Raw genomic sequence first — 144,179 nt, 5'->3', positions numbered from 1 at the left:
CTTATTTTTCTGAAGTTAGTGAAGCTTAAACTGCATAAAGACTTTTAGCACATGCCACACACACACACACACACACACGCACCCTTTGACAAACCAATCTGGTATTTTCAAATCTAAGAATAAAGTGTTTTCTCATTTTATTCCAATCTTCCATCTTTTGTTTTGACCCTACTTCTTCCTACTCTACCTAAAATACAGACAGTCCCTGACTAGGGGACATCAATTTTCTAACATGTGCACAAATCCCTGTCCTAGTCAGTTTGGGCTGCCATAACAAAACACCATAGACTGGGTGCTTAAACAACAAACACGTATTTCTCATAGTCCTGGAGGCTGGGAAGTCCGAAATGAAGGCAACAGCAGATTCTGTGTCTTGTGAGACCTACTTCCTGGTTCGTCAACAGCTGTCTTCTCCCAGCAACCCTGCAGAAAAAGTGGGTGAGAGAGCTCTGTGAGGTCTCTTCTATAAGAGCATTAATTCCATTCATGAAGGCTCCACTGTTGTGACCTAATCACCTCCCAAAGGCCCCATCTCCTAATACTATGATATCATATTGTCCTTAGGGTTTCAACATATGAGTTTGGTAGGACACAAATATTCTGTCCATAACACTACCCAAAGGCTGTGCTAAGTCCTCTGGTGGCACGGTGGGACCCAGGAATGTCAAAGCCTTAGAGAAGAATCGAGTCTTGAGCAGCCTTACCTGATTATCCTTGTGGGCCCTGTAAATATCATCTTTTCTTAAGTGTGCCTTGCCACAAAGGTTGAGAAGCTCTGCTCTATATAATCATCCCCATAAATGTTTGAAACTCAACTACCTGCCATGCTTTTTTTCAGGCTCCTCTTGTCAGGTTTAAATAATCCCAGTATTTCCCTCCCCTCTTCCTACATCTTCCTTTCTAAACTCTTTATCTTCATGATAGCTGTTCTCTGAACTGTCTCCTAATTTCTCATGTCTTTCTTAAACTGTGATGCCCTTTATTTGACACCCATGGCCTAGCACAGTTACTTGATCTCCTGTGAAAGGGTTAGACAGCCTTCAAACCCACAGAGTCTTCTTTCAATTATGCAGGAACAGGTAACCTACCCTGAGGATAAAATCTGCCAAGAGGCACCACTTCCTCCTGACCTTGATATGCAGCCTCAGCCAAGTTTTCATTTAATAAATATTTCCTGCTGGAAACTAGGAGACACAAGTACCTGTAAGTCGCAGGCTCTGTCCTTAAGGACCTCATGGTGCAGTTTTAGGGGCAAGCCCTACACAGGTCAAGAGTTACATAACCGCACAGGAGAGGTCCCCCATGGCATTTGTGAATTGGCAAGTGATCTCTGGAATAGATCAGAGAAGAGACAGATGCTATGGGTGATAACTGCTCAGACATTTTATGCTCCTTAGGAAGGTATCCCTGCATGCCTCTCCAATTTTCTGATACAAATTAACGATCCTTGGAGAAGATGGTTATAGAAGAGCTTTTCTCTTTTAAAAGGGCACATGTTGGCTAGATATCCTTACATACATGTGTGTGCCTTGCGTGTAAAACTTACAAGAAGTTTCAATAAAAAGGCTTTTCCCAAAATGTTAATAAGATTCCTTTTCAGAACCTGGTAGAGCTCCTTCAAAATTGAAAGAAACAAAGGACTAAATGTACAGCACTTTTCTTTGCTTTTGTTTTTCTTTTTGTACCAACCACAAATAAACTCCATTGGTATTTAGTAGCAGAAGTTCACAGCACTTATCCTTCCTAGACTAACATCAATGATAAATTATAAATTTATTTGTCTAATTTATAAAACATTTTGCTTTCAGCGATCTCAGTGCATTTTCACAAACATCCTGTGATGTAAACAGTACAGGTATTATTGTGCCCATTTTATCAGTAAATAAAACTGAAGTTCAGAGACGGGAAGAAACTTCCTTAGATTTGGTTCAGCAAGTAAGTGGTAGAGCCCTACCTACTAAATTCCCCACATTCTCAATGCTACTATTTTAAACAATATAAATAAGTGACTTCTTAAAAAGTATGCCCTGGTACTAAAATTAAAGTGGTTATGTGATTGAGAATATTCACTTTATCCATTAAGTGAGGCCAAATTTGGGAAGTAAAGAAAAGCTATTTTTGGCATCCTATCACCTCTTAGGTACCTTTTCCTTTTCATTCTTAGCACCAGTGTCTTGGTAAGTTTTCTCTATTGCCCTCTTAAAACCTACTTTCAAGAACTCTATTACATATGATTCTCAGTAAGGTATAAATGAATAATAAAAGCTTAAAATGTCATCCCTCCCAGGAACACATGTCACACATTTTACATATATCTAACCCCAAAGCCTTGTAATAAAGCTCTCACCAGAGCATTTCAGGCAGCCATCCTGAGGTGGCAGTGGTGGCTTTCAGTAGAGTGAGAGCTTCTCCTCTCCGCCCAATGACATCTTCCCAGTTGACCTTCATCACTACACAGAAGTCTGGTTCCAGATTTCAGGCTGCACATGGTTAGATTATCCCCAAGAAAGAGTATTTTCCAAAAGCTCTACTAGAATAGTACGCTGCCTATTGGAGGAGACTCAGTAGGGATAAGTCGTTCGTCTAGGATTGTCACATGTCCTCAGTGCTCTCGCTCACATCCTGGCCACGGTCCCAGGGATGAGCCACGTAGAGGGAGCTTTTTTCAGGTTACCAAAGAGCCTGAAGAACAACAGATTCTAGAGTAGAATCCTTTAAAGCTGAACTGAACACTGCCGCTTTAAGATGTTCTTCGTTCATACACACACCACACTTTCATTGAACTCTACCATGTAGTATTTCTAGTAGAAATATCAAGAAAATAAGGCATTGCCTCTGCCCTCAGGCAGGTCATAGTTCAGTAAGTAAGGCCTGCAAACAAGTATAATAAAGTGATATGAACTATAAAAGAAGTAGGAATAAGAACACAATGAAAATACAGATGAAAGAGCAATTAATTCTTCCGCCAGGAGGGAGATGAGAGAGAGGCAGGGAAAATTTCAGACGTGGTGCCAACTGAGATGGGCCTTGTGAGGTCACCTCCTCCTCCTCTCCGTCCTTGCCCTGGCCCTCTTCCTGTTCCTCACCCCCTTCCTCCTCACCCTCCTTTGCTTCTTTCTTTAGACTTTAATTTTTAGAGCAGTTTAAGGTTCACAACAAAACTGAGCAGAAAACACAGAGCTTCCATATGCCATCTGACCCCCCCCAACACCCCTCCACACACACACACACAACCTCTCCCACTATCAACATCCAGCACCAGGACTTCCCTGGTGGTGCAGTGGTTACGCCTGCCAATGCAGGGGACATGGGTTCGATCCCTGGACCAAGAAGACCCTACATGCCACGGAGCAGCTAAGCCTGTGCACCACAACTACTGAGGCAGTGCTCTAGAGCCTGTGAGCCACAACTACTGAGCCCGCAAGCCATAACTACTGGAGCCCACACACCTAGAGCCCGTGCTCTGCAACAAGAGAAGCCACTGCAATGAGAAGCCCATGCACCGCAACGAAGGGTAGCCCCCGCTCACTGCAACTAGAGAAAGCCTGCGCGCAGCAAAGAAGACCCAACACAGCAGAAAGGAAGGAAAGGAAAGGAAAGGAAAGGAAAGAAGGGAGGGAGGGAGGGAAGGAGGGAGGGAGGGAGGAAGGAAATTTAAAAAAAAATGCAGCACCAGAGTGGGACATTTGTTACAATCATACCTACATGGACACATCATTATCACCCAGAGCCCATAGTTTACGTGAGTTAGACAAGTGTATAGTGACATGTCTCCACCATTGTAGTATCACGCAGAGTAGTTTCGCTGCCCTGGAAATCCTCTGTGCTCTGCCTCTTCACTGCATCCTCCACCCTAACCCCTGGCAACCACCAATCTTTTTACTGTCTCCAGTGTTTTGCCTTTTCCAGAATGTCATATAGTTGAAATGATACAGTGTGTAGGTAGCCTTTTCAGATTGGCTTCTTTCACTTAGTGATATGCATTTAAGGTTCCTGCATGTATTTTCATGGCTTAATAGCTCATTTTTTCAGTGCTGAATAAATACTATTCAGTTGTCTGGATGTACCACAGTTGATTTATCCATTCACCTTAGACATCTTCTTGCTTCCCAGTTTTGGCACCTATGAATAAAGCTCCTATAAACTCTTTTTCTTAAAAAAACACGTTGTTGAGGCATAATTCACATACCATATAATTCACCCATTAAAAGTGTACAGTTCAATGACTTTTAGTATATTCACAATGTTGTGCATCCATCACTACAATCAATTTGGGAACATTTTCATCACTCTAGAAAAGCAACTCTGTTCCCCCTAGCCTTCACCCTTCAATCTCATCACTCTCCCCAGCCCTAGCTTACCACAAATCGACTTTCTCTATAGATTTGTCAATTCCAGACATTCATATAAATGGAATTATACAATATGTGGCCTTTTATATCTGGCTTCTTTCACTTAGCATAATGTTTTCAAGATTAGTCCATGTTGTTCCATGTATCAGCACTTCACTTCTTTGCATGGCAAGTAATATTTCATTTTATGGATATACCACATTTTGTTTATACACTGATCAGCTGATGAACATTTGGTTTGTTTCCACTTTCAGCTATTTTGAATAAAGCTGCTAGGAACATCTGTGTACACATTTTGCTGCAGACATATGTTTTCATTTCTTGCTTATTCATTTTTGCAATAACTTAAAGTCACACTTTGTCTAAGTTTGTTGTTTTCTGAGATTTTGGTAATATAACCATATCAGACTCCCTGTGAAATGAAAGCTTTGGAGTCTAAATGCAGTTTTTGTCAAATGTCTGGGTGCATCAATTTGCCCTCCTGCCAACACTCTCAAAATTAGCCCTTGAGTCAGCAGGAATGATGGTGATGCATAATGCTTAACATTTAAAAGTAATGAACACCTTATGTTCTCAAGTTCCTATTCTTAGAAAATCAGAGGAGGGTGTGGGAAGAGAAAGTGCAATCCAGCCAAAGTGAACATGAGCAAACCTATTACATATATAAAAGTGCATGTGTGGTCACACTAAAGCATTGGGCATGTGTCTGAGGATGAGAGTAGCCAAAAAAATGAGGCTGAGAAAGAAGGGGACTCAACTGTGAATGACTTTGAATGACAGTTTAAGAAGCCTGAACTCTGGACCAAGGGAGTGGGAAGCTAAGGTTTTCATAACCAGAAGAATGGCATTCCCAGAGCTCTGTTTTGGAAAGATGACTGGCAAGGTGACTGAGAGTTAGGGGGAAACATGCAAATTATATCACATAGGACTCTTTCTCTTGCAGATGATAGAAAACCTAATGAATTCTAGCTTGAGCAAAATTTTTAATTTATTGGCTTCTATTTCTCTATAACACAGGAGCAGATTCAGTTTCTGACTTGCTACCTCTTGGTTCTGCTTTCTTGGTGTTGACTCATTCTCAAGCCACTTCTCTTATAGTCCCAAGGTGGCATCCAGCCAGGAAAAACAGAATTGTTGTCCCAGTTTCTCAACCAAAGTCCCAACATTCAAGTGACTGGGACCAGCTCAGGTCATAAGAACACCCATGAAATAATTACTGGGAACCAGAGAATACTACTGGCCTAGTCTAGGTCAGTGCTACTCAAAGTGTGGTCCGTGGACCAATGCCTGTTTCCACATGTTTGTTACCATCTACAACAAGATAAGTTTAGACAATCAGCCATAAAAATAAACGAAACTGAGTTCTTTGTAGTGAGGTGGGTGGACCTAGAGTCTGTCATACGGAGTGAAGTAAGTCAGAAAAACAAATACCATATGCTAACACATAGATATGGAATCTAAACAAACAAAAATGGTTCTGAAGAACCTAGGGGCAGGACAGGAATAAAGACACAGAGAATGGACTTGAGGACACGGGGAGGGGGAAGGGTAAGCTGGAATGAAGTGAGAGAGTGGCATGGACATATATACACCACCAAATGTAAAACAGATAGCTAGTGGGAAACAGCCACATAGCACAGGGAGATCGGCTCGGTGCTTTGCGGCCACCTAGAGGGTTGGGATAGGGAGGGTGGGAGGGAGATGCCAGAGGCAGGAGATATGGGGATATATGTATATGTATAGCTGATTCACTTTGTTATACAGCAGAAACTAACACGCCATTGTAAAGCAATTATACTCCAATAAAGATGTTAAAAAAAATGGTAAGTATAGAAACTGAGGATGGTTAGAAACTTGTACTGCAATTTGAGAGAGTCATTAAATTTAATAATAAAAACTGAGGCTTATATTTTGTATGTCATAGTTCGTGTGTCATTTTTCCAGTGATTCATTTTTACTATATTTTATACAAGTACCAGTCCACAGTGGATGGGGGTGTGGGAGATGAAGCAAACTGGTCCTTCACCACAGATAGTCTGAGAAACCGTGGTCTCATATACATGGTCCACTGTGAAGCCTGCGGGTGAATCAACATTCTGGAAGCACACAGGGAGACTTTGGGGAGCTCTTCTCCCCTCGCCATGAAAGAAGGCAAAAATAAATGTCCACTATAATCGGGATCTTAGTTGGAGAGAGGAAGGACATTCGCAGACTTACTTTAGCTCTCTTATTTTCTCAAGCTTTTGTCCACGTTGATCTGTCCTTATTCAGAGTCCCTAGTAAGAATTTACTCTGCATAAGCTTTGGATATGGCCAGTTTAATAGGCTAAACATTACATGGGCATTCACCTGCCTTGCCCATTAAAACTTGTATTACTAGAATCAAAGCATTTGAATGGCTCTCTTAAGCCATTAAGAGAAAAACAACTTTGAGCTAGACTAACACAAGGTAATTACTAAGCTGAGCGAAATTCCTCTGCCATGCTCTTGGCACTGAGGTATGGAAACTCTACAGCCCTATAAGAAGTCTGAAGGAAAAAAATGTTTTATACAAATTTCAGGGGTCTAAGTTTCTCATTAAAAGTACATTTTAGAAAGTTGTTTTAAGTTAACTTGCTAGGGCAGTTGTACGGCAAGCAGACGGATGTAGCAATTTGTCAAACTGCAGCTTTCATCTCTCTTTTAAAATAATATGGAAACAATAAAAACACAATTAAAACTAAAATTAAAAAAGCATAATCTGAAAGAGTATTTTGATTTTTTTCTAATTAAAGCTCTGCAATTAAAGTTTTGCTGGAGAACAACCTGTGTGTTTCATCTCACAAAGGGCTAATAAATGCACAGAATTTGAGATGTCTGCTAAAACTCAGAGCTGGAAGTGACCTTGGAGAACCTTCTAGTCTGGCTTTCTCATTTTACAAATTGGAAACTGAGGCCAGAGCAGGTTTATTTCTTTTTTCCTTAATCCTTTCTTTCATGTGTGTGCATGTGTGTGTTTTCTCTTGGTGTCTGCACCTAATTTAGTCACTCAATATAGGACTTGCTTCTTTCCAGTATGAAGACAAGGACTCAACAAACACCAAAGTTTATGCAGTACTACCTCGAAATCTGCAATTTTTGCCTAAGTGAACTTCACAAACCATTGAGATAGTAATGCATTTTTGTGAAAACCAAATGGAAATACAGCATGTGCCTTCATGCCCTCTGCAATAAAATAAGCTGAATGTAACTTCAATATTCTTTGGTGACCCCAGCTTAGTCTAATAAACAGCTGTGATACTGCAGAGGAGCAGGTGTAGGCGGTCTGGGACATGGACACAAATGTGCATTGTCTCCAGCAGTGCCCCACAAACCTGCTATCATTTAAAAAATCCATCACCTGTATTTTAGGAGTTTACCTCTTTTTCATAAAAACACAAGAATTGTTTGCCAAATGTACATATGCAGTGCAAAACTGACCTATGACAGAACTGCCTTTAGCAGGTCACGGGGCTACCCTAAAGAGTTAATGTAGTTTGGATCACTTTTATCCCCTCAGGGGGTGAGGGAACGACAGGAAGGAAATGGAATATAACAAATAATATAAGATTTGGTGGGTACTTAATTTGTGCCCCAAACTTTCACTCATTTCATTTCTTAACTATCTTGTGAGAGAAGAAATAGTTCTCTCACTCACAGATAACAAGACTGAGCCCCAGAAAAATTAAATAACTTGCCCAAGGCCATAAGCGCTAAAAAGTGAAAAAGTAAGGATTTGAACCAAGCTTGCTTTGGTCCCAGACGTGCATCTTCAGTCCACACAATACTGTCTCAGAGAGTAGAGTCACTGCGTCTTGATCACTGACTTCATTTTAACATGCCAGGAGCTATATTTTGCTGTATAACAAACCACCCCAAAAATCAGTGGCTTAAAACAATGAACATTTTATTTGCTCATAATTCTGCAATCTGGGTTGGGCTTGGCTGGGTGACCCTTCTGTTGATCTTACTGATGGCTACTCACGTGGACTCATCCAGCTGGCAGGTCAGCAGGGGCCTGGGCTTGACTGAGACACTGGGATGGCCAGGCTTGTCTCTCAGGGCCTCTCCCTCTTATGTGGCTTTTCTGACAGCCTCTCCACATAGCTGTAGCAGGCTAACAGCATTCTTATAAAGCAGATCATGGCTCTGAAGAGAACAAAAGCAGAACTTCTTAAGGCTTGGAACAAGAACTGATAGAGCATGACTCTGCCACTTCCAGTTAATTAAAATAAGTCATACTCCCAACTCAGGTTCTAAGAAAGAGGACTACACAGAGGCAAATACTGGGAGATCACGGGGGGCCAACAATGTAACAGTGGTCGCTATACTCTTCTTGAACTGTGGCACAATCAACTGTAAAAGTTGCTGTTTCTTCTATACCTTCCATTTTTCTTATGTGCAGTTTTTCACTCTTTTCCTGTTTGTTTCTCCACTTTCTCCTACCATTTCTTAGCTTTTCTGCGTTGTAACTGGCCTTCCCTAGGCAGCCACAAATAAAGGATGCCTCTCCTTCAGAGCAGTGAACTGACCAATCGCATCTTGTCAACCCTTTTCTTCAGGTCATCAGTCTTTGTTAAAGTGTTCTACTGACAGAGGTTGCTTTGTCTAGGTTTTTGTTTCATCTTGTTTTGCTTTATAAACTGCGTTCAAAGCTGGAAGTCTAATGTAAAGGAAATAGGACATTACTGCCTCAAGAAGCAACTTAAGTGAGTACATTTAAAAGCTTCACCCTTATAAATAAAATTTAGAATCTATCACACTCCTCTTCAGTTTTACCTGCAAGAAGGCAAGATGTCCAGTTCAATGGCCAAGGCAAGAAATCAATGTTTATCATGTTTTACATGCTTTAACTTCCTTTAGCAGTCATTGACCAGGGCAGAGAAGGAAGAGAGGCCTGTAGGAATCAGATAACTTCCAGCATTACAATTCTAGTTCACAGCAGGTTGCTTCTTACACGTAGCTAAAATGAGATCCGATTAAATTTCCATTGAATCATTCAACCTGTCTGATCACTGCTTTCTGCTGTCAGGAGAGTTTCAAGAGTACTAAGAATTAGGGCCAGGAGGACTTGCTGTACAGATACCACAAGCATGAAGAGGGCAAAGGAAATAAGAGAAAAGAATTGTAAACACCCAAGGTGAAAATTCTTGCAGAAGGGGATCATGGGTTTCCATTTGAAATACTGACGAATTAAAATGAAAGATAAAAGTTGAAACGTGAACTACCCTTCAAGTGTTTCCAAATCCATTCACTGACAATGTTTATCATTGTGTCTTTTTTTTTTTTTTTTTTTTTTTTTTTTTTTTTTTTGCGTTACATGGGCCTCTCACCGTTGCGGCCTCTCCCGCCGCGGAGCACAGGCTCCGGACGCACAGGCCCAACAGCCATGGCCCACGGGCCCAGCCGCTCCGCGGCACGCGGGATCCTCCCAGACCGGGGCACGAACCCGCGCCCCCCGCATCGGCAGGCGGACCCCCAACCACTGCGCCACCAGGGAAGCCCCATTGTGTCTTTTATTCTGCACCCTGAGGCCAGTCACTGGATCCTTGATTGTTGCATTACATCTCCACCAGACATTTAGGTGCAAAAATGAGAGGGGATTAAATTTAATTTGGCTATGAATTGCTCAAGTGAAGGAGGCAACTGAGATAAAATGTCTTTGTTACTATTTTAGACTAATTCATTGACTCTAATCTGTGTTCTGTCGTCACAAACATCAAAAGTTGGTTGAAAATGGGTGTAAATTCATACATAAATAATACACAAACTCATGACAACCCTCATAATGATTTACAAAGTCCAATAAATATTCTAAGAAAAGTTGGAGAATCTGACTAGATTCTGATGTTCTCAGGAAGAAAAAATTGATAAGTTTATCAAAGAAATTTTTGAATGAAGAATATGAACGGCAGCCACACTAGATATTTAAGTACAGCATAAAGCTGAGCTGGAGGGAGTGGTGCCCACCAGCACCAGTGTCCACATGGTGGGGAGAGCGCCAACGGTGGCTGCCGCCAGTTGACTCTGTCCCCAGGGTGAACAGCAGTCGTCACCATCCCTCACCCCATGCCTCTCTGGGAAACTCTCCAAGACCAGTAAGCATTTTTTGTGAGAAGTCTCTTTTAAAACTGCTTTTGCTATATCCCATAAATTTTGGCATCAACATGTCTCATGGTCTGCCTGAAGGACAGGGCCTGGATCTGACCCCATCTCTTCATCCCAACCTCCAATTCTCCCCCTGGACCAGCCTTCACCACCCTCAGCCTCAAGTCACCTGTCATGGTCTCCCACACGAGCTCCACGCTTTTTACCCTTTTGCTCACATGTTAGCTTCTGCCCTTTTATATGGAAAATAAACACTCTATGGTGAAAAAAAATAAGGCTATGATAATTAAAATAAGACACTACAGAAAGAAGGAAAAATATAAAGATATAGAACACACACTAGACAGTCCAGAATTGATTTTTTTCCATACAAGAATTGGCTAGGAAACAAAAGTGACATCACCAGAAAGGAAGAACTATTCATTAACTTGTGCAGGAATAACTGGGTAGGAATTTAAGGGAAATAAAATTAATTTAGACCCATCTTTCATAGTGTATAACAAAATAAATCCCAGATATATTAAAAAGTTAAATATTTTTAAAACATCTTTTCCAAATGCCTGCTCCAACAAGGTATTAGATCTGTGAATTTAAAACCAAGGATGACTTCCTAAGCTTAAAATCCTTTTAAGAAATCATAAAACAAAAGGCCAACTGTTCAGACTACATAAAATTTGAAACTTCTATTTGTAAAAAAAAAAAAAAAAAAAGAGTAGCAAAACCAACTTTTTAAAAAGAACAACAGCAGATTGAGAAAATGCATTATTTTACTATTATAGCAAAAGAAAACATTTTCGCATTTATTTTTGATTTTTAAAAAAATGTTCGTTTATCTTTGGCTGCTTTGGGTCTCCATTGCTGAGTGCGGGCTTTTCTTTAGTTGCGGCGAGTGGGGGCTACTCTTCATTGTGGTACACGGCCTTCTCATTGTGGTGGCTTCTCTTGTTGCAGAGCACAGGCTCTAGGCGTGCGGGCTTCATTAGTTGCAGCACGCAGGCTCAGTAGTTGTGGCTCGCGGGCTCTAGAGTACAAGCTCAGCAGTTATGACACACGGGCTTAGTTGCTCCGTGGCATGTGGGATCTTCCCGGACCAGGGCTCGAGCCCATGTACCCTGCATTGGCAGGTGGATTCTTAAACACTGTGCCACCAGGGAAGTCCCAGAAGTTCATCTTCTTTAGCAATTTATTTTCATATATGGAAAGGAAAAGAAAAATGGTTAAAAAAACCTCTAGGTCCTTACTGCATAGTTAATTCATGAAACCCTGCTGCGCCTTACTGTACTCCTTGCTCCACAGTATTCCAGTCATTTTATTTTCACATTGTCTGAAGACAAGTGTATTTATGGAGCAGACTACTTGAAATAGGAACGGTCCACTAAACCTTGAAAACGTAGTCGCTGCGTCTATAGCTGACTTACCATTCTGGTGCTCTCTCTCAACCCTGAAGCTCTTAGAAGAGACCTTTTATCCACTTTATAAGTATCAGGCCCAACATGACATATAAGCATTTCACAAAATAGTTTGAATTTTGGAATAATTTTGATTCAAATACTTGGATGCAGAGATGGAGAAATGAAGGAGGCAAGAAGGTATTATTCCTCTGTTCAGCCCCTTGCACTAGGTTTGTGTCCCAAGGAAAGAGGAGCATCTCTGTGTTTCTACATGGAGCACGGCCCTAAGGAGAGTGAAAGGCGCACAGGGCTGCCCTGCCATCTTCAGGGCGTGAACCACTCTTCCAGGTTTCCTGGCAGACTAGAAAATATGGCTCTTTCATGGAGGGCACACAGCAGTGTCAGTGTGACAGAGCCATCCTCGGATACCTTAGCTGACACCTGACATTCCAGTGGCTGCCAAAGTGGAAGAACAAATGGAACATGTTTTTGAAACCCATGCAAACACCTCTGAGGATGCTCAGTGTGTGTGTACTTAGGGACCAAAATGCTACAACAAGACAGAACTATAAACCAGGAAATTTTTGCTTGATACCATTTCTCGAACTCTATTTACGCCCACAAATAGGTGAAACCCAAGGCAATTCAGGTCACACTGACAGATGCATTTGGCCAAGTTGGTACGTTGAATACCAACTGTTGAGTTTCTTGACCTCATCTGAACAGTTCTCTGATGTGTGTGGTCAAAGGAAGGTCACGGATCTCAGGAAAGCATCTCCCTACCACACCTGCTCTGTCTCTGTGTTCTTTGTTCCTCTAAGTCCCCAGTTTACTGCCATCTCCTGCCCCCGCTCTCCTTGCTGGCACAGGTTTTTTTGAATATGATGTGTCTCTTTCCTGGCTCATTCTTTGGCATTTCACTGAAACACCTGTTATCAGACCTCAGGAATAGGGAGAGTTATTTTTTGCCTGGTCAGGAATGAGCATTTGGTGGGAGTCATTTCTTTAGTGTGCAGTGCTCTGAACCCAGTGCTTTGGGTGTGGAGGTCCAAGGCATTTCCTTGGGGAATCTGGTCAGCTTCCTGGTATAGAAGACTTAAGTTAGCCACAATCCTTAAAGCAGTCCTATGAGAACATATAAAATACACTTCTATGTTAGAAATGTCCTAGCATTTTTGGAATTAGGTACTTTTGAGTGTTTTTATTCCATAGACATCACGGATGCCATATCTCAATTGCATTTCAATTACTGACTTATACTTCCGCAGTATAAACTTTGTTAACTTCTTGACCACGAACTAGGCTGAGCACTGAGCTTGCTTCCTTTCTTTCCCTCCCTCCCTCCCCCTTTCCCCTTCCTTCTTCACTCCCTCCCTCCTCTCCTTCCTCCTTCCTTCCTTCCTCCCTCCCTCCATCTCCCTCCTTCTCCTTCCTTCTCTCTCTCTCTCTCTCTCTCTCTTTCCCTCTCTGGCTTGGGTGATTGTTGATGCCATTCAGAAACAGAGAAGATGATCTATTCAGTTTCTAATATGTCAAATTTGAATTACCTAAACAGGTGGAAGTATCCTCTACCCAGTTATGTCATACATAGTAGAAACTTTATAAACACCTGTGATTAAATATATTTGGGGTCCAGTTCTGGAGCTCAGCAGAGAGGGCAGCCTGAAGATGTAAGTAGGGGTCTTCAACATACAGGGTGGACGACATGGGCGTCTTGGGTTTAGAAGATGTCCCTTGGGGAATCTGCACAATGGGAGAGTGAAGGACAAAGCTCTGGGGAAACAGACCAGGGGCCGGCAGAGGACCTGAGAAAGAGCAGTTAGAGAAAAGTGAAGATAACCAGGAAAGAGAGAGGTAATGGAAACTGAGGGAAGAGAAGATGCAAGAGAGGCTGTGTGACAAAGAAGAAAAGGCCTGCAGTGCCCTGAATCCTGCAGCCCCCAACCCTGGCACCTGGGGGCAGGGAGCAATCACTATATAGTCACAAAGTTTGTGGCTTTTTATAGAGAGGAAGGACTCATTCAGAACCAGAATGAGCAACATTGCCCCCTTTAAACATTGTTTTTCATTAATAAACCTCCACAGAATTAACAGTATTTTATTTTTTAAAAATTTGTCTCTTCTTTTTTTTTTTAACCATTATTCATCATCTCTTTGATTACTTGCTCAAACCCAGTACACGTGTATAGGGGTATCAGAATTGAGAAGTGAGGGAAACCACTTTATTAACAAGAGAAGAGTGCTTATTCATATAGTTCCTTTAGTCCTCAGTCTTATAATGTCTACTCATTTTCAGATAAATTTCCCCCCTTTCCTTTAATGAAGTTATGTCATAGACCTGTAACACAGATTCTTTGCTTAAATGTAAAAACATTTAAAAATAAATGTGTACTCCCTTCACTCATTTCTCCTACCACCCCACCCCCTGCCTCTGGCAATCACTAATCTGTTTCCTGTATCTGAGCTTGTTTTGTGTTTTGTTTGTTTGTTTTAGGGTCCACATATAAGAGAGGTCAAATGGTATTTGTCATTCTCTTTCTGACTTATTTCACTTAGCATCATGCTGCCCACCCACGTTGTTGCAAATGGCAAGATTTTTTTTTTTTTTTTTTGTGGTACGGGGGCCTCTCACCGTTGTGGCCTCTCCCGTTGCAGACCACAGGCTCCGGATGCACAGGCCCAGCAGCCGTGGCCCACGGGCCCAGCCGCTCTGCGGCATGTGGGATCTTCCCGGACCGGGGCACGAACCCATGTCCCCTGCATCGGCAGGCAGACTCTCAACCACTTCACCACCAGGGAAGCCCAAGATTTCATTCTTTTTATGGCTGAGTAATATTCCATCGTGTGTGTATGTATGTGTGTGTGTATATATAATGTATATAAAATTCTTCATTCATTCATCCATTGATAGACACTTCTGTTGTTTCCATATCTTGGCTATTGTAAAATAATGCTGTAGTGAATATGGGGGTGCATATGTATTTTTGAGTTAGTGTTTTTGTTTTCTTTGGATAAATACCCAGAAGTAGAATTACTGGGTCATATGGTAGTTATAGTTTTCATTTTTTGCAGAACCTCCATAATGTTTTCCACAGTGGCTGCACCAGTCTATATTCTTACCAACAGTGCACAAGGGTTCCCTTTTCTCCACATCCTCACCAATACTTGTTATTTCTTGGCTTGTTGATAATAGCCATCCTAACAGGTGTGAAGTGATATCACATTGTGGTTTTGATTTGCGTTTCCCTGATGACTCATGATGTTGACCTCCTTTTAGATTACTGATTCAGTCTTCTTACTAGTAATTGGTCTGTTCCTATTTTCTACTTAATCATGATTCTCTCTTCATAGTTGTATATTTCTGGGAATTTTTATTTCTTCTAGGTTGTCCAATTTCTTGGTGTATAATTTTTCATAGTAGTCTCTTATGATCCTTTGTATTTATGTTGTACCATTTGTGATATTTCCTCTTCTACTTCTGTTTTATTTATTTGAGTCCTCCCTTTTTTTCTTGGTAACTCTAGCTAAAGACTTGTCAATTTTGTTTATCGTTTCAAAGAACCAGCTCTACGTTTCACTGAACTTCTGTATTGTCTTTTTGGTCTCTGTTTCTGCTGTAATCTTTGTGATTTCCTTACTTCTACTAACTTTGAGCTTCATTTGTTCTTCTTTTTCTACTTCCTTGAAGTGTAAAGTTTCTTGAGGTAGGTATTTATTGTTATGAACTTCTCTCTTACAACTGCTTTTACTGCATCCCCCAAATTTCGGCATATTCCCATTTTTGTTTGTCTCAAGGTATTTTTAAATTTCTCTCTTGATTTCTTCTTTGACCCATTGGTTGTTTTGTTCTTTTTTTCCCATGTTCACTCTTGTTTTAATTATATACAGCAGAGACCCTGACATTCAGAGTACCAAAAAAAATCCCGTAACTACTGTTCCTACCCGATAGATATTTAACATATGATGCTTATTGAGAACCTACTGTGTACATGGGGCTCTGCTAAGTACGGGAGGGGGTGGTTACAAAGAAGTATAAGGCTTGCTCTCTGCCCTCAAAGAACTTCCAACAAAAGGCTGATGAACTGAGGGACACGTGGGCAGGCAATATACAAGGTGTGATACATGTACAGGAAGGTGAGGCCGCTGTGATGTGATGGAGTTTGAAATCCAGACTTTGCTGCTTATTAGCTGTGTCAGCTTGAAAAGTTACTGAACCCCTCTGAGCTTCACTTTCCTCATTTGTAAAACGGACTACGAAGCCTACCTCGAAAGCTTATCATGATGTAAGGAGCTAAGTCACATGGAAATCTTAAGGTGTCGTTATTATGGTTTCTCTGTGCTAGATACTCAAGAACGGCTCCTGGATCTGTGGGATTTGGGTTTGGCTTTGAGGAATGGATAGGACTGAGAAAGCAGAGAGTTAGGGAAGGAAGCCATTCACCCAGAGCTCTCCGTAGGCAACAGCGTGACCTAAGTCGTGTTTGTCTTCCTGCTCTAGTATTTCATTACCACATCCTTACCCGAAAACCCCCTTTTCAGGATCCTGTTTTGCAGAGACACGTTGCTGCCACGACCTGAACCTTTCCTATGCGCCCCCCTCAGAGTCAGTCCCTCTGTGCCTTCCAAGGAAGCTGCTGTCTCGTCCAATAAGCCAGACAAAGTGGCAGTAGGTCTCAATTTACTGATCTGTAAAGTGGGGGTAACATTACCTCCCTTCCCTTCCTTAAGGTTTACTGTGAGAAGCAAACGATATCACTGATGTGGAAGCACTTTGTAATTGTGAGCTTCTAACTCCACAGGATGTTGTTAGGATGACAAACTCAGCTGCTGATTGAATCCAATTCGACGCTACGTGGAAAGATAGGCCTGACACAATATCTGGTCTGTAGGCTCTTTCTTGAGAAATGTCAAAAGGTATATATGATTAAATCAAAAGAGTGAAAAGAGATCATCTTTAAGGTCTGTTGTTCTCTCTTAGGGGAAAGTTTTTAACGTTTAAAAATCTAGAATCCATGACGTGTGCTTTGTAATCAACCCCCCAAAATGACCGTTGAGAGAAACGGGGTTCAGTCAGGCCAAGCAGGAGGGAGGAGAAGCACCTTGCCTGCTGCGGGTGTTGGGGGAGAGACCTGTGGACTGATGGAGTCTGGTAGCACTTGCCCGACATCTCAGCTGGTGGCCTCCTCTCTCACTAGCACTAGGCTAGTTTTCGCAACTCTAAAAAGAGCCGATTTTTACAAGCGTTTCCCAGTAGGTGGATTTTTTAGTTGTCCTTCTCTTTTCTGTCTGTAATGCTGTCTCCTTTGGGCAGTTTCCCCAGCACCTCCACTGGGTTTTATGACTGGATGGACATTGAGACTTTTATTCCTCTGGGTGTTGGGTTTCATTTTTATTCCTAAACCTTTATGGTCTTCTGGTCCCTTGCAGGCTGAAGCATAAGGAGGGGCTGATTTTCCTAAAGCAGAGGCCGGTGGAGGCTCTTTGGGCTGAGCAGGAGCTGGAGCTGAAGCGGGAGGCGGAGCCGGAGCCCCGACCCATTGGTGTTTTAGTAGCATGTTGTTTAATCGCCACATAGTTTTGAATTTTCCAGCTTCCTTCATGTAATTAATTTTGGTTTCATACCATTGTACCTGGAAAAAAGGTACTTGATATGATTCCAGTCCTCTTAAATTTATTAAGACTTGTTTTTGGGGGACTTCCCTGGTGGCACAGTGGTTGAGAATCTGCCTGCCAATGCAGGGGACACGGGTTCGAGCCCTGCTCTGGGAAGATCCCACATGCCGCGGAGCAACTAGGCCCGTGAGCCACAACTACTGAGCCTGCGTGTCTGGAGCCTGTGCTCCGCAACAAAAAGGGCCGCGACAGTGAGAGGCCTGTGCACCGCGATGAAGAGTGGGCCCTGCTCGCCGCAACTAGAGAAAGCCCTCGCACAGAAACGAAGACCCAACACAGCCCAAAATAAATAAATAAATAAATAAAATATAATAAATAAATTAAAAAAGACTTGTTTTTTGGCCTAACATATTCTCTATCCTGGAAAATGTTTCATGTGTACTTGAGAAGAGTGTGTATTTGTGTTGCTTTTGTATGGAATTTTCTATATATACCTGTTAAGTTCATTTGGTCTAATGTGTCATTTAAGGCTGATGTTCCCTTATCGATTTTCTGTGTGAATGATCTATCCATTGATGTAAGTGGGGTTTTAAAATTCCCTACTATGGTATTGCTGTCTGTTTCTCTCTTTAGGTCTGTTAATGTTTGCTTTATATATTTAAGTGCTTCTGTGTTGGGTGCATATATATTTACATATGTTATATCCTCTTGTTGGAGTGACTCCTTTATCGTTATAAAACTCCCCTCCACTCCGCCTTATGACACACCTGGCTCTCCTTTGTGGAAGCCAGAGAGCCCCCAGGAAAGCAGACCAGATGATACCTCAAGCTGGTCTCAAAGAAGTAGAAGTTTGATCGGGGTTTTTCATTGTCCCAGGATCCTCCCTTATAATCCTGTCCCAGGTCCAGTTCTCTCCCAGGACATTGACTACCCACATTCCAGATGGGGATAAAGAGGAAATTGTCAGGAAGGATGGTTCTTATCAGCTGGCCACTGTCACTTTCACCCCTTATTTGGAGATGCTTATCCTGTTGTTCTTCTCCTATTACCTCCATTTCATTAAGGCTTTTTTTTTTTTCCTGAGGTTTTATCTTGTTCTTTCATTTGGAACATACGCCTCTGTTTCTTCATTTTCTTGACCCTCTGTTTTGGTTTCTGTACAGTACATGAAACAATCGCCTCTCTCAGCCTTGAAGGAGTGGCCTTGTGTAGGAGATGAAGCTTGTTGTTCAACCCTGCCCCAATGCTTTTTTGTCTCTCAAACCTTTGTGCTTATGCAAGCAGCCCATTACATTTTTAATAACTCCCAGTAATTGAGAATGTGCCAAGACCTGTCAGCATCCCTAATGGGAGGATCTCAGCCCCTAGATTCAGGCTGTTTAGAAGCCAGACCCTCAGGCAGTGGCTTTTTAAAGTATGAAAACGTACACAGATACATGTTTTGTAGGACCATAAGTGTAAGCTCTGCTGGCCAGGTGACCTGGCAGTCACAAAAATCAGGGCTCCAAACAAGTATATAAGCTCTTTCTGGGAGATACTGGTGAACTGGAACGAGGCAGAGGGAGAGTGCCAAGATGGCATCCACAGCCTGCATTCCTCATTCCGTAATTACGGAGAGCAGCTCCGTAATCCACTACATGTGTGCTGAACCTGAAGCCTGCCCCTCAGGCTGGAGTTCCAGGATAAGCCAAGCAGCCTCCTTCACAGATGACTGGGGTATGTGCATCAGTCTGCCTCCGGCTCAGTCCCTGGGCTGGCAGCCTGCCAAGAACCATCTCTCTGATTTGCTACAGTCCCGTAGGATCCACAAATGCAAGTCCCCCTGTCCACCAGAGCCAGGCAATCAAGGGGCATCCCCTAGGCAGCAACTGCAAAAACTGGGGCGCCAGATACAAAAACCAAGGCAGTAGCCAAGTGTAAAGCTTCCTTCCAGGAGACACCGGCTCTCTGGAGGGCAGCAGAGGGAGAGAGCATGAAGACAGTGCCTGCCCTCCAAGGCCTCTGAAAAGGATTACAGTCAACCCCTAGATGTGTGTTTAATTAGAAGCTTGCCCCTCAGACCACAGCCATGATGATAAGCTAATAGGTCTTCTTCACAGAAAGATAGGCTTCTGGGTCTGTTGCCTCTTGCTGTGCCCCGGGGGTGGTAGCTGCTGAAGAATTCTTTCTCCTTTGGTTGTGTGAGACCCACAAGTGTAAGCGCCACTGCCTGCCAGAGCCAGGTGATGGAGATGTGTACTCTGGCATCAGCTGCAAAAATTGGGGTATGAGCTCCTTTCTGGGTGACACTGATTTTTACAGTCCCAGGGGACCAGGAATGCAAGCTCCACTTGCCTCCAGAGCCAGGTGGTCAAGAGGTATCCCCCGCCCCAGGTGGCAGCCACAGAGATCTGGGCACCAGGCACATGGAAAGAGCTCCTTCTGGGAGAAGATACTGGTGCTCTGGAGCACAGCAAAGGGAGAGTGCGAAGATGGCCCCACCAGTCTCCATCCCTGGAGACTGTTCCAGCAGGCTTCTAGAGGTGTGTGTTAAATTAGATGCCTGCCCCTCAGGTCAACACTAATATAAGCAGGTGAGCCTCCTTCACGTTAAATCAGGGCTTGATTGGCTGCCTCTGAGCTGGGCCCGGGGGCGGGTACATCTGAGCACAGGGCCGCTTTAAGAGCTGGCTCTCAGATAGCTACAGCTCTGCGTCTGAAGATGTGAGCCCTGTTGGTTTTCCAAGTTAGGGCTTTTGGGGGCTCGTGTCTCAGGTGCAGGTCCTAAAAGGTGAGGTGTCCAATGTGGGGTTCAAACTCTTTCCTTCTTGGGGAGAAGCTCCGGGTTTTGAGTTTTCTCCTGGTTGTGGCTCACTGGGGTGAGCTGGGGGTGGCGTTTATATCGAGATTGTATGCCCGTTTCCATGTGGTTTCCTTCTTGTTTGCCAGATGTGTAGTGGTCATTCAGCCGGACTTGGACTTTAGGTTTTCTTTCTTTTTTTTTTTTTTTTGCGGTACACGGGCCTCTCACTGTTGTGGCCTCTCCCGTTGCGGAGCACAGGCTCCGGACGCGCAGGCTCAGCGGCCATGGCTCACGGGCCCAGCCGCTCCGCGGCATGTGGGATCCTCCCTTGCCGGGGCACCAATCCGCGTCCCCCGCATCGGCACGCGGACTCTCAACTGTGCCACCAGGGAAGCCCTAGGTTTTCTTAAGAGAAAAATTTTCCGTATGTAGCTGTGGACCCAGTGTGTCTGTGGGAGTAGGTGAGTTCAGGATTTTCTTATGTTGCCATCTTGAACCGGAACTTTTCTAGACTGAATTTTAAACACTCTTCAAATCATGCGACAGCTTGCTGCCTACAGGTTTTTAGAGAAAGTCATAGGAAACAAACTTTTTTTTTTTTTTTTTTTTTTTGCGGTACACGGGCCTCTCACTGTTGTGGCCTCTCCCGTTGCGGAGCACAGGCTCCGGACGCGCAGGCTCAGCGGCCATGGCTCATGGGCCCAGCCGCTCCGCGGCATGTGGGATCCTCCCGGACCGGGGCACAAACCCACGTCCTCTGCATCGGCAGGCGAACTCCCAACCACTGCGCCACCAGGGAAGCCCATGAAAGGAACTTTTTAAGTAGTATCAATGCTAAAAGAATTATCCTGGCGGCGTAAAACATTGTGAAGGTTTTCCAAAGTGCTCCTTGACACAGTAGGGCCTCCATGATTGAGATTTGAACTCCTGTGATCTGCTTAATACTGACAAGGTTATTCTAAGGGCTTTGTGCTCTCAAACATGAGCAGCATGTTATTACCCTAGATTTCAACGGAACTTCTGAAATGCCAAGAGTTTGCCTGCTGTTCCTAAGCTCGGAGAAATATAATCTGGTCCAGCAGGTCGGAGGACCTTACGTTTGGATGTGGCCCACCGTGAATGTGAAATGCTAAGTCTTCATAGCCAGATCATTTGAAATGGCCTTTCAGTTCTTAATTAGTAGATGCTTTCTCTACCACTGACTACCTGGGAGTGACGTGAAGGAGAATTTGCCTAGTTTGCACGGGGGCGCCTGGGAGAGCCATTATCACTCACAATGTGTTAGAAATGAAAGATTGAAGAAAAGCTGATTAAAGCCCCAGCAGCTGCCTTCACAAATGAACTTCAGGAGAAAAAGCAGTTTAGTGTAAACGTGGCAAGTCTTCATATTGGAGCTTGATGAAATTAAAGGCAATGCCAGGTAATATAAACCACTGTTGAATCTTTCTTTTATTAAAACTGGGTTAAAACAAGGAGTAGAAATTTGTCAGGTGCAGTAATTACTTTGGTACTTTACTGATGAAAGCTCTCTTGGGCAAAGCCCTCCTCATCTCTTTTCCATTTCCTCCTAAGTTAGACTTTCAGCTGCTAGAAGAGAATAAATATGAGCTAAGAAGAGGGTAACTTCAAAGCCTATCCATTTATGCATTAAACATTTCTAAGGGTAATACTGGTGATGTTTTCCCTCACTCTTTCAGTTGCCCTGAATTACTACCTTGAGAAAATTTCTAGATTATTTGGTCAATTATATTCTTAGGGGAACAGAGAAACATACATGTTGGTGACCATAGAAACAGGAAAAAAAAACTCTGATGAGACAACATCTGTTGCATGTGAAAATACTATAACCCAGCTGTTGCGGCTAAAGCAGGAGATGGAAGAAGGATACTGGGGCAGCAATAGTGGGATAAAAGAAACTGATAAAGAAGAGAAAAGTCTGTGAGGTCCTTGCTTGTAGTGTGGTCTTTGAAGCAGCATAAACGTCACCTGGAAGAAATCACCTGTTAGAAATGCAGAATCTCAGGCCTTACCCCAGAATACTGAGTCAGAGTCTGCCTTTTAACGTGATCTGCAGGTGATTCATATGAACATTCCAGTTTAAAAATCTCTTGATCTATGGGCAGCCCTATAGATGCCCATCTAAGTGCTATCAAAGCCAGGGAGACCTATACAATTCAGAGGATATCCACAGCTTCTCAGAAGGCATTTGCAGAGGGCATGCCAGTGGAAGGAATTACACATTCAGTGCTGGTGAAGATAGCAACAAATAGCTAGAGAAATAGAAATTCACAGGAAATCTTTAATTTTTAAAATTTTATTTAAGTGTAGTTGACTTACAATGTTGTGTTAATTTCTGCTGTACAGCAGTGACTCAGTTATACATATATCTATTCTTTTCCATTATGGTTTATCACAGGATTTTTTAAAATAAATTTTATTTTATTTAGTTTTTTTTAAATTTTTGGCTGCATTGAGTCTTTGTTGCTGTGTGCGGGCTTTCTCTAGTTGTGGTGAGCAGGGGCTACTCTTTGTTGCGGTGCATGGGCTTCTCATTGTGGTGGCTTGTTGCGGAGCACAGGCTCTAGGCACACAGGCTCAGTAGTTCTGGCTCGCGGGCTCTAGAGCACAGGCTCAGAAGTTGTGGTGCACGGGCTTAGTTGCCCCGCGGCATGTGGGATCTTCCTGGACCAGGGCTCGAACCCATGTCCCCTGCATTGAATCCCCCAGGCGGATTCTTAACCACTGTGCCACCGGGGAAGTCCCTATCACAGGATATAGAATATAGTTCCCTGTGCTATACAGTAGGACCTTGTTGTTTATCCATTCTGTATATACTAGTTTGTACCTGCTAATCCTAAACTCTCAATACTTCCCTCCCCTACCTCCACTCCCCTTTGGCAACCACAAGTCTGTTCTCTGTCTGTGAGTCTCTGTTTCGTAGATATGTTCATTTGTGTCATGGACAAGAAATTTTTAGAGTTAAGGCAAGAAAGCTCTCTGATTTAAGGACTGAAATGGTGCAGTAGTAGAAAGGAGTTAAAACTCTTTGCAGTATATTTACTTGCTATGAAAAAAGGCACCGAATGATCCAAACAAGGGCAGCATGGCTGAGTGTGAGACGTGGAGCTACTGGAAGCAGAAGGGACACTCAGCACCAGGCAGCAAGACAAGGGTGTGGTCCAGGATAAAGATCTGCTTCTAATCAATTTTTGCTCATAGCTTTTGTAGTGAGGTGGAGTTAACAATAAACCCAGACCATGGTCATCCACGTTAATTCTTAGTAATTTACTGCATATCCTTATCTATTCCCATGTGCACTTAAATTAACTCTTGAATAAACTCTACATAATTTGTTCGTAAATAGGTTTTGTTTCTTCACAAGCGTGGGTTCATTTCCCAGCTTTTATCTGCCGTGTGACTTTGACCACCTGTATCTTAGCCTCACTTGCCTGTTTCTTCAGCTTTAAAATGGGGATAACAGTAGTACTCACCTCAGAGGTTTGTTTGAGAATTAAATGAATTAGTACATGTTATTTGCTTAAAAGAGCACCTGACATCTAGTTAGGGCTTAATAATTATTAGTTGTGATTATTATAAAGTCTTGAAATAAAAGTATCCATTCAGATACTTAAGGAGAGGCAGCTGAACCAGGAGGATTTAACCAGCACTGGCAATCACTCTGCTAGGACAGGTCACCTCAGTTAGACATACTATTTTTAGATGCTCCAGACCTTAAATATGGATAATAACACAAAAATCAGATAGGATTTTGAGCAGTCATAACTTAAATGTATTCTTATATACCTAAGGAATGAACTCCCTGGAAATGGAAAATCCATTACTTACCTTTGCTTCCAGAAATCTCTTTCATTTTCTTGGGTCCTTTCTATCCTTACTCATAGAAAGTACATGGAAGGCCAAGTCCATACCAGTAGTTCTTGGATAAATAGTGATAGCTGAAGTATTGTGGCTGAATTTCACTCCTTTAAAAATTGACTGAGGAATTGAACTTAATTTGTAGCTGTATTATGCATCTTGATCCATGTGACAGGAATGCTAGAAAATGATGTAGTGAAATTGTAAAATGTTTAGGATCAGCTGGATCTCATTAAGAATGAGCTATTTGTGCTTAAAACCTACTTGAGTGAAAAAATGTTTTTCTCAACTACTTTGCAGTAGTTTTTCACGTGCATTTGGAAGATTTTCCTCTTCCTGCTCCTTCTGCTTTCTTGAGGGGCATTTCTGCAAGGAAATGTCATTATAAACACCATTTGTCATAGGTGATGGCAAGAATCTCCAAAAGCAATGCATGTGAATAGCTCTCCTTGAAGAGGCAGGACAGTGATGGAAAGTAAATAAGTTTGACCCATGTTATAGACCGGATATCTGACAACTTTTCCTTCTGGTCGTGGTTCTGCTCTGACGTTGCTGTCAGCCCCCTTCTCGAAGCCTCTGTGTCCCATCTATGAAATCTGAACTAAAATATAAAATCACATATTCAACCAACTTACAATTCTAGGCCTCTGTGATTAGGACCCTACACAAAGGAATTATGAAAAGCATTTCTAACCGATTAGTTAAATTTCCCCTGGTTTAGGAGAATTGGGGTCAGGGACCAACACGAGACTACCCTGGGGAGACATGCAGGTCTTTTCCTGAATATACTTTACTTGGGTAAATGTAATTTCTGAGAATAATTTCTTTTCTTGATTTTTTTCCTTCGGTCTGGGGCCATGTTGGTCAGCCTTTTTTTTTTTTTTTTTTTTTTTTTTTTTGCGGTACGCGGGCCTCTCACTCTTGTGGCCTCTCCCGTTGCAGAGCACAGGCTCCGGATGCACAGGCTCAGCGACCATGGCTCACGGGCCTAGCTGCTCCGCGGCATGTGGGATCTTCCCGGACCGGGGCACGAACCAGTGTCCCCTGCATCGGCAGGCAGACTGTGCCACTAGGGAAGCCCGGTCAGCCTTTTCGTAATATGAATTTTTATTTTCAAAATGGACTTTCTCACATCTCTCTCTGTACTTCTGAAGATGTTGACAATCTATACAAAACCAGGAGAAAGAGGTCTTTGGGACGCTAATGCATTACACTCAGTCTCTTGGCCCAGGTGGCCCAGGTTTGGTGAGGAGGACATGGCAAAGATGCAAGGAAGTCCTGAGCCAGCAGGGATTACTGTAATTCAATTCCTGGGCAGCCCCTTGCTGCCTTCCAGCCCAGGCACACATCTTTGCCTTTTTTCTATCTTCTGGCTTCCATAAATAATCCGCAAAGTGGACAGTTGGCGGCCAGAAAATCAATTGGCCCTTCTATCTTCTCTAATTAATTTCTCATTGCCAAGCATTCGCAAGGCATTTGTAGGGAATAAACTAACTCTTCTACCTGTTACGGTGCTTTTGATAGATGACAAGACATAGATAGATTCAGGGTGGAACAAACAGGTAAAGTTCTATAGCTGAGTACACTCTATCTGGACTTCCTTTTATCTTATGTAACTGTAGAGGACGATGTTTTCCCAAATACCATATTATTAATATAAATAATAATTAATTTAAATATGTTATCTTTTTTAACTCTACTTTTTTAAAACTACATTTGTGTTGTGTGACAGAAACTGTGGGTATTATAAGTAAATAGAAAATAGGGATGACAAAATGAAAAGTAAACTCATAAAGTACATGAACATTCCTAAGGCTTTGAAACATGCCTGTGAGGAGACCAGCAGACACATATATTGGGTGCTCAAGAAATATTTAATGGATGAATGGAATTTTCCAAAACAGTTATTTGTATTTCTTCCCACCATCAGCTTAGGAGATAACCTATTTGTTTTATACTTGCCAATGTTGTTCAATTCTTTTCCTTTTTTTAACAATTTAAGTGATATATTCTTACTACACACCTATGAGAATGGCTAAAATTAAAATATTAAAAATACCAAATGCTGGTGAGAATGTAGAGCAACAGGAACTGTCATCCATTGCTGGTGAGAATGCAAAATTGTACAGCAACACTAGAAAACGGCTTGACAGTTTCATATAAAGGTAAACAGATACTTATCATAAGACTCTGCAAGCACACTCCTAGGTATTTGCCCAAGAGGGATGAAGATTCGTGTTGATATAAAAACTCTACACAAATGCTTAGAGTAGCTCTATTCATAGTCACCCTAAACTAGAAACAGCCTAAATGTGGGCTTCAGTGGGCAAGTGAATAAACAGACTGCTGCATTCATGTGATGGAATTCTACTCAGCAGTATAAAGAACAAATTTTTGATGCACATAACAACTTGGATAATCTCAAAGGCACTATGCTGAGTGAAAGAAGCTAACCTCAAAAGACTACATAGAGCATGATTTTCTCAAGGAATCAGAACTACAGTTGACCCTTGAATAATATGGGAATTAGGAATGCCAACCCCCCACAAGTCAAAAATCAGAATATGACTTTAGAGTTAGCCTTCCTCATCCACGGTTTTGCATTGGCAGATTCAACCAACCTTGGATCGTGTAGTACTGTAGAATTTACCATTGAAAAAAAAGCCCTATATAAGTGGACCTGCGCCATTCAAACCCATGTTGTTCAAGGGTCATCCGTATAGTGATGGGGAGTAGGTCAGTGGTTGCTAGGGGTTTGAGGCCAGGAGAGTGTGTGACTATAAAGTGAGAGCAATGGGGAGTTTTTTTGGGTGTAATGAAACTGCTCTGTAACCTGACTGTGCTGATGGTTACATGAACCCATACATGTGCTATAATTTATAAAAGTGTACCTCAAAAATGAGCCAATTTTATGGTATCATAATTTTTTTAACAAAATTTTTAATTAATTAATTGATTTATTTTTGCTGTGTTGGGTCTTCGTTTCTGTGCGAGGGCTTTCTCTAGTTGTGGCAAGCGGGGGCTACTTTTCATCGCGGTGCGCGGGCCTCTCACTATCGCGGCCTCTCTTGTTGGGGAGCACAGGCTCCAGACGCGCAGGCTCAGTAGTTGTGGCTCACGGGCCTAGTTGCTCCGCGGCATGTGGGATCCTCCCAGACCATGGCTCGAACCCGTGTCCCCTGCATTAGCAGGCAGATTCTCAACCACTGCGCCACCAGGGAAGCCCCGGTATGATAAGTTTTAAAACAAAGTGAAAAAAATATACATTCTTATTGAAGACTATTAAACAATAGGAAGCGTAAAAGTAAAATGGAGTCTTCACTCCTCACCTCCCTAACTCATACCAGGATGTGTATCCTTTCAGAGCTATCTATGCTGTTCTGACAGGCTGAGAGTTGCTGGGAAAGACATCAACTCAGGAGCCACATGGCCTTGATTTGTCCCAGCCCCTCCACTTAATTGTAGCTTTGTGACTTTGGGCAAGTTACTTAACCTCTCTGTTTCTCATGTTTCTCTTTCTTATGTACAAAATGGTGCTTATAGCTTGTTTACATAACAAGCACTGTAAGCATTTGCCATTTTTACTATAGGAACATACGACATGCACACGTAAAATTGGTTTGTATTTGTATCGTTTTGACATCTTTCGTTCATTTGACATTACATAATTAATATCTTTCCATGTCAGTATATAAAGATCTTCCCTACTTCTGTGAATTCCAAAGGCTGCATAGTAGTCTATTATATATATATGAATTAAAATATATTTAATATTACATATTATTTATAAATATATATTTAATACATTCATATTAAATTTAATATTATATATCCTATTTATAATATAATATATTTAATAATGTTCTTATGGATGAAGGCACCCTTTTTAACTTAAACTGGTTTTTTATTTTTGAAAAATTTTCTCTACCAATCGGATCCCAATGTGCTCGCAATCTTCCAGGATTTGTTCACAGTTCATAGTTCACTGCTGGTACCCTTTTCTCCCTTCTCATCCTCTTCTTTCCCTTTCTCCTTCTTTTAAAAATCTTTTCCATAAGTTCCGTGGGCTTTTCGGGAGGCATTGGACGTGATGTGTGTCTTCAGTCCGTCATCTTGAATCAGAAGCTCTTACCCTCCTAACATCCTTTCTTAAACCCATCCTATGAGTCAGGGGAAGTATTGAGGCAGAAGATTGCAGTGCTTAGGGAGAAAACTGAACTTAAGCTGGGAAATTTGAGTGTGAATTCTGCTTAGCCATCCATTAGCTGGCTGAAGGTGGGCATTCACTTCACATTCTCTGGTTCTCAGTTTCAACTGTAAAATGATATGCTTAGACTAGATGAACTCTAAAATTCTGTTACCGGGCTTCCCTGGTGGCGCAGTGGTTGAGAGTCTGCCTGCCGATGCAGGGGACGTGGGTTCGTGCCCCGGTCTGGGAAGATCCCACATGCCACGGAGCGGCTGGGCACGTGAGCCATGGCCGCTGAGCCTGCGCGTCCGGAGCCTGTGCTCCGCAACGGGAGAGGCCACAACACTGAGAGGCCCGCATACCGCAAAAAAAAAATAACAATAATAAAATAAAATAAAATTCTGTTACCTCCACTTACAAAATAGTGACACTAAGGCTCACAGAAATGATTTGCCAGTGGTCATCCAGGAAGTGAGATGTAGACTTGAGTCTTGAACACGTGTCTTAGGATTTCAAATCACAGGTGCACCAAGCCAACCTGAGCAATGCCACCTCAAGAACTGAGAGTGAAGGGGACACATCTCTCTGAGAGCCATTTCCTACCATGTGTGGATGTGGGCACGTGTGCCCCCACACAGAGGCTGTCCCAGGAGGTCGCCTCGTGGCTCTTATACGCCTGCCCTCCAGTGGACAGAGCTGTGTTCTAGAACGTTGCCTGCTCCTCCTCTCGTGGGGTGGGGGCGGGGGTGTAGCTCGGCTTTGGCCCAGCACTGAGAAGCAGCCCTGTACAGATGGTGGTGCGGCTGCGTGCACAGTGGTCGGGCCTCCCAGCACTGGAGAGCATGGCTGAGCTGGTTCCGAACTCGCTCTGACAACATTCCTCTCCTGGCAGCCATGTAATCTCTCCTCCAGCCTTGTGCAAGCAAATGGCTTTGCAGCGGCTCCCCTCAGTCCTGGTGTAAGCAAGGTACAAGCATCAGGGCTGTGCCTTTGTATACATTTCCCTTATTTGGATCTTTCCACAAGGCCTTCCCTAGATGTCAATTTCCTCCTTCCTTTCCACGGATTTCCCTTTGGGTTGTATGAACACGGTTTTTCTTTTTAGTCAATATTAGGATGACTTTTAAAAATTTGCAGCAAAACCCCTAACTCCTCTAAACACACAAACAAACAAGCCAACAGAAAATCAAACCAGCAAACAGACGCATCCTACAAATCCATTAAAAGTGCTTCTTCAACACAATCTCATCAGCCTCTAGTTAGGGGACGGTGTGCTTGTTTCTTACACGGTTTAAGAATTGAGTGCTCGTCTGTTGCCAACACCTTTAGCTTCTTTGGAACATGAGCTTCTGGAGTGCTGATCTGTCACTTCATTCTTTCTGGCCGCCTCCTTCCTCCTCCTTTACCTGGTTCTGTCCATTCCCTGAGTCTCATGCAATTATACCATCTGGCCGACCTTTTGGTTACTCCAGACCAGCTGTTCTCAACTCTGGCTGCACGTTAGAATCACTTGGGGATTGAATTTGTCTTTGTTGGATTCTAGGTGTGCATATATTTAAACATACCTTAAGTGACCTGTACATAGAGGGGGTAAGAAATGGATAACATCTGTTAAATGGGATCAACTCCTTCCTTTTTCTACCTACCTAATGTAGCTTCTTCCTCTTTTGGTGATTCTCAGAGAGAAAATAGGGGGTTCCCTTGGGCGGTTGTTGGCTTTCAAGCCTTTGATCTGACAATGCATTCATAACTCTCTGGGAGTGTGGTACCCACCCTACAGGCTTATAGTCACTCTTAGAGGTCACAGGATGAACACGAGGTACAGCATGATTTTTTGCTTGCTTTATAATTTTCTCTATATCACTCTTTCATTCATAGTTTAGAAACAGTAGATGAATTATGTAGGCTTTTTAGACTCCTCAATAAAAGGAGAAGGGGAAAGGGAGCTCTAGGTTGAAGAAATTTGCATAGAAAGAAAGTATGCCCCAGTCACTGCACATTTCAAGATATGTGATATCAGTATTTGAAATGTTTTTGAGTCTGGTTCTTTTTAAAATACTTAGGGGCATCCTGGCTGTAAAGACACAAGGCATTTTGCACAGGTTGTATGTTTAAGCTCATGGGAAGAGAGTCATAAAGCACATCTTCCATATCCACCTTCTGTTGGGTATTGAGAAAACTCTTTTCTCTTCGTCTAAGCACCTGTGTTGAATTTGGTAGCTGTGGTGTTTGGACTGATTCAGCAGTAATTACTCTCCAGGCTAATTATGAGCTCTGTTGTCATTTTGCTAGATGTAATTAAACTGCATAGCTGGAGAAAGTTGGGGAACTCTGGTTTCCAAGAAAACTCTTCCCTGTAACTTGGCAAGGAGCTCTAGAGTGTCAACATAATCAGCCAATTAAATATAAGCTGGAAGCCCGATGTCCTTCAGGATGAGTTTCCATGAAGAAGACAAGTGTATGTTCACAAGAGGCACCTGCTGTTTTACTGCTGCCTTTTTGGAAAGAGCTTGGAGTATTCTAGAGGTTTTCTCTCATTAATCCTCTTGATAGCTTTATTAAACAGGAAGCAGAGCAAACATTTTAGTCCCTTTCAAACAGATGAGATGATTAACATCGTGAAGGTCAACTGTCTTGTCAAAGAGCATAGTGACCACGGGTCAGAAGAAATTTCAGTAATGTATTTCCTTTAAAAATGTGATGATTGTCTACATAGATTTCTATAGCAACCATCAAATACATGATTATACTAGCATAAAGATATGAATTGGTGAATAAATTCTTTAAGTCTTTTGGGGCCATGGTTCTGTTCCATTTTTTAGTCTAGGGTAAGGAGATACCCTAACAAACGTGGGTGTTGCTGAATCACACTGGCCTTGGCCTTGCTCAGAAGGGCCACTTTGAAGAGATGAGGAAGAAGGTGCATCTGGTCCGTCTTTCCATAAAAATCAGCCCTGGTAACCTGTTTGGCAAATAAGTTGCAGGCTTCCAATGCCTGACATACGTAGAAAGACATATCGTACTTTGTTATTTTAAACAGGTTTTAATGCTTTACTCTATCTCTGAGCAGACTCTTTGCCTTGGTGTGCACAGACTACATGGTCAAGGAGAAAGCATTTAAAGCATGGGACAGCTACTCTCGTTGCTGTGTTTCCAAAAGCATGTGTGGGTGTGTACATGGGCTCCACCAGTGATACTCAAGAACTCAGGATGATTTGGGGAGGTACATTGACTCATATAGGTAGAGTTTTATACTGTTGGATATTTTTCATAGTTTTATTTATGGCAAGGGATTTCCATTTGAAAGAGTAAGGAATAAGAATGTCCTGTTGAAAATAAATTTATCTAAGTAAAACTGTGACCCATATAATTGTTAAATAAATAATGATATGGGTAACGTGTGGGTAGAGGCACAATTATGAAGGTGGCACTCGAATGACGAAGGTTTAGGTCACAGGGGCCTCTATCCGTTCTCTCCTACTCCTGGTAAGAGATTTACCTTCTTGATTCCTTTGCCTCTACAGTAATTCCATTTTGTTAAAGGTGGGTCAGATAAGAAAACTAATGTGTTGTACCATTAAGTCACAAATATGTATTCCGTTGCTATTGCAATAATGAAAAGATAAGGAAAACCACACTTAAACTCTGCCTTGAGTCTCCGAATTAATTTTAGTGCCCAGTCATTTGACTAACAAAAGTTTGGGTCTTACAAACATATGACTTAGTGCCTATAATAACCACAGATTATGATTATTCCCTGAGAGTGTTTCTTCTTTCCCTGCTCTGCTGAAAACAAACAGCCATAGTAAAAACTCGGTTTCTTCCTAACCATGGACAAACTAAATGGCAAGAGATCCAGGCTTTGCATATTGACTTTGGCTTTGGAAAAATAAGGGAAACTCTAAAGGACAATATGCCAGTCCACATTTCCTGACACACACAACACGGATAATCTCACTTACCTTGTGCTAAGTGAAAGAAGCCAAACTCAAAATGTTACATACTTGTTGATTACATTTATATGACTTTCTGGACAAAGTAAAACTATGGGGACAGAAAACTTATTAGTGATTGTCAGGGGGCTACAGGTTGACTTCCAAGGGGCAGGGAAAAATTTTCAGGATGCTGGAACTATTCACTCTCTTCATTATGGTGGAGGTTGTAAGACTATATCCATTTGTCAAAACTCTTAGAACTGTACGCTAGAAAGGGTGAATTTTACTGGCTGTAAATTATACCTCAATAAACCTGACCGAAGAACAAATAAATGTTCTTAGTGTTCCATAAGAAGAATTACAAGTAAAATATGAAATAATAGTCAAAGCAAAACGAAAAGCCACAAATACCTGCAAATCATTTCTTGAGGGTGGAGAAAATCAGTCTCAAATTGCAAATTGATTTACCTTGATAGACAGCCTCTTAATCTGTATGTCTAGAGTGAAAATATCAAGTGTATCCTTTTATACAAACTGTTTCCATTCAATCTCTTTTTTTGTTCACGACTAGATTCATTTCAGCCCTACTGCTCCTCATAGTTTGAACAATTTATCATGGCAAAGCATGCTTTCTCTGGTCGGGTATTATATTAGTACATCGCTGACAATGATTGCCCTGTAGCAGTTTTTTTCATATAAAACACACTCTACCTTTGGTACAATTAGGGAATGCCTAAGAGTGGAAATGATGGAGAAATTAGGAACATATAAACTTTTGGAGATAACGTACTCCGAATTAGTTCGGAATGGCCAACTTTTAAAATAGTGTGATCAGGTACAGATAAGGTTTGTAGCCCCTCTTACCTTGCATGTCCCCCTGTCCCCATGCTCATGAGATTGTATGGAACATTTTGGCTCCCCTGGGTGTCTTCAGTCTGTGAGTTCCTTAGGAGCAAGAGACATATTCATTTTTGTATCCTATTTCCTAGCACAGTGCTTGTAGGAACTAAAAATTGCTTCTGAATGAATAAGTGAAAACTTATGGCTTTCTAATGATCTTAAATGAATCATTACCATGTAAAAACGGACTTTTGCAAGGAGTTGGGCAAGTGACATGAATTCTGACATGCCAAGATGGACACATGAGGCCATATGTCTGTGATACTGTAGGTGTAGCTTTTCTTGGAGGCATGTGGCTGGACTTGAAGTCTTCTTGAAACTTGTTCTAGTTGCTGGTTGGTTAAAGTAAGAACTACTCAAAGCTTTTAATGCATTCATTAAAATTTGTTTAAAGTAGTATAATAATGAAAATTAAGTCATTTAGGAAAAAAATGATGCATTTTTAAAGGTTCCTCTGCCTTGCAAATATAATGAATTATCAAAGGTTACACATATTTTATAGACACTGTTTTCTTTCTTTTTCTTTTTTTTTTTTTGCAGTATGCGGGCCTCTCACCGTTGTGGCCTCTCCCGTTGCGGAGCACAGGCTCCGGACGCGCAAGCTCAGCGGCCATGGCTCACGGGCCCAGCCGCTCCGCGGCACGTGGGATCTTCCCGGACCGGGACACGAACCCGTGTCCCCTGCACCGGCAGGCGGACTCCCAACCACTGCGCCACCAGGGAAGCCCTAGACACTGTTTTTATAGGACTAATTGACTTTCTTTTGAAGCACTGGTATATTGTTGCCAATTCAGATCATTCCATAGTTCAAATAAGAGGTCCCTTTTCCTCATGGCTTTTTAGGGAAGTCTTTGAAAGTAATACATGAAAATCTGATTAATATATAGTCTGGTTTTCATAATTGTATCTGTTGTGATTCAAGGACTGATTTAAGATTTCTATTTCATTTTATTTTTCTTGTTTTGTGGCAATCACAGACAGTTAGCCATGTTCACCTTCTGATACCTATGACACAATTTTCATATCACAGAAGGCAGAACTCACCTTACCAAGCCCTCAGGATTGTTTACTGATTATAGACTCAGTTAATTCTTCTCAAACAGTGCAAACAGTCAAGGTCAGCTCCTTTTTGTTGATTTGTTTCCAAGAGGCCTCGTAGGATACTGCCCACCTCTGTAACTCCATTTCACAATTGATCTTGGCTGTGTTTCCCTTCACACATTGTATTTATCATCATTTCACTTATCCCAGACTTACTAATCAATACATCAATTAACAAATATTTGCTGAGTTCTTTTTGTGGTGGCACATGATATTTATCTTGCCCAGGAGACATTGCCTTTCCTATGGTAACTACATTTAGGTTTCCCTTTGGGGCGTCTCTCCCTACATCTCTCAGTCATGTGCTTTGGAAGCAGCAGAGCTCCAGCAGTGGGCACATGACTCAGACTGGCCAATCAGTGTAGTCCATTTCTCTGGCCCCAGTGAATTGTGTGGTGATGGGCACACGACATGAAACAGTCCATTAGGAATGAATTCCATGACTTTGGACTAAAACTGTTGGGAAGAGAAGCTGTCTTTCTCCCAGGGTTACTAACCAGGTGCAGTATTTCTGGGGCTATCTTTAATCCCACTATTAGAGGATCTTTGAAGAAGGAAGCCAATATAGAGAAAACCAGACCCAAGGAATGGAGAAAGAAATTCTTATGTCCCTTTAAAAAGCCTGATCCGGGCTTCCCTGGTGGCGCAGTGGTTGAGAGTCTGCCTGCCGATGCAGGGGACATGGGTTCGTGCCCCGGTCTGGGAGGATTCCACATGCCGCGGAGCGGCTGGGCCCGTGAGCCATGGCCGCTGAGCCCGTGCGTCCGGAGCCTGTGCTCCGCAACGGGAGAGGCCACAACAGTGAGAGGCCCGCGTAGCAAAGAAACAAAAAAGCCTGATCCAACTGTGTCTGAAGCTGATATCAGGCTACACGTGTACCTTAGAACATACACAATTTCTGTCCTTCACTAAAAAGGACTACTGATTAAAATACTCACATGTGCAAAGATTCTGAAAAATACAAATTTCTGGTTTCCAAGGGTTTACAATAGATCAGAAAGAATAAAATAGAATCATATCAAGTTAGCATTACTCTTCAAAAGTATGCTATTTTTTCTCTCTATCCCTGAAATTATTCAGGATTGTTTGCATATATTCCTTTCTTCCAAGATAGATTGCAGAGAAGAGAGCCTGGTCTTCTATTCACCTCCTTTTTCTTAATATCTAGCAAAGTGCTTGTACATGGAAAATAGTCGATAAATTTTTATTGAATTTATCTGAAAAGACAACTAATGGTACTCAGGGATTTATGGTAAATGCCAAATGAGTAGTTTAGATCATGACATCCTATTTTATGTTAAATCACATTTTTTGTCCTCTGGGCCAGGTCTTCATTCAGATTGCTACCACTAGATAATTTGTGTTTTGTTTTGCTTTCTTGAGCAAAGCCATGGCTCAATACTAGACAGAGGCAGCTTTGTGGGGATAGAAGAAGGGGAATTGAGAAAGCCTCCAGGGATTTATGTTTTACAAGGAATATGCTCCATTATCAAAATAATGTTAAATTATCTTGTTCACTTAACTTTAAATTGATAAACCATAAAATTTTTTTTTTTTTTTTTTTTTTTTTTTTTTTTTTTTTTCTTTTTGTGGTATGCGGGCCTCTCACTGTTGTGGCCTCTCCCGTTGCGGAGCACAGGCTCCGGATGCGCAGGCCCAGCGGCCATGGCTCACGGGCCCAGCCGCTCCGCGGCATATGGGATCCTCCCAGACCGGGGCACGAACCCGTATCCCCTGCATCGGCAGGCGGACTCTCAACCACTGCGCCACCAGGGAGGCCCTTTTTTTTTTTTTTTTTTAATTAGTTTCTGCTTTATAACAAAGTGAATCAGTCATACATATACATCTGTTCCCACATCCCTTCCCTCATGCATCTCCCTCCCTCCCACCCTCCCCATCCCACCCCTCCAGGCGGTCACAAAGCACCGAGCTGATCTCCCTGTGCTCTGCGGCTGCTTACCACTATCTATCTACCTTACGTTTGGTAGTGTATATATGTCCATGCCTCTCTTTCGCTTTGTCACAGCTTACCCTTCCCCCTCCCCATATCCTCAAGTCCATTCTCAAGTAGGTCTGTGTCTTTATTCTCGTTTTGCCCCTAGGTTCTTCATGACATTTTTTTTTAAATTCCGTATATATGTGTTAGCATACGGTATTTGTCTTTCTCTTTCTGACTAACTTCACTCTGTATGACAGACTCTAGGTCTATCCACCTCATTACAAATAGCTCAGTTTCGTTTCTTTTTATGGCTGAGTAATATTCCATTGTATATATGTGCCACATCTTCTTTATCCATTCATCCGATGATGGACACTTAGGTTGTTTCCAGCTCCGGGCTATTGTGAATAGAGCTGCAATGAACATTTTGGTACATGTCTCTTTTTGAATTATGGTTTTCTCAGGGTATATGCCCAGTAGTGGGATTGCTGGGTCATATGGTAGTTCTATTTGTAGTTTTTTAAGGAACCTCCATACCGTTCTCTATAGTGGCTGTACCAATTCACATTCCCACCAGCAGTGCAAGAGTGTTCCCTTTTCTCCACACCCTCTCCAGCATTTATTGTTTCTAGATTCCTTGATGATGGCCATTCTGACTGGTGTGAGATGATATCTCATTGTAGTTTTGATTTGCATTTCTCTAATGATTAATGATGTTGAGCATTCTTTCATGTGTTTGTTGGCAGTCTGTATATCTTCTTTGGAGAAATGCCTATTTAAGTCTTCTGCCCATTTTTGGATTGGGTTGTCTGTTTTTTTGCGATTGAGCTGCATGAGCTGTTTATAAATTTTGGAGATTAATCCTTTGTCAGTTGCTTCATTTGCAAATATTTTCTCCCATTCTGAGGGTTGTCTTTTGGTCTTCTTTATGGTTTCCTTTGCTGTGCAAAAGCTTTGAAGTTTCATTAGGTCCCATTTGTTTATCTTTGTTTTTATTTCCATTTCTCTAGGAGGTGTGTCCAAAAGGATCTTGCTGTGATTTATGTCATAGAGTGTTCTACCTATGTTTTCCTCTAAGAGTTTGATAGTTTCTGGCCTTACATTTAAGTCTTTAATCCATTTTGAGCTTATTTTTGTGTATGGTGCTAGGGAATGATCTAATCTCAAACTTTTACATGTCCCTGTCCAGTTTTCCCAGCACCACTTATTGAAGAGGCTGTCCTTTCTCCACTGTACATTCCTGCCTCCTTTATCAAAGATAAGTTGGACATATGTGCGTGGGTTTATCTCTGGGCTTTCTATCCTGATCCACTGATCTATCTTTCTGTTTTTATGCCAGTACCAGACTGTCTTAATTACTGTAGCTTTGTAGTATAGTCTGAAGTCAGGGAGCCTGATTCCTCCAGCTCCGTTTTTCGTTCTCAAGATTGCTTTAGCTATTCGGGGCCTTTTGTTTTTCCAAACAAATTTTGAAATTTTTTGTTCTAGTTCTGTGAAAAATGCCATTGGTAGTTTGATAGGGATTGCATTGAATCTGTAGATTGCTTTGGGTAGTAGAGTCATTTTCACAATATTGATTCTTCCAATCCAGGAGCATGGTATATCTCTCCATCTATTTGTATCATCTTTAATTTCTTTCATCAGTGTCTTATAGTTTTCTGCATACAGGTCTTTTGTCTCCTTAGGTAGGTTTATTCCTAGATATTTTATTCTTTTTGTTGCGATGGTAAATGGGAGTGTTTTCTTGATTTCATTTTCAGATTTTTCATCATTAGTGTATAGGAATGCCAGAGATTTCTGTACATTAATTTTATATCCTGCTACTTTACCAAATTCATTGATTAGCTCTAGTAGTTTTTCGGTAGCATCTTTAGGATTCTCTATGTATAGTATCATGTCATCTGCAAACAGTGACAGCTTTACTTCTTCTTTTCCAATTTGGATTCCTTTTATTTCCTTTTCTTCTCTGATTGCTGTGGCTAAAACTTCCAAAACTATGTTGAATAAGAGTGGTGAGAGTGGGCAGCCTTGTCTTGTTCCTGATCTTAGTGGAAATGGTTTCAGTTTTTCACCATTGAGGACAATGTTGGCTGTGGGTTTGTCATATATGGCCTTTATTATGTTGAGGAAAGATCCCTCTATACCTACTTTCTGCAGGGTTTTTATCATAAATGGGTGTTGAATTTTGTCGAAAGCTTTCTCTGCATCTATTGAGATGATCATATGGTTTTTCTCCTTCAACTTGTTAATATGGTGTATTACATTGATTGATTTGCGTATATTGAAGAATCCTTGCATTCCTGGGATAAACCCCACTTGATCATGGTGTATGATCCTTTTAATGTGCTCTTGGATTCTGTTTGCTAGTATTTTGTTGAGGATTTTTGCATCTATGTTCATCAGTGATATTGGCCTGTAGTTTTCTTTCTTTGTGACATCCTTGCCTGGTTTTGGTATCAAGGTGATGTCGGCCTCGTAGAATGAGTTTGGGAGTGTTCCTCCCTCTGCTATATTTTGGAAGAGTTTGAGAAGGATAGGTGTTAGCTCTTCTCTAAATGTTTGATAGAATTCACCTGTGAAGCCATCTGGTCCTGGGCTTTTGTTTGATGGAAGATTTTTAATCACAGTTTCAATTTCAGTGCTTGTGATTGGTCTATTCATATTTTCTATTTCTTCCTGAGTCAGTCTTGGCAGGTTGTGCATTTCTAAGAATGTGTCCATTTCTTCCAGGTTGTCCATTTTATTGGAATAGAGTTGCTTATAGTAATCTCTCATAATCTTTTGTATTTCTGCAGTGTCAGTTGTTACTTCTCCTTTTTCATTTCTAATTCTATTGATTTGAGTCTTCTCCCTTTTTTTCTTGATGAGTCTGGCTAATGGTTTGTCAATTTTGTTTATCTTCTCAAAGAACCAGCTTTTAGTTTGGTTGATCTTTGCTATCGTTTCCTTCATTTCTTTTTCATTTATTTCTGATCTGATCTTTATGATTTCTTTCCTTCTGCTAGCTTTGGGGTATTTTTGTTCTTCTTTCTCTAATTGCTTTAGGTGCAGTGTCAGGTTGTTTACTCGAAATGCTTCCTGTTTCTTAAGGTGGGATTGTATTGCTATAAACTTCCCCCTTAGAACTGCTTTTGCTGCGTCCCATAGGTTTTGGGTCGTCGTGTCTCCATTGTCATTTGTTTCTAGGTATTTTTTAATTTCCTCTTTGATTTCTTCAGTGATCACTTCGTTATTGAGTAGTGTATTGTTTAGCCTCCATGTGTTTGTATTTTTTACACATCTTTTCCTGTAATTGATGTCTAGTCTCATAGCATTGTGGTCGGAGAAGATACTTGATACAATTTCAATTTTCTTAAAATTACCGAGGCTTGATTTGTGACCCAAGATATGATCTATCCTGGAGAATGTTCCATGAGCACTTGAGAAAAATGTGTATTCTGTTGTTTTTGGATGGAATGTCCTATAAATATCAACTAAGTCCATCTCGTTTAATGTATCATTTAAAGCTTGTGTTTCCTTATTTATTTTCATTTTGGATGATCTGTCCATTGGTGAAAGTGGGGTGTTAAAGTCCCCTACTATGAGTGTGTTACTGTCGATTTCCCCTTTTATGGCTGTTAGTATTTGCCTTATGTATTGAGGTGCTCCTATGTTGGGTGCATAAATATTTACAATTGTTATATCTTCTTCTTGGATTGATCCCTTTATCGTTATGTAGTGTCCTTCCTTGTCTCTTCTAATAGTCTTTATTTTAAAGTCTATTTTGTCTGATATAAGAATTGCTACTCCAGCTTTCTTTTGATTTCCATTTGCATGGAATATCTTTTTCCATCCCTTTACTTTCAATCTGTATGTGTCTCTAGGTCTGAAGTGGGTCTCTTGTAGACAGCATATATATGGGTCTTGTTTTTGTATCCATTCAGCCACTCTGTGTCTTTTGGTGGGAGCATTTAGTCCATTTACATTTAAGGTAATTATTGATATGTATGTTCCTATTCCCATTTCCTTAATTGCTTTGGGTTCGTTATTGTAGGTATATTCCTTCTGTTGTGTTTCTTGCCTAGAGAAGTTCCTTTAGCATTTGTTGTAAAGCTGGTTTGGTGGTGCTGAACTCTCTCAGCTTTTGCTTGTCTGTAAAGGTTTTAATTTCTCCATCAAATCTGAATGAGATCCTTGCTGGGTAGAGTAATCTAGGTTGCAGGTTTCTCTCCTTCATCACTTTAATTATGTCCTGCCACTCCCTTCTGGCTTGTAGGGTTTCTGCTGAGAGATCAGCTGTTAACCTTATGGGGATTCCCTTGTGTGTTATTTGTTGTTTTTGCCTTGCTGCTTTTAATATGATTTCTTTGTGTTTAATTTTTGACAGTTTGATTAATATGTGTCTTGGTGTATTTCTCCTTGGATTTATTCTGTATGGGACTCTCTGTGCCTCCTGGACTTGATTAACTATTTCCTTTCCCAAATTAGGGAAGTTTTCAACTATAATCTCTTCAAATATTTTCTCAGTCCCTTTCTTTTTCTCTTCTTCTTCTGGAACCCCTATAATTCGAATGTTGGTGCGTTTAATGTTGTCCCAGAGATCTCTGAGACTGTCCTCTGTTCTTTTCATTCTTTTTTCTTTATTTTGCTCTGCATCAGTTATTTCCACTATTTTATCTTCCACCTCACTTATCCGTTCTTCTGCCTCAGTTATTCTGCTATTGATCCCATCTAGAGTATTTTTCATTTCATTTATTGTGTTTTTAATCGATGCTTGATTCATCTTTAGTTCTTCTAGGTCCTTGTTAACTGTTTCTTGCATGTTGTCTATTCTATTTCCAAGATTATGGATCATGGAAATAGAATCTTGGATCAGCTTTACTATCATTATTCTGAATTCTTTTTCAGGTAGACTGCCTATTACCTCTTCATTTGTTAGGTCTGGTAGGTGTTTATCTTGCTCCTTCACCTGCTGTGTGTTTTTCTGCCTTCTCATTTTGCTTATGTTACTGTGTTTGGGGTCTCCTTTTTGCCGGCTGCAGATTCGTAGTTCCCGTTGTTTTTGGTGTCTGACCCCAGTGGCTAAGGTTGTTTCAGTAGGTTGTGTAGGCTTCCTGGTGGGGGGGACTAATTCCTGTGCTCTGGTGGTTGAGGCTCGATCTTGTCTTTCTGGTGGACAGGTCCACGTCTGGTGGTGTGTTTTGGGGTGCCTATGGCCTTATTATGTTTTTAGGTAGCCTCTCTGCTAATGGGTGGGGTTGTGTTCCTGCCTTGCTAGTTGCTTGGCATAGGGTGACCTGCACTGTAGCTTGCTGGTCGTTGACTGAAGCTGGGTGCTGGTGTTGGGATGGAGATCTCTGGGAGATTTTTGCTGCTTGATATTATGTGGAGCTGGGAGGTCTGTTGTGGACCTGTGTCCTGAAGTTGGCTCTCCCACTTCAGAGGCACAGCACTGGCTCCTGGCTGCAGCACCAAGAGCCTTTCATCCACCCGGCTCAGAGTAACAGGGAGAAAAAGTAGAAAGAAAGAATTAGTAGAAGAAAGAAAGAGAGAGGGAAAGAAAGGAAGAAGGGAAGAAAGGAAGGAAGGAAGGAAGGAAGAAAGAAAGGAGGGAGGGAGGAAGGATGGAAAGAAAGAAGGAAAGAAAGGAGGGAGGGAGGGAGGAAGGAAAGGAAGAAAGACAGGAGGGAGGGAGGAAGGAAAGAAAAAGAAAGTGGAAAGAAGAAGGGTGGGAGGGAGGAAAGAAAAAGAAAGAAGGAAAGGAGGAGCGGAGGGAGGGAGGGAGGAAGGGAGAGTAGGAAAAAAAGAAAGAGCAGGTAAAGTAAAATAGAATAAAGTATGAAATATAGTAGCGTTATTAAAATTAGAAAGTAATTATTGAAAAAAAAAAAAAAACGGACCGATAGAACCCTGAGACATATGGTGGAAGCAAAGCTATACAGAGAGAATCTTACACAGAAGATTACACATACACATTCACAAAAAGAGAGCAGGGGGAAAAATCAAAAATCTTGCTCTCCAAGTCCACCTCCTCAATTTGGGATAATTTGTTGTAAAAAGAGGAAAAGGGCGAGAAGTCTGAAATCTTGCTCTCTAAGTCCACCTCCTTAATTTGGAATAATTCGTTGTAAAAAGAGGAAAAGGGGGGAAAGTCTTAAATCTTGTCCTCAAAGTCCACTTCCTCAATTTGGGATGATTCGCTGTCCATTCATGCACTCCACAGACGCAGGGCACATCAAATGGACCGTGGAGCTTTAATCCGCTGCCTCCGAGGCTGCACAGAGAGATTTCCCTGCCTCTGCTCTCACAGCTCCCGGGTCTCAGCCTTGGACCTGGCCCCGCCTCTGCGCGTAGGTCGCCGGAGGGCGTCCGTTCTTCGCTCAGACAGGACGGGTTTAAAGGAGCCGCTGATTCGGGGGCTCTGGCTCACTCAGGCAGAGGGGAGGGAGGGGCGCGCAGTGTGGGGCGGGCCTGCGGCGGCAGAGGCCGGCGTGACGTTGCAGCAGCCCGTGGCGCTCCGTGCGCTTTCCCGGGAAAGCCGTCCCCGGGTCTCGGGGACCCCAGCAGTGGCGGGGTGCACAGGCCCCCCGGAAGGCGGGGCGGACAGTGACCCGCGCTCGCACACAGGCCCCGCGGCGGCGGCGGGCGGGCGGCGGCGGCGGGCCGCGGCGGGCGGGCGGCGGCGGCGGCGGCGGCCCACGCCCGTCTCCGAGGTCCGTGCCTTACCCGCGGCTCGTGCCTGTCACCGGCGCTTCCCCAAGCAGCCCTCTTAATGCCCTCTCCTCGCGCACCAGGAAACAAAAGGGAAAAAAGTCTCTTGCCTCTTCAGCAGCTCCAGACCCTTTCCCCGGACTCCCTCCGGGCTAGCCGTGGTGCACTAACTCCTTCAGGCTCTCTTCCTGCCGCCAGCCCCAGTCCTCTCCCTGCGCTCCGACTGAAAGCCGATACCCGAGCCTCAGCTCCCAGCCCCGCCCGCCACGGCGGCCGAGCAGACAAGCCTCTCGGGCTGGTGTGTGCCTGAGGGCACCGGTCCTCTGTGCCAGAATCTCTCCGCTTTGCCCTCCGCACCCCTGTTGCTGTGCTCTCCTCCGCTACTCCGAAGCTTTCCCCCTCCGCCACCTGCAGTCTCCGCCCGCGAAGGGGCTTGTAGTGTGTAGAAACCTTCCCCCCTTCACGGCTCCCTCCCACTGGTGCAGGTCCCGTCCCTATCCTATTGTCTCTGTTTATTCTTTTTTTCTTTTGCCCTACCCAGGTATGTGGGGAGCTTCTTGCCTTTTGGGGGGTCTGAGGTCTTCTGTCAGCGTTCAGTAGGTGTTCTGTAGGAGTTGTTCCACGTGTAGATGAATTTCTGATGTATCTGTGGGGAGGAAGGTGATCTCCGCGTCTTACTCTTCCGCCATCTTCCTCCGGGGTCCTAACCATAAAATTTTAATGAGGAAAAGAGAGAGGAAGATTCACTCCCAATAATCAAAAGTATATGCAATAATAACATCTTGATCATAATCATTGTTTTTGACCTTTCCTAGCTCAAATAACTCAGCCACTTTTACATAGTTGCAGTGTAGAACCATTTTGTCACTAGTTAATTAGAACCAAATGCCCTGACAAGGTCTGATTCTTTCTTTATTCTCAGAGCTGTGAATCTTTTTTCTTCCTGGACCAAACCAAAGTGAACTTCGTTCCTGTTTGATATTTATCCAGCTTCAAAAGTGGAAGCACCTGAAGCTACTTTGTTCAAGGTAAGTGAACTAGATATCTGCAGTTAATATTTGTTTCTTTTAAATTTTAATCGATACAGGCATGTGTGGTCTTATATGAGGATGCATATAAAACAATGCTCAAAACAATGCTTTTATTACAGTAGCTAAGATTCACAGAAGGAACTGAAAATGCATGAGTGATATTCAACACCTCTATCTTTTTCTCTTGGGTTATGTCATTCTATAGGATGAAATAATGATGGTTAAAGTTTAATTCGTTTCTATGTTTTTTTTAACAACTTTATTGGAGTATAATTGCTTCACAGTGGTGTGCTAGTTTCTGCTCTATAACAAAGTGAATCAGCTATACATACACATATATCCCCATATCTCCTCCCTCTTGCGTCTCCCTCCCACCCTCCCTTCCCCACCCCTCTAGGTGGTCACAAAGCACTGAGCTGATCTCCCTGTGCTATGCGGCTGCTTCCCACTAGCTATCTATTTGACATTTGATAGTGTATATATGTCCATGCCACACTCTCACTTCACCCAGCTTACCCTTCTCCCTCCCTGGGTCCTCAAGTCCATTCTCTACGTCTGTGTCTTTATTCCTGTCCTGCTCCTAGGTTCTTCAGAACCTTTTTTTTTTTTTTTAGATTCCATATATATGTGTTAGCATACGGTATTTGTTTTTCTCTTTCTGACTTACTTCACTCTGTATGACAGACTCTAGGTCCATCCACCTCACTACAAATAACTCAATTTCGTTTCTTTTTATGGCTGAGTAATATTCCATTGTATATATGTGCCACATCTTCTTTATCCACTCATCTGTCGATGGACACTTAGGTCACTTCCATGTCCTGGCTATTGTAAATAGAGCTGCAATGAACATTTTGGTACATGACTCTTTTTGAATTATGGTTTTCTCAGGGTATATGCCCAGTAGTGGGATTGCTGGGCCATATGGTAGTTCTATTTTTCGTTTTTTAAGGAATCTCCATACTGTTCTCCATAGTGGCTGTATCAATTTACATTCCCACCAACAGTGCAAGAAGATTCCCTTTTCTCCACACCCTCTCCAGCATTTCTTGTTTCTAGATTGTTTGATGATGGCCCCTCTGACTGGTGTGAGGTGATACGTCATTGTAGTTTGGATTTGCATTTCTCTAATGATTAGTGATGTTGAGCATCCTTTCATGTGTTTGTTGGCAATCTGTATATCTTCTTTGGAGAAATGTCTATTTAGGTCTTCTCATTTTTGGATGGGGTTGTTTCTTTGATATTGAGCTGCATGAGCTGCTTGTAAACTTTGGAGATTAATCCTTTGTCAGTTGCTTCAAATATTGGCAAATATTTTCTCCGATTCTGAGGGTTGTCTTTTCATCTTGTTTATGGTTTCCTTTGCTGTGCAAAAGCTTTTAAGTTTCATTAGGTCTCATTTGTTTATTTTTGTTTTTATTTCCATTTGTCTAGGAGGTGGGTCAGAAAGGTTCTTGCTGTGATTTATGTCATAGAGTGTTCTGCCTAGGTTTTCCTCCCTTTCTATGGTTTTATTAGATAACTAACATCATAGGTTTTTCATGAGACGGACCCCTGAAATAAGTTTGAATTTCAGCACCGCCATTTGTCAGAGCTGTTAATTGTAGACAAGTCACTTACCTTTGCCAGCCTGTTTTCTCATCTGTTCCTCATGGAGTTGCTGTGAGGACCAAGTATTCTAATGTACGTGAGGTCAAAGGACAATGGTAGTTGTAGCAAGAGCTACAGATTAGCTGGAGTAGTAATTCTGTACAAGCTTTCCCTATATCCTCCCTAGGAAACTTGATGTAAAGGCAATTCCATTTTTCCGCAATGTTGAATGGGCCATATGGCTGGCTAGGCCCCCTCTTTCTTCACATTCCGCCTGTGTCCCTCAGGGATGTGTATGCGGTTGAACTGGTATCCTTCCAGGATGGAGGGAAACTGTTCTTCAGTTCAGGGTACACCTCTAGGAAACATGAGAATGACAAATAATAAAAAAGAACCAGCCCCAAATGCTGTCAAATTGTGAGTACAAAACTAATGTTGGTTTTCATGTCGCTGAATTTTTTGTTAAAGGAATTAAATTCTAACAAAACTAGCTTTGGTCAAAGAAGTTGACCCAATTTCATACAAGAAATAAGGATGTTACTGGGAATTGAACAGTTTATTGCTAGAATAATAAAGACGACAAGAGGAAGAATTATGGTCTCTTTTGTTCTCTCTTGAATCCCAGCTAGTAAAGTTGTGCCTGGACTATAAGAGGTGCTCAGTATATAATTATTGAATAAATGAGTGAATGCTGCTAAAAAAAAATAACAGGTGGACTTGGGCTGATTTTTAAGCATGATAAGTGTGCCATGTAAAATAAACTAGATAGAAGCAACATAGTTAAGCCAGGAAGCTGAAATTCCTCTTCTCTGAAGATCTCTAAGAGCAGGTTCAACTCCCATTTCTCCAAGATCCTGTCAGTTTACCTTTTGAAAAGAGGATAGGCCAGATATATTCTGAGGTTGAAAGGCTCTAGAACTCTCATGGGAAGTTCCATATATGTGTGAAAGGTCTTTCGTCATCTTGGAACTTGGAGAGCTTTGCCAGGCACCACAAATATTTATCCACAGTTAGTCTTTTACCCGCAATCATGCCTTAAGACAGATTTTCCTGCTACAGATCCATTTTGCTTCTGACACTCTTTTGTTGCAAGCCACCAGTTACCTGTGTGTGCAGGTGATAATGACCCCAGTGATATTTATTCATAGTTCACTTTTCCTTCACAGAAAGCAGGAAACAGTTCCTCATTAGTATCTGGGCCATATGTAAATAGCTGAATGACATTGTTGCTTTCTGTCCGCAAAGGAGAGAAATTTTGCTCAGGGTTTCACAGATAATACTGATTTTTTTGTGTCCCAGATCATGTTCAGGATATCATCATACATTGTGGTTCTACTTTCCTTTTGAAAATAATGTAGTAGATCAAAGTACTTATTTCTTTTATGTGAATAATACCTTATTCATTTAAACTCCTAATATGAAACAAGAATATTTATTAAAAGATTTCATGGAAATTTGGGGTAGAAAACAGTGCTCCTTTTATAAGCAATTGGAAATCAAATGGTAATTATTTTGAGAAAGAACTTTCTTATTACCATGGTGGGCTACTGACAATTGTTTAGGATAAGGTAACTAATAATTAAGTGACTATATTTGTTGCCCAAATCTCTGAAAATGGACAGGTTTCATGTTAAATGGTCTAATGTATATGAAGCCAAAGCACAATTTTTGTTGTTTTTCTGGTTTGATTACTTAATAGATACAGTACCAGAAACAAACCACAGCCTAGAAGCCCCCATCATAGCTAGAATACGTCTCAGGAAGACATAATTGGAAGATAAGTTTGAACCAATGAAACCCACAGAGCAGAAAGATACCATTACTGATTTAAAGATCATATATCTTATACACTTTAAGATAAAGTTGATGAATCTGAAGGACCCAGATCAGTAAAACCAATTTAGTCACATTGCATATGTAAAGAAAAGACAATGGGTCTAGTGAAACAAAGATGACTAACATAGCAAAAGACTTCAGTGCTCTCTAGTTTGCTTTGAAGGTATAATTTATGAAGATGCTTTAAGGTCATATGTAACACAAATGACAGTATTTCTAGAGATATATTTGTGCTCTGTAGGATTCATGAGTAATAATGCCTGGAGCACTCCAACAAAGGTAGTTGCATGAATTAATGGAGCAATCTGGGCATCAGTCCAATAAAAATGTTGGCTGAATGCTTCCTTGGGGGGAAAAGATGCTGAGAACAGGAGAGTTATAAGCAATTGATGCTGGTTAAATAGAACATCTTCCTTACTCTTTTCAGCTTGCTTCTGAACTAAGTCAGCTGTGTGTCTTTGAGAGAGGAAGAAGAAGACTTTAAGGGGCAAGTTTACTTTAATGCAAAGAGTCAATTTTCAAGTAACGTACTTCTTTTTGGGTAGACTGACCTGAGTATGAAAACCCAGGCTTACTAGCAAGCCCTTAGTTATAAAGTCTCTGCATTTAATGCTGATAGCTCAGATTTATGCTGCACACTTCCTATAAGATCAAAGTACAATATGTAATTCTCAATTTCAATGCAACTACATATTTGAATAAATTTATTTTGTGTTGGGAACAGTGGGAAGAAATGGAGTCAGTTAACCAGGTCTAATAGGAAGAGTTCCCTTCTCTCTTGGCTTGAGGTCTTCCATGGGGACATAAAGAAATAAAAACTCTAGGCTCATAAGAACTTCTGTGTCCCACTTGCCAATCAAAAATAGAAGGCAACTGGTTGTCTTTAAGTGATTGGTAGTGGGCATGGAAGAAAAGAGCATGCTGTGGAATAGCTGGGCTGGGTGGAGTGTCACATGCCTTTTAGAATTGGTCTGAAGGTCACTCTCTCCATTTATAGCCATGGAATGGATGGAGACCAAATTCAGTGTCAGAATGTTTGAAATCCATCCTTATTCTATAACTTTCTAGCCATGTTACTCAGGGCAGGTGGCTTAACTTCTCTGAGGAGAAGTTTAACTTTTTAAATTTACACAATTGGAAAAATAAAACTCTCCTCTGTGTCTTACAATCATTTCCTGAGACGCTATTGAAATAATGTATGCAGATGTGTTTTGCTGGTTGAGGAGAACTATGCCATTGTGAAGTGTGGACATTATTATTCTCTCTAATGGAAAGCCCCCTGAGGGTTTATACCGTTCATAAACCTCTTCCAGCTGCCTACTTTATTCCCCAAACCCTCCTCCTTTGGCTCTTCTTGTTGTTCTAATTACATCCAGGAGGACAACTCCATTAGGAATTAATGAGCTTGAGTACCTTCATTTGCCATCTGCTCCCCTCCCCCTTTTAACAAATGAAGGTGTGTCTCAGCCTCAAGACCTTATGTTGACTGTAGCCAGGCAGATGTAGCCAGAGTGATTCAGATGAGAAAGGTTCTTTATTCCATGGTACCAAGGTCACATTTGGATTTGGTGCTGCTTTTGGAAGCCAGATGACGACTGGAAGGTGAGAAGAGCCTCTGTTTAGAGCCCTGCTATGGAACACACTGGCCCCACTGGCATTCATTTATTCAAGCAGGCGTTTATTCATTCAATTAACGTTTACTGTGTCTGTTATATGCCAGACACTGTGCTAGATGGCAAGGATATAAAGTTGAATGAGACGGACTCTTTTCCTTGAATTGCTCACAGCCTACTGGAGGAGATAAATACATGTATCCAGGTAACTATAGTGCAATATTTGATGTGCTCTAATAGTCCTATAGCACTGAGTCTAGGTTCAGATATAGGGAAAGTTAGAAGAGCTGAATTGCTCTCACAATTGGGGCTTTTCAGAGAAAGGACTGTCTTCTCAGTTGCCTCCATGTCTATTAGCAAAAGGAACTGGTTTGTGGACCAGTAAGTATCTAGCTGATAACCCCCAATTGCACATCTCTCTTTTCCTTTATTCCTATGTCTGCTGTGTCCAGTTTGGGAATCACCTAGGACATAACTGCAATACTGGAAAGATTTGCAAATGTAGAGAATAATAATCTCCCATCTCTATTTATAATAACTGTGTACCATCTATTGTTTAATGAAGAGGGTGGTAATTAGGGTCCTAATAGATAACAGATGGCACACAAAACTGTTACAAGGGTGTGAGTACAGCCCCATAGGAGGGATTGTGCAGGAATCTGGGGCTAGGAGCAGCTGAGCTGAGACAATCTCTATGTCCAAAGGGAAGAAGAGAGGGATCAGTTTCAGGACCGCAGCAGAAAAAGGACCCCTGGAGAATTGGTCTTCTTGAGAGGTACAGTAACCTTCAGTAAAAGGTCATAGTTAGCCCACTTGGAGGCTATCTAGCAGGGAGAAAGCCAGGGAAACAAATCCCCTGCCTTCACTTTCCTCCTCCCTCCCTCCCTCACATCTCTCTGATGCTCTCCATGGCACAGACCCAGCTAGAAGTCTCAGGGGCTGGGATCCTGTCAACCTCACCCTTCCAGTTCACCAGAGAAGGGTGGAGAGGGGACCTGGGAGGGCAAACAGAAGATAACCACCCAGGAGAGATCAGGATCCTCACCTGTAACGTGACTGTGTAAGAATGTAGACTTGCCTGCCCCCAAAAGTTATGTTAATTATGTATATATGCATATATATATGTGTGTGTGAGTGTGTATATATATAACATAACTTTTTATGCACATTTTATTATGCCTATATATACACATATATATGCACATATATACATGTGTGTTTTCTTAAAATAATAGCACACAAGTTCTGTACAGTAAGTCCCCTACATACAAACCTTCAAGTTGTGAACTTTCAAAGATGCAAACATGCATTCTCATGTCCAATCACGTAAGTTCAAGTGTCTGGGGTAAATTGTCACGTGCATGCATCTTCTACGAGTGGTTGTGCTTTTGTGTAGTTTACAGAACTGTATAGAGGACAGTAGTACAGTATCTTTATTTCAAGCCCAGGCTGTCCAGAAGCAAGCGTAAAAGCATAGGTAAAGTAGCTGGTACTACTGTACTTTTCAGAGTACTGTACTGTAAGATTAAAAATGTTTTCTTTATTTTTTCTGTTTGTTTTGTATGTATTATTTGTGTGAAAAGTATTATAAACCTATTTCAGTCCCGTACTATATAGCCGAGTTGTTAGTTGGGTACCTAGGCTAACTTTGTTGGATTTGCAAACAATTTGGACTTAAGGAACGCGTTCTCGGAATGGAACTCATTTGTATGTAGGGGACTTATTGTTTAACTTTCTTACTTGAGATGCTTTACCAAACACTCTTTTTCTTTCCTTTTTTAAAATACTTTCTTAGTTATGGAAAATGTCAAACACACACATACATAATAAATCCCTAGATGCCCATTATTTTGCTTTAGTACTTATCAATTCATGACCAATCTTGTTTCATCATGCTCGCGTCCAATCTTCATAATCCTATGATTTTGAAATACATCCCATGTTTGGCTTTTGTTAGGCCAAAGGCATGTTAAAGCTATTTTTTAAAATGAATCCCCTTTCTCAATCACAAATTAAGCATATATTTTTAAGAGCTGAATCATAGGCAGTAATTAATATATTTTAAAAGGTCAGTCAGCCTCTCTTAACCCTAGATTGTTTTAAAATGATAAATGATCGCAAAACACAATGAATAACATGATTTATATAACTGTTTACTGTGTTATAGTTTAAAAATACTGGCTTATACCTTTTTTTTTACCTCTTTTTCTTTTCATTGTTTGGTAGTTAACTAAATTCCTAAATGACGATTTCTTCCGTTTTATTTATCCCCCACCCCTATATTGGGAACCTATCATGGGGTACCATTCAGTATATAGAACATTGTTCCCCTCTGATTTGTAATGTCCCATCTTCCATATATCAGATTTCAATACATGCATGGGCCTGTGTTGGGCACCTCTTTTTATTCTGTTGGTTTATTATTTTTTAAATCATTGTGCCAACATCATACTTTATAATATACTATAAAGTATCACTTTATAATAATTCTTCATATCTGGCGTTTGGAGTCTTTGGACGTATCCTAGCCTTTCTTGGCCCGCTCTTCCATATAAATAGGTTCAGCTTGTCAAACTCCATGGGGAAAAAATCCTATTGGTCTATGGCAGTTGATTTCTAAAATGATCTGAACTACAAAACATATTTGTTGAGAACTTTGAAAGTTTTCTAGAAGTTTATGAACTGAAGGCTTCATGAGGCTTAAGACAAGCAGGAATAAAATATGATGTTCTCTTTGTGCATGTGAAGGCTTGATTAAAAGAAAAAGAATATATTTTTGTAATATTTGTGTGTCAAGCATAGGATCCATATCTTTTTGTTTAATGTAGTTTTCTACTCACTTTAAGATCTTTCTTTGCAATATGGGCTCTCAGTGACTAAAAAGGCAAGGTTGAGAAGAAATGAGAAATGATTGACAGAAGATCTCAAGAGCTCAATGGTCTCAAAAAATATGCACCATGGACCCAAGGGGCAATGCATAGAAGGAATATATTAATTGGCTGGTGATTTGAAGATATTAATGATGAAGACCATGGCTGCAATACAGCTGAGTCACCAGTCATTTAAAAATGTAGGATCTGAATGCTTAGGAATTGTATTAGTTATCTGTTTGCTGAGTAACAAATGAGTGGCTTAAAACAACCCAGGTTTTATGGGTCCGGAGTCCAGGCACTGGGTCCTCTGCTTGGGGTCTCACCAGGCTCTGATAAACGTGTTGGGTGGACCACATTTTCATGTGGACATCAGCCTGGGGGGGAATGCACTTGCATGCTCATTCAGGTCGTTGGCAGAATTCATATCCTGGTTGCTCCAAGACTGGGGTCCCCAGCTTTTTGCTGATTGTCACTGGAGGCCACCCCAGATCCTAGAGGCAATGCAGTTCCTCCCTGTGGGCTTCTTCGGTGTGGCTGCTTGCTTCAGCCAGCAAGGAGGGTCTCTGGCCTGTAGAAGGCCCGGTGCCTCTTTTATGAGCTTTCACCTGATTAAGGCCACACAGGATAATCTCCTTTTTGATTTACCCTTTTGACTTGGGACCTTTATAACATCTGCCAAACCCCTTCACCTTTGCCATACTCAATTGTTTAGAAAAAAGTCACAGGTCCTGTCTATGCTCAGAGGGAGTTGGTGATCATACAAGGTGTCAACACCAGGCGAACAGAGTCATAGGGCCACGCTAGAGGCTCTTTGCATAGGGCTAAAATAAAATGGCAGAAAAATTGTCATCTGTGGTCACAGTTCTGGCCACCTGGTTCTTTAAAAGGAAAGGGCGTTTCTGGGATGAGACCTGCAGAGGCAGAGGTGTTAGGGTGATGTGGGTGCAGCCCGTTTTGCCTTGTGTTTGTGAGAAGCAGAAGGAACACACATTGGCCTCCCCGAGCTTTCAGGGTATCTGTGCTGTAGGGCTTGGGAGCTTGCTGTGGGCTGTCTCCCCTTCAGAGCAGTAGATGTGGGGACGCAGCCACGTGGCTCTGACGGGCAGGCAACACGGATCTCCTTGCAGTCAGCAGCCCAGGAAAGAGTTAAGCCTTGGCTTTTGTTCCTGAGCTAGGAGATTTTGATTAGATGCTTAATTGCTATTGGAACCTCGTGTGTAGGGTACACGCTTAGCGACCTGAGACAGTCAGAGACCGAATTTAGTACCTACTCTTAGGCCTGCTCCCAAGGACGAGAAGAAAAGGAGTTGTGAGGTACATTGTTGGCACAAACGCTGGGTGAACAATCACCTTCCTGGCCCAGCAGCAGTTTCCTGGTGCAGGTGATTCTGTGGCATTTGTGCTGTACAGCTCCCTTCACCTTTCTGGCCCCAGCCTGCAAAAAAATTCTGGCACAGCAGGGAATTAGTGCCTAATGGCAAGAGAAAAGGAAATTAGCATTTCCTAACAGCTAACCAAACACAAAAGCGTCCCCCAGCCTTGCACGGAACACCTCTGACCATCCATCCCTCTATGGCCAAGCCCTGCACCTTACAATTTGTGCTTAATTATACTGGAAAAGAGAAATCTGTTTCTCTGGGAGAGCCTCTGAGAACCTGTTGGGGAAAGCTTTCAATTTTAATTACAGAAGAAATACTGGCTGAGGCAATGGTGAGAAGGAATTACCTTTCCTTTTCTTCTGATTTTGCAAAACAGCTGGCAGCAGACACTGGCACATAGAAGGTGTGTAGGAAATGTGGGTCCAATAAATGAATAAATATGTGAATGAAAAAACAAGTGTGAAACACTTACACAAGAATATTCTTCTTTCAAAAGAATAATGAAAAATAATTTCATTCAATAAGAGTCATTCTTAGTTACTGATACATGACTCAGTAGTTCCCATTCAATTTAAAATGTTCCATTTTTTTCTGATACTTAACAAGTCATTAATTGAATGTTGCTCACTTTTAAGGCCAATCTGTGAGACATTATTTATCCTGTCTACTCTAAAGTTCCAGCATCAACGCAGGCGGGGCTTCACCATGTACTGATCATGGGACCTTGGCCTCTCATTGCCTCAGTTTTCTCATTTGTAACATGGGTATAATAATAGGCTTATTTCATAGGCCTATGAGGAGGAAAACCTCATATATATTTGTGTGTGTCTATATATATGTATTTAAACAGTGTCTTAGAATAGTGTCTGGCACATGATAAGCATTACAGAGTATTGACTGCTGCTACTAGTACTGTTATTATGAGAACTAACTGTTGAGAATAATCCTTCATATACTGGTTTATTCCACTCAAGATAAAGGAAACTAATAGAATATTAGAAATCAGATTAAACACAGAAAGCCAGTAAAATATACCAAGACAGAAGATGATGAGAGTGTAAAAGCATAGAAGAAAAAAAAACGGTTTTTGTTTTTGTTTTTCTTTTTTAAAGAAGGAAAAAGCCTAGAAATAGGACAAAAACTATTCGTTGGCTATACTGACATGGAGATCGCTGGTGACCTCCATAAGTAAAATTTCAGGACAGTGGGCAAAGAGATTACGGTGAGAGAAGTCAGATGGATGTAACTTATAGAGTAAATGGGACGTGAGGAAATGGAAACAATATATGAAGATAACAATTTTGAAAAGCTCAGACATGAATTGGCTAAAGAAGATATGCAGGGATTAGGGGAGGAGGGAGGCTTTCATGTTGCACGTATAGTTTTTAACATTTTAAGTTGGAGTTACTAGTCTAGAATGAGGTTGAATTTTGGCAAGAATCATTCATAAGGAGTAGATGGGTTGTAGAAAATGCAGTGCTGTGAAGTACTTGAGAAGATGAGAGGAAATGAAATGCTATCTGTAGTGCACATGGACTTTTAACTTTAACTCCTGTAGTAAAAGGGAATACAAAGATCAATGCAAATGCTAATGGATTAATGGATTTGGCAGTGGACTATTTACTGACTTCTGTGTTCTTAATGAGTTATGAAGCACCTCACCGGCTCAGAATGAAGGAAGTAGAGAGGATGGAGGAACATTTGAGGAGGGCAGGTAAAGCTTCTCAGAAAATAGTCCTTAAGGAGAATTAGAAAGAACGTACTATAAGTCAGAGCACTATTTCCAGTCTTGAAAATCCATTTGAAGCTGGTGATTATTAATTTATTGGAATACCAATTTGCCCTGCCACATGATTTTTCTCCAGCTACCTGGATATAAGTTACACAGAGGCAGAAGAGAGTGAGAGATAACAATCGAGAGAAAATACAATTAGTATTTTTTTTACCTTTTTCTACTTCCCCGCTCCAACTCTGGGGAGCCTTCATGGACATGGCTGCCCTCCCAGCCTCCAGCAGCACTCTGTTATCAAAGAATTCAAAGAAATGGAACATAGGTTTCCAACTTATTAATTTAGCAAAATGAAAAATTTTATATAATGTCTTCTGTTGGCAAAGATGTTTGCAATATAATTTGGTTCCATCTTTTGACAAGTAATTTGGCAATGTCTAGCAAGATAAAAATGTTAATAGCTTTTTACACATTAATTCAAATTCTAGATGCTTATGCCAATAAATACTTTATAATCCAGAAAATTATTATATAAAGATGCTCATTGTCATGTCACTTGCAATAACAAAAAATTAGAAACACCTTTAATTGTTAACAGTAGGAAAACAGTTTAGGAAATTATATCCACTTAGTAGAAAATTACACAGTTACTATAGTATAATTACAAGATGATGGAGCAAAATAGAATAATGCTTAATAAAGAAAGAATGAAGAAAGCTGACCTAAAATTGTGTCTTCCTTACGACAGTAATTATGTAAACATATAAATATTTATTAAAACTTAAAACCAAAATAAGGTTTTAAAAGCTCTGTACCAGTAATGGGGATTTTATGTTTCTTTCAAAATATTTTTTAACATAACTCTTATAATTTTGTTTTTTCTACTCCTTTTCTTAAGAATTTCTGATTATTACCTCATTTTTCATTTCATAGTTTCAAATAAAGTCAGCAATTTTATCATCAGAGAAGATTAGACTTATTTGACAGTTCATAATTCCAAGTTATTTGGTTTAAAAAGACCATATACACTTGTAGGTGCTTTCAAAATAAAATTTCGAGAATTTTTTTTTTTTTTTGCTCAGTCTTTCCTAGTATGGAGATTAAGCAAACTACCTAAAATTGCTAGCCATTCTTTTTTCATTTTTGGCATTTTATTCAGTTATTCACAGAAATGATAACCAATGAGTCTGCAGTTGCCTCTGCCAATTTCTTAAATCCTCTATTATCCACAATATGAAACCATACTAATATGAATGCTTCCAGTATTTTCAGAGCTCTTTAGTTATTATACTTGAGCATTCTGTATGAAGTATCTTATGTAAGTGTAAAATTTAGACTCAACTTCTGGAAGCTTTTCATTTCTTAGTTCAAAAGTGAGAGATGCTTAATCCAGCCATATGATTAACAATTACTTGTATAGTAAGAAGCTCCTAAATTATTGTTTTATGGATACCTGGCAGTTTTCTTGCCATTTCTCAGAAGTTCTCTATTAAACATATTCTCTCTCTCTCTCTCTCTCTCTCTCTCTCTCTCTCTCTCTCTCACTCACACACACACACACACACACACACACACACACACACACAGTGATTAAAAGCACAGACTTTGGCATTATGAAGTCTAAGGTTCAATTTCCAGTTCTGTAGTTTCTGGGCCACTTCACTTTAGGCAAGTAACCTAATGTCTCTGAACCTTGTTATTTTCATCTGTAAAATGGACATTATAATCATATCAGACAATCCTCAAAACATCCGTAATGATTTTAGAGTTTCAGAGTCAGGTACAAGCAGGCACTCAGTAAATGGCTAGTGCTTTTATCACTTTATTATTATTTAGGTCTTGATTTTCCTTGAGTCTGTGAGTCCCCATAATGAAACGTAATTTCCAGTAGATTAACACCTGTTTTCACCAAAAATTTTAACTGAGTTCATTACTTTCTGTGCAACCCAGATTAGTTTTCTGCCTTTTTTTCTGTGCCGTATGTAGGTGTTCAATAGATTTATTTAATAAATGTATGAATGCATGAATGCATAGATGAATTTTTAAATGCTTCTTTTTGAGAAGGTAGAAGAAATGTGACACAGTAGAACAGATAAGAAAATAGTCCATGGAAAAAATGGCAAAGTCACATATGTGCCCAGGGCCAGCCTAAGAAGAAATGCGTTTTTTTTTTTTAAGGGAAAATGTGTTGAATAGCTTATTTTAATTATTTTTAAAAGTTAAGTACAGGGACTTCCCTGGCGGTCCAGTGGTTAAGACTTCGCCTTCCAATGCAGGGGGTGTGTGTTCAATCCCTAGTCGGGGAGCTATGATCCCACATGCCTCGCAGCCAAAATACCAAAACATAAAACTGAAGGAGTATTGTAACAAATTCAATAAAGACTTTAAAAAGTGGTCCACATCAAAAGAAAAGTTAAGTACAAAAATTTGCTGATGATTTACATATTTAGCACCAATAAAATAATGTGAGATTAGCTGTACTAAAACAGAAGGTTGAGCTACATTCGCATTAAGTGACATTATATAGTCTAATTTTGTGGAAAACTTCTGAGATGGCTGATAAAAAGTAAGATGGTGAGTGACCTTTGAGCAGAAAAAGACAGAAAGAGAAATGGCCTTTTCTACATTCTATTGTGCCTCTAAGTAAAATGCTTGGTAATCTAGCTACAAAGCTATATGTCATTTGGCTTTAGGCACCTACTGTGATTTACCTTGTGAAGATCAGATTTTGCCATGGAGAGGATTTGTAAAAGTATCACACATTCCAGTACCATTGGCAACCACAGCTACCAAAAACGCTAATTTAACTTGATGAACCTAATGTCAGATGATAGTATCATTTCTTGTGGGTGTTTTCGGAAAAGGTGGGTAGGAAATGTATAAAAGTGAATACTTTGTTGACTGAAATAACAATTCAACATTTTGAAAACATTAAATACATTAAAGTTGTTATAGCATCAGGCGTTAATATTTCACTGTACTTTAGACATTGCCTACAATCAACGTTTTCTGCCCTTTGAAACAGAATCATGCTTGTGGTATGCATTAATCATATAAAAGATTAAACACTGAAAAGAAATTCAGCCTTTAAAGACAATTTGCTTTGATTTATTCAGTGGGTTCTTCCAAAAAGTTAATACCAAGAATTATTGCTTGTTGAATTGGAGTTACAAATTCTTTCAGGGTTACTTAGTATTTTCTTTAATATGAGTATCAAGGAAGGTAAAGCAAATTTACATATTTTTTAGGAAATACAGGCACATACTCCTAAAACAAGAAACACGATGTTTTTATAGACTTTATTTTTTAGAAATGTTTTAATTTTACAAAAAAATTGAGAAGATAGTATAAAGTGTTTCCATATACACTATACCCATTTCCCTCTATGATGATCCACTTCTATTAGTATGTTACATTGTTACAATCAATTAAAAAATATTGATACATTATCATTTATTATAGCCCATCCATTAGTCCAGTTCCTTAGTTTTTACCTAATGTCCTTTTTCTATTCCAGGATTTCATCCAAAACATCACATTACCTTTAGTTGCCATGTTTCCTTAGGCTCCTCTTGGGTTTGATAGCTTCTCATATTTTCCTTGGATGATCTTGACAATTTTGAGTAGTTAGTTTTTTGTAGGATACCCACTACTAGAATTTGTTTGATGCATTTTTCATGATAATATTGGGATTATGTGTTTTGGGGAGGAAGACCACAGAGTAGAAGGGTCATTCTGTCAGATCACATCAAGTGTACAAAGTATCAATATGCATTATGAATGCTGAGGTCGACCTTGATCACCAGGCTGAGGTAGTGTTTTTCAGGTTTCTCCATCGTAAGATTACTGTTTTCCCATTTTCATGCTGTACTTTTTGGAAGGAAGTCAATATGCTCAGCCCACAACTAAGGAATAGGGAGTTATGCTTCAGATGGAGTACTACATAAACTATTTGGAATTCCTTTGCACTGGAGATTTATCTATTCTCCTGCATTTATTTATGTATCCAATTATTTATTTATATCAGAAGAACTCATGGATTTTTATTTTATACTTTGGGTTATAATCTAATTCTACTTTAGTAGAATTAGTTCCTCAACTTGCTCTAGTCCTGACCCTTGTGAACTCTTTTCAGTTGGCTCTTGTGCCACTCTGAGGTATCCCCATCCTGTATTTTTTTTTTTTTGGAACTTCCTTCCTTTCTGACACTATAAGATGGTCTTGTCTATAAATCTTGTATATTTACTGCCCTAGTCCTAGAATCAGCTATTTCTTCAAGGATAACTAGGTCTTTTTAGTGGAGAACGGTATTAGCCAGCAGGATCTGGGTGTAGGGTGTGCTAATTGCTGCTCGGATGTCATTGCTTCTAGATCTTCTCAGCTGACAGAGCAAAGAGATAATATGTGTGTACATGACCCATGTATAGGCACATATCTATAAGTATCTCTCTACATAACCATGTGTATTAAGGTAATATGAAGCAATATTAAGCTAAACATGAACGTATATTGATGTTTCCAACTTTAATCTGTTACCACATAGATCATCTTAGCCTCATCTCTTGCTTATCTTTAAATTTCAACTCCAGCAAAACACTTGGCTTTTAGAAGTATGAAAAACAAATTGTAGCAACTTTGGGAAGCCACATCATCTAGCAGAATAATTCTTAAAGGGCAAGGTGTATATCATCAAATTTTAACTTACAGTCAGCAGTACTTTTTAACATCAGTAGGCCTCCAGACCTCTGCTTCCAAGAAGATGAAGTAGCCCATTTCTCCCAGGTTCTCCCACTTAAAACTAAAACCCTGAACATAACAACAAACAAACATAGGAAGACGCTGAAAGGTGGAAATGAGAAGGCAGACTTAACTAGGGACTTTGGGACTTGAGGAATAACATGGTGATGAGTCCCCTGTGTTTCCTGTTGCTTCCCATACATCCTGGAGAGGGTATTACAGGAACCCCCAATCAATAACCACCAACAGAACAACAGACAAAAAAGCTTCCGAAAAAAACACAAAACCCTGTTCCCCCTAGCCAAAGTATGAGGAAAGGGGTTGCTAAAGACAGAAGACCATTTGGGCAATAATATACACACTACTCGAGCCAAGTGCCAGTGGAATATACACACTACTCGAGCCAAGTGCCAGTGGAATATTGCACCCATCCCCTATGTCCTGTCGTTTCAGTTGGGCCAAGGTAGGATTTGATCTTCCACACCACCCCACTCCTGCCCTCCAGAAGAGCCAGCGCTCTGATTCCCCACCAGGGTTGTTTCAGTGTGGTCCAGTGGTGAGCTGAGCCTCCACCCCTTTCCATTAGCAAACAGACTTTAAAAGGTGGTGCCTGGGCTTCCCTGGTGGCGCAGTGTTTTAGAATCTGCCTGCCAATGCAGAGGACACAGGTTCGAGCCCTGGTCTGGGAAGATCCCACATGCCACTGAGCAGCTGAGCCCATGAGCCACAGCCACTGAGCCTGCGCTCCGCAAGAAGAGAGGCCGCAACAGTGAGAGGCCCGCACACCATGATGAAGAGTGGCACGCGCTCGCCGCAACGAGAGAAAGCCCTTGCACAGAAATGAAGACCCAACACAGCCAAATAAATAAATAAATTTACTTATTAAAAAAAAAAAAGGGGGTGCCTGACAGGCTTGTAAACACTGGGCTGCCCTCACACAGTCGTGGGGTCCAATGGTGGGACATAGCGTCCATCTCTCCCTGACATCAATAAGAATAGGATGTTACAGGTTGGAGGGAGTAGGCACCCCACTAACCCCCAACACATGATGTCAGTGAGACCCAGTGGGGTGCTGAATCCCCATAACCATCCTGAGGCAGGGCTAGTTGGCAGTTCTCTTCCTCTTACCTTGGTGTCAGTGGGGCCAGCACGTAGCTGACCCTCTACCCACACCCGGCATCAACAAGAAGGAATGAAGTGGGAGGAAGGACAGCAAACACTTCACTTCTCCCCTCCCCTATGTCAAGAAATCTACTGGGGAGGGCTTCCCTGGTGGCGCGGTGGTTGAGAGTCCGCCTGCCGATGCGGGGGACGCGGGTTCGTGCCCCGGTTCGGGAGGATCCCACATGCCGCGGAGCGGCTGGGCCCGTGAGCCATGGCCGCTGAGCCTGCGCGTCCGCAGCCTGTGCTCCGCAGTGGGAGAGGCCACAACAGTGAGAGGCCCGCGTACTGCCAAAAAAAAAAAAAAAAAAGAAATCTACTGGGGAGATGAACTTCCACTCCTACTAAAAGGCAACACAATGATACTAATGTTCCCACTTTTGGGGGGAAGGTGTCAGAAGGGCCAGTAGGATAGCTGCACTTCTACTTGATCTGTCTGCAGTGAGACAATGTAAGTGCCCACTTTTGCTGGGGTATCGTCAGTAGGGCCCAATGGAAATCTCTACATAACCCCCCAGTCCTCATACTACACCTCAAATAGGATGATTTCCTTCTAAAAAGTAATAATAAAATTAAATGGGTTACAGAGTCATATAATAACTCACAATGTTTAGAATACAATGGAAAAATACTTATGACACCAAGAACCAGGAAATCACAGAATAAATGAGAAAAGACAATAAACATACACCAACACTGAGATAAAACATCTATTGAAATGATCAGACAAGGATTTTAAATAAGCTGTCACATAAATGCTTCAATTAGCAATTATGTGTTCCTTGACAGAAATGGGAAAAATAGAAAATGTAAACAAAGAACTAGATGCTATAACAATAAAAACAAATGAGAACAGTAGAACTAAAAAATACAACAATCAAAAAACTTTGCTCAAAAAAAAAAAACAAAACTTTGCTCAAGAGTAGACTGGAGATTACAAAGCATAGAATCATGAACTTAGAAGAGATCAATACAATGTACCAAATGTACAGAGAAAAATAGACTGAGGGGTAAAGATGGGAGAAAGAACAGGATCTCAAGAACCTGTAAACAGTAACAAAAGCACTAACATTCATATCATCAAAGTTCCAGAATGAAAACAGAGGGCAAGTAGGACTGACAAAGTATTCAAAGAAATCATGGCTAAAAAGTTCCCAATTTTTTAGAACACATAAACACAAATTCAAGAATCTGAACAAACCCAAAGAGGAAAAACGCAAAGATATCCTTGCCAAGACGCGTTACAACGAAACTTCTGAAAAGTAGAGACAAAAAAAATCTCGAAAGTGGACAGGAAGAAACGATGCATTACTTATTGAGAAACACCAATTCCAATGACAGCATATTTCTTGTCTAAAACTTTTTGAAATAATGCAACATAGCTTTCACCATCCATGAATTTCTTGAATCATATTTATGTTTCTAAACTATTTCTTGTATCAGGTGTTCACTTTGTACCAAGTTCATTGTCCTAAAATGGCACATACCAAAGTATCAAGAGGTTCCCTTATTCCTGATAAGCTGTGATTGGATGAAGAAGACCTTGTTACCCTGCCTGTCTGATTTTTATTATAATCAGATGTTAATCTGTACCAGTCTCCATATTCAAAATTCACCTTCAAAATTATATGTTATTTACATGATGGTTGTCTTTATTTCATTTAGCTAGTATCATGACCTTATAAATGCAGTTTTGGTCATTTTCTACTAAAACCTCATATTTATCTGTGTGGAAAAACATCTCCTACTTGTTTGCCCTCTTATAAACTCTTCCTGTAATTTAATCCTCATGAGCTTTATTTCCCCTAATTGTAATTACTTAATATTTTGTAAAACATTTAAGAGATCACTGGTATGCTCTTTTTTTCAATCATCTATACATTTAAACAGTGTGTTGCAATAAGAAATAGTACTGGTAATCAGAAGACCAGAGTCCTAGTTTTACCCGTAAAAATGAACTATATGTGCATTTAAATAAGTTTTATATAAGGTTATATAAGGTTTATTCTGATTCTAAAATTGTTATGATTATTTAGAAAAGTATGTTTGAAATATGGCATTATTCAAAACCAATAGAGGTTTGAAATCTATTAAAAATCTACAAAGAATTCAACTATTTCACCTTTTTCCCTGATTTGATATTAAACTGTAATCCTTCATCTTTCACTTAACAGCATGCTGTAGCTGCTGTTGACACAAAGACAAAATATAATGTCTAAATATTGTGTACTTGTTTTTTAAATGAATACTTTTGTTTAAAATTGTCTTTTACATAGATTTTTGATTCCCTTTTCACAACTTTTCCATTCCCCATGCTACTGCAATCAATCACTCATGATAGAAAATTATTCTCTTTTCTGTTTGCTAAAGCTCTTTTTAAAATACCAAGTTTCAAATGATCATCAATTCAAGAAACTTTGGGAAATGAACCTCATCATTTCCAGAATGAATATTTTGTTTCACTGGCTACCAGGACACCATCCTCTCCTAGATTTCTCCCCTCCTCACTCACCATTCCTTGGCAGTCTCCCTTGGTGATGCCTCCCATCCCTCAATGTCTTTTAGAATGCCCTAAGGCTCATTCCTGGCCCCCTTCACTCTCCATCTACCTTAACTACTCATGAGTTTTAATCTAGTCCCATTACTTGAATGGGAAGATGACTTATGATTCCCCAATTCGTACTTCTAGCCCTAAGCACTCACCTAACCTCCAGACTCCTAATTCCAATTTCCCACTAAATATCTCCAATCTATGCATAATAGACATTTCAAACTTAGCAAATAAAACTAAATATTTTGCTTTGATCCATCCATTGCACTCCCGTTTTTCCTGGCTCCATAACTCATCCAGTTGCTCAGGCCAAAAATGTTAGATTCATCCTTGAACTCTCACTTTCCCACAATTCCTGTGTCCAGTGCATCAGAAATTCTTGCCAGTCTAACTTGAAAATACATCCTGAATCCACCTACCTCTCACCTTACTCTTGCCGTCTTTACTTACTCCAAGCCATCATTGCTTGCCTCATCTAATGCAATAGGCAGCCTCTTCCACAACCTCCTTGCTTCCTCCCCTCTTGCCCCAATCCTTATAGTCTATAACCAATACAATAGCCAGAATAATCACAAAAAAAAACATGAATCATATCACATTATTTCCCAAAACCTGTTCCCATCACTTTAGAATAAAAATTAAACTTTTTACCTGTCCCACATGCTTTATTCAGTATTTCTTCTGCCCTACTCTCCAAGCTCGTTTACTACTACTCTTCTCTCACACACACATCCAGATTTTCTTTCTGCAGTGGCTTTCCCAACATCAGGGCCTTTGCACTTGCTATTCCCTAAAACCTGGAAGATTTAAAAAATCTGTAAGGTTCCTCCAAGCAAGATCTTAGAAGGTATTTACATTTCATTTTGTAGAGACATTTGGTAGAAGACATTTTTGCAAAAGATAGATACATTTTACTTTGGCGGCTATTCACACATCTGGCAATTTCCAAGTTGGTTAAATAACAAATGTGAATTGATGAAGCTAAAATAAAAGAACTGTAGTTGGTGAGACCTATGTGTTTTAAACCGTGAACTTTGAGGAATTGTAGACATGCAAACTCCACCATGGTTTCAGTGTTAATGTGTGAGAATTAGCTAAGGTATTTTCCAAATCCTCATTACTCTCTAAAGAGCTTCTGAGCAGGAAATCAGAACAGGGCCTGTGGACCTGAATTTTATCTAGTACTACAGTTGATTCTGTTGCAGGTGGTTTTCAGTCAGCCCTTTGAGAGACACCAAGCTGGGGTATTTGCCCAGATATGATTACCAATGGTCATGCAAGTCACCAATGAGATACAATCGAGAATCAACAAATGACTGAAAAGAGTGACAAAAGAAGAAGAGGATCCAGTAAGGATCAGTAGAGACGCTATCCCAAGCACTCTTGGCTAGGAGTTTTACACATCCATTCATATAAATGGATGATAGTTAACAGCCAAATGGCACTGCACATTTTTTTAAGTTGCTGAGTATTAAAGTGTATGGCTAAGCATCATAAGTTTTGTTAAATTATATTTTGGTTGCTATAAAATTAGGTGTACATTGTGTGTCATAGATGTAGGGATACAGATGTGTAAATATATGTCATTGTTTCAGTTCTTCAGCTGCTACTTCATAATGTCTTTGCAACTTCTAAATGAAGGGCCTCTTCAAATATTGTTTAGAAAGGAAAGATACCTGTTCATCCCTGTCCACCTCCCTTTCTTCATCCCCTTCCTTGTCCCTTCCCTTTTTTTTATATCTTTATTGGAGTATAACTGCTTTATAGTGTTGTGATCCCTTCCCTTCTTGAACAAATTAGTCCATTAAGTGAGGTAAAATAACCCTTTGTCAGCATGGGGGAGGTGGGCATTCAAGGAACCAAATGACTTGGCATTGGGTCTCAGAGTCTGAGGAAGGGGAGAGGATGTCTGCATAAGGGAGCCTGGAGTTGACTGCTGAAGTCTGATTCGTGTGAAAGGGCATCCACATGAGGAAGTGGCCTTGGCAACCACTGTGTACAGATTGTCCTAACCCGTGCCAGGTGGAGAAAATGTGTGGATGGGAAAGTGGCAGCTACAAGAATTTACTTAAATACAGGAAGATTGATCAAATAATTAAGGATATTAAGAATATGGTAATCAGTGTTATTTTAATATCTGTGGAGGGAGTTAAAATATGAAAAGGGCAAAAACTAGAATGAAAGGGTGTTGAAAGGGAATGGAGGATGTTAATGTGAACACATGATTTTCAATATAGAGACATTATAGAAAAAACATAGACTATATGTATGCATATGTTTATGAATGTGTTTGTGAATATGTGTAAATGGTTATGAATATGTGTTTTCATATGTGTGTATGTATATATGTACATAAATCCCCTAGCTCTGCCTATTGAGAGTACCTGGGACCACTGCTTCCCCAAGAGCAATGAATACACCTAGTGTCCAGATCTTGGTTTCTAAATACAGCTCTCCAACTGAAGGAACTAAAGGTCTTTGGAGAAATGGCTGATTCTAGAACCGCTACAGGGAAAATATAAGATGACCCTAGAACATATTATTGTTTCAAGAAGTAAGGGATCAGCCATAAAAAGAAGCGAAATTGAGTTATTTGTAGTGAGGTGGATGGACCTAGAGTCTGTCATACAGAGTGAAGTAAGTCAGAAAGAGAAAGACAAATACCGTATGCTAACACATATCTATGGAATCTAAAAAAAAAAAAATGTCATGAAGAACCTAGGGGTAAGACGGGAATAAAGACACAGACCTACTAGAGAATGGACTTAAGGATATGGGGAGGGGGAAGGATAAGCTGTGACAAAATGAGAGAGTGGCATGGACATATATACACTAGCAAACGTAAAATAGATAGCTAGTGGGAAGCAGCCGCATAGCACAGGGAGATCAGTTTGGTGCTTTGTGACCTAGAGGGGTGGGATTGGGATGGTGGGAAGGAGAGCGATGCAAGATGGAAGAGATATGAGGATACATGTATAACTGATTCACTTTGTTATAAAGCAGAAACTAACACACCATTGTAAAACAAGTATACTCCAATAAAGATGTTAAAAAAAAAAGAAGGGAGTTATCACAGAATAATTGGGAAACATCAAAGGATATAGAAGCCAAACTGAAGGGGTTTCCACTGGACAAATCTTGAACAATCTCAGCCTCAAAATAAATAATGGCAGAAATGTATTATACTCAATTGAATAAAATAGGAGTCTATGAGTTCATACTGATTTAAATACTTAAATTGAGTAAATTATGTTTGATGAGGAACAGGATATTTACATAATTACAAAGTGCCTTACCACAAAAATTATTAATAATGAAGGAGAAAAAAATAACTTTACAATGGAGAAGACTGGGTGATACACCTTAATCAAATGAGTCACATGATATTCCAGTAAGGTTACAGGTTAAAAGTTTGCCAAAATTGTTTGATAGGAAGCAGTGAGAAGAACAGAGCTTCACCACTGTGTTATTCCTGCCAACTACACATATCCTGAATAATCATCAGACAAATACAAACAGCTAAATCCTACAAAATAACTGATCCATATTCTTTAAAACTTTCTAGTTCATGAGATTCAAGGGAAGCCTGAGAAAATTTTCCAGATTAAAAAACTAAAGAGACAGGACAACTAGATGCAACATGTGACACTGGGCTGATCCTTTTATTATGAAGGACATGATGGGGATAATTGACAAAACTTGAAAGGGGTCTGAGGATTAGTAGCTCTGTGGTCATGTGTCAGTGTTAATTTCCTTATTTTCATGATTATATTTGGATATGTGTTTGTAGGAAATACTAGAGGATTTGGGGGAGACATTGCATTGTGTTAGCAACTACTCTCAAATGGTTTGGGAAATAAATTATTTTTATTGTCATTTCAATCTTTCTTTAATTTTCGAGATTGTTAAAAGAAGGCAAAAAAAAGAGGAGTAACCCTCCTTTTCTTGGCGACTGCCATAGTTAAAAGCTCAGTTTACAATGGTGGTCAGTTTTTCAGTCTATTTGTGCTAATTTCTGTTACTAACAACATAGCATCTTATTTTCTATTTGAGGTTTTTGGATTTTTCCGAATTATGCTTTTGCTTTTTATTCTATCAAATGTCTATGAATTTGATAAAGTCCTCGGTATTAACACAAAATCAGTAAGATTCATAAAAATAAAAATAAGTTCTTGGAGAAATTTATAAATTTCTACCTGCATTCAAATTGGAGTAAGTTGGCAAGAAATTTATAAGGGGAAAATACTATAAGGAGCACTCCCATTCAGAAACTCAAAATGGTTGCACGTGTTTATCTTGTAAGAGGTCTGTGATGAAACAGCAGGATGAAGGCTATATGTCCAAACTTAAATGCAATCTTTTAAATCGCCTTTCGTGTCAGGCCATGTAAGAACTGGGCAATTCAAGAAGTAAATTAGAACAATTCTTATTTTCAATAATTTCTTAGGTCAACACTTAGAATAATGAAACACTTATCTTTAACTCCAAGAAATCTGGACAGTTATTAAAGCAAATGTGTTGTCCTACTGGCCTACACCTGGTTACAAACAGCAGTACGACTTCAGAAAACCCTGGACACTGAGTGGGCTTTCTAACTATAGCTTTTTCTTTCTATAAAGGTGTTTTACAAGAATGCTATCTTTTGTGAAAATGTGGCCTTTAGAAAGGGTACACTAAGGTCTGTGACTTTTAGACCTAGAAAAGATTTGAAATATTTTCTTAGCCTGGGAATCCACATTTTAGAGGCATAGAAAGAGAAACCCAATGAAATTAAATATTTTGCCCACCATCAAATGGCAAACAAGTAATAACGACAGCACTCAAGCCTCTGTCTTCTAAATCCATTGAATGCAGCATAAATAGATTTCAATAACTGCTGATTATCATTGTCCTCAACACTACATTTCTTCTGTGCCTTATCCCTCTTCTTTTAAGAGGGATGACAACATTATCTGCAAACTTTATCTATAACTATTTTTTTTTAATTTTGCTGTTTTGTAAACTTTTTGTTTCTATGTTGAAAATGTGTAAGGACATTTACCTTCTTTCTTGAAACACCTTTGCCTGCATTTATCACATTTTATTGTTGAACTATCGTGTAGCAATAAGTACAAAAGCGCCTCTAGTAGAGGAGATAATATCAGAGGCAACAAGGTGTGTGTATGGGGGGGCGGGGTTAGAGTTGACATACCTTAAGGGAGATGAGGAGAGAGGGAAGAGAATAGAAAGTTTATTTATTTGAAAAAATATGGCAAGTTAGAGAATTTTGGCTAAACTTAATACAATATAGCTTTCCTTAACTTAAATTCCGGGTTAACTTCCACTCTTTACATTGCCACAGACTAGGGAATAAACAAAGCAAAAAGATTTTTGGTACCACCATTTTGTGTTAATTTCATAAAGATTTCTACAAGACTTTTAAAAAATAAATTGAAAAAGGAAAGTCTTGTCTTTAGCTTATTTTCCCTGCATGCTTGCACTTTAATAAGTTGATAAATGGCATTTAAACTCAATAGTTATGATTAATTCTGTCCCACAATTTTTAAAAGCACTGGGGATTGTGTGCGTGTGCATGTGCCCACCTTTACAACCAGTAAAATAAAGTTCTTGATCCAGAAATTATTATCACTTAGACTATTGAATAAAATCAGATATGATAGAGGGGCCAGCTGTTGGTAGGTTTAAAAGTCACCCTAGGTGATTAATTCATGCAGCAGTGTTGCACGTCTCTCTTTAGATGAAGCACTTAGAAGTAGAACCAAGCATGGATCTAATTTCATATCTGAGATGTGTTTTATTTAGAGTTCTTTGGCAAGTGCTTGCTCTATGTGTTTTTATAGTCTTTGGTTGTGCTATAAAAATGTCAAAATTATGAATTAACAGATATGCAAAAGTGAAATCCTAGAAGATAGGATAAACATGAAGTCCTCTAATTATCACTCAAATAAGTTTGGTTGACACAGAGCTGGGAATCAGATAAAGACATTAATAATTCATAATGCTGAAGTTAAAATCTTCTAGTTACAGTACAAAAGAAATCCTAATTTGTACCACAAGGTAATGAATTCAGTACTTTTCATTTGTTAAACATTTGCTTATTACCCTGCACCGTGCATATAAAACTGTTCCCAAATTTGGAGGGCAAACAGGAAAAACAGACACTCTCTACCCTCAAGTTGTTTATACTGCAGTCAGTGAAATTTCTCTACTTTGAGATCTTTTAATTCCTCAGCTCATTGTAACATCTTCTTCAGATGAATTGTTTTTTATTTGTTAAAACCAATGTTTAGCACTTGAAATAGTTTCTTCAATGTTCCTGATAGTGAAATAGAGTCATCATGGTAATTTCCAATACTAATTATAGAGTTGATAGGAGAAATGCTCAAGATTGATAGTAAAGTGATTTCAATAATCTACAAAATGTCTTGAGGTTTCCCAGATAACAACTTGTCTCCCAGACAAAAATGCACTTATTATTTATCTTCCAAGCTTATAAAAATTTTTGTACTTTAATCATATAGAGATTTTACAACATCTTTTCATTCATATTTTAAGATATTTTGTTCAGTAGATTATCTCATTTAGAAACTATTGATTTATATATACATACTATGTAAATATTAGTATACATTTCCCAATGACTAGATTAGTGCTTTCTTAACTACTTAAATTTGTTTAATTCATATTGTTGTTCTTCAGCATTTCTTTTACTCACTGGAGCCTATCCTACTGACTTCAAAAAGCCTGAAAAATCTGAAAATCCCATTTAAAGTAACTGTATGGAAAATCTTTAAAATAACATATAATAATGGTAGAGAAGAAGTGTATTGAACATTGTGCTGAGATTATTCCATTAATAAAGAGATTAATCAATAATTCTAATATTCAGACATATAATCAAAATGAAAAACAATCATAATACTGAGCAATGACATTTTCAATAAAGGGAGATATTAAATATTGTATAGGAAACTAGAATCTGCAAAGCAGACAAGTTGGCAATGATTATACATATATTAAAAATATGTTGAAACAGTCATAGACAGTTTTTCTTTTTGGCTGAAAAGAGGCCTATTGAAGTGTTTAAGCACTACTTCAACTGGAAGAGATATTTAGACACTATACAGAAAACACGATTGCAGAAGAGCAGATATTAGCAGGTGTGTGAATGTGTATGTCTTTTTTGTGTGTGTGTGGTACGCGGGCTTCTCACTGCTGTGGCCTCTCCCGTTGCGGAGCACAGGCTCCGGATGCGCAGGCTCAGCGGCCATGGCGCACGGACCCAGCCGCTCCGCGGCATGTGGGATCTTCCCAAACTGGGGCACGAACCCGTGTCCCTTGCATCGGCAGGCGGACTCTCAACCACTGCGCCACCAGGGAAGCCCGTGTATGTCTTTAATTAATGTATTTTCATTCATTCAAAAAGGGAAGAATGCCAAATTTACTTTAAAGGTGGCATTGTGATATGTTAAAGTTCCATTCTTAGACTTTTGCTGCTGTTGCTGTTCCTTTAGTATTCACCAAAGAGTACCGTCCTGTCATTTATCCAAGTTAGAAATCTAGGAGCAATCCTAGGATTCTCATTATAGGGTCCACTACCTTCATGCTCCCCCCTCAATAAGTAACACATTCTTGGCTCTCCTATATAGGAAAGCTCTCTCCAATGTACGCCTGCTCTGTCACTCTCCGGGTCCAGCATCTCTGCCTCAGCCTCCCATTGAAGTCACTTCTAGTTCATTCTGTGCAGGGCCATTTTTAAACCTTCCTCAGTCCTAGGCAATTGCCCTTTTAGAAGCTTTACCCTAAATGTTATCAAATGCATTAAAATGTGCCCAAGTCACATATCCAATATAATTTAGAGATAACTATATGAAAGCTGAGTAACATTGCTGTTGTAGTAATATTAGTTGAAAATATTAATTACACAAGTTTTGATCTCCATTTTGCAGATTTGTTTTCATATTCTGGAGCCATTTTTTTCAGGTTCCAAACAATTTTCTAAGTCCTTCTCAAACTCCTAGTCCCTAGTGAGTGTGCTTTTACTGTCACAGGGTTGAACAGCCCAGACAGCAAGATGTCTGAAGATGAAGACCATCACAGGGATGAGTAAATCAGATACGTGGAAGTTGGAATGCAAAGTGTTTGTAGAAAAAAATATACAAATCAAGGAAGAAATTGCAGTGTCAATTAATATGATGTATATCAGATGATAGTATTAAAAAGCCAGGTGAAAATAAAATAACTTAATAATGTACCTATTTGTCTGATTGTTTACTAGTGATATACTGCTCAGTGTAAGGTGAGAACCACAGATATTATCTTCTGGAAAAAAACCCTTTAAGCCCTAACAGTTTCAGTTTATAAATTTCCTCTCTAATAAATGAGGAATAAAATAATTTACAATAAATTAATTATTTCCTCTTCTGAAGGTACCAATACCACAAATTCAGTCAGAAGATGGATCAAGTTTTTCATACATTTCTCTCATTTCACATTTTTTAAATAAATGAGACTATATTTTGTCTAATGACTACCAGAACAACTATCTGGAAACTGTGACTTCATTATATGTGAGAGAGTATTTTAGGAGATACAGATGTATATTTAGATGGAGATATAAATACATAGCATATATACACAATATTTAATCAGACACAGGAAATGTCGGATAGCTCCAGAGTGGTACACCCTATGTTCTGAGCTGCTCCGAAATGCAGTTCCTTTTTTTTTTTTTTAACATCTTTATTGGAGTATACTTGCTTTACAGTGGTGTGTTAGTTTCTGCTTTATAACAAAGTGAATCAGTTATACATATACACATGTTCCCATATCACTTCCCTCTTGCGTCTCCCTCCCTCCCACCCTCCCTATCCCACCCCTCTAGGTGGTCACAAAGCACCCAGCTGATCTCCCTGTGCTATGTGGCTGCTTCCCACTAGCTATCTGTTCTAATGGGAGTTCTCTGGGCACAAAGGGCACTATTTTCTGTAATGAGATTAGAAGAAAGGATTTGCTAATAATTGCTTCTATAGCAACTAAAAATCTTGGAATCCCACCTTTCAGCATTTTGAAAATCTTAAAGGGGATGTTGTCAGTAACAAAAAAATTGAAGACTGATTATGTATTTAAATTAATCATTCTTTAAATTCATCTTTTAAATTGATTCATGCTTCTCAGAAAATAAAATATGCTAATCCGTATATCCTTTTTCCACTGCGTAGGGCAACTATATCTAAAAACAAAAATACTATCATTTTACTTTCCTTTACTATATTCCTCCACAACTTGTGTTGTACTTTCATATTTTCTTTTCATTCTGCTAGTGAGATATATATCCATATATGTACGTATACATATATGTTTATATACACATAATATTTAGATTTTAGATATTTGCATTATGCAGGGCAATCCATAAAATGGATAGATGCTTAATTTTAATACCATTGAATACAATTTTCATAATTTTATACTTTAATTATTTTTGGAAGCACAAACCAGAAAGGGTAAAGCAAACTTGAAATGGAAAAAGATGACCAAGCTGGCATTTTTCATTTCAGACTTTATATTTGGACTACTCAGTGGGACAGATTATAATAACAAACTTTTGCTTTTGCAGGGAGGTCAATCTTTGCTTCTGCATTGCCTCATCTCTTTTAATCCCATCCAGTTTATTTTTCATCTCAGAAACTATATTTTTCATCTCTAGGAACTCAATTTGGGTTATTTTTATATCCTCTGTATGTCTATTTAAGATGTTGACGCTTTCCTTTAAACTTTTTGAACCTATGAAAATTAGTTATAATAACTGTTTGAATGTCTTTGTTTACTGATTGTACCCTTTTTCAGTCTGTTTTCATTAATTAATTTTTCTCCTTGTTATGGGTTATATTTTCCTTCGTCTTTGCATCCCTAGTAATTCTAGATTGCATGTCAGATATTGTGAATTTTACTTTACTGGTTGCAGGGCGTATTTGTATTTTTGTAAATATTTGTAACTTTGCTCAAAGAGGTAGTTAAGAAATAGTTTGATCATTTTGAGGCTTCCTTGTAAGCCTTATTAGGCTGCAAGTGAAACAATTTAGTCTAGGGCTAATTTGGTCCCACTACTAAGCCTATACCCATTGAATACTCTGTGTACTGAATACTCTAGTTGATGCTGCATGTATTAAATTATATCAAAACATATTTGTGTAATCTTAAAGCAATAAATGCAACACATAAAAATATAAAAAATTTTAAAAATTAACTTTTATTAAATAAAACAAAAATGTTTTCTTCTAGTAATTGTAGTATTTTAACATATTTAAATACTGCATCCCTATGAAATTCATTTTGTTAATAAATATGAAAAGAGAATCCACCTTTATTTTTCACAGGTGACCAGGGACTTGTTCAAACACCAACATTTAACTGTATTACACAAAACATTATGCCACTGGTTTTTATGGGTTGTCATTATAATTAACAGCTTTATACAACTGTTGTCTTGTGCTGTTTGTTGTTCAATGTCTAAAAGTATTGTTTAATATATATATATTTTTTTACTTTTAGCAGTTTAAGCCAGGAGAGTAAATCCAGTTCCTGTTACTCCATCCTGTCCAGAAGCACAGGTCTTAAGTGAAATTTAATACCAAAGGAACAGTTCCAAATTTTACAACGGATCTATCACTGGTTGTTAGCATATCTTCCCACACCCAAGACACCAAGATACCTTCTACTCACTGTTAAAGCTTTATGATGAGCAAAACTTCCACCACTGTGCTTCCTTAGCATGTGAGTATATTTTTAACTTACTGGTTATATATATTCTCTAATTATCCATTATTTTGTCCTTCTTTTTGATTAGATATTGATATCCACATTTTTTTTCTAATAGCTCACAGAAATTTCTCTCATTAACAACACCAATAGAAATAACAATAAAAATCGCCTTGGGGGACCAAATTTATATCACATTATCAAGTTTTTATTTTGCTCCCATAAAACTTCTGCAAAATACAACCACTGTCTATCATCAGTATCATTAGAACAAAACCAAGTCATTCTAATCTCAAAAGCACAATATTTTATTTAACTTAATAAATTTCACATTATAAAAATTTTCTCATAGCATCATCCTTAATTCCTCAGTATTCACTAATACTGGGGGATTTTTCTTTCAGTTATTTGAGACTAAGGATGATTTTATTCATCTCTACAACCTGGTATATATATATGTACAATGTTTGTCAAAAGGTGGATATTCAAAAACATTCTTGACTAAATTATGGTAATTCATGTGATCAGTTCTGCAGTTCTTAAAACTTTAAATTACTTGTTAATTCTAAGAGAAAGTCAGATAATTTTTAGAAGGATTTCCAAACCATGCTAAAGTGTCAGCCTTCATTTCCTTGTGTGAGGGAAACAGGAGAGAAATAGATGGTTTTAAAGTTCTCCAAGCTTCTGTGTCCTTTATACATCCACAATTTTAATCCTTATCATTTTCAAGATTTGCTAAATTATTTGAGGTGATCCATTCTCTTATTAAAGTTACATATTTTATGTCACATACTGAGCATATTAACAAATAACTTACTGATAAATGACAATGCCCATAACATCAGGTTAATCTGATTTCCATGAAATGAGCTATAACTTCAAGAATATTAATTCATCTAATAAGGGTGATGATTTACATAATGTTGCCTAAAATATTTCTCTTGATTATTTAAGAGAGTTTTCCTAGGGGAAAATAGCTGGGAAGTCTATAGAAAAAAAAAATGACAACCATGATTAATTTAATTCCAGTCTAAAGGACTCCATATATAATGTATTTGAGAAAACCAAGTCACTATTATAGATTCCGATAAATGGTTGTATATCTGAGATATTTTTAATGTAACCCAAATTATAAGAAATAGTTTTTTGGTATAGAAGCAACCACTCTTTTACCTAAAGGAAAATATAAAATCTGAGTTCATTGAAAATTTGCCTCATTGCCCTCTGTTAGTTTGTGCCTGCCCCATCCTTAGGGGCCCAGTTAAGGACTATTCTATCATCCATACATCAGAAGAGAATGTCTGTGTTCTATGTTGATAGTCAGTCTAAACAAATATTTATACAGTTGAGATCAGAGATATAAAATGTCAGTTCCAAATCCACCCATGATGGCACATATACCAGACAGATGACAAAGGTTATAAAGGCCTGTGAAATACTTGAATCATATTTTGCAACCCTTGAAAGAATTCAAGTTGGAGATTAGCAGAAACCAGGCTCAGTTCTGTCCATAATCCCCTTTATCTGTCTTCTAGCCAACAATATGAAAACCTGAAGCCAAGCTGACAAATAGAGTGTGAAGGGCCTTCTACTGCATTTAAGAAAAAACTGAGACTTGCTATAGGTAGAAATTATCTTTTCTATTACTATTATTGTTGATGTTGTTGTTATTCATAGAAATAATGAAAAAAAAAACCCTAAATAACATTATTCTGCTGGATTCTTTACTATATGCAACACAATAAATTAACTCGCTTCATATTACACTGGGCATATAACATGAAAACATGTGCAGAGAACAGAAATCAGTATCTGTACAGACAAATGCCCCTGTGATAGAGAAATCTATTATTTTAAGTCCAGACAATTAGATCTATTAAGGTGTAAGAGTGTTTCAGTACAGTCCTGCTAAAAGTAAACCTTAAAAGTAAATCGAAAAAAAAAAAGGAAAACTGATGCCAGTTAGATACAAACTATAAGATTATGCTATGTATATGGGACAGGATAGAACTCTGAATGCACTCACATGTAGGGAAAGCAATATTAGTGACAAATCAACTAATGTCCTTATTGAGCATAGACGTTCCAAGAAGGGTGAAGAGTACTGTATATTAGATGTAAGACTCATAATATTCAAGTTAGTTGTAAAAGAAACAAGGTAAATGCTTTCAGTCAATAGGATAGGCTGAACTGATATTGAGAATCCTTTCTTGCAATCTGAACACACAGTTTGTTATACTTGTGTTTTCTTTTATATGTTGCTTTTACATGTAGCAACACATAAAAAGAAAATGAACAAGCTTACAAAAAATGGGGGGGGGGATCCCCAGTCTCAGGATTTAAGGAGAAAAAACAAATTCAACATTAGAATAGTGAGGAGGAGTTGAAACCAAGAAATTCAAGGGGGCCCTGGAAATAATAAGCCTTGTTTTTGAGGGCTGGCTTTAAATATCTGTTGTCTTATCAGAAAACAGGTAGATGCTGTTGTCTTATCAGAAAACAGGTAGATGCTGGAAAACAATAGAATAATATCTTCAAAGTACTGAGCACATATAGCTGTCCAAATTAAAATTCTACACCTCATTTTAAAAAACTACTCAAGAACAAGAAGTAAAGAAATTTTCATTCATAGACAAAGAGGAATTACCACCCACAAACTGTAACAACAACAACAACAAAATGACTAAAGCAGTAGCAGCAGCTATTGGAATTGTCTGAAGGCATTAAAAAATATTCTGATGCCTGAAGCCAATACTTGGAGATTTTTTTTTTTTTAACCAGTGATCTAGGCGGTGTTTCAATAATGGGAGCTTTAAAAAGTTCTCACATAATTCTCATGTGTTTTAGGCAAGATTGGAGACCATTGTACAAAGAATGTTCTTCAGTAAGAAAGAAAATAAGCATAATAAAAAGAAGTAGGAAGGTGCACTGAACAGTGACCAGCAAAGAAATTTGTAATGTTGGAATGAATCTGAATAACGGTTGAGTGTAAAAAATAATAGCCAATGGGGGTATGTACAAAGTAAAACTAAAACACTAGATAATATACTGAAATACTGGAGATCAGATTTAAAATTTGAGGGGTCCATGAACCGCTTAGGAGGAAGATGAGATAATTAGTTTTAGACTTTTTCAAGTTAGAAATATATGTCAAATTTTTCAGAAAACACTAAAAATGAAGACTTCATATATGATTCATAAAAAGGTAGACCATTAAAAGAGAATGAAAAATGTGTTTAAACGAAGTTAGTACCGGGAGGGATGAAACATGGAAAAATAAAGGAGAAATAGATCAATAATCACAATACATTTGATCACAGAGACAATAAAAATAAATTTAAAAATTCCAGTTTATGCTGCTTACAAAAGACATATATAAACTATTTTTAAGATGCAATGCAATACTTCACTCGAAATAATTAATTATATACATGATAAATGATTTTTAAGATTACATATTTGGCATGATGACATGTCTACAAATTTTTAAAACTCAAAGCAATCATGTGTTTTTCATGGATTCATTTGCATATAGTAAAAAGTTCAAGCATGGATTCAAAGTATTTATATTCAATTCATGATACCAGTTATCTAAGAAGAGGAAAAATGGGACTGAAATGAGAATAGAGAGGAGAGAAAAGAAATGTGTGTGTATCTGTGTGTTTGTGTGTGTGTGTGTGAACACACGTACAACAAATGTGTGCTTCTTTCACAGCATGATTCACTGTATTCCATCACAATATTAATAAGATTTCACACAATATGGGCATCTCTGCAGAAATTAAAATTGTCACATGCTTATTATGTGTATTGGGCAATGAGCTCACCTTACTATTTCCATCCATTCTTCAATTAAAATCTAGAAATGTGAATGGGCTGTTAGAATTTAGTTAGTGAGCCAATTATCTTTACAGAACATGCTAGTTATGCACAGCTTTTCCTTGGCTTAACTATGTTTTAAAATAGCAGGCATTCATTTTACGTCTTTAATTGATGGCTATCACACACAATTAGTTTGAAATTTCTTATCAATATGCTTGAAATATACTTGGTTGAATCATTGGAGTAATCTTTTTTGAACTTACCCAAAAGTATGTGTTTAGCCTTCCTAAACACAGTGGCACATTTCCAAGTACAAAGTAGTTGCATTAGAATTATTCCTAATATGAAGACATTCAATATTTGTGGCAACAAATTTTCTCTTGAAAACTTAGCTTCCAGATGGAAGAAAAATAAGGGTAGAAATGTATTTAAAGGCAAATTTGAAGATGAGAAATCAAAATTCACATTCCATAGTGAAAGAAAAAGGGTTAGTAATTTCAGAGAGAAAGGCAAATACAATGCAAAAATTATTGGAACATATTTTGCTCAATTACAAACAAACTTACATGGTAAGTTGTAGCTTCCATTATTGCACCAATTTGTAGCATATTTTAATATTTTCATTTTGAAAGGAAAATTTTAAAAAGTCATCTATTGTTTTAGAAAGTATCTAGAGTGGTTGAAGTGAAATAACTTTCAGAAAATGTGTTAAAATGGGGCTACAAAAGACTTAGGAGGACATAAGCTTGGTTCTTATTATGGACAGTTTGCAGATCAGCCATGGGGATACACATTATTTCCAATTTAAAATGAATGATGATTCTATACACATATATATGCATCTTATCATATTGATTATAAACCAAGTAAAATCTCATGAAATCTAAGTATGTTTGAAAAACTTAAACCTATTTTTATGTTTTTCCAAACACTAGAAAATGAAAGCAATTTCTGTTGTTTGTCATTTTCTTTTGGACTCTCTTGGCTTCCTGAAAATGATTATGTCAAGATATTGGAGAAATATTCATAGGAAGCAACAGAGGCCATGAGAATAGAGACCTACACTGCTTCCTCATTAGAAAAAATAAAATAAAAATTCCTGTCTATCCATTTCAAATTACACTCAGGGATGCTTATAATATAGAATTTGAAAGTTGAATACATACTAGTTGTCAAGTAGTCAGCCCCGTTGATTATTCATGCATTCCCTCCTAAGTATGTTGTTCTTAGAATTCAGAGGGGTCCTTTAATCACACCCCCCATCTTGACCACTCACATCTCCAGATTTTCCTACTTCACGGCATATTGGTGTTTAACTTATTAAACAAATATTTGTTGAACAATTACTATGCATGCTAAGCAAAGGGGATCAAAGATGAATGAATATTCATTTGCCTTTAAGGAGACACAGTCTACTGGAGAGAGGCAGAACTGTGAACAGATGACTGCATAAAGAGGCAAAGTCAAGTCTTATTTATTCAGAGGAAGAAGTCCCCGTGATCAAGCAACAAGTAAAATCATTTCAGTGTGCAAGACATGGATTTGTGATTGAAAATGCACAAGCATATTTATTATCCATCATAGATGATCACCTATTATAATCAGGGAGATTTCTTAATGGCACAGCATCTAGAGGAGGACGTCATGCATGAACCTGTCATATTCAGAAAGTAAGGAAGTGGCACAGTGGGAACAATTCAGGAAAGTAAATAAACATGACAGTAGGTTTTAAATCTACTTTACCTGTTCTGACTATTATTAATCTATTTGGGCAAGTGGTAGTTTTCATTGATGTTAGCATTTTTTCATCCACGACTTGAAATCAGACATTAAATATTAATATTATAAAAATATTACAAATGGAATTCATTCACAAATTTATAAAAATAGATCAGCACCAGAGACCTATTTATTGGAAACAAAGTAGGTAGAACAATGAAACTCATTTATAGTTCCTCCTCAACCAAAGTGGACAGAAGTTTTATATGTAGAGGTCAATCCTGGGCCAGAGGCTATATAATATTTTCATCAAGTCTAGGATGATAGAAAAGCATGTGGATTTAGTCATTTACAGTTCTCTTTAGTTGATAAGACTGATTAATACTTTGTCAAGATCAAAATTCAACATGACCGTAATATGACCTTGACAAATTGGAGAAGTGGTTTAAAACAATGCAATTTAATAAGTCTAAGGGTCAGGTATGGGCTTTAGAGGGATTGGGAAGGAAATGGAAATTATAATGTAGGTGATACCATGCCAGTGAGAATGCATTTGTGTGTGTAATATAATATGTAACAAATAATATTGAGTATGACTTGAGTCAAGAATATAGCAATAGCTTTTATTTTTTTTCTCTCTCTCACCATGGCATAGTGCTTACTCACTCACAAATATTTCTAATACATTTCCTCAAAATTTCATCATTAAATCCTGTATCCCTGCTGATAAAAGTAATTCTAAGATATATAAATGAAGAGAAGGGTATAAAGGTACAAATAAGTGGGTGAATATTAATGAAATTACTTTGTATTGTGCTTTACAAATACGATTTATGCATTTATCTTGTTACTAACACATTCATTCATTCATTCATTCAGCAATCATTACATATTTATAGAACTTCTACTAGGTCCCAGGCACTGCATTAGGTGCTGGTAATACAAGGTGTGGAAAAGCAAGCATTGTCCATATTTCTTAGAGCCTGCAGTCTAAAGAAGAATTACTAATTGTAGTAAATATAGACAGGGTACTGTGAGCCATGGAACAGGGAGCCTTTCTCACCTGGAAGGATGAGGAAAGGCATCCCTTGTGAAATGTCTTCTTAACTGAAGTATGACGTAGGTAGCCTAAGGGGACAAGGGAGTAAAGGAGTAAGTATTTCTTGCAAAGGGGAAAGCAAGTGTTAAGAATTTGAGCTTCAAAAAAGGAATGCTTCACGTTGATATTACAGTCTCAACAAATACAATTAAATTTCTGGTTGTTAATACATTGCATAAAAGTGGAGGAGTGGATTTCTGCCCAAATTAGGGCATACAGTTAGGATTAGAAATGTGCTCTGTGATATCAGTGACTTTAACATTGCAGTGAGACTGGGAGAAAAAAACGTACAAAGAGGCTATCCTCTGGACCCAATGGCACTGATGTACATCAAGGCTTTTGCTGAAGTAGAAAACCTGCTATTGATATTGAGATGCTCTTGAATGAAACAATGACTTCAAATAAGAGTTCCAAACTGAAACTCAGAAAGACCACCAATCTGACATGACTTAAATTTGAACTGCTTCTCAGATAGGCAATTTATACTTTGGGGTAAATGGAAACTGGGCTTGGTTTCACTCATGATATCAATGACATTTTGCTATTAAATTTGGTTTAATACTTTCATTTTACAAATCCCTAACTTCAGAAACTCTCTAAGGGAAAGTAAGGGGAAAAGGATAGGACTAACTTGTTTAGTTACATTACCTTGAATTTTACATTTAAATTGAGCTGCGCTATCTCCACCAATGCTTGACTAGAAGCCTGCACAGTGAGTAGTTGTAATGGAGGAGATTGGCTCATTTTAATGGCCACATCTGATGGATCTCAAAGAAATTCAGGTAAAACAACTCTCTGCATAGTTCATAGTCAATTATTTATACTTACAGAAAAATGCCAAAGCCTAGAAAACTTTAAATGGTGGATAATCGGCAACATTCACATTTTTCCTTGAGGTTTTCAGGATCGTACAAACACATTTAGGCTTTGAAAGACACGTTTTGGAACTTTACTGGAGGTATTCTAAGAAATACCTTCATGATAAAACAATCTCCAAATATTTTAGGAATAACTAGTATCTCTCCGTAAATAATTCATGCCTTAATTAATTATTATCATTGTTAGAAATTAATACTGAAGTATTTCAGAAAAAGATGACATATTAAGAATGTGACACTGCTTCCATGTCATATAAGAGCATGAGGATATCTCTATTATGAAACTTACTGCATTTTGCTACAACATTTTTGTCTATCTTCTCTTCCAGATTACAAGCTTCTTAAAAAATAGACTGTGCACAGATCTAACTTTCTGGCCTACATTTGCAGCACTGGAGACTACTATTGAAATATTAATTCAAAGGATATTTTAGAAAACATTATAGACAGAACTCTACCATAAAAGAGCATATAAAAATATAGCATATTTTCTGATGTTATTGAATCATCTTAAATATTGGTTAATGCAAATTTCAATCTCTAAGGCACTTCTACAACATACCTGAAAAATGATCGTCATCTTGTACTTGAATGTCCTCACTGAGAAAGAAATTGCCAACTCAAAATCAGTTTGTTTCATTTTTAGGAAGCTCGAATTGTTAGAAAACTCACTCTTAAAATAAGTTAAAATCTCTCTTCCTCAACTTCTATGCATTTTCTTGGTTTTTAAATTAGGGGCAACTTGATCTTTTTTTGATTTGACAGCTCTAACATAGCTAAAGCTGGCGTTCAGGTCCTTTGCCCACTTACCTACTCTTCATAATGATTTTATTAAAAGAAATATATTGTGGTATAATATAAAAAATATACTAACTTGAATGTCCACTTTAATGAATTTTGACAAATGTAAATATTTTGTAACTCTGTTTCCATCAAGGTAGACAATTTTCCTATTACCCCCCTTTGCAGTTTTCCCTTTCCTCTTTGCAGTCACTCTCTACTCCATATTTGATACAGGCAACTGCTGATATGTTTTCTGTCGCCATAGATTCATTTTTCCTTTTCTAGAAAGTCATATAAACAGAAACATAAAGTACATACTCTTGTGTGTCTAGCTTTTTTCTCAGCATAGTGTTTCTGAGATTCATCCTTGTTGCATTCCTCATAATTCTATCCTTCTACTGCTGTATGATATGACATTGTATGGATAGACCACAACTGGTTCACCCATATAAATCTTGTTGGAGATTTTCTGATGATGGCCATTCTGACCGGTGTGAGGTGATACCTCAATGTAGTTTTGATTTGCATTTCTCTAATGATCAGTGATGTTGAGCATCCTTTCATGTGTTTGCTGGCAATCTGTATATCTTCTTTGGAGAAATGTCCATTTAGGTCTTTTGCCCATTTTTAGATTGGGTTGTTTGTTTCTTTGATATTGAGCTGCATGAGCTGCTTCTAAATTTGGGAGATAAATCCTTTGTCAGTTGCTTCATTTGCAAATATTTTCTCCCATTCTGAGGGTTGTCTTTTCGTCTTGTTTATGGTTTCCTTTGCTGTGCAAAAGCTTTGAAGTTTCATTAGGTCGCATTTGTTTATTTTTGTTTTTATTTCTCTAGGAGGTGGGTCCAAAAGGATCTTGCTGTGATTTATGTCATAGAGTGTTCTGCATATGTTTTCCTCTAGGAGTTTGATAGTGTCTGGCTTTACATTTAGGACTTTAATCCATTTTGAGTTTATTTTTGTGTATGGTGTCAGGGAGTGTTCTAATTTCATACTTTTACATGTACCTGTCCAGTTTTCCCAGCACCACTTATTGAAGAGGCTGTCTTTTCTCCACTGTATATTCTTGCCTCCTTTATCAAAGATAAGGTGACCATATGTGTGTGGGGTTATCTCTGGGCTTTCTGTCCTGTTCCATTGATCTATATTTCTGTTTTTGTGCCAGTACCATATAAATGCTGGAGAGGGTGTGGAGAAAAGGGAAGCCTATTGCACTGTTGGTGGGGATGTAAATTGATACAGCCCCATGGAGAACTGTATGGAGGTTCCTTGAAAAACTAAAAATAGAACTACCATACGACCCCGCAATCCCAGTACTGGGCCTATACCCTGAGAAAACCATAATTCAAAAAGAGTCATGTACCAAAATGTTCACTGCAGCTCTATTTACAATGGCCAGGACATGGAAGCAACGTAAGTGTCCATCATCGGATGAATGGATAAAGAAGATGTGGCACATATATACAATGGAATATTACTCAGCCATAAAAAGAAACAAAATTGATGTATTTGTAGTGAGGTGGATGGACCTAGAGTCTGTCATACAGAGTGAAGTAAGTCAGAAAGAGAAAAACAAATACCGTATGCTAACACATATATATGGAATCTAAGAAAAAAAAAAAAAGGTCATGAAGAACCTAGAGGTAAGATGGGAATAAAGACACAGACCTACTAGAGAATGGACTTGAGGATATGGGGAGGGGGAAGGGTAAGCTGTGACAAAGTGAGAGAGTGACATGGACATATATACACTAGCAAACGTTAAATAGATAGCTAGTGGGAAGCAGCCGCATAGCACAGGAAAATCAGCTCGGTGCTTTGTGACCACCTAGAGGGGCGGGATAGGGAGGGTGGGAGGGAGGGAGACGCAAGAGGGATTAGATATGGGAACACATGTATATGTATAACTGATTCACATTGTTATAAAGCAGAAACTAACACACCACTGTAAAGCAATTATACTCCAATAAAGATGTTTAAAAAAAAATCTTGGATATTGTGGTCATATCCAGTTTTACCTATTATGAATAATGGTGTTACACATTTTTGTGAACAAATTTGTGTGACCTAAGACTTCATATCTCTTGGATAAGTATGAACTATTAGGTAATTGCTTGGTCATATGTAAATGTATATTTAACTTTAAAGCTTTCATGCTACAAGCCCATTAACAATGTATTCATGTTTCTCTAGGTCCACACCAAAACTTGATATTAACAGTTTTTTAAATTTTAGACATTATAGTGGTACGTAGTGGTATCTCATCATAATTATAATTTGTACGTCTTTGATGGAGCAATCTCTAATATATATAAATAATATATAGTTAATATATATGTTGTATACAATATATGTAAATATTTTAATTAATTTTTTGGAGTATAGTTGATTTACAATGTTGTGTTAGTTTCTGCTGTACAGCAAAGTGAGTCTGTTATACATATATCCACTCTTTTTTAGTTTCTATTCCCATATAGGTCATTACAGAGTACTGAATAGAGTTCCCTGTGCTATACAGTAGGTTCTTATTAGTTACCTATTTTATATGTAATAGTGTGTGTATATATATATAAAATGTAATTAGGCACTTAAAAATAAAAGGAAGACATGCAAATAGCCAATAGGCATATATTCATGGATACATATACTTTACATTTATATATATAAAACATATCCATAAATATATTTTTGCCATTTTCTCCCATTGGATTGTCTTTTTATTTTTGAAGTGTAAAAATTCTTTAATCTGTATATGAGTTCTTTGCCAGATATTGATATTGCAAACATTTTCCAAGTTTGATCTTTCCTGTTGATTTTCTTAATTTTGATTTTTATTCAGCAGAAGTTTCCCTTTCCTCTGTGGCTGTCACTGCCTTGTCAGGGTTGGGTTCTGATCCCTAGTCGTTGGAGCAGAGGCCCTCAGGTCTGTTTCTTAGCTGTGTTTCTGATCTGCGGTGTGAGGTCGGGAGGACTGGAGCACCCCCACTGGGATAGAAGCCATTGAGTATTCCTCCTCTGGAGGTGTTCACCTGTGGGTATGCTCTGTTTTGTCTCCTTTCCGCCCATTGTGTAGGCTTACAAAGTACACTGCTGTTGGTACTGCTCTCAGTCCCACCTTAACCGTGGTTATGGCGGCAACTGGCCCTGGTGACTCAGGCATCATTTTCACCAGGCCACTGGCCCAGATCCACTGAGGTCAGGTCCCAGGACTGCAGTCATTATGTACCTGGACCCACTATGTGAGATACGGAGGCAGCTCAGACTCTGGCCTGGCCAAACCCCAGCATGTATGTGCCCACAAAACCCACAGCTGCTAAAGCCAGACCTGTCTCAGCTGCAGGAGCACTTGTCCATTGGGATGTTCCCAGGTGCTGAATTTAGGAAGCCATCAGAGGAAGTGTAATGCCATGATTTGCACAGCCATGAGGAGAGATTTCAGCTCTTCTTCCTTAGTTGCATGTTCCCTGGAACTCAGCTGTGGCTTCAGCCCCATCTCTGCATGTGGGCCACCCACTGGCGTCTGCTCCCAAGGCTGCTGGAGCACACGAGCTTGTCAGGCAGGAGGATGTAGAAGCGGCAATCAGGGCAGGCAGGCTGCCCAGGTGAGAGGGTGCTGGGTGGCTATGGGATGTACGAGCCTGTCAGGCAGGAGGGAGTCAAGGTGGCAAGCTGGGCAAATGGGCCACCCAAGCAGGAGAGTGCTGAGGTGATGATGGCTGGGGGCCCGTGAGCCACTCTGGCAGGAGCCCTTCCTAGTGCCTGTGGAGGCAGGGGCCAGTGCGTGAGGAGAGAGGCTGCAATGGGGGCCCCGCCCTTTGTGCATCACGCAGCAGTGGCACTTTGCTTCTCTGCTGGTCTGGGCTTCCTCCAGGAGCATTCCTTGTTGTGGAGCTCCTCACTCCTATCCCCTTGAGCTGTCTCCTCACAGCCAACATCATTCCCCTTCCTGGGTCTGCTCTTCAAACCCCACATTCCAACACTCAGCCCCCGTGTGCACCAGTGGTCCCCAGTGGCCGGGGCATGCAGAGCTGTGGCCAGACCACTTGTGTAGGCCTCACTCTCTCCTGCCTGCCACAGACTGGTTGCTGCACCGTTCTCTGAGCCACCAAATTTCTCCTTCTGCCCCAGCTTCTCTCCCTGCTGCTTCCCCAGATGCGGGGAACCTCTTCTCACCTTCAGCTCCGCTCCCCCACCCAGGGTCACAGGTCACGTCCCACTTCATCTGCTCTTCCTTTTCCCTTCTTCTTTCTTTCGTCCTACCTGCTTACGTGGGGATCTTTCTTGTCCTTTTAGGTGCCTGAGGTCCTCTGCTAGTGTTTATCAGGTGCTCTGGGAGAATTGTTCCATTTGTAGATGTATTCTTGATGCATTTGTGGGGAGATATGAACTCCACATCTTCCTACTCCTCCGTCTTCTTGACTGACTAATCAGCAGTTTGAGTTTTAAAAGGCCACTTTTTCCCCTTTGTTAACCTTGGTTTCAGGTTCTACCTAATTTAGCTAATTAGGCTCAGTCTCAGGTCATTGTGGTCTGTATTTACATTTCTGATTTGTACCGATTTGCGAGACAAAGACAGTTGCTTTTAATTCCCCAAAGAACTGGCCTGTCACCTAAATAATATTAAAAGATTGATTTGCCCAACTACGTTTTCTTTAACTTGCTTTTCTGTATCAGTGAGAAGATTTCCAACTAGACTGAAATTTCAGAATTCTATAGTCTAGAACTTTATGGTTTAATTGATCATACCTTCTAAACTTGCATAAGGCATTCAACAAAGACCCTCTTTCTGAGTGCACAGGTTAGACCCAGAGTAAAGTCTCCATTATTTATTTTTATTATCCCTTAAATATTAGCTGTCAGTTCTTACTTTATATTGTATAGGCTCAGGTAATCCCACTGGTTTCCTTTAGTATGTTTAATTAATATTTCCTTCATAGGCCGTCTTATAATATCAGGCAGGGGAAGAATTCCCCAGTGAAACATGTCTATCCCACACAATATAATTAGGCAAAAGAGAGGTAATTATCTTACACAATGCCCATTTAAACATCCCAATTTTTATAAAGACTCTGGGGTCCCCAGAGAGTGGTTGAACCAAGGGACTCAGGCACTTTTGTCAATCTTTTAACTTGATTAATTGGTCTAACTTTTGCCCCAAGTAATTGTTGGTCAGGTATCTCAGTGTAATTTTACGTGTATAAAATTTACATGTAATAAAATATACGTACTTTAAACTGGGGTAAATAGGGCAGACTTGTTTGGGTCTGGCCCTTTAATGTTGATGACAAGTAGGAGATCCCTTTGGCCCATCCAATCTTAGGTAGTATTGTATCCAATCTTTGATTGACCTCATTAATGTCTGTTTTATTTATCCCACTTTAAAATAACCATCTAAAGATTTCTTATTCATTTAGGAGAAGTCCCTTTAAAATTTCCACCTTGTTGGGAAAAAGTTTTTAGGCTTTTCCTTCAGTTTTTTTCCCTGTTACTTAACCTAATTAACAATAATTATTCTAATGTTTTTATTAGCATCTGTAAGACCCATTTAGGGGAAGCAGAGACCACAAATAAGGTTTCCCAAACCAATTTTTTGGGTTTGTTTGAAACTAAAGGAGTTTTTAGGTTAACCATTATATGACTAATTTCCAGCATTTCCGCCCCCCCATAGGAGCCAATGAAACAGCTGTTTATAATGAGAGCTCTCTAAAAATTTACCAATTTAGAAGTTTCTCCAATTTGAAGGATCCATCATCTGGCCATAAATGAGGTATACCTTAATAGTGACTCAAACCAATAAGACGCAAGAGGCTTCCCCACAAAAGAGTGTAAAGGATGCTGTCTAAATAAGATGCAGAAAGTTTACTCCCAAAAGTAGTTTAAGAAAGTAATGGTCTTTGTTGTACAGGCTGACACAATGAAGGTTAAGATGGCAAAAAGCCCCTGAGAGTTGTACAGTCAGACAAAAGACTGCTCAGAATCCCAGTCTATTTGACTGGCTGCCAAATGTACACCATATAAGTACTTTTGGATGGTAGTGACCAAGTTCTCAAAACACACACACACACACACACACACACACACACACACAGAAGAATATCAGAACACTTACATTTCAAAGACACAGGAAGAGAAATGCAAGTTTCCCCTAGAAAGCCTTTTGTTTTTTTGAAGTCAGAATTCTGAAAAGATGTTTTTATCGAGCCAGCTTTTTCTAACTTAACTGCATATGCAATAAAAGAGTCCTATCTTAGTCATTTTTAGGGCAAGATTTTCTTTAAGTCCCAAGTAAGTAAGCACTTGTAAATGTAAATTTTGTATGGACATAAACCTGGCCAGGATATCCGTTGGAGGCTGGAAATCTGTTGTTCCCTTTTCTTTTGTATTGAAAGCTAAGTTCCCCATTCTGAGTTCAATTTGTGAAGATCACTTTTATTTTGACAAACTCTATTAAAGTAGCCAATTCAAGGAAGACAGGTTAGTCTTCCACCTAATTACCCAGTCCAACTTTTACTCAGTGTCTTTCACCTGAGCAAAGTCTCCCCAGTCTTTCAGCTGAGGATAAACCACAGTGTCTACACTGAGCAAGATCTTCCCAGTGTCTTTTAAGTGAGGCTAACCCACTTGAGCAGAAGTCTTCCCAGTGTTTTTCTACTGAGGATAAGCTCTCAGTGTTTAAACTGAGTAAAAATCTTCCCAGTGTCTTTCACTGAGGATGACCCAAGTACTTCTTCTTGAAACCAAGTTTCAAGGATAACCTACTACTCAAGAGAAGAGTTGAACACCACTGAATAAAACTTAGGATCATCAACCAAAACTGGAGATCCAAGAACCAGGAGATACTCACCCAAATTTGTCTGGACTCTGTGAGAAAGCGGACAGGCCCAAGAAGCCTCTGCTGGTGCCAGGACTCTGGGTCCTCATAGACTTCAGGCAAAGAAGAAAAGTCTGCTCTGGGCCCCTTCATTGGTTGCCAAGACTGCTGACTGAAAACTATGCACAACCCAAAAGGAGAATTATGTTTTATTTGGCAGATTTTCTGAGGACTTAAGCCCAGAACACAGCCTGTCAGATCACTCTGAGGAACTGCTCAGAAGACCTAAGGGAGGAGTCAACCAAAACCAGGTAGTCAGAACATCAAAAGGTTACTATTAATTAAAGAAAACTAGACATCTCAAGTTAAGGACTGTAGCACTTTTCTATGTATGAGAAGATGAAAGAATCTGGGCTCCGTGAAATCATTCCTTTGATGTGCACCTTAACTCTAGGATCAGTACCCTGTTTTTCTCCATCCCGAATCCCCTCAAGGTGCACAGTTGAGGGTTCCTGCTTTGACATCTGACTTGATGACTGCAACATCCTTTGTCTACTGATATGGCAGGGAACATTTTTCATCCACGGGTAAGAAATTGAGGAGAAAATTAACATAATTCAAGATATAAAACCATTACAATATTAAAAATTCCCAAATGTCAAACAAACATAAGTACCCTTGACCTGTAAAATGGAAGATGCCAAAGAAGGGAAAAAAAGAAACAATAAAGAAAATGTAGAAAATAAAGCATAAAATAAGATGGCAGAAATCAATAACAGTAGAACAATAATTAAAGAAATCAAGGTAAATGTTATCATAAGATTTTTAAATTTCCAAAAAAAAACCCCATCAAACAAAACATATTGAAAATAAAGTAATAGAGAAAATTTAGGGAGCAAATATGAATGCAAAGAAGACCTGTTAGGTAGTTAGTCAGACGTTAGCAGCAAGGAGGTGACGGTGGTGAGAAAGACAAGAAGAAGAAATTGAGTCACACGCAGCCGTCTGGGGACTCTCCCTTGACCCCACCCAGAACGGGAGAGACTGTGGTCTGGTGGTGGGCAGCTTATCCTGATAAAGAGAGGCACAGTAACACAAGGGGACTTCTCCAGGCTGTGCATGCCCAGACCGGACAGGCGTATAACCTATAGTAAATCCAAACTCATTATACCATAATTACCATAAATTACATGTGGTTTTGCCCCTCCCCCCACCCAGTAGGCATTTCTTGGGGATTCAAGGATGAGAGCATGCGCAGCAGAAAACTTGTTACATAGCTCAGGACTGTCAGTCAAATAATGATCCTTGTCACTCACCCCCGCCTCTCTGCAAAATGCTCCTTAAAAGCGCTAGTAAGGGGCTTCCCTGGTGGCGCAGTGGTTGAGAATCTGCCTGCTAATGCAGGGGACACGGGTTCGAGCCCTGGTCTGGGAGGATCCCACATGCCGCGGAGCAACTAGGCCCGTGAGCCACGACTACTGAGCCTGCGCGTCTGGAGCCTGTGCTCCGCAACAAGAGGCCGCGATAGTGAGAGGCCCGCGCACCGCGATGAAGAGTGGCCCCCGCTTGCCACAACTAGAGAAAGCCCTCGCACAGAAATGAAGACCCAACACAGCAAAAATAAATAAATTAATTAATAAAAACTCCTACCCCCAACATCTTCTTTAAAAAAAAGAAAAGTGCTCGTAAGCCTTTATAGGAATTCTGCTTTCAATTTGCAGAAACAGTACACCCATCCCCCCCGCCATCCCGAGAGTGTACCTTTGCTTCGATATACTTTGCTTTGGGCTTGCTTCACTTCGCTGAAATAGCCTGTTCTCAGAAACAGCCTGCTCTTTCTCTCTCCTTCTCTCTCTCCCTCTCTGAGAGTGTACCTATGCTTAAATCAACTTCGCTTTGTGCTTAAGCTTAACCTGGTAGTTTGCGATCCTTTGCTTACTATCATGGAACCAAGATAGCTGGTCCAGGCCTTCCACTGACCTCCTCGGTTGAAGCTATTTTGTTACAAAGCATGTCCACATGGTGACAGACCTAAGTCTAAATTTTGATAAAAGGTTGAATTAAGGTGAGAATATCATATGGGAGGAAAAGACTGTAGGAAAAATAGTAGATGTAGGAGATATGTTTGTGAAAGTGCACATTCATGGCAATATAGCCAAATAACCTCACATGCCCACGTTCCCACTAAAACTGTATAAAATTATGACCAACAAGCAGAGAATACACATTATTTTAAAGCCCTCATGGGGCATTAAGACATATTTACCATGTGAATCCTTCAGTGAATCTTGTGTTACTGCTAAGGGATGTCATAAGGGGATTTTGTGTAAGACTCAAAGCTCCCTTTCTATATGGTTCAGGCTGGACTTGAAGCTTCAGGGGCCTGGGAGGATGGGGCAGGAAAGTCAAGGCACACTCAGAAAAGAGAATACATCCATAACACACTAGGAATATCTGAAGAGGCTGCTCAAGACCTGGCTCAGCCCCAAGGGTTGACCCCTAGTCCTACTCTTCACCCTACAGCCCTTTAGGGTCAGGACCTTGGCTCACCCTAACCCATTCCTAGCTTCCGGGTATAGAATGAGTGCACATGTCTGAATGTTAATGTTCTCTCAAAATTTACATGTTGAAATCCTACCTCTTAAAGATAGGAGGCGGGGCCGTGCAAAAGTGCTTATGAGCTTTCATGAATGGGATTAGTGCCTTATAAAAGAGACTCCAGAGATATCTCTAGCCTCCTCCCATCATATGAGGATACAGAGAGAAGGCTCCAGCTGTGAACCAGGAAGAGAGCTCTCACTACGAGGTGGCCATACTGGTGACTTGATCTTGGGCTTCCCAGCCTCCAGAACTGTGGTAATAAATGTCTGTTGTTTGTAATCTACCCAGTCTATGGTATATTGTTATAGCAGCCCTAATGGATTAAGACCACATATTTCAAAATTTATCTGGAGAGTGGGGACTGTCTTATCATTGCAAACTAAGAAGTTGGGTTGAGACAACATATGAAAGATTTTTTTTTAAGTAGAAAAGTATGGATTATTGGATTTGAAAGTACTAGATTGGCTAAGGAAAATGAGTACGTGTGTGTGTGCGTGTTTGCAGTGTGTCCCAAAAGTTTTTGTGCAGTTTAAAGATTTACTAACTCCAGAGTTATAAACACTACAAACTTACAAAAACATCATTTGAAGGTTTAACTGTTACCAGATGCAAGTCTGTGTGCCTGATGCACAGTGAGGCTAAATACTGAAACATCAGAGTTTGAAGCAGAGAAAGGTTTACACAGTGCCATGCAAGAAGACATGTGGCTCATGCCCAGGAAAAACCCCAAACTCCCTGAAGGCTTTCAGCAAAGCCTTTTTAAAGGCAAGGTGAGGGAGGGGCATGACTAATTGTTGCAAATATCTTGGTGTTGGATCCTTTGTTCTAGAGGCTGGCCAGATGGGTCAGATCCTGGTCAGGTCATGTGTTCCTGTAAACCTCCAAGAAAACAATTATTATTCTCTGTTCTGCAACTTTTTATCTCCATGAATGGGCTCTTAAAAGTCAGAGCCTTAGAAATAGTCTATCCTGTATATTTCAGGCTCTAGGCAACATTGTTTTACAAAAAGTGCAGAGCCAGCCTGGATCACAGGGATGGACAGAGTTAGCTCAGGCAACAAAGCATAAAGATTAAAGTAAAAAACATCTCATGTGGAGGCAGATTTGTTCTTCCCTATTACATAGTTATTTATAATTCTTTCATACTTATGAATTTTGAAAAATAAATTATTTTAATTTTTGTGTGTAGTTCCCTCTGATAGAAAATGAGGCAAAACATACACTATTCAAAATTCACAAAACTAAATAAGTGTAAAAGAAATTCAAGTTCTATCCCTGGGTTTACACAAGACACAAACATGATGCGGGAAAGTTGGAGCTGAGGACAAAGGAAATCCTGAGTAAAAATGTCTGTGAAACAGCCAGTCTTCCAGGGTCAGCTTAAGATGTTCAAGAGTTATCAAGTTGGTGGGCCTCAAGTAAAGGTCTCTAATGGATGAAGGAACCAGGTTCCAGATGGAATGAAGAGAAAATTGGCTAAGGTCTCTCTGACAGGATGAGAGTAGTTGGAAGGAGGGATCTGGAAGCCCCAGGATGGTGCAGGTGTCTGTGGGTGTGGATGGGAAGGAGGGGCAGTGATTCAGCCTATTTCTCGTATTGCCCCTCCCCCACACTCAGGAGCCCTTTGTGACAAGGCCACAGCTCTGTGATGCAGGCCTGGGGTTCTGCCATCAAGTGAACTCCCAGTGCTCTGTTGCCTGAGGGCAGCAATGCAGTTCAGAAGATGGAGAATCTCTTTTCTTTGAAAGACATTTTTGCTATCTGGCTGAGATCCAGCCCAACTTCCTGGGTGATTGATATCATCCTTGGGTTCCTGTGTGGACTGGGGCTCTTCCTAATGTTACTCCACTGCTTCCAGAGTAATCTATTCTTAGCACCACCTAGGAAACATAGAAACATCAGGAAGGTAAGAAACCTTTGGCTTAATCCCAGCAGAGATTCTCTCTTTTTTTCTTATTCTTATTTCCACTTTTCTAAACCACGTAGAGAGACTCCTGAGATGGGAACTCTCAGAAAAGTATAGAACATCATCCTTCTAGGGAAAAGCCAGGCCAGAGAGGGGTTAGAGTGGGCATGAGGATTTCTAGCCTAAGATCTTAGACCAGGAGTTCAGGTATGGTAGAGGGCTCCAGGGCAAGTCCCAAATGCAGTGACTAATGGTTAAGGACTGGATTACTAAGAGTTCAATCTCTGCAGGAAGGCTGACCCCTGAGCCCTGGTTCACCAGCCACCTTCCCACAGCGGGTGTCTCAAGTGAGACCTTCCTCTGTGTTGGGGCTGAGCCCCTGAGAGCCTGAGAGAAGAGGCTGGACTAGAGGTCTGGCCTTGGGAAGCAGAATCCTATCTGACAAAGCTCACGTGGGCATTTAGGTCTGAGAATGTGTGTGTTTCTTGATCAGAGGAACAGTGACAGAAGAAATCTATGGTGATTAAAACTTAAAAAATCCTTCTTGGGCTTCCCTGGTGGTGCAGTGGTTGAGAGTCCCCCTGCCAATGCAGGGGACGCAGGTTCGTGTCCCGGTCCGCGATGATCCCACGTGCCATGGAGTGGCTGGGCCTGTGAGCCATGGCCGCTGGGCCTGTGTGTCCGGAGCCTGTGCTCCGCAATGGGAGAGACCACAACAGTGAGAGGCCCGAATACTCCCCTGCCCAAAAAAAAACAAAAAAACAAAAAACCTTCTTTGCACTCCTCAAAGAAGAAAAACTGAAAAGATTGTTATCCACTTTAAAAATAAGTAAAAGGGGAAAAAACCCCACAGAGTTTTAGTTAAATGTAGAAAGTCATGTTGTTCATGAACACAGCTTGCCTAGATAGAGGACAGTGAGAGTTGGGTGTTAGCCCCTCACTTTTTCTTATCTCTCAGCATCAAGTAAAGCTGAAGGGGAGGAGCAGGAGTAGGAAGAAAAGTGGATCTTTGAAAGGTAAGCCTTTGCCATTCAGCCCTGCGTGACCCGAGAGTTAGCTTCCATCTCTCCTAGTCCTGAGGCCCCAGCTTCACGGTCTCTGAGAATGCCAGTGGCAGAGCTTATTCCTCAGGAAACAGAGCCTGAGCCTAATTAACAGAGCCTAATGAACGTGGAAGCACTTTGCAAAGGACAAACCCTTTTCAAGTGAGACTTACCATCACTGTCAGGGACATGTGGCCTTGGACACTGATACTTGGGCTCCAGAGTCTAATCCTCCAAAGATTTCCCTTAAAGGGCCATTGCACTCAGCCTCCTGAAAGGCTCTTAGGCCTCTGCCTTCACCACCATGACCCAGTCTCCTGATTTCCAGCTTTCAGAGATTGCCTGGAAGAACTGGAGGGGACTCACGACCTGGTTTCACTTCTGCAAAGGTAAAGAATCTTTCCCCTTCTCTCCTGGGTCGTCCTTCCTCCCCGAGCCTCTAATGTGACCCCAGCCCTGGAAGGGGGAGCCATGGGAGGGCGTGGCTAAAGCCCTAGGGTGAAGGAGAGCAGGGGCATTATGAAGTCAGTGTGGGGGCAGAGGAGGGTTCTTGGGCTGCAGGTGCCCACCCCTGCCTGTCCTGTCCAGCCATCCTGGCCCCATCTGCTCTCCTACAGCTGCCTGGGGAGGCTTCCTGGCAAGGGCAACTTTCATCAGCTCTCATGTCCAGACCCTCCTGGTGAGACGTGCAAAGCAGTGCCTGCTGGAGCCTGTGGAAGATACTGCTTGAAGGGTTGGGAACCCTGCATGAACACCTCCTGTAGGGTTTCCTTCCCTGATCCAGACACTCGAGAGGTACTGGAAGCACATATTAAAAGGTTTTGGGTAAAGCACAGGTGGACCCGACCCCTCAAGGTCCTCAAGCCCATAAATCTCTTTAAGTCGAAAAAGTTCCAACCCTCCACCATTCTACAGTTTGCCACTTCCCCTTCAGCCACCTGTGTATCTGGGTCCCACTCAAAAGTCAAGTGTGCTGAGTTCCTGGAGAAACCTCCTCAGGCTCATTCAGGAGAGAAGGTGATAACAGAAGAGTCAGTTCCTACCGTGAAGAGGCCTCTCCTTGCCCCCTCAGCTGTGTGTAAGGAAATCCAGAGTGCCCTGGGAGCGATTCCATCTGCTGACTACCATGGGCCCTCAAAGGCTTCTCTGACTGGACAGGAGGACAGGCCACCTTCTCAGTCCCTCACACTCAGCCTTGTGGGCAGAACCTGGAAGAGTGAGAGTGTGGAAGGGGTCAAGAGGGACAGCCTAGAGCCAGGTCCAAGTTCAGCAATGGTCAGGAATGAGCCAAGAGAGGAGAGTGGTGGTCAGGCCTCACGAGACCCCTGCCATAGGGTAACAGTGATGGAGGTGAACTTCGGATCCCAATCTTTGAGAGGTGAAGAGGCCAGGGAGGCTGTGGAGGCCAAGGAGTCTCCTGCTCTTCAACCACAGTCTAGTGTTATCTTGGAAACCAAAGTGTTGACAAAATCCCAAACCACAAATGTACATATGAGGAGTTTAGAGGTGCCAGGGGCCAGTAGAAGTTTCCTACTACCTAGACTGTCTGTTTTCCAACATCCAGGTGAGCCATGCCTTAACATGGAGGTTGCTAGTGAGTTTAACTCCAAAGTAAAGGTACAGTCAGACAACCAGCTTCAGGACTTTCCCAAACACAGGTTCCTTGCTGCAGACAACTTGGCTTCTCAGGTGCCTCAGTGCCATCCCCAGAGAGTCCCCACCAGAGACAGGTTAGCTTCCCAGGAGCCAAGTGGCCTTATGGAAGCCCAAAGGAGCCACCTAGGGCAGCAGGAGCCCAAAACTTCAAAACTCCAAGACTCATGGAAGAGCCAGAGCAAGATGATTGCCCCTACTTACAAAAGAGAGGACTGTAGGAGGCATAAACCAGGAGAGCATGAAGAAAGGTTTAAAGAATTAGGGACCTCTCAAGCTGGAAGTATGAGCCGCCCTGCCCAGGTCAGGGGAATAACAGACTCTATTGGGAGCAGATGTCTCCAGCTCATGCCAGAGAAGAAACATAACCCTACAGAAAGCCTCTTCAGAAAAAGGATGAGGCTATTTTTAAAGTGGATTTTCCCCAAGAAAAAAGTCAATGGTCGAGATGCTCTGCAAAAAAAAAAAAAGCCCATATCAGCCACTGCCCAGAGTCACGGATCAGTCAAAAGCAGATCAATCTTGAAGAGTGAGACTGCTGAGGGTCAGGCACGCATGAGAGCTGTTGGACAGATCCCAGAAGAAAAAAGAGCAATTCACCATGGACTTCATGCCACAAAGTTAAATGAACACAAACTGGAATTCCAAGTCCCAGTATGTGGGTGCTTCTGCTACCATAGGCTTACCTCCTACCCAGAGCAAGGGAGAATGATGGGTTCTACAGCCTGTGGTCATAAAGCCACCTCCAAGGGCCAGAGTTGTTCTATCAGGGAAAGGGAAGTCAGACACCAACATAGTTTGAAAAGTGTAAGGTTCGACGATGAGCAGCTGGGCCTAAGGTGCCTCCCATCCTTGCCCCCCAAGAAGAGTTTGTTTCCAGTTAGTACCTGCCAGTATGGGCCAAAGATTCCAGGTGCCCCAGCCCGCCATCAACACTGTCCAAGGCATTGTCATCTTTGGGGAGGTGTCTTGCCTGGTCGACAGTAAAATCCTTCTTTAGTCTTCCCTTTAGTAGGAAAACGTATCTCCAAGTAAAAATTCAGTCCATGTAGAGAAAATGATTTTCTCATTAGCACATCCAAGATATTTAATGTTCCCCAATACATATATATATATATATATATACATTTTTTTTTTCTAATAAAAACATAGTGTAATGGCTGCTGTCTGTGCTGTGCACTTTGTCTTCTAGAAGGGAGGGGCATGGAGGGAGGTGGACAGTAGCATCACAAGCTTGCTCCTTGTCTCGTGTCCCTTCATTGCACCTTATGATACTGTCATTACACAAACCAAAATTACTCTAACAATGAGATGGTAAAAACCTATGAAACCCACACCCAAGGACCTGGTTCAACCAGTCTTTCTCCTTCTTCTATGCTACTTTGAACTTTATGCAACTGTAGTGGATAGGTTTACACGATAGGGCCGGACATTGCAATTCAGGCTCCAGGAAGTGTCAGAGCCAAGTGGATGGAAGTTTGGGGGGAATAGAGTATGGGCTCTGAGTTCAGAAACAGGAGAAATCTTGCCCCTGGATCTCTTGGTAGGGAATATCCAACATCTGCTCTTAAGAGTTCCTTCTCTCTCTGCTGAAGGCTGGGATTGAGATATGCCCTATGAACCCCTTTTAGCTTAGGCATAATAAAATGTACAGCATCACCCTCCCCCACCTCTGTTTTTCCTAGACTTTAGAGCAGCAACAAGGATGGCATTTCCAGCTCTGTGTGTGTAGGTGGGGGGAGTATCAGGGAGGCTGCTGAGGGCTGTGTTGAGTCCAGTCCCATATAAATGAATGGCTATGTTCATGGGTCACCTACCTTCCACTCTATGTTAACCCCAGAGAAGGAGTTTTGGATGAATGGAATAGGGGTGTGACTGTGGGTAGTAACTATCTGATGGTCAAACACTGTGAATTTAGGGTGGGATGTAGGTGTAGAAAAATCCCTGGATCGAAGGAAGGAGGCAAAGTGGTACCAGATTCCCATAAATGTGCAGTTGTGAAAGAGCAGCCCCCTGACATACAAGCACCATCTAAAGGCCTAAAGGGGAGGAAAAGTTAAGGGTCCAGTAGCTCATCATGGCCCCACCCCAGGGTCTCTACCCTATTCCAACTCTAAGATCACAGACCTAGAGAAACCACCTTTAGGTCAAAACAGAAGGTCAAACTTATAGAAGTAAAGCAAATCAGGGAAGGTTAATCTCTTAACACTATATTTAATAAGCTTACACATCCTCACCTCTTGACTTTTAGGAAGGATAAGTTAACAATAGGTGTAAAAGCCAGGACTAGGGAACTTGGGATGTGACTCCTAGTCTGGTGACCTTCACATAAACACATGGCCCAAGGACTGCTCCAGGGGAGAGGTGGGGACTGGCCTGTGATTGTGTAGTAAGCCTTGCCTGTCTCCCAGTCCTTGATCACCCCAGAGCCTGGCAGGTGAAGAAGCAATCAGACAGGATTTGTGGTGGTGTGGAGGTGACCTGTGCAAAGTGGATGGGGCAGGGTGCAATCCAGGGGTGTTCCACTGATCTGCTTCTGGCACAGCTTTTCTTGTCTCCTGACCCCCATCCATATGGAAAAGCAGGGAGACGAGGAAGAATTTCTCTAGAGTGATTTGGTGCTTCCTGCCATGTGCAAGGCTCATGGTGGACACAGCTCCAGGTGGTGTCTTTCTCATTGTGGAGATTTCTGTTCTAGCTGATGCCCCTGATCCAGATGACAACAGAAATGGACCCCATCTCCCATCCCTGTCAGGCCCCTCAACACGTGGAATTGCTGTGACCTGGGGTGGAGGGGGCAGAGTGAGCACAGGACTGCTCACACCCCTGGTTTCTCCCTGGAGCCAGGCCCTACCTCTGGGCCCCAATTCCCAAGGCAGCCTCCAGAATAGGCAGAGCAGTGAGAGTGGAGCCAGGACTTGTGGGAGGGGTCGGTACCCAGAGGAAAGAGATGACAGGGCTGGGACCTGAGCCTGGCTGCTGCTGGGTGCTCTCAGGGGCACCCAGAAGTGAGTTCTGGGAATATGGGGAAGCTGGACTTGGACCCCTCTGGCTCCTGCTGGGAAGGTGCCACAGACAGGTGATGCTGATGGAACAGCAAGAAAACAGAAAGAAGCAAGTCCCTTTGCCCTTCTCTTGCTGCTCCGTCTTCCATAAGGTACAGTAAGACAAGAAATTGAGAGACCAAAAGAAAAAAAGAAATGGAGAGACCCAGAGACAATACACAAAGACTTCACAGACACACCTCCCAAGAGAGACTTCTCACGCAAACACCTTTCTCAGAGATCACATACTGACACCTCACACAGGGACCTCATGTTGCTTCACAGACCCTCAGACAGAAACCTAGCCCAGATTTAACAGATTTCCCAGAGATACCTTCCAAAGGGACCGCATACAGAGACTTCACACAGAGATCTCACCCAGAGACAACACACAGAGACTTGGCACAAAGACCTCACAGAGACCTCACATCTATTCTTCAGTATCCATTGACAAGTCTTTCTTAGTGAATATGAAACCACTTAGCAAACTGGCAGCATGATAAAGATATTATCAGTTGTGCCCCTCTGAGATCCACCAGACACTCACTGTCAGCATTACTCTAAATGGGGAAATGTTTGAGAAGTTTTGTTCTTTTGTAATGTCACTTCCTCTGAACAAAGGAATTATACATTCCAAATGTAGATTTTCAAATTTCATTCTTAGGTGTTCATTAGCTTGAAAATCACATATTACATTATTTTATTTTTATTTATTTTAGAAGAATGAAGAAAATAATGTTTATTTCTTAGAAATGCATGTAGTACTCTATTTTTTTATTTTAAAAGATTTTTAGTGGAGTATAGTTGAGTTACAAATTTGTGTAAGTTTCAGGTGTACAGCAAAGAGAGCCAGTTATACATATACATATGTCCACTTTTTTAAAAGATTCTTTTCCCATAGAGGCCATTACAGAGTATTGAGTAGAGCTCCCCGTGCTATACAGTAGGTTATTATTATCTATTTTGTATATAGTCGTGTGTATATGTCAATCCCAATCTCCCAATTTATCCTTCCCCCCTTATCTCCTGGTAACCATAAGTTTTCATTTGTACCCTTTTTTTAGGAGAATCACAAATGTTAAGCACAACTAAAACACTGTCAGTCTCCAGTGAGAGAAAATATTTGTCCAGTTTTAGTTATCATCCAGTCAAATGGTATCTGGCACATTTTTTACTTTATTGAGGACAAAGCTTAAACTTGAGATGGCTTACTTGTTTCCTTTGGGAACATAAGAAAAAACTGCAACAAAGGTACTCTAGGAATGAAATAAACCAAGAAAGAAGCATCCGGACTCACATTCACTTCCCAGAGGGCTGTGTAACTAGCACATTATTTTGCACATAATAGCTTGCATTAGGTTTGTGAGGTTTGCTTTATTTTTTAACAGGCCAATAATCATGTGAGGATTTTTCACAAGTCAAATTTCTGCTTTTAAATTTTACATTCTGGCAAAATTATGCTTCTGAATATTATTTTATTTCTTAAAATGTGGTAATGCCCTAAAATGATATTACACAATCATAACGTTCAGCTAACATACTTAAAAAGATGGGCTATTAAGGATTCATTCTTAAATAATTCTATGAAATGCACATTTTCTAAGACATGCAGTTAGGATCCATTTTATATTCATTATAGGGTTAACACATTGCTTAAAAAAGTTTTGAAAGATTATAAAATATATGACTTAGCCTATGGTTGACATTCTACATGTTACCTCATAAAATTACTGAGGGAAGGATGTCTTAATATCTGAATTGAAGGTAGTGTACATTTAATCTACATCTGGCTTATAACAATGAATAATGAAAGGCTTTCATTTATTATATATCTCACACTTTCCAAAGGGTACACTTCTAAAAGACTACTGATTTCTCACTGCGAATAAGCAACCTATTGCACTTGCCTTGGTAAAATCTATCTTAATGACAGCTGGTTGTCTCCCAGATTATCCATTGGTATTACAGCGTCACGGTCTTTTAAGAGGAGCAGGGCTGACACGAGGACTCTTTGGGCTTATTTCTACAAGAAATTTAGTTTTTCTATTCTCCTAATTAAACAATGTATAATTATTAATTTTTCCCTTTACTCCTTTATGTCGTTGAATCAGAAAGCAATGGACTCTGGTCCCGTATGTCATCTAAGACTCTATCAGATCACTTTTGTTTCAATAGTGCAGCTTACTCAGGTAAGTTTACTGATCAGAACCAAATGGGATCAATTAGGAAAAAGTTCATACAGGAAAATATCCTTTTCAAAGTTGACTATTTTAACACAGTTAAATAAGCGATTATTTTTTAATCCTTTGAGTTAAGATTGTTCAGGGTGGCCAAGAAAGTCTGGAAACATGAAAAATGTCCATAAAAGCACTTTATTACTATAATACGTTGAATGTGTTGCTCCTCATTATTAATTCACAGTTCATTAAGCTGGGCAAAATTACAATGAACAATGTGCATTAAAGCAAAATTCCCATCAACCATTTTCCATCTGTCATACATTGTGTCAGATGATTTGTGTGTCTAATTTTCATGGAAAAACTTGTACCTTTACTCCAGAATAAGAAATCAAGAGGGATCAATCTATTAAAAAGATATTAATATTCCCAGACTCTGTGGCCTTCCGTATTTTCTTTTTAAGAAGATTCACCTAGTGCAAATCTTATAAATATTTTTACCATTTAATATGCCCAGACAAAATGGATACAAAAATTAGATAAAAGAGAAAACAACAAAAACAGATCCCCTTTGTTTTCAAAACATTTGATGTTTACATCAAAATATTTTGTTGAAAATGAAGTGATTTTTAATCTATAGTTAAAAGACACTATAATGATATTTAGAACATATTACAGATCTGGATTTTTACAAATAGATTTTTATTTAAAACAGGTCTCACACTGATATCAAGAAACCAGGCACTCTAGAACAAAATGTGGAGAGATGGCAATTATGCGATGACTTCTTAATACTCCAAGGGAAAAAGATTGTTTCCAAAGTAGTCCATCTACAATATTAACCCTTAAGATCTCCTCCCCTTGATAGGTTTCAATATTATTTTCTCTTTTATACACATTTACTTTATAATTAACTCCTACAGGAGGACATTTCTGGAAATGTTCCCAGATATCTACAGCCACGCTTTCTGTCATGATCACACCATGGAAAAAGTAGGGAACATCCAGATCCTGATGATCCAGGGGTTTCATAATTACCCCTTTGAGGTCAGTCAGAATCATAATCATTCCCAGAACAGGGTCGGTCTTTACATTTGTGCCCCTAGACATGCAGATTGTAACACTACCCACCCAAAGGCAAGTTGTCTTCCTTACTCAGGTTTGCAGAGGCACCACTCACTGTGGTAGCTAGAAAAGTCCGTTGCCCCCAGCCCGGACGTGCATTCTCTACTCTCCACAGACATATCGTACTACAAATATACCAGTGGTGCTGATGAAACTTCCAGAAAGCTATAAAATAATGCATGCCAGGCACAGTAGATGAGGATTTAGAAAATGCTAACATCTTCTCTAGGAAATAAAGGTGACATACCTATGTGGCTTTAAGCATTTTTGTGCATTAGTTGGCCCCCTGGATCTGGGAAAAAGCATCTGATTTTAAAGTTTCTCAGCCTCGTTCTCTGCAATGAAATCTGAAGCTCTTCCTTCCTTCTCTGAGTCCAGAAGCTGGAATTGATACAGTCTGCCCTCTGTGATTTGTCTCTACCATTTGTTTCCAGTGACCACTTCAACTCAGATATCTCTCAATTCAGGGATCACTCCTAAACTTCAGGACGAAGGTCACTGCCCTTTTTATTCCCACCACAATTTTATGCTAGTAACCCTTTACAGTGTCAATAAATTTATTTTGTAGAATGTGCCCCCTGGACTCCACCTGCTAAATCTGTTTTGTGGGCAAATCATTTGTTACTTAGCTAAACAAATTTTATAAAATCATATTTCATAAAACTGTATTTTATAAAATGTTACTTTCTTATTTTATAAAATTGGTAAATCCAGGGATTTAGGCTTAATTCTTATTTTTAAAAATGTTGGTACTCATTTTGCCAATTTTTCTCTTTTTACATGTATCAGAAAATATGTTAAGAACTCAACTGTGAAGATACCACTATTTTTATTTTTTCTCGCTTTTTGTACTTAACTTTTATAACAAACCTTTATTATTGCACGGGAAACAAGAAAGTTTGTTCCTTGGAAAACATCAGTCCTAAGAACGTACTAAGTTAAACCTTAGCATGTTAGATCTGCGAGTAGCCTTGTCTTTTATTTTTTTTTATTTTTTTTTTTTTGGTACGCAGGCCTCTCACTGTTGTGGCCTCTCCCGTTGAAGAGCACAGGCTCCGGACACGCCAGCTCAGCGGTCATGGCTCACGGGTCCAGCCACTCCGCGGCATGTGGGATCTACCCGGACCGGAGCACGAACCCGTGTCCCCTGCATTGGCAGGCGGACTCTCAACCACTGCGACTCCAGGGAAGCCCAACCTTGTCTTTTTTTAATGATGCTTTTTCTGAATTGGTAAAAAAAAAAAAAAAAAAAAGCCTTAAGGCTTAGGAACAGAAGCAAATTGAGAATTAAAATGCAAATCATTCAAATGAAGTTTGTCAGAACAGTTTGTGTGTGGAGAGGACAGCTTCTAGGCACTTCAGAGAAACCAGCAGGACAGAATTGAGAATAGCCAGCACCTTACAGGGCTTCTCACAGAGATGCTTTAATGCAAAGAGGTGACTAGATTTCACAGGGAGACCAGGGAGAGGATGCAGAGATAATTAAATCACATTCAAGCACCTGTTTACCTGGGAGGTAAGTTCCTTCATATTGTGGTCAGATGCTGTTTAGGGGGACACTGGTGCGGGGAGGTGTTGGGAGGATGAACTCTTTTCTGAGTGATTTTGCAAGTGTGAAAATTCATCCAACAGAGATGCTAGAAAAATTTGCTCCTAGTAGCGAGCGTCCAACATGATATTTTGGGACAAAAATGTGTATTTGGAAGAATTTTTCACAAAAGAACAGTGATGGGAGGAAAAGATTCATATGGGCCTGGCTAGTAATATTCTTCCTTCACAATTTTCTTGTGGGTTCCTGAGGCCTGTTGTGACTGCTTGGAGACCTGGTCCCCAAGCAATGGCCCTCTTTGTCATACTCAGGGTAACCCAGGAAGTTGCTTGTCTGAAGCAGAAAAGGTTCTCCCTTCCACTCATGTCCTCTTGCTGATCAGATGAACACATGGCATCATCTACAGCTGAGAGGTGTTTGTTAACTACCTTTGTTTCATAGGACACAACTCATATGTATTCTACAGTAATGTTTATCACTGTCTTTTATAATCTCAAGGTAAGAAGTAATCAGTGTTAAAATCATTCTACTGGAATAACAAAGCACATGATTTTTTTTCCCTAATAGTGATTGTATTTGTTTGCTAGGGCTGCCATAACAAAATACCACACTGGCTACTAGGTGGCTTAAACAACAAAAATATATTTTCTCATAGCTCTAGAGGTTAGAAGTCCAAGATCAAAGTATCAAGTTTAGTTTCCTTGAGGTCTCTCTCCTTTGATGGCTACCTTCTCGCTGTGTCCTCACATGGTTGCCCCTCAGTCTGTGCATGTCTGTGTTCTAATATTCCCTCCTTATAAAGATACAAGTCATATTGGATTAGAGTCCATCCATATGATCATTTTACCTTAATTTTCTCTTCCAAAGCAGTATTTCTAAGTAGAAGTTAAGCTTACTGTACAAGCAATCAGGTATTGAATAAGAGGCATTGCTATAGAGACAAAAAAACAATGGTTAATAATGGAGGCAAATTTCATATCAGTTTTTGAGTTCTGAGGGTAGACAGTTGAGAAGATCTCTAAATGTCAGGGTTAAAGCATCTTTTGTAGTTTGAATGTCCATCAGATGTTCAGGTAAACTTTCTGAGTGGTCCATATAGCAACAGGAACGAAGAAGACTGTCTAAACATGAGCTGCTGTGGAGATTTCTCTGAAGTTTATATTAAGATATCTACCTTCAGTATGCAGGACTTCAGAAAAAAAGGCAGTTTTAGTTTCAATGATTCCAAGTCAAAAGGGTGGGAGAAAATTTGGAAACACTAGTTTGGAGAGTTGTAGTCAGGTAGTGGAGGAAACTAGCAAAATTCAGGATACAGTCCAGTTTTCAGGTAATTAACAAAACTTCAAGGAAAATTAATAGCACTAGAATCTAATATCCACAATATGTATTTTGGTTTCTATCGAGAGATAATTTTTCTCTCTAAAATCACCCTCATTTCTATCAAAGATAGCCAAATTAAGACAAATTTGTTTGCAAAATAAGTCTAGATTCAATAAACTTGGTCTTATTTATATAAGTATAGCAAGGATTGTGACTGACCATATAGGCTTATTTTTTATTTTTATTTTTTGCTTTTATTAAGAGAATTTATTGCCTCTCTCTCCTCCCAATAGCTCAAACATGAAGAAGCAACATCAGAGGAAGACAGACAGAAAATGGCTCTTTGAGTTTGTCCTTCTTGGCATTGGTGAAGGAAGAGGCAGCTTTCTCAAAGTTTTTGTCTGCTTAATAGGATGTAGTGGAGAAAGGGAACAAGGAAAGTCAGAGGATAAGTGAACAGGCTCTGCACCTACCAAGGATGTGTTATCCTCCTAATCGTCCCAGTAGGAATATTCCATTCATGTTCTTTGATCTGATCCTTGCATTGGAAGACACTTCTTTTTTTAATCTCTTTTTTTAATTTAATTTTTATTTTATATTGAAGTATAGTTGATTTACAATGTTGAATTAGTTTCAGGTGTACAGCAAAATGATTCAGTTATACATATACATATATCCATTCATTTTCAGATTCTTTTGCCATATAGGTTAGTACAGAATAGTGAGTAGAGTTCCCTTTGCTATACAGTAGGGTCTTGTTGATTATCTATTTTATATATAGTAGTGTGTATATGTGAATCCAAACTCCTAATTTATCCCTCCCCATACCTTTTCCCTTTAGTAACCATAAGTTTGTTTTTTAAGTCTGTGAGTTTGTTTCTCTTTTGTAATTAAGTTCATTTGTATCATTTTTTCAGATTCCACAGATAAGTGATATCATATGATATTTGTCTTTCTCTGAATTACTTCACTTAGTATGATAATCTCTACGTCAATTCATGTTACTGCAAATGGCATTACTTCACTCATTTTTATGGCTGAGTAATATTCCATTGTATATATGTACCACATCTTCTTTATCCATCCATCTGTCAATGGACATTTAAATTGCTTTCATATCCTGGTTATTGTGAATAGTGCTGCACTGAACACTGGGGTGCATGTATCTTTTGGAAGTATAATTTTCTCCAGATACATGCCTAAGAGTAGGATTGCTGGATCATATGGTAGTTCTATTTTTAGTTTTCTAAGGAATCCCATAATATTCTCCATAGTGGTTGAACCAATTTACATTCCCACCAACAGTGTAGGAGGACTCCTTTTCTCCGCACCCTCTCCAACATTTTTGTAGTCTACAGTTTGTAGACGTTTTGATGATGGTTACTCTGACTGGTGTGAGGTGATACCTCATTGTAGTTTTGATTTGTATTTCTCTAATAATTAGCGATGTTGAGCAGATTTTCATGTGCTTTTTGCCCATCAGTATGTCTTCTTTGGAGAAATGTCTGTTTAGATCTTCTGTCCATTTTTTGATTGGGTAGTTTGTTTTTTTGATATTGAGCTGCATGAGCTATTTGTATACTTTAGAGATTATTCCATTGTCAGTATCATCATTTGCAAATATTTTCTCCCATTCTGTAGGTTGTCTTTTTGTTTTGTTTATGGTTTCCTTTGCTGTGCAAAAGCTTTTACGTTTTATTAGGTCGCATTTGTTTATTTTAGTTTTTGTTTTCTTTCCTCTAGGAGGTGGATCCAAAAAGATATTGCTGCTGTGAAAGAGTGTTCTGCCTGGATTTTCCTCTAAGAGTTTTATAATATCCAGTCTTACATTTAGGTCTTTAATGCATTTTGAATTTATTTTTGTCTGTGATGTTAGAAAATTGTTCTAATTTCATTTTTTTACATGTATCTGTCCAGTTTTCCCAGCACCACTTATTGAAGAGACTGTCTTTTCTCCATTGTATATTCCTGCCTCCTTTGTCATAGATTAATTGACCATAGTTGTGTGGGTTTATTTCTGGGCTTTCTATTGTGTTCCATTGATCTATATTTCTGTTTTTGTGCAAGTACCATACTGATTAATGTAGCTTTGTAATATAGTCTGAAGACAGTGAGCCTGATTCCTCCAACTCCATTTTGCTTTCATAGTATGCTTTGGTTATTTGGGGGTTTGTGTTTCTATACACATTTTAAAATTTTCTGCTCTAGTTCTGTGAAAAATGCCATTGGTGGGGGCTTCCCTGGCGGTCCGGTGGTTGAGACTTCACCTTCCAGTGAGGAGGATGCAGGTTCAATCCTTGGTCAGGGAGTTGGGATCCCACATGCCATGCAACCAAAAACACACACAAAAACAAAAATCAAAACATGAAACAGAAGCAATATTGTAACAAATTCAATAAAGACTTTAAAAATGGTCCACATGAAAAAAATCTAAAAAAAAAAAAATTCCACTGGTAATTTAATAGGGATTGCATTGAATCTGTATATTGCCTTAAGTAGTATAGTCATTTTGACAGTATTGATTCTTCCATTCCAAGCACATGGTATATCTCTCCATCTGTTTGTGTCACTTTCCATTTCTTTCATCAGCATCTTAGAGTTTTCAGAGTACAGGTCTTTTGTCTCCTTAGGTAGATTTATTCATAGGTATTTTTTCTTTTTGATGTGATGGTAAATGGGATTCCTTCCATAATTTCTCTTTCTGATCTTTTGTTTTTAGTGTATAGGAATGAAAGAGATTTCTGCGTATTAATTTTGTATTCTGTGACTTTACTGAATTCATTGATGTGGTGTATCACACTGATTGATATGTGGATAGTGAAAAATCCTTGCATCCTTGGGATAAATCCCACTTGATCATGGTGTCTGATCCTTTTAATGTGTTGTTGGATTCACTTTGCTAGTATTTTGTAAATGATTTTTGAGTCCATGTTCATCAGTGATATTGACTTATTTTTTTCTTTTTTTGTAGTACCTTTGTTTGGTTTTGGTATCAGGGTGATTATGGCCTCATAGGATGAGTTTGGGAATGTTTCTTCTTCTGAAATTTTATGGAATAGTTTCAGAAGAACAGGTGTTTAGTGTTCTCTGAATGCTTGATAGAATTCACCTGTGAAGCCATCTGATCTTGGACTTTTGTTTGTTGGGAGCTTCTTTTTTTAAATAAATTTTAATAAATTTTTAAAAATACATTTATTTATTTATTTTATTTTTGGCTGCATTGGGTGTTTGTTGTTGTATGTAGGCTTTCTTTTTTTAGTTGTGGCAAGCGGGGGCTACTCTTCATTGCGGTGCATGGGTTACTCATTGCGGTGGCTTCTCTTGTTGCAGAGCATGGGATTTAGGCACGTGAGCTTCAGTAGTTGTGGCATGCAGGCTCAGCAGCTGTTGTTCGTGGGCTCTAGAGAGCAGGCTTAGTAGTTGTGACCCACGGGCTTAGTTGCTCTGTGACATGTGGGATCTTCTTGGACTAGGGTTCGAACCCGTGTCCCCTGCCTTGGCAGGTGGTTTCTTAACAACTGCGCCACCAGGGATGCCCTGTTGGAGTTTCTTAATCACAGTTTCAATTTCAGGCCTTGTGATTTGTCTGTTCATATTTTCTATTTCTTCCTGGTTCAGTCTTCGAAGGTTGTACCTTTCGAAGAATTTGTCCATTTCTTCTAGGTTGTGCATTTTACAGGCATATAGTTTCTGGTAGTAGTCTCTTATGAGCTTTTGTATTCCTGTGGTGTCCATTGTAACTTCTTTTGTATTTCTAATTTTATTGCTTTGAGCTCTCCCCATTTTTTTTCTTGATGATGCTGGCTAATGGTTTATCAATTTTGTTTATCTTTTCAAAGAACCAGCTTCTAGTTTCATTGATCTTTCCTACTGTTTTCTTTGTCTCTCATTTATTTCTGCTCTGATCTATATGTTTTCTTTCCTTCTACTAAATTTGGGTTTTGTTTGTTCTCCTTTGTCTAGTTGCTTTACCTATAAGGTTAGGTTGTTTATTTGAGGTTTTTCTTGTTTCCTGAGGTAAGATTTTATCACTATAAACTTCCCTCTTAGAAATGCTTCTGCTGCATCCCATAGGTTTTGGATCTTCGTGTTTTTGTTTTCATTCGTAGGTATTTTTTAATTTTTGCTTTGATTTCTTCAGTGATACATTGGTTGCTTATAGCATATTGTTTAGCCTCCATGTATTTGTGTTTTTTACAGTTTTTTTCTTGTAGTTGATTTCTAATCTCATAGCATTGTGTTTGGAATAGGTGCTTCATATGATTTCAATTTTCTTAAATTTACCAAGGCTCACTTTGTGGCGCAGCGTGTGATCTATCCTGGAGAATGTTTCGTGTGCACTTGAGGAGAATGTGTATTCGGTTGCTTTCAGATGGAATGCTCTCTAAATATCAATTAAGTCCTTCTGGTCTAATGTATCATTCAAGGCCTGTGTTTTCATATTGATTTTGTCTGGATGATCTGTGCATTGATGAAAGTGGGGTGTTAACATCCCCCAATACTATTGTGTTACTGTCAGTTTCTCCTTTTATGGCTATTAGCATTTGCCTTATATATTGAGGCGTTCCTATGTTGGGTGAACATATATTTACAATTGTTGAATCTTCTTCTTGGATTGATTCCTTGATCATTATGCAGTGTCCTTCTTGGTCCTTGTTACAGTCTTTATTTTAGAGTCTATTTTGTCTGATATGACTATTGCTACTCTGGTTTTCCTTTGATTTCCATTTGTATGGAATACCTTTCTTTTACCCTCTCACTTTCAGTCTGTGTGGATGTCTAGATCTAAAGTGAGTTTCTAGTAGGCAGCATATATATGGTTCCTGCTTTTGTATCTGTTCAGCCAGTCTATGTCTTTTGGTTGGAGCATTTAGTCTATTTACTTTTAATGTAGTTATCAATATGTATGTTCTTATTGTCATTTTGTTAATTGTTTTGGGTTTGTTTTGGTAATTCTTTTTTCTTCCTTCCTCTTTTGTTCTCTTCCCTTGTGGTTTGATGACCATCTTTAGTGTTGCATTTGGGTTGCTTTTTCTTTGTGTATCTATTGTCGATTTCTGGTTTGCATTTCCCATGAGGTTTTGATATAGCAGAGTGTATATATATATATATATATATATATATATATATATATATATATATACGAAAAGTTGTTTTAAGTTGCTGGCCTCTTAATTTCAAATGCATTTCCAATATCCTGCATTTGTACTCTCCTCTTCTCATGATTGCTTGTTTTGATATCATATTTGTGAGTGGATGATTTCCTACCTTTACTGTAGGTTTGCCTTTAATGGTGAGCTTTCCCATTCATAATTTTCTTTTTTTTCTAGTTGTGGCATTTTCTTTTTCATCTAGAGAAGTTCCTTTAGCATTTGTTGTAAAGCTGGTTTGATGGTGTTGAATTCTCTTAGCTTTTGTTTGTCTATAAAGCTTTTGATTTCTCTGTCAGGTCTGAATAAGAACCTTGCTAGGTAGAGTATTTTTGGTCATAGGTTTTTGCCTTTCATCACTGTAAATATATTGGGCCACTCCCTTCTGGCCTGCAGAGTTTCTGCTGAAAAAAATCAGCTGATAACCTTACTGGGGTTTCCTTGTATGTTATTTGTTGTTTTTCTCTTGTTGCTTTTAATGTTTTCTTTGTCTTTAATTTTTGTCAATTTGATTCATGTGTGTTGGCATGTTCCTCTTTGGGTTTGTCCTGTATTTGACTCTCTGTGCTTCTTGGACTTCAGTGACTGTTCCTTTTCCATGTTAGGGAAGTTTTTGGCTATTATCTCTTCAAATATTTTTTCAGCCCCTCTGTCTCTCTCTTCTCCTTCTGGGACCCCTATAATGTGAATGTTGGCACATTTAATGTTGTCCCAGAGGTCTCTTAGACTGTCCTCATTTGTTTTCATTGTTTTTCTTTATTCGGTTCCAAAGCAGTGATTCTCACCAATCTGTCTACCAGCTCACTTATTTATTCTTCTGCCTCATTTATTCTGCTATTGATTACTTGTAGAGTATTTTTCATTTCAGTTATTGTTTCTCTCCCTTTGTTTTTTAAAACTTCTAGATCTTTGTTAAAAATTTCATCTATGTTCTTGGTCTGTGCCTCCATTCTTTTTCCAGTTACTTGTATCATCTTTACTATCATTACTCTGAATTCTTTTTCAGGAAGATTGCCTGTCTCCACTTCACTTAGTTGTTCTTCTGGAGTTTGATGATGTTCCTTCATCTGGAACACATTTCTCTGCCTTCTGTGTTTGTAGCCTCCTTTCCTCAGGCTGCAGGATCATGGCTCCTCTCACTTCTGGTGCCTGCCCCCTGATGGGTGAGGTTGGTCCAGGAGCTTGTGCAGTCTTCCTGGTTGTAGGGACTGGTGCCTGCCCACTGGTGGGTGGAGCTGGGTCTTCTCCCCCTGGTGGGCAGGGTTGTGTCAAGTGGTGTTTAGAGGTGGCTTTGGAATCAGAATAACTTTAGGCAGCCTGTCTGCTCCTGGGAGGGTCTGTGTTCCCACCCTGTTGGTTGTTTGCCCTGAGGCATCCCAGAACTGGAGACTGCAGGCTATTGGGTGGGGCCAGGTCTCAGTGCCCAAATGGTGACCTGCAGGAGAGCTCACACCAAAAAATATTCCCTGGGTTCTCTGCCACCAGTGTCCTTGCCCCCACAGTGAGCCACAGCCAACTTCTTCCTCCCCAGGAGACCCTCCAAGACCCTCAGGTAGGTCTGGCCCAGGCTTTTATGGAGTTACTGCTTTGCCCTGGGTCCCAGTACACATGAAACCTTGTGTGCACCCTCCAAAAGTGGAGTCTCTTTCCCCCAATCCTGTGGAGCTCCTGCCCTCAAGTCCCACTGGCCTTCAAGATCAAATGCTCTGGGATCTCCTCCTCTCATTGCCATGTCCCCAGGCTGAGGAGCCTCACGTGGGTCTCAGAGCACTCACTCCTGTGGGAGAACCTCTGTGATATGATGATTATTTTCCACTTTCTGGTTCGCCCACCCAGCAGGTATGAGATTTGATTATATCATGAAAGCAACCCTCCTACCATCTAGTTGTAGTTTCTTCTTTGTCTTTGGATGTAGAGTGTCTTTTTTGTATGTTCAAGTCTTTTTTGTTGATGGTTGTTCAGCAGTTCGTTGTGATTTGGGTGGTTTCATGAGAGGAGGTGAGCTCACGTCCTTCTACTCTGTCATCTTTGTCTCTACCCTCTCTCCTGAATGTCACTGTCAGGAATTCTGGCTTCTTAAAGTTCAATTTTGATTGAAATTCATGAAGGACTTCAGGCTTTACCTCTGGTCAACCACTATCTCTGCAGAATATCTCCAGGGTTAGAGGAAAATCTCCCATATAGGCTCTTTTAAATCTGCTTTGCTGGAACTTTTTATAAGGAATCTCCAGATTAAACTTTTAATAGTCCCTTGAGGCTAAGAAGCCAAGCCAATCATTTGACATCTATAGATTTGGGTGAATTCTTCTCCTCAATGTCCCCCAAATATTCTGAGGTTCTTGCATTTGCCAGGAAGTGACCTTCCTTACTCAACTAGTAAGGCTGCTGGGAACTCTAAGCAAGGTACCACACTATTTTCCCAAGGGGCTTTATTGGCTCCATGAAGTCAACCTTAGTTTCTTAAAGCTGTTTGGTCAAACCTAAGTTTATGTATATCTCTGTCAAATATGACATTCTAGGCAAAACTTTAGTAATATAAGCAATGTTTGCAATTATGTGCTATTATAAGGAGAACAGATTCTTATTGAAATTATGCAAATAACTATATTGCCAAGAAAACAAGAATGTTCACTGAAAGCTTCTGAATTCTGGAAGAATCGGGTAGAGAGAAAAAGACAAATGATTCAATTTTGCTTACATGGGTATAATTTACCAAACTGCTCTAAGCTTAAGAGAGAAAAACAAATTTTCCTACATTTGGAGAAACAAAACTTAAAAAAAATAAAACCAGCAATGTTTCAAATTTAAAAATCATAGGGCTTCCCTGGTGGTGCAGTGGTTGAGAGTCTGCCTGTGATGCAGGGGACACGGGTTCATGCCCCGGTCTGGGAGGGTCCCACATGCCATGGAGCGGCTGGGCTTGTGAGCCATGGCCGCTGAGCCTGCGCATCCGGAGCCTGTGCTCCACAACGGGAGAGGCCACAACAGTGAGAGGCCCGCGTACCACGAAAAAAAAAAATCATGAAATGGGGCTTTCCTGGTGGCACAGTGTTTAAGAATCTGCCTCCCAGTGCAGGGGACATGGGTTCAAACCCTGGTCCAGGAAGATCCCACATGCCGCAGAGCAACTAAGCCCACGTGCCACAACTACTGAGCCTGTATTCTAGACCCCATGAGCCACAACTACTAAAGCCCACAAGCCACAACTACTGAAGCCCATGCACCTAGAGCCCATGCTCTACAACAAGAGAAGCCACTGCAATGAGAAGCCCATGCACCACAACGAAGAGTAGCTGCCATTCGCTGCAACTAGAGAAAGCCCACACACAGCAACAAAGACCCAATGCAGCCAAAAATAAATAAACTAAATAAATTTATCTTTAAAATCATAAAATATTATAACCATCTTCTTCAGTTTACTTAGTCCCATGTAATTAATTCTTGTTTTGTTTGATCTTTTGTTAGAAGTTTTATGAAACCGTCAATTTCTCCATTAGTGTTTTGTAAATTCTTACTCAGTTCAGTGTAATGATTTGAAATTCATCAGAAACTTGTGTTCTAGAATACTTGTTAGATCCTTTTCCATGAATTTCTCTGAACATGAAACACATTTTCAGGAAGCTTTTGTAAAAGCATCTGAGTAAAACCATTGTCTAAGTAATAAAAGACAAATAGCCATTACTAAAAATTTGATTCATTCTAATGTAATTGACAAGAAAATTTATCTCTGTGACACAAAACATTTAAGATAATAACTAGAATTATGACTGATAACATTATACTAGGACATATCCAATTTTAGGAATTTCATATACTTTCGAGAACATTTATATTAATAACATTCACCCTTATGATATAACCTAGAGTTGATGATCATTTATTTAGCAATGCTTCCCATGTAAGTAACATACCAAATAAGCCTAATGAGTTTCATAGCTCTCTTTTCTAATAAGATAAAACAAATCTTTGAGGGTGTTCCAAGGGGCCTCTGGAAAACCTGAACATTATTTCCAGGTCAATAAGACTTCATTTAGAATTTGACTTGGGGGAAAATCTACTTTTTCAAAAATAAAAATGTTTTAAAACACTTTGTCAAATATGATCATATGTCACTGTGAATTAATATTTAGTTATCAATTTAATCAAAGTGACAAAGATTCACATGTAAATACAGATAGTTAAATAGTGTAAAAAGACTTAGCTCTTTTAATATTGAAAGCACTCAGTTTTTCTTCAAAATTATCAAAGACTCATCAAGACAAAATGTACAATATTTGTTTTGCTAGACAGATTACATTAAATGTAAAAAAAGTCTTTGTTTACAATTTCTCATTAAGAGCAGACCAATAATTAAGAAAATTTTGCAAAAAGAGAAAAAAAACAAATTTTAATTTTCTACCAGCTTACTTTGGATATTAAAACTGAATCACTTTATTAAATTCATTCCAATCTTAGACGTGACTACACATAAAATTCCTTTCTAAAGATTCCTTTTTAACAAGCCTCTTACAACTTTCTCTGCCCATTTTGATTTGTCCCTTGTTCTCTTTCCCATTTAGAAGTTACCAGCTTTAGGACAAAAATCACTTAACAAAGTTTTTACATGAACAAAAACATCTCCATAGCTTACACTTTTTCTTACCCCAAAACATATTCTAATTTCCTTATAATTCCTAGTAGCTTTAACCACATATATAATTTATAATTCTTATTCCTTCAAAGCTTTAATTTTTTTGTAAAGATAAAGTTAAAAATTATTAACTGTGTAAGTATTTTGTGGCTTGGCAAACTTATAAATACATTTCATAATTTCTAGAAACATATTCTACTTCATACTACAAGCTTTTAATGAAGCACAAGACATGTTTACTAATAGAACCAAACATATTTAGTGTGTAATAAGAGGTCAAAAGTAGGTAAACTTAGACTCGTTCAGCAATTAATATTTCAGTATTTTGTCTTAGTTGGAAATGATCTAGATATTTAATTCATTTAATTTAACTTAGCAAAACTCTAAGGGTACAATTTATCAAAGACATTTAGAAAACTATTTAAGTTGACATAGCAAAAACAATTATTGCTAAAAAAAGTTTACCTAAAAGAATTCTTATCTTATGTCTATTTAATTAATTTGTTCTTAACAATCACTCAGATTACTCATGACAATTTCATAAGATGTTAAAGTAGTGTTAGCCATCATCTTAAATTATTATTATTATTACTGTTTTCTGAGAAATTTTGTAAAAGAGATAACATGAGCTTATTTGACTTTTAGTAAAACTATATAGCATAAAGCTATTATACTTAATGCTGATAACTCTTAAGATATGTCTGTATTAATTAAACCATTAAACCTGAACTAGATTTTACTTACCAAAAATTATCCAAGATCATGTGAATTTGAAAAACATTTGTATTCGTTTTTGTTATATTTTTGAGAATTTTTAGATTGCTTGTTGGAATAAATTAAGTTTACTCAGATAGCTACAGTCTTTTATTAGTTATGGAGAAGACTTTTAAGTCTTCTTGCCCTTTAAGTGTACTTGCCCTTGATAAACAATTTTAAGGAGACTGTGATTTAGAGTTGGAGCAAGAGAGGGGTTTTTTGGTGGTTTTTGTTTAAAAAAAACCTCTTTCCTTTTTATTCTTTAAATTTTAGTTTCAGGTTCTAACAATTGAGATAATCTGGGCTCAGTCTCAGGCAATGTGGCTGTGTTTACATTTCAAAAACATGGTAAGATTTATAACTTTAAGGGACAGAGAAAAAAATGTAAATTTTCTTCTGTGAGTTTTGGAGTGTATTTTTCTATTATCATAAGTCTCAGGGTAAGTATTATTTTAAAAACTTTTTCTTCTTAAGTACAGGACAATTTTGCTCCAATTATCCTCAACTTTTATAATATCTACAAGAATTTGAGAGGAATAGGTTTCAGGGTTGGTGAAGATAAATGGGCCTTGACTTGTTCCTAAGTTGCATTTCTGGTTTTGTAGAGATTTGGAAGACAAAGATAATTGTTTCTATTAGCTCTTGAATATTGGCTTCCAACTGATCTTTTCCTAATTATTTGTAGGAGGGCCTAAGGAATTGCTGAGGAGATGGGGCAATTTTTAAAATTTTTCTTAAAAAGGGGAATTCACGTTGGATCTTTAAGTCTAATTTCTGTTATTTCATCTTAATAACGATTCCCTAAGGCTAGCTGTTATACATTATTTTTCCTTTCAATTTGATCCTTCCATAAATACCAATATGACAGCTGTTTATGATGAGAGCTCTCAAAAAGGTAATCTTTTAAATACAGCAAATTTAAAGGATCCATCATCTGGCCATTGAGGAGTAAGACCTTTCATTAATTTCAAATAGTGACTCAAATCAGTAAGGCTTTTTATGGAACGACCCAGAGGTAACTTTTCAGGCTTAGAATAAATCCTTACCATGGATGAAATAAGCATACTTTCAGATGGAGAGGGCACGGATGGTATAGCCCCTATAATGTGAAAATTCATTTCCAAGGATAATCTAAGAAAGCAAAGGCCTTCATTGCACAGGCAGTAAGGGTGGTATAATGCAAACTGTGTCCCTGGTCTCTCCTGGGAATTTGAGGCACCTCTGATCCCAAACCTCCTAATCTGTGACATCAGGCATATGCTGCTGGAATGGGACTTTTCCAACACTTACAAGGTAATGAAGGTTGAAACAACAAAGGCCCCTTATGGACTGGGTCCCCTTAGGACAAACTCCTCTGACAGCTGGCACAACAAGACTAGAGTGTGCTGTTTATGACTTTGTGTCTCAGAACCCCAGTCAATTCAACTGGTTACCAGATGCACCCCAGTAAATACACCATCCAGATGGTGGAGACCAGAGAGAATATTCTCACTGGACAAAAAGCCAAACTCTCAGGACATAGAAAAATACGGAAGGAAAAATCTCATCCAGTTTTTATATAGAGGACTGACAGCAAAGTTTGTCTTAATAGGCACTGGACTGGAGAGAACTGTTAACTCACCAGTCTGTGAGGCTGTCTCCAACAGCAGGCTTATAGGGCCTATGCCTGTACTCTGCCCTATGGTTCTTTCTTCTTATGAAACATGACTCAGGAGACAGAGACAAAGAAAAACAGTGACTCTCTCTGGGAGGAAAGGATTAAGAAAAACTGAGACGAGATTACTCATTTCCAAAAACCAGATTTTCTATGTCACAAGGATCTTGCTCCATAAGTATTTTCTTCTGCTAATCTAAATTTAGAGAGAGAGAAAAGGAGACTCTTAAGCACTTTCCCGCCCACCAGACCTTACAGGCCTGGGAAGTTGAGGAGATACGAACTTTTACCTTCTGCTGGCCTTTGTCATGTGTCCTAGGATCTCTCAGCTGCAGCAGTCTTGTGGTGGGAAGCAGGGTTTAGCCAGCCTCCTGGTTGTCTTGTCAGCTGTTGAGGAGGAAGAAATGTCCCTGCCAACCTTCTTGAGTTAAAGAAGTAACAAGGTTTATACAGCCTTCTTCACCCTGCATTCCCTATCTCTGGTGCTAATGATGTCTTTCTACCTCCTGGTAGAGGGAGGGCACCATTCACATGAGATATTAATTTCCTGCTTTCATGGAGACAGATAGGAAGGTCAGTGTGTCTCTCTTGCATCAGTCATTTCTTCAGTAACTTTAATTCAAAGTAATATTCCACTGAGGCATATTTTGGAGCATCCTGCCCTGGGCACCAACAAAGTCAAATGGTTTAGAGAGAAAGCAAGTCCCTTTGTCAGCAGTGACCTGTGCTCATGGTGATTGTTATTGCATCTCCACAATACCGTTGGGCTGGGTGCTCAAGAAACAGAGCTGTGAAAACATGGCTCCTGTCTCTTATAATTTATAGTACCAATGTTTCAAAGAAAAACTTTTATTTAGTGCCTCCTTTGTGTTAGACAATAATGCTGGTATATTTTCAAGATACACAAATAATAGAAAGAGACATGTATGGTACTTGAATTGTAGTGAGACATTAAAAATTTCCCCCCCCCAAAAATCTTTCTCTTTATACTTATAAGAAAAAAAAAATGTAGATTCATTTTGGATAAGATAAAGAAAATTGATGAAGTGATAAATCTAACCTGAGAAAGTAGAAAAGAACACAGTACACAGGCTCTGAGCATTCTACTCACAGAAAATATTGTCCTGTTCTTTTGCAATATGGACTTGTTCCCCTGTCCCTATGGCTGTCTCTTCCCCCTCTCTGTTTCTGCCCCTCTTCTCTCTCTCCCTCACACATACACACATTCACTCCCCTACAAAAAAACCCATTGACTAAATGCTAATTGGCAGGCACTGTGCTCAAACTGAGGCTACAGTTCAAAGCAGAGATCATTTTTCCATCCTCATCAAACGTATATTCCAAAATGGAGAAAGTGAATACTAACCAAAGAGTCACACAACCATAATATTGCAACCACAACTAACAACCATAACCACGGAGTTAAGCTGAGCAAGCCACTATTGTCAGCTGTCTCTCAACCCTCAGTAGAGTGTGTTCCACTTAAAGGCCTTGAGTAAGTCAATATTCTGTTGAGAAAATCCAGGAAATTTCTCAGTCTTCCACATCTGAAATTATGCAGTTTGGAATGTCAGGAACAAGAGTGAGGGGAAAGGTCATTCAGAACTGCAGCTAACCAGTTTCTCTCTTTCTGACTGCTGCAATAACCTCCTAGTCTATCCTGTGTTTACTCCTGTTCCTCTGGCCTGTTCACAGAGCTGCCAAAGTGGTCCCTTAAAATTTAAGCCTGATTGTGCCACTCTAGACTCAAAATCGTCCAGTGAATTCAATTTAATTACAATAAATCCAAAGTTCTCACCAAGGCCTCAAAGTCCTTTTTGATCTCTTCTCCCCTTCTCCCATGTCTCTCTTGGCCTCATTCCTACCACTCTCCCCCTTGTTTTCTGTAATCCAGCCAAACTTGCTTCTTCTCCAGCTTTTACTAAAACACTACTTAGCAGACAAACAATTTATTTTAAATTAGGCAAAACATTTAATAAGACACTTAACCAAAGAAGATACATGAATGGTAAATAAGCAACATTTTAAAATGTTCAGCATTATTAGTCATCAAAGAAAAATTAAAACCACAATGCAAATAACTTCACATCTACTAGAATGACTAAAATTAAAAAGATTGGTAGCATCAAATGTTAGTAAGGATGGAGAACAACCAGAAGTCTCATACATTCCTGAAGAAAATGTGAAATGATGTACTACTTTGGAAAACAGTTTGGCATTAATACAACCCCCTAATTTCACCCCCTAGGAATTTAAATGAGAAAAATATGTCCACACAAAATTTGTACATGAACGTTCATAGAAACAACTTTATTCATGATTGTGAAACTGAGTAGAATCCTGTGGGGCTTTCCCAGTGACAGACTCAAAGTGTTCCCTGCTTCTTGTTTGTAGAACAAAGCTTTAGTCTCCTAGGCCTCCCTTGATTTCCAAAGAGCAGTTAATGATTATAGAACTGACCAAATTCAGAAACAAAGGAAAAGCAGTCAAGCAAGAAAAGTAACAAGAGATTGAAAAACAGTGTTGTCTCTATCCCTTTCTCCTCAAGGGATATAGATAACAGTCTGACACATATCCTTGATGTGGTGCTCCAAGGACAATGGTGCTTCAAGGACAAAGGACAACCCTCTCTGAAAAAGTGTCAGCGTTACACCCCCTATCAGACCCTTAATTGCCCTCCCCACCATGTTGTGATGGTTATGAAATTCCTGAGCCCAGCTGGGCGATGAGACCTGTCCCAAATAAGAAAAGGCATCTTCCCTGTCCCACTGCCACTCTATAGAAGGAAAGGATATGTGCCTCGACCAATCAGTAAATGAAATTTTCACCATGAACCATTCCTTTGATTTCTGGCTATAAAAACTGATCAATAGCACATGTTTGGGGTCGACTCCCCCAGACTACTAGGAAGTCAGCCTGCTGTTCTGGCAGAGACCCTTTCCTCTAATAAATTCTATCTTCTCTACATTCTGCCTTGTGTCCGGAAATTCTTTTCCAACCCACGTTTGGACCACGACCCATGAGTGTTTTTTGTAGACACTAAGGCTCTCCACCTGATGGAGGATTTGACTACGTGCTGATCACAAGCATATAGGTCCCAGACTGGTTGGAAAAAGAAGGCTGATGATTAAGGTTCCCAAGACATCACCCTGTCACCTCTCCACCAACTAATCAAAAGAATGTCCATGAACTGATAATTCACCCTGAGACCCTCACTCCTAATGTTGTCTTTAGAAACACTTGCCCAAAAGTCTTCAGGGAGTTTGGGTCTTTTGAGCATTAGCTGCTTGTTATCCTTGCTTCGCATCCTGCAAATAAACACTGTACTTTCCTTCACCACAACTGGTATCAGTAGATTGGCTTTGCTCTGCATTGGGTGAGTGAATCTGTGTTTCGTTTGGCAATAATTTTGGCAACCATGAAGGGGCCACCATCCCCAGTGGGCATCTCAACCATAGCACACTGGCCCCTGACCAGTGGCAGCTCATGGATACGACTCAGCAGCTGCTTGAGCACCTTTGTCTCAGAGATGGCCCTGAACACTTGCCACTGAGCAGGCATCATTGGCCCATGGCACTTTTGATTTCTGTGGTAAAGGGAAAAAGACGCATGCTTTGCTGGTTGAGATTTCTCTAGTAAGTAGTGGAACTTGTGTGTGATAATACCAGGGTATTCATTCTCTTAGCCATCTGGGTCTGTCAGTGGCTAAACATTTGTTGGGATTTTCCCTTTTGGGCTGAGGAGCTTGAAACCCTGAGAGACAACATTTGTTTGTTTGTTTGAGATTTTAAGATTACCAGCCATAAACAACTGAGAATGGGTAATCAGAGCTCTGTTTCATCTTATATTCCCTACGGTGTATTTTGCAGAATTGGGAAATTCTTAGCTCTTAGTTTCGTGGGCTCATACCCATGAAAAGGAGAAGGGGATATTTTTCTAAAAATCATGTGGTCACAGTGTTCTTTAGCCTCTGGAGAATAATGCCCCAGATGGGGCACTTTTTGACATTCTAAATCTTGTTTTTGCATATGAAAAAGCTGGCTTGTTAAAAGTATCTCTTCACTCTTCTGACCAGAAGGAAACAAATCTTACTAGGAGGAACTTACATTTTTCTCCCTGTGCCTTTGAAATGTAAATGTTCTACCCTGGGCTCTAATGTACTCTCACTCACTCTTGTGTATACCATTGCCAATTCCTGAGACTGAGGGGGAAAAAGGGAGAAGAGTCCTTTTTAAACTCAGGCAGGAAAACTGTGAGATCTCGTTTGTCTGGAATGTATGTATGTCCATGTGTACATTATAAATATATCTCTTTTCCTTTGGATGGTATTATCAAAGTTAGTTTGTAAATGAGCTCTATTTAATTGACTTAAAGGAAATTAAGCACTTACAGAAATTCTCAGAAATATAAAAGAAACTAACTTGAATGAATTTCAGATTCATGTGATCTGAAAAATATTCAATATTAAATTTGGGATAATGGCTGACTTGGTCTAATGTCTCATAAAGTTTTCTTGGGTAATCTAAACATAATTTTTGAGAACAAGTGAATAAAATAGAAGTAAATGAGACAAGAGTTTTTAGGTGAACTCTGGGAATAATTATGTTTTAGGAATGTCTACTTAAAAATAGCTTTTCTGGAAGTTTTAGTAACTTGAAATTTTAGAGTTTAACGAAATTAAGCTAAATGATGAGAATTCATTGAATATCGAGGCCTTTTCCAAATAAAATAATATACTGAAATATTAATTACTAAACATTGGCTTCCTTTTACAGAGAAAGTAAAGATATTTAAGACTATTAATAAATATGTTTGGTGTCACACTGAGACATTTTCCATAAGAAATACATATTTTTAGAAATTATAAATAGCATTTATTTATAAATTTGCCAATCTACAGAATGCTAATGTAAAGAACAGCTCATAATTGCTTACTTCTTAATTTTCACTAGGAATTTAGGTTTTTAAGACTTGAGAATTCTAATTAAATATGTAATTAAAGCCACTAGAAATAATGAGAACATTTTCGTATACAGGGTAATAGGATGTGTGTTTTCATTAAAAGAAGGTATGAAGAATAGGAATTTATTTTGTTAAAGAAAAAGGAAGTAATTTTGTCTTAAAGCTGGTTATTTCTAAAGAGGAAATAAAATAAAGGGCAAGTTAATATGAATATAGAAAGTTGTAGATTTCTGGGGAAAAAGTAATCTTTAGAAAGAAATTCTATGTGTTGTCAGGACTCACTAAGATTAGAATGAATTTAATGGAGTAAATGAATTTTAAGATTAAAAGTAAAGTGGTACAAAAACTTAAAATTTTTTTCTCTCTCTGTTAAGAGAAAAAAGTTTTCTTGGAATATTGATTTGCTTTTGATTAAGATTGTAAATTTTCTTTACCTTTTAAATAATCTGTTATAACTTTCTGTACTTGCTTTTAAAATCTTTCATTGTAACTTTGCTTAAATGCATAAGCATTGTTTCACAGTGATCTGTAATCCTATTTGACCAAGTGTCTTGAAACTTTTTAACATTTTGGATAAACTTCTCAAGGATAGAATCCTAATGAAAGATATTTTGACCTCTAGATACCTTTGGGATGTTTCAGAGGACCCCTAAGTCATCTCAAAGAGAGATATTAAACTAATTAGGATGATTTGGTATGTTATGGGAGGCACTGTCAATTGATTAGAGATAAATGTATCTACAACCTTCTTAGGTTATCCATTTAGATTATACTAAATATCATTAATATAGATATTCTTATGTTATATGAAATTAAATAAAATTTCTAAAATTTGAATATGTCAAATTTGTATGTTACAGAAGTAAACAAATTTTTTTTGTCAATTGCATTTTAACCAGCTCTTTAACTGTGTCTTTTTAAGTCTTTTTATCATTCATGGATGCTTTTGCAAAAATGCTTCATCTTCAGGAAGATTCATACTAAAGACTTTCTGACAAGTGCAGGTTTCTGATAACTTTCAAATCATACTGTTGAATTGGGTAAGAAATTAAAGAATTCTAATGGAAATCCCGATGGTTTCATAAAGGTTAAGGCTGCAAACTGTAAACAGCTCAAATGTTCATCATGAAGTGAATGAGTAATTCACATCAGCAATAAAGGGGAATGAAATCTTAATATACATAACATGGATGAATCTCAAAACATGCTGAGTGAAAGAAAACAGGAACCAAAGACACACTGTTAGATTCTATTTATGGAAATTTGAGAATGGGAAAACTATAGTCACTGAAAGCAAATCATCATATCATTTTTGTACGAAGGTGAGGATTGACCACAAAGCAGCCTAAGGAAACTTTCTGGGTAATGGAAATTTTCTGTATCATGATTGTGGTAGTGATTACACAACTGTACATATTTGTCAAAATTTATCTAACTGTGCTATACACTTAACATGAGTGCTATTAGTTGTATGTAAATTGTACCCCAATAGGGGTGATTAAAAGGAAATATATATTATGTATGACATATAAATATATCTTTACATACATTACCCATATATCATGACAATAGAATAAAATATGTTCTTAGTGATTAAATTGCCATTTAGCCAACATCCAGAATGCCAAACATCCTTATTTTTTTCTTGTTTTTCCTTTCTCTAACCTTTCAAAAAGCATCATTTTTAAGAGTCACATCAACATTGCTGATTAGATTTGCAGTAATTTGAAAACACAGAAGACATTCCTTTTAAAAATATAAACAAAAGCTTCTTTCATCTGCTCTCTAGATCTTCTTATTCTTATGCCACATTCTTTATACCAGTTGACCAATTGAGTTAGGCACTCATTTCCTTTTTCACAAATCTTTGTTGTGTTTCTGCTAGTTCTGAATTAGGGACTATTAAGGAGGAAAACCACTGACACAAAATGGTTTCATTTGTGCTGAAGCCCACGATACCACGCATGTATTTAATACCTAACCTACTTGCAATTTCGACCTTCACCAGAAATGTTATCTTAATTCTGAAATCTGGAATTTTCTGGTCAGCACCAATGTGGTAATCTATCACAGGGGCCCTCTCCATCTCCCCCAAACCAAGAAGAAGAGGCAATCTGCATGATAAACTCAAGGCTTCCCTTCCCTACAAAGAGAAGATAGTACTGGTCCCAAATAACCTTTTTTTCTTTTGCTAATGACTTTCTTGCCCACCCTCCTTTCTATAAAAACCTTCCACTCTGTAAAACTTCTCAAAGTGCCCTTCGATTTACTAGATGAGATGCTGCCCAATTCATAAAGCATCAAATAAGGCCAATCAGATTTTCAAATTTAGTCAGCTGAACTTTGTTTTTTAACAAGACATGATCTTAAACAAGATAAACATTGCCCCTGTTTTCATCTCAGGTGGCCTCAGCCTGCAGCTGCTTGAAGCAGGATTTTGGTTCCTGGCCAGAGATTGAAGTCAGGCCGGGGCGGTGAAAGCACTAAATCCTAGCCACTAGACCACCAGGGACTAGTGGCCAGTGACAAGTTCCTGACCTGTCTGCTGTGTAGAAATGAATTTCCACAGAGATGGAAAGTAGTGAAACAAGTAAAGTGTTTATTAGGAGGACAAAGAATACATGGGGCTAGACACATGGGCGGGCTCAGAGAGAGAGTTGCGCTCACTTGGTAGTTTGAATCACTTTTATGGGGAATTTCTTCCAGGTTTCCTTTGACCAATCATCTTGCTTTGCTTGGTTCTGAGTCCATATTTGGTATACCTCAGGGTCCTCCCGTGTTCATGTGCATCTCTTAGCCAAGATGGATTCTAGCGAAGAGGCCTATGGGTAGTTGACATCACTTACTATGGGGTGGTGCCCTCTCCCTTTTTGACCTCCAAGGAACCCTTCTGCACATGTGTAGCTGGGAAAGTCTCCTTGACTACGAGAATGAGGAACATCTAGTCTTTTATCTCATATCTGGGCAGGGCACAGCCTCCTTTCTCGATTGCCCTGTTATTGATATTTTGGAGTTTCTGTCCAGAGGGAATGAACTCCTGCTGCTTACCCTGGGGCCCATCTATCTCCTGCCTCACTTTCACAGAACTCACAATCTGCTGTGAGAGACAGTCAGAATATGAGCACACACACACAAATCATTTTAAAGCCCGATAGATTTGAAGACAATAGAAAAGACATTGAGGGCTGCCCTGGTGGCACAGTGGTTAAGAATCCGCCTGCCAGTGCAGGGGACACGGGTTCAAGCCCTGGTCCAGGAAGATCCCACATATCATGGAGCAACTAAGTCCGCGAGACACAACTACTGAGCCTGCGTGTTGCAACTAGTGAAGCCCATGAGCCAAGAGTCCATGCTGCGCAAGAAGAGGAGCCACCACAATGAGAAGCCCTCACACTGCAACGAAAACCCAATGCAGCCATAAATAAATGAATAAATAAATAAATATTTTTTTTAAAAAAAGAAAAGACATTGAAAAAGAAATGGGTCTCCTTTTGATAAGGAAGTCAGAGGTTTCTCTGTAACTTCTTTTGAGAACAATAAGCCATGTCTTTTCCTTCTTCTACATTTTCACTCCCCACTGCTGACCCCAACAAAATGCTGAAGACAGAACTTGCACTCAATAGATTACCTTTTAAATTGATGTAAAAGTATAAAGTATATTTATGTGCGTTAAAGTATGGAAGGGCATACATTTGGAGCATAAAAGCTCAGTACCTGCTGGAAATATCACATAATTGATGAATATAAAACTAATTATATAATAGGGAAATTAAAAAGAAATTTCAGGCTGTGTAGACACTAAATTAAGAGAACAATAACATATATAATAGCTGAATATTTTGGCATTTGAAATTGGAATTTAAAAAAATAGATAAGAGAGGAAGAAATAGGAGTCTTAATTAATAACTGAAGGGCAAAGAGGGGATAGGTAGCTTATTTAGCTTCTTTCTGCCTTTTTAGTTGCAGAAAATATCAGTTTTGAAACCAGGTATGGTTGCAATGTATTAGTTCTGCACAAAGTGCTAGGATGAGTTTCCCCACACCCACAGTTTGGGGATAGTGCTTTACTCATAACTCATCTTTCATGCATTTGCCTAAATTCTTGTGGAATACAGCTGGACTTGCAGCTCATAAATATGACCTTTAGATGTATTTTAAACACTACTGAACTCCATTTTAATTTTACATATTAAAGCCTCTGGGCTCTATTTACTCTTTCATTATATAACATTCATTTATCTTATGAAAAACGCTGTGATTCACTGTTGGTCTAGCTTTTTTTTTGTCACTTATTTGGATGATTTTTAGAATCCAAACTGTATTGTTATTTATCTTGGAAAACAGAAACACTTTCGGGACTCAATTCTCTGAGTCCCAAACCCCTCACCTGACACCCTCTTGTGGTGCTGTGCCCTGGGGGGAGGATACAGCAGGATCTGCAGGTGGAGCGGCCTAGAGAGCTGAGGGTATTATGGGTCCGGTTTATCGCCAAGATTAGTCAAGCCCAAAATAATAGTGTTGAGGGAGAAGTTTTTCACGTAATGAGGTATGGGGAAATCATTTAGGCTTATACATGGTTCAGTGTAAACTTTGTGTGAACTGAAAGAGCCTGTCAAACACACACAGCACATCTGCTTTAACCATTAAGGAAAAGAAATGTCTGATTCACAAAGAAGGATAAATGACTCCCTTCTTATGATGCCCATGTTAACACCCTCTCGAAGATGAGGTTCCTTTCCCACGTACCAGGATCCTACTGTCTCACTATATATGTACTCAATCTGTCTCTTTTGAAATCTTTAAGGAATAGACCCCTGTCATGTTTGATGTATGTTCTTTGTTCTGATAAAGTATAAGACTACCATGCTTCAGTGGAGAAGTTCCTTAGAGCCTTTTGAGGGGCTGCCTCCCAGATTATAGCCCTCAGCTTGGCTCAAATAAAACTATTTTCTGTTCCTATTATAAATTCTTTATTATTTCCCTCCACAGTGTGTTATTCCTTATGAAGTCCAGCTGTTCTAGGCTGACACCAAGCCACCCTGAAGCAGCCATCGTGTCTTCATTGCCTCTTTCTCACATCTGGGTCCTTGAAGGTTGCTGAGATCACACTTGCTTGTCTGTGTCCATGGAACCCAGGGCAGAGCCCAGGTCCTCCCACCAGGGCCCTGGATTCTGGTACCAAACCCAGGAGAAGGTGTGCTCTAGTGATATCAGCCTCACCTGGCACCAAGGCCAAGATCGTCATGTGTGTTTTCCCAGACTACTTCTGTGGGAAAGGGTTTTGTGATGTTTTGTTTTCCCTAGTTCACCCTAGAGAGATGCAAGGAGGAAGTCTGATGCAGACTTTCCAGCTTACAAACATCTGAGGGCTGTGTCTCAGGTCAGGATCAATGTTCCCTTTTCCATGGGTATTCAAGTCAGTGAGGCAGCCTGACTTGAGGGCCAGGACTCTGCCTCTGTAGTCCTGGAGTTGATGGCTGAAGGCTGGGGACAGGGGCGCTGCAGTTCTGCCCAAGGGGAATTAAAGGCCAGAAAGCCCTGGTTTCTGCAGGAGTCTGATCATCGCCTGGAATGTATGCCAGTTTACATATAATTTCTTTATCCTATTTATTCATTATTGTTATTTCTCATTGTACTTTGGGACTCAAGTTTTTATTGTTATAGAAATCCAATGTTTTCAGATTCTCCCTCAAGGATTCTACTGTTAACATTTTTCATTAAGAGAAATGCCTGTCTATTCCAATCTTTCTTTCCCTCCATGATTGACTCTGTCTTTTCTAGGTCTTGTCCTTGTCCCCTGGGCCACAGTCAGTAATGTCTCCACTTATGTATTCTGAGTGTGTGATCATTTGGTCCAAGGGATTCTGCTGAATGAAGTATAAATTCTGATATCTTTCTCTTGCAAACTTTCAAAACCTACAAATAAAATGAAGGTATGGGCAATATAAAATGAAAATATAATTTTGCATTCTTATTAATATCTATCTCTATTTCAATAGAATTCAATTATTGACCCCCGATGACTATATTTTTCAAAAGAATTCCCTAAATAATTACCAGTAATTCACTACTCCAATGTAATGTAGAAGATATTCTTAGTGTATTCTTCAAATTCATGTTGATGGAATGCTCAAGTTCCCTATATCAAATTGAGCTCCTATATTCCCTCTGAATAATAAAACTAAGATATGTTTGCTAAAGGTTGTTGAAAAACAACATTTTAGCTTGACATGGATGGTACAAATATAGTATCACTAAGGGTGAAAATTTAGTATATGTCCTGTAGACTACCAGTTTCATGTTCCACAAGCACAATCGAACCATTTAAATACCGAATTATTTCCTAATTCTCTATGATATAAATCTCATTATAAATAACAAGCATTTTGAAAGCTTTAAATTTTTAACTATAGCTAATTAATTTGTACCTTTTCTCCTCTATCAACAAAAATTGACTTTCATGGTTAACTCAGTTAAAAAATAAAACAGCACAATAGGAAAGAAGTAAAATATCTCCATTGCCTACAATATATAATAATATGTATAAATATGCTGATGAAAAAAACGTGGGTCTGCTCTCCCATGTGCAGTAAAGCAAATCTACTGACACCAGGTTATGGCGAAGGAAAGTGCAGCGTTTATTGCAGGTGCCAGGCAGGGAGTTCAGGTCAGTTAGTGCTCAAAACACCTGAACCCCCTTTCCTGAGGGGTTTCATGAAAGCATTTTTAAATACCAGGTGAGAGAGGGGAATCACAGGGTGTGTGATCAGCTCCTGCACAATTCTTTGGTTGATGTGAGGTAACAGAGCAGTGTCACAGTGGTTAACATTATCAATCCTCAGGCTCCAGTAAAAGATCTCCTACTTAAAACAGTTTTAAAACTTAATAAAAATAAACATTAACTGAGTAGAGGGAAGGTATCCTCAATTTCAGAACAGTGTAAAGTCAGCAAATATCACAACTGGTGCACCCCTTGAAGATACTGATCTTGACTGGTTGCAATTTTTAAGAAAACACATATGGGTAAAATTAACTCTGCGCTTAAAAAAATTGAGTCACAGGTTTTAGGTTTTCTAAATGCTCTAAAAGTACTTATTTTTCCTTTCCAAGAAGGGACTTTCAACCTCCCCCAAAGTAAAAGGGCAGTGCCTCTTGTATTGCTTTCTCTCACTGAACACACCGAAGAAAAATTGCATCATGTTGGTGTCTATCTGAATAATGTGCTCAGGGCTCTCCCTGAGTCACTGCATGGTTCTCATTTGCACGTGGGAGCCAATGGGTCTAAGTGCAGGCCACCACAAGATGTGCCACTATGGCATGTGGATTATTTTGAGCTGAAAACAATCAAGGCCCAAAAGACGCAGGAAGAGCCTTTGAACTCCCCCCCTTATTGCCTAAAATAATTTAAGACAGGAGGCCTGTCCCAGGAAGAAGCTATCACTAGAGATAAATGTAGTATAACACTAGGTGTGGTAGAACAGGAGGAACATTGAAAAGCCCATTTGATCAAAATCCTCTCTGTGGGGCTTCCCTGGTGGCGCAGTGGTTGAGAGTCCGCCTGCCAATGCCGGGGACACGGGTTCATGCCCCGGTCCGGGAAGATCCCACATGCCGCGGAGCGGCTAGGCCCGTGAGCCATGGCCGCTGAGCCTGCGCGTCCAGAGCCTGTGCAACGCAACGGAGAGGCCACAACAGTGAGAGACACGCGTACCACAAAAAAATAAATAAATAAAAATAAAAATCCTCTCTGTGTCTCATTGTCTTTGGATGGCTCAGCAAACATTTGTTTACCAAACATTAACTCTTTTTAACTTCCTGTGAGTTACCTTACTTCCCCTTGAAATTTCAGACCCATACCTCCTTCTGATGCCGAAATTTGGCCTCTGTGCACTGGTATGGAATCGAATTCGGAGGCAGAGTTTGGGTGAAGTAGAAAAGAATAGGTTTATTGCGTTGCCAGGCAAAGGGGGACACAGCAGGCTAATGCCCTCAAAACTGTGTGTCCCAACCTGGGGGGATTTGGTGAGGAGTTTTATAGCAATGGTTCAAGGTCAGGGTTGCTGATAAGGATTATGGTGTGTTCAGGGCCTGCAATCCTTTAATCTGGCCTCAGGTGGTCTCCTGATGAGCTTCTATGCTTCTCAAGGTTATCAAACTGTGACCTTCTCTCTAGAATGATGGATGCTTCATCAAGTAGTTAACATCTTCCATTTCTTGGGGGTTTGAGTTCTGTAGAAGAGCTCAAAGTTATTGTTATGTGTTTCCCTTGAGGCAGAACCAGGATCTTGTCCCAAAGCTGCACTATTGTTTCTTGACAGTTCCTCCCTTGTCTCTGCAGCCCCTCCCTTCCCTGATTAGCAACTATTTGACCCTACCCTTTGGAATTCAGGGAAGGTTGTGGAGGCTGAAGCCTAGTCCCTGCAAACAAGAAATGGGGGACACAGAAAGACTTTAGTGCCCAGGAGCCCCACAGGGTCCTGCTCAGTTTCACTTCTCTTTAGTCAAGACTATATATATGTCACCTTGTCTTGCTGTCTTTGGAATTCTTCATACTTATGTGAATTCCCCATGTGCACATAATAATTTAATTTTCTCTTGTTAATCTGCCTTATGTCATTTTCATTGCCAGCCAAAGAGCTAATGTTACCCAAAAACCTGGGTTTGCCTCTTGGTGGGCGTCAAGCTGAAAGGCACAACAAAAACAAAGATTGGGAGAAGAAAGGATTTGTTACTTGCAGCAAGTAAAGAGAACACCGGGGGTCTTTCCCAAAGCAGTGTCTTCCTGAACAGCACAATTGGGGAATTTTTAAGCTAAGGGTATATGCATATTCATGAAGGGGTTTGGGTGGTCCACAGAGTCCAAGCTTTAGTGGACTGAAGTCATGAGGGTCAGAAAAGGTCAATATCATCATTCCTTATGTTCCCAGTTGATCAGGCTAGTCTGTACCATTGAAAGAGAACTGGGAGTCTTTACAATTATCTTTGTTATTGTTACTTCTTTGACCTGAAAACAGTCCTTTGATTCTGCATTATTTTGTTCCCTTAAGATCATTAATTACTGAGACCCTTTCAACGGCAAGCATCCTGGCCAGGCTTAGATTGCAAAATGGCTTAGGCCAAAAATGACTCCTAGATATACATATTATTAAACTTTTGTTTTATTTTCTCCTGTTAATCAGTCTCACGTCAATTTAGTTCTTAGACCAGCTCAGAGTGTTACCTGAAACACTTCTTTTGTTGAGCCAATAGACACAACCAAGCCAAAGGGCAGGAGAAGGAAGGGTTTATTACTTGCAGCAAGTAAGGAGAACAGCAGGGATTTTCCCCAAACGGTGGCTCCTTGAACAGCCAAATTGGGAAAGTTTTAAACTGTCAACTGAAAAAAAAAAAAGCACAAACTGAGAGGTGTGAGTTAAGTTTTATTTGGGGCAAAATGAGGACTATAGCCAAGGAAACAGCCTCTCAGATAGCTCTGAGGAACTGCTTGAAAGAGTTAGGGGGAAGGTCAGCATGTATGTGATTTTGGTGAAGGGGGACACATGTAATCAGGGACACATTTTGGCAGAAATTTGCTGCTAGTCACGAAATGGTGGCTGCTAGTCACAAGGAGCAGATGTCTCCATTAATGATTTTAGTGCTTTTCTAGATATGAGAAGCTAAAAGAAACTGGGCTCATAAAATCTTCTGAAAATATCGAACTATCTGAAGGCCTGTTCTGCCGGGTTTTCTCAGAGCATAGACTGCCTCATTCCTGATCTCTGTCCTGAATTCCATTCAGGGTGTGTTGAAGGTTGTGAAACAAAATTTATATTTTATGGCAAGACAAGAGAAATTTAAACATAAATTCTTCTCTGCCCTTTGGTCTCCTCTCTCCCCACACTGTGCACTGTGCATCTGCATTATACATTGACCAAACCTCCCCCATAGGCAGGGACACTTGCTCAACCATAAAGAGCAACATTCTCCTAACATCAACAAGACAACTCCCTCCTTAAGAGATAACATTTCTTCTTGACCTTGTAAGGGGTTACATGACCAGCAGGATGGCACTTAGATCTGAATTATGTAAACGTTCAATAAAATGTCATTTGATGTACAGCCCTCTGTCTCAAAAAAAACTTATACACCTCCCTGGGTTTCTAATGGGCAGAAGAGTTTTCAGAGTTTTCTGAGATGCTCTTCCCAGGTTATAATCCTCAAATTTGGCTCAAAGAAAAATTTCCAGTTCTCTTTTAGATCAAGTGATTACTTTTTTGTCAAGGTCAGAGACCACAGTGGCTAGTGACTTCATTCTTATAGAACCAGATGGTAAGGGACAATTTTATTTCACAAGATCATTAATTACTGAGACCTGTTCAAGAGCAAGCATCATGACCAGGCTGAGATCACAAATGATTTAGGCTTAAAATGGCTTCCCTTATGTCAAAAAGTTATATTTGATTCTTTTTCTTTGGGGACCCCCTACTCCATTTGCCTACAGAAGGGCAGAGGAAAAGTTCTTCCTCTCTGACAGTCTTCATGACTGCCTGGAGAAACAATGATGGACTCAGGAGTTCTTCTCAGCCTCGATGTGCACAGAAATCTTTATGCCTATGGTAAAGGGGCATGGAAAGGAGAGGGTTCTCAATGTGTAGAAGTTCAGATGCTTTCAAAGGCAGGCAATGTGCCCTGCACTATAATGCCTCTTGGGCAGGAAGAAAGTTTCCTGTACCCTTCTAGATTTTTCTGGTTAGTCTAGGAATTAAATTGACATGAGACAGATTAAGATTAACAGGAGAAAATCAAACAAAATTTAATAATATGTATACATGGAAGAGACCCAGGAGAACTCAGTAAATCTCCCAAATGGCTGAAATCCTCACCTTAAATACCACTTTCAACTAAAGACAAAGATGTTGGGTGTAGTGGTTTGGGACTTCAAAGGGGAGGAAGGCAATTCTCCCTCGGACCTCATACGTGAAGTCACCATACCTCAAGGGGAAATTCAGCTTGCACTGCAACTTCAACTAAGGAACAGTTCTTCATGTAACACTGCCGGATATTGGAAGATACACAGGCCCCTCGGCCGACCGAAGGCATTCCTTCATTGAGGCAGTTCGCTAGCCGCAGAACACCCTGCTTTAAAAAGTTGATGCAGTTTAGGGCACAGTGGGTAGCTTGTGTCTCTTTTACTTGTTAGAAAACACACGTATTTAGGCTGCGTGTCAATCTAGACATGGCGTCTATAGCGAAAAGCCTGGTTTTCCCATTTTGAAAGCTCCATTCTTGCAGCCGGAAAAAACCTGAAAATCACTGTTGTTGCCGTGTTTCTAGTCCCTGCAGGCATGGCTCTGAGAAAAAAAAGAGTTTTCTCGAAAGAAAGAGGATGCTTCCAGGTCCTGGGTGGGAGCTCTTCCTGCCCTGCTCTAGAGCTAAGGGGAATCTCAACGGGGGCCCTAGCCTCAACGTAAGGTCTTGATTTGGCATCCAGAAGGGTAGGCGTGAAGCAGGTTCCCTGAGGCCTTAGTCGCAGTTCTGCATTCGTTTAACGGCAGTAAGTGTCTAGAGACTCGTGGCCCCGTCGCGTCAGCGCCAGTTTCAGGACAAGAACTCTGAGGACCCGCAGGCTCCCCTGGGCTTGCTGGACCACACTCAGACCCGTAGGCCCTTCAGGGTGCCCCAGGGTAGGCCGAGGGAAGGGGAACACACTGCAGTCTACCTTGGGGGAGCTAGATGTTGATGTTCCAACTACCAGGGCTTTTTTTTTTGCAAGAACCCCTAAATATCCTGTGCCCTCCCTTACCTCTTCAGAACAGTCCCTCAGAGCTATCTGAGAGGCTGTCTCCTGACTTAAGTCCTCAGTATGTCCTCCAAATAAAACATAATTCTCAACTTTTAGGTTGTGCATTTTTTTTCAGTCAACATTTAATTGTATGGCTCATGTAGGCACTATGCCTAAATGTAATGGGATGAGCTGTAAATTATTAAAACTAGATAAATTCTGTCAGCTCTACCACTAGCTGAGATCAGGCTTTCTTCTCTGGATACTTCTGTCATAGACCTTGGCAGATAGGGGGTCTGTGTGGGTCTTAAAATTCTGCTTAGAATTGTGGGGACTCATTCATTCTTTCAACAAATTTTACTGCTTATATTCTATGTGTCAGTTACACTGCTGGGTCTTGAAATACAGAGGGCAACACACGAAAATACAAGGCTAAAACACATTTTCTACCATATTAACTTTTTTCATTCATTAATTCATCCTTAAGTCACTCAACACGCATCTTCTTATTGAATACTGATGAGGGATCAAATGCTAGGCTAAACACTGAGTATATAACTGCAAATGAGATGGATAGGCCCTGATTTTGATGTCACTACTATCTTTTGTCGTGCCATATAGTGGGACAGCTTCATTATTCCCTTTACCGTAAGTTTTGTTTTTTTTGCGGTACGCGGGCCAATCACTGCTGTGGCCTCTCCCGTTGCGGAGCACAGGCTCTGGACGCGCAGGCTCAGCGGCCATGGCTCCTGGGCCCAGCCGCTCCGCGGTATGTGGGATCTTCCCAGACGGGGGCACGAACCCATGTCCGCTGCATCGGCAGGCAGACTCTCAACCACTGCGCCACCAGGGAAGCCCTACCCTAAGTTTTTATCACAAATTGCTAATGAAAATAAAACTCTTAGTGGAGTTTCAACATGCATAGGTAAATGAGAACACAGAACTCCCCTTTCGCATGCCCCATTCTCCTCCTTCTAACTCCCTATGTGAACTCACTTTGTGCCAAGACCAAGAAGATGTGCCCCAATAAGAACCAAGCTGATTTCCTCACACTGACAGGGGCTACTGCTCACTTAGAAGACTTGATGCTTAATTTTGATAAGCAACTAGAAGTCCATGGAGACAACCTATAAAAATGATTTGTCTTGGGAGAAAATACGAAAAAGGGTTAATGTGCTGTTTCACATGTCTAACCTCCTGGGATTAAACCACAGGCACCAAGGTCACCAAGGGTACTTGGCAACAATGAGCTAAAAATGAAAAAAAAAAGAGCATCATACTGTTATTGGATTCATCTTCCCCCAAGGCACTCTCTGATAAACACCACAACCACTAAGGGAATTGAGAACAGCTTCCTTGTGGGGCAGGTTATATATGCATCTTTTTCCAAGAAGTTAAATCATATCCAGCTGTCAGCACACCTTACTTAAGGTGATTGTAATGTATGAGATTAAATGTTCCTACCTGATTGGAAAACTTCTTGTCCTCAATTCATTGGCTATACTGGATTATTTTTCTTGGGTCAGACCTTCAGACTTCTACCAGAAATCGTTCCTTTGGGGAAACCAGGCCTTCCCAGAAACTCAGGAAACTGAAATGGAGACAGCAAGAGAGAAGGAAATTATTTGGACATATAGACCTCAATTGTTTGGTTTTAAGTAAATGTCCCAGCAAACATCTTCTACATGGTATAATAACTTTAGGGAAATTCACAGTTTATAAGTTAGTGTACTCATAAACTGAACATATTATGATAAGAGTACAGGTTGCATTTTGTGTCTTCAACTCAAGCAAAGACTTCAAAAAAGGCCCAGTTATCCTTTGTTCATTAAGACACAAAGAAAGGGCAAAAAGGGCAAGTTTCTAAGTCTTTTTCTTTAAAATTTACTTCCTTTCTTCAGTCTTCATCAAGATCTTCAGGAAATTAACTTTACTAAAGTTAATTATTCATAAAATAAACATACGAACCTGCAGAAGACTATCTCACAGGGACCTGTAATGTACAATATCCATTGCATACATGCACCATGAGCTTGTCTTTTCTAGCACTGGCATACACAAAACTCTGTGTGTGTGTGTGTGTGTGTGCACATGTGTGTCTTTTTTGTGTGATGGAGCCATAGGGAGAAAATAAATCTATTGGCTGCAATTCAGTGATGTAGAAAGATTTAAGGGTAAAGGAAAAGGCTACATCAAGTGAAGCAATAAAGTCATGAGGTTGTGCTTCCATAATAATAACAATAGCAGTCTTCTGTAACCAAGGGAGCAGGCTCCTCAAATTATAGTCACACCTGTTAGACCATCTGCCCATAAATTTCACACTATCATTAATGGAAAACAAATGGCACTGTCTCTTCCTTCCCTTTATCCATTGGCTATTCTCATAGAAACGATTTTTCTCTTCAAGGTCGTGCTCTTTCCTATCTGTTTCAAAATATTAGGATTTAGGAGGGGTGATACATAATGTGCCATGCCTTGGTACTTGTACCAGTGATGGCTCTGTAAGGAGCACTGGATTGTTAGGAGGCTATAAATTGAATTCCCCTAGAAGCAGAACCTGAGGCAATAATTTGAATGCCAACTGTGCATCTGGGAGGTGCTTCCAGAAAACTCAGAAGTGGAGTGGGAATTGAGAATGGAGCCATGGAAGGAAGCCAACAGAGGTGCATTACTGAATCAATTACTCCTGCAGGAAACTGCTGCCAGTACTTCAGGGGAGTTCTGTGAAACTCTATAGAACATGTCTCAGAGTTATCCCAAGAATTGGTGAGAAACTTGAAGTACTTATCTTCCAGTCCCCTCTGTCCTTGGTTGAAAGCTACACCCAGATACATTAACTCCTGTACATTTCTGGCCTGCCCTAAGGTGGATAATTGCAGGTGGTAGCATGAGTCTATCAGCATATACTGGAATGATGAGTGCTGGGGAGATATGAGTGGAGCATTGAAACCATCTAATACAGTGGGGGCAGGAGATATTAATTATTGGCTTGCAAGTCCAAATGGTAACCTTAAATTCCTGGGTTAATGGTTTTACTTTGAGGTATTTAAGCATGATGTATGAGTAAAAATTTCCTCTATTAAATCAAGTTGAAGATCCTAAGTCCCTAATCTTCTGGAAAACTGTGGGTATCTTTTTAACAGATTTTTGAAAAGTAACATGATTAAGATTTCAAACTGACCATTCATTCATTCATTCATTCACTCATTCAACAAACATTTATTAAACACCTAAAGTAGGCCATGGGTTAAACTAGACACCTGTGTTACTGTTACTGAAATCATTATCATGCCACCTAGAAGTCAATGTATTGTGAGACTCAAATAAGAAAATCCATAGTTACCGTAAAAATTATTACAGAGTGCTATAGGAAGACACGGTAAGACCTTAATTCATGCTGTGGACAGTAGTATATGGGGGATATCAGTAGGGCTTCCTGTAGAAGGCAATGGAAATGGATATGTAACATGAAGGAAGGGTGAATTTTTGAGGAAAAGAGAAGATAAATTCATGTTTGCCAGAAAAAGAATGGTTAAGGATCAGTCCAGAAAGGAGTTCCATTCATAATCAGTATAAGAAATGTCACTGGGGCTTCCCTGGTGGCGCAGTGGTTGAGAGTCCGCCTGCCGATGCTGGGGACACGGTTTCGTGCCCCGGTCTGGGAAGATCCCACATGCCACGGAGCGGCTGGGCCCGTGAGCCATGGCTGCTGAGCCTGCACGTCCGGAGCCTGTGCTCTGCAACGGGAGAGGCCACAACAGGGAGAGGCCCGCGTACCGCAAAAAAAAAAAAAAAAGAAAAGAAATGCTCACTGGAGTGTAAGAAAAGAAGACAATGGAGAGGGTGGTAGAAGCCAGACCATGAATGGTCCATGTATGTATAGGAAGTGCTGTGGTGTAGTCTTTGTGTTCCCCTCCAAATTTATACGTTGAAATCTTAATTTCCGGAGGTTATAGTATTAGTAGGTGGGGCCTTTGGGAAATGATTATGGTATTAGTGCTCTTATACAAGAGACGCCCCAGAGCTCCTGAAGCTCTTCTGCCATGTGAGGTTACCATGAGAAGTCTGTGACTCAGAAGAGGGCCCTCATCTGACCATACTGCCACCCTATTCTTGCACTTGCAGCCTCCAGAACTGTGAGAAAAAAATGCCTGTTGTTTATGAGCCACCCAACCTGCACCATAATCTTACAGCAGCCCAAAAGGACAAAGAGAGTTTGGATGTGAGATTTTACTCCAAGAAAGATGGGAATCCATTGAAGGATTTTAACTGGTAACTTAGAAGAGAGAAAAGTTTCATAACACAATCAGGTATTTTTATAAGAAAAAGTTGTTTCATTTTCAGAAAGATCACTCTGGAAATACTGTGACTAGATTTTTGGAGAAGGGTGATGGCAGTCCCGGATATAGAAAGATGAGTTAGTAGTCCATTAATGTAAGTCAAACAAGAAAGTGGATATAGAAAGTGTGAATTTGTGGCTGAGCGTTCTTTTCTTTTAGCACTTGAAAAATGTTATGTCCATGCTTCTGACTCCAGAGTTTTAGACAAGAAATATGCTGTCATTGGAATTGGTGTTTCTCAATAAGTAATGCATCGTTTCTTCCTGTCCACTTTCGAGATTTTTTTTGTCTCTACTTTTCAGAAGTTTAGTTGTGACGCGTCTTGGCCAGGATATCTTTGCGTTTTTCCTCTTTGGGTTTGTTCAGATTCTTGAATTTGTGTTTATGTCTTCTAAAAAATTGGGAACTTTTTAGCCATGATTTCTTTGAATACTTTGTCAGTCCTACTTGCTCTCGTTTTTCATTCTGGAACTTTGATTATATGAATGTTAGTGCTTTTGTTACTGTTTACAGGTTCTTGAGATCCTGTTCTTTCTCCCATCTTTACCCCTCAGTCTATTTCTCTCTGTACATTTGGTACATTCTATTGATCTCTTCTAAGTTCATGATTCTATGCTTTGTAATCTCCAGTCTACTCTTGAGCAAAGTTTTGTTTTTTTTTTTTTTTGATTGTTGTATTTTTTAGTTCTACTGTTCTCATTTGTTTTTATTGTTATAGCTTCTAGTTCTTTGTTTACATTTTCTATTTTTCCCATTTCTGTCAAGGAACACATAATTGCTAATTGAAGCACTTATGTGACAGCTTATTTAAAATCCTTGTCTGATCATTTCAATAGATGTTTTATCTCAGTGTTGGTGTATGTTTATTGTCTTTTCTCATTTATTCTGTGATTTCCTGGTTCTTGTTGTCATAAGTATTTTTCCATTGTATTCTAAACATTGTGAGTTATTATATGACTCTGTAACCCATTTAATTTTATTATTACTTTTTAGAAGGAAGTCATCCTATTTGAGGCGTAGTATGAGGACTGGGGGATTACGTACAGATTTCCATTGGGCCCTACTGACGATACCCCAGCAAAAGTGGGCACTTACATTGCCTCACTGCAGACAGATCAAGTAGAAGTGCAGCTATCCTATTGGCCCTTCTGACACCTTCCCCCCAAAAGTGGGAACATTAGTATCATTGTGTTGCCTTTTAGTAGGAGTGGAAGTTCATCTCCCCAGTAGATTTCTTGACATAGGGGAGGGGAGAAGTGAAGTGTTTGCTGTCCTTCCTCCCACTTCATTCCTTCTTGTTGATGCCGGGTGTGGGTAGAGGGTCAGCTACGTGCTGGCCCCACTGACACCAAGGTAAGAGGAAGAGAACTGCCAACTAGCCCTGCCTCAGGATGGTTATGGGGATTCAGCACCCCACTGGGTATCACTGACATCATGTGTTGGGGTTAGTGGGGTGCCTACTCCCTCCAACCTGTAACATCCTATTCTTATTGATGTCAGGGAGAGATGGACGCTATGTCCCACCATTGGACCCCACGACTATGTGAGGGCAGCCCAGTGTTTACAAGCCTGTCAGGCACCACCTTTTTTTTTTTTTTAATAAGTAAATTTATTTATTTATTTGGCTGTGTTGGGTCTTCATTTCTGTGCAAGGGCTTTCTCTAGTTGCGGCGAGCGCGTGCCACTCTTCATCGTGGTGTGCGGGCCTCTCACTGTTGCGGCCTCTCTTCTTGCGGAGCGCAGGCTCAGTAGCTGTGGCTCATGGGCCCAGCTGCTCCGCAGCATGTGGGATCTTCCCAGACCAGGGCTCGAACCTGTGTCCTCTGCATTGGCAGGCAGATTCTAAACCACTGCGCCACCAGGGAAGCCCAGGCACCACCTTTTAAGTCTGTTTGCTAATGGAAAGGGGTGGAGGCTCAGCTCACCACTGGACCACACTGAAACAACCCTGGTGGGGAATCAGAGCGCTGGCTCTTCTGGAGGGCAGGAGTGGGGTGGTGTGGAAGATCAAATCCTACCTTGGCCTAACTGAAACGACAGGACATAGGGGATGGGTGCAATATTCCACTGGCACTTGGCTCGAGTAGTGTGTATATTCCACTGGCACTTGGCTCGAGTAGTGTGTATATTATTGCCCAAATGGTCTTCTGTCTTTAGCAACCCCTTTCCTCATACTTTGGCTAGGGGGAACAGGGTTTTGTGTTTTTTTCTGAAGCTTTTTTGTCTGTTGTTCTGTTGGTGGTTATTGATTGGGGTTTCCTGTTATACCCTCTCCAGGATGTATGGGAAGCAACAGGAAACACAGGGGACTCATCACCATGTTATTCCTCAAGTCCCAAAGTCCCTAGTTAAGTCTGCCTTCTCATTTCCACCTTTCAGCGTCTTCCTATGTTTGTTTGTTGTTATGTTCAGGGTTTTAGTTTTAAGTGGGAGAACCTGGGAGAAATGGGCTACTTCATCTTCTTGGAAGCAGAGGTCTGGAGGCCTTTTGATGTTAAAAAGTACTGCTGACTGTAAGTTAAAATTTGATGATATACACCTTGCCCTTTAAGAATTATTCTGCTAGATGATGTGGCTTCCCCAAGTTGCTACAATTTGATTTTCATACTTCTAAAAGCCAAGTGTTTTGCTGGAGTTGAAATTTAAAGATAAGCAAGAGATGAGGCTAAGATGATCTATGTGGTAACAGATTACAGTTGGAAACATCAATATACATTCATGTTTAGCTTAATATTGCTTCATATTACCTTAATACACATGGTTATGTAGAGAGATACTTATAGATATGTGCCTATACATGGGTCATGTACACACATATTATCTCTTTGCTCTGTCAGCTGACAAGATCTAGAAGCAATGACATCCGAGCAGCAATTAGCACACCCCACACCCAGATCCTGCTGTCTAATACCGTTCTCCACTAAAAAGACCTAGTTATCCTTGAAGAAATAGCTGATTCTAGGACTGGGGCAGTAAATATACAAGATTTATAGACAAGACCATCTTATAGTGTCAGAAAGTAAGGAAGTTCCAAAAAAAATATATAGGATGGGGATACCTCAGAGTGGCAGAAGAGCCAACTGAAAAGAGTTCACAAGGGTCAGGACTAGAGCAATTTGAGGAACAAAGTAACTAAAGTAGAATTAGATTATAACCCAAAGTATAAAATAAAAATCCATGAGTTTTTCTGATATAAATAAATAATTGGATACATAAATAAATGCAGGAGAATAGATAAATCTCCAGTGCAGTAGAATTCCAAATAGTTTATGTAGTACCCCATCTGAAGCATAGCTCCCTTTTCCTTAGTTGTGGGTTGAGCATATTGACTTCCTTCCAAAAAGTACAGCATGAAAATGGGAAAACAGTAATCTTACAATGGAGAAACCTGAAAAACACTACCTCAGCCTGGTGATCAAGGTCGACCTCAGCATTCAAAATGCATATTGATACTTTGTACACTTGATGTGATCTAACAGAATGACCCTTCTACTCTGTGGTCTTCCTCCCCAATACACATAATCCCAATATTATCATGAAAAATGCATCAAACAAATTCTAGTAGTGGGCATCCTACAAAAAACTAACTACTCAAAATTGTCAAGGTCATCCAAGGAAACTATGAGAAGCTATCAAACCCAAGAGGAGCCTAAGGAAACATGGCAACTAAAGGTAATGTGATGTTTTGGATGAAATCCTGGAATAGAAAAAGGACATTAGGTAAAACCTAAGGAACTTTACTAATGGATGGGCTATAATAAATGATAATGTATCAATATTTGTTAATTGATTGTAACAATGTAACATACTAATACAAGTGGATCATCATAGAGGGAAATGGGTATAGTGTATATGGAAACACTTTATACTATCTTCTCAATTTTTCTGTAAAATAAAAACATTTCTAAAAAATAAAGTCTATAAAAACATCGTGTTTCTTGTTTTAGGAGTATGTGCCTGTATTTCCTAAAAAATATGTAAATTTGCTTTACCTTCCTTGATACTGATATTAAAGAAAATACTAAGTAACTCTGAAAGAATTTGTAACTCCAATCCAACAAGCAATAATTCTTGGTATTATCTTTTTGGAAGAACCCACTGAATAATTCAAAGCAAATTGTCTTTAAAGGCTGAATTTCTTTTCAGTGTTTAATCTTTTATATGATTAATGCATACCACAAGCATGATTCTGTTTCAAAGGGCAGAAAACGTTGATTGTAGGCAATGTTTAAAGTACAGTGAAATATTAATGCCTGATGCTATAACAACTTTAATGTATTTAATGTTTTCAAAATGATGAATTGTTATTTCAGTCAACAAAGTATTCACGTGTATACATTTCCTACCCACCTTTTCCGAAAACACCCACAAGAAATGATACTATCATCTGACATTAGGTTCATCAAGTTAAATTAGCGTTTTTGGTAGCTGTGGTTGCCAATGGTACTGGAATGTGTGATACTTTTACAAATCCTCTCCATGGCAAAATCTGATCTTCACAAGGTAAATCACAGTAGGTGCCTAAAGCCAAATGACATATAGCTTTGTAGCTAGATGACCAAGCATTTTACTTAGAGGCACAATAGAATGTAGAAAAGGCCAATTCTCTTTCTGTCTTTTTCTGCTCAAAGGTCACTCACCATCTTACTTTTTATCAGCCATCTCAGAAGTTTTCCACAAAATTAGACTATATAATGTCACTTAATGCGAAAGTAGCTCAACATCCTGTTTTAGTACAGCTAATCTCACATTATTTTATTGGTGCTAAATATGTAAATCATCAGCAAATTTTTGTACTTAACTTTTCTTTTGATGTGGACCACTTTTTAAAGTCTTTATTGAATTTGTTACAATACACCTTCTGTTTTATGTTTTGGTATTTTGGCTGCGAGGCACGTGGGACCATAGCTCCCCGACTAGGGATTGAACACACACCCCCTGCATTGGAAGGCGAAGTCTTAACCACTGGACCGCCAGGGAAGTACTTGTACTTAACTTTTAAAAATAATTAAAATAAGCTATTCAACACATTTTCCCTTCAAAAAAAAAGCAATTCTTCTTAGGCTGGCCCTGGGCACATATGTGACTTTGCCATTTTTTCCATGGACTATTTTCTTATCTGTTCTACTGTGTCACATTTGTTCTACCTTCTCAAAAAGAAGCATTCAAAAATTCATCTATGCATTCATACATTTATTAAATAAATCTATTGAACACCTACATACGGCACAGAAAAAAAGG

General features: G+C 39.7%; 1 protein-coding gene and 2 long non-coding RNA genes across 3 annotated transcripts; 2 read left to right on the top strand and 1 right to left on the bottom strand.

Annotated features, from left to right (window-relative positions):
- The first annotated feature begins 43,850 nt into the window (after positions 1 to 43,850).
- On the top strand, positions 43,851 to 81,716 carry LOC308611477. The gene is made up of 3 exons (XR_014014911.1): positions 43,851 to 43,922; positions 73,949 to 74,170; positions 79,380 to 81,716. It is a non-coding gene; the product is annotated as an uncharacterized lncRNA (long non-coding RNA).
- Positions 81,717 to 93,651: 11,935 nt separating this feature from the next.
- LOC308611474 (spermatogenesis-associated protein 31A6-like) lies at positions 93,652 to 97,581 on the top strand. Its single transcript, XM_081260231.1, has 3 exons — positions 93,652 to 94,790; positions 95,146 to 95,206; positions 95,435 to 97,581. Exon 3 carries the CDS (start codon positions 95,565 to 95,567, stop codon positions 97,455 to 97,457), a length of 1,893 nt encoding a protein of 630 aa, XP_081116357.1. The 5' UTR covers positions 93,652 to 94,790; positions 95,146 to 95,206; positions 95,435 to 95,564; the 3' UTR covers positions 97,458 to 97,581.
- Positions 97,582 to 105,244: 7,663 nt separating this feature from the next.
- LOC308611476 lies at positions 105,245 to 136,226 on the bottom strand. Its single transcript, XR_014014910.1, has 3 exons — positions 136,063 to 136,226; positions 118,166 to 118,262; positions 105,245 to 105,296 (listed from the first exon to the last, which is right to left on the bottom strand). It is a non-coding gene; the product is annotated as an uncharacterized lncRNA (long non-coding RNA).
- Positions 136,227 to 144,179: the final 7,953 nt, after the last annotated feature.

Source organism: Mesoplodon bidens (genome assembly GCF_964165515.1).
Source record: "Mesoplodon bidens genome assembly, contig: HAP1_SCAFFOLD_454, whole genome shotgun sequence".
In the NCBI taxonomy this organism is placed as follows: domain Eukaryota; kingdom Metazoa; phylum Chordata; class Mammalia; order Artiodactyla; family Ziphiidae; genus Mesoplodon; species Mesoplodon bidens.
Note: the sequence above shows the minus strand (reverse complement) of the source record. Positions and strands in the feature narration are given on the sequence as shown.

Excerpts from the sequence above, each read along its gene's own strand:
- LOC308611474 (XM_081260231.1), top strand. The coding sequence starts at position 95,565 with ATGAACACCTCCTGTAGGGTTTCCTTCCCTGATCCAGACACTCGAGAG.